Raw genomic sequence first — 136,714 nt, forward strand, 5'->3', positions numbered from 1 at the left:
TCGTTATTCCTCACGTTAGATGAATGGAAAGAAATGACTCCCAGTCGCACTGCGCATAGATTTTTATCTGGTTTATATCGCAATATTATACGCGATAATCTGGTGACATATCACCCTCTTCCAGTGGCGTAGCCAAGGGGGGGTTTTGGGGGTTACAACCCCCCCCTTTGGCACGCGTATGACGTCACGATATTGAGAATGATGCTTTCAGTCTAAAAAACATTGCCTAATTTTAAACAAAACTGCATTAAAAGAACGAGTTTTGCCAATACCAAACATTTAAACATCTCAGCCAGGAATTAGCAACAAGAAAACATAGAGACTTAGCTTTATTTCCGAAAAATGCCGAAGAAAACATGATCTTATCCTTTTGCTATGCCACCGGACAGCACCATTTTACAGGAATATTCATACCCACATTTTTATTGAAAATGCTCTCAGAATGCACCAAATTCAAAGTAATTTTTCAAAATTTTCTGGGGGAGGCCCCCCAGACCCCTCGCCGCTGGGTCGAAAAACCCCCCTTTCAAAATTCTTGGCTACGCTATTGCCCTCTTCCAATCTGCCTTAAGCCAGCATGGAAGCAGTACGGCTCATAAAATCACATGGAACCCTGTCAAGTAACCCATGTTGATGCGCAATCTGCTGCAAGCGGAGTTAGCGAATGATTATTATTATTATAGGCTATGCAAAAAAGTTAGAAAAAATTTAGAAAGCATTTTTTGGATTTGAAACAAATTTATTTAAAAGGAAAGCGAGTTGTAAGTATCGATAATTTTGTGGAACAATATGAAAATGAAATCAGAACTAGTGAAAAATATATAGCCTACTCTGCACATTAGCCTATATCCACCAAGGTTACAGAAAACCTCACATTTCTTCCAAAAACAAAAACGACCAAACATTGAAAGATGAGTCAAACCATTGCACTAGTCTGGTAGTTTCTAAATTTAGAAAACCAAAAAAACGTCGTTCAACTGGGTTTTACACTAACAATGAATCAAAAAAGCATATTCGATATGTCAATGTCATAAGTGAGTCCATGTCCACATCGGCTGTTTATAAAAACACTGCATTTGTAATCCCTATGTGTAATGACACACGGATAAATGACTTTTGGACTGCTATAAGAAAAGATTTCGAGTACATGAAGGAATTTTCAACTAAGGTGTGGCACAGTTTGGCAATAAATCGTAACTGTTTATCTGATACCGCTCTCGTAATAGACAAAAACCACGAAGTGTCTTGGCTAGATTTACTCACGGCATGTAAGTCTGACACCCCTGGAATAGGAAATTTAATTCTGAACCCTATAGGAAAATCAAGAGCGAATAGGAAAAGCACTATACAAATCCATCGGCCATTGGTTGGCTAAGCAAACGTCTGGTAGCCAAAACGCCTACATTTTGCTACCTAAAAGTCAATGAACCGAGCAACATTATCGCCATAGGGGCTTTAGACTACGATTCCACCGGATTCCACAAGCAAGCTTCTTCAAGGGACACCCGTAAAGTCAATAAAATTTTTCAAAACGGCCATGATAGAAAACGAGGACAAACTACCCCATTTTTAAACCATTCTTCTCGCGTTTCCTTCGTCTGCCGCACCACGAGACTGACACCCCTGGAAAGGAAATTTAATTCTGAACACGATTCAAAAATAAAATTCCGAAAAATATTTCGGGAAAATATTTTTATAAACGCTTAATTGAAGGCGTCTATAAACGTTGAAATCTCTATTTATTTTTAAATACGTAAGATATTTACCCTATTTTTAAACCATTCTGCTCGCGTTTCCTTCGTCTGCCGCACCACGAGAGTGACACCCCTGGAAAGGAAATTTAATTCTGAACACGATTCAAAAATAAAATCCGAAAAATATTTTGGGAAAGTATTTTTATAGACGCTTAATTGAAGGCGTCTATAAACGTTGAAATCTCTATTTATTTTTAAATACGTAAGGTATTTACCCCATTTTTAAACCATTCTGCTCGCGTTTTCTTCGTCTGCTGCACCACGAGAGTGACACCCCTGGAAAGGAAATTTAATTCTAAACACGATTCAAAAATAAAATTCCGAAAAATATTTCGGGAAAATATTTTTATAGACACTTAATTAAAGGCGTCTATAAACGTTAAAATCTCTATTTATTTTTAAATACGTAAGATATTTATCCCATTTTTAAACCATTCTGCTTGCGTTTCCTTCGTCTGCCGCACCACGAGAGTGACACTCCTGGAAAGGAAATTTAATTCTGGACACGATTCAAAAATAAAATTCCGAAAAATATTTCGGGAAAGTATTTTTATAAACGCTTAATTGAAGGCGTCTATAAACGTTGAAATCTCTATTTATTTTTAAATACGTAAGATATTTACCCCATTTTTAAACCATTCTGCTTGCGTTTCCTTAGTCTGCCGCACCACAAGACTGACACCCCTGGAAAGGAAATTTAATTCTGAACACGATTCAAAAATAAAATTCCGAAAAATATTTTGGAAAAGTATTTTTATAGACGCTTTATTGAAGGCGTCTATAAACGTTGAAATCTCTATTTATTTTTAAATGCGTAAGATATTTACCCCATTTTTAAACCATTCTGCTCGCGTTTCCTTCGTCTGCCGCACCACAAGACTGACACCCCTGGAAAGGAAATTTAATTCTGAACACGATTCAAAAATAAAATTCCAAAAAATATTTCGGGAAAGTATTTTTATAAACGCTTAATTGAAGGCGTCCATAAACGTTGAAATCTCTATTTATTTTTAAATGCGTAAGATATTTATCCCATTTTTAAACCATTCTGCTCGCGTTTCCTTCGTCTGCCGCACCACGAGAGTGACACTCCTGGAAAGGAAATTTAATTCTGAACACGATTCAAAAATAAAATTCGAAAAATATTTCGGGAAAGTATTTTTATAAACGCTTAATTGAAGGCGTCTATACACGTTGAAATCTCTATTTATTTTTAAATAGACTACGTAAGATATTTACTCCATTTTTAAACCATTTTGTTTGCGTTTCCTTCATCTGCCGCACCACGAGACTGACATCCCTGGAAAGGAAATTTAATTCTGCATACGATTCAAAAATAAAATTCCGAAAAATATTTCGGGAAAGTATTTTTATAGACGCTTGATTGAAGGCGTCTATAAACGTTGAAATCTCTATTTATTTTTAAATACGTAAGATATTTACCCCATTTTTAAACCATTCTGCTTGCGTTTCCTTCGTCTGCCGCACCACGAGAATAACACCCTTGGAAAGGAAATTTAATTTTGAACACGATTCAAAAATAAAATTCGAAAAATATTTCGGGAAAGTATTTTTATAGACGCCTGATTGAAAGCGTCTATAAACGTTGAAATCTCTATTTATTTTTAATTACGTAATATGTTTACTCCATTTTTAAACCATTCTGCTCGCGTTTCCTTCGTCTGCCGCACCACGAGAGTGACACCCCTGGAAAGGAAATTTAATTCTGAACACGATTCAAAAATAAAATTCGAAAAATATTTCGGAAAAGTATTTTTATAAACGCTTAATTGAAGGCGTCTATAAACGTTGAAATCTCTATTTATTTTTAAATACGTAAGATATTTACCCCATTTTTAAACCATTCTGCTTGCGTTTCCTTCGTCTGCCGCACCACGAGAGTTACACCCCTGGAAAGGAAATTTAATTCTGAACACGATTCAAAAATAAAATTCGAAAAATATTTCGGGAAAGTATTTTTATAGACAATTTTGTGATGGTTACTTTTCTTGCCACATCACATACAGCAGTCTTAATATGCGATTTTATGTTTTACTTTTCGCAATTGCACTTACTTTATCTTTGACAAGTCGAGTTTTTTGATTAAATTTCTGGGTTTACTGTTCATTTTCCTGTGGAAAAAATATAACATTTGCTTTAATACGGTAACCAGAACCAGAAGTGATTTTATCAGGGAGTCGAACCGTTTGATTTTTCCTGTTCGGGTCCGGTTCTGGTTCAAAGATTGTTTCAAAATTTGGTTCAGTTCCGGTTCAGGTTCGAAGAAACTTAAAACCGGTTTTATAAGTTCCGGTTCGGGTCCGATGAAATTAAGCCTAGGCGTGAAAACCGCAAGGTTGGCAACACTGATCTCAACACTGCTTTGCTCAATTAACTTGCCTTTGTTGTTTGTTGCACAAGTTACAATCAAACTATATTGTCTATGATGTCTCAGAACAGAAGTTGTTTACCTCAAAAAATTCCTCTCCAAACCATCGATGATAGTGGATCGTGTGTTACAGAATAGGCTATAATTCATCCGTACATGTGGCCTCCAAGATAACAACATGCTACGTACAACTTCACTTACCACAATGCGAACAATGACGTAATGCTGGAGTGAACCGCTTTTTTCAACCGGTTCGGGTTCGGTTAGGGTTTAAGCTAACTCAAATTTTCGGTTCAGTTCCGGTTAAGGTTCAGACAAAATCGCACCAAAACCGGTTTACAAAAATTCGGTTCGGGTTCGGTTCGATTCCCTGGATTTTATCAGCTTCCGAGTGTTGCTACTTTCATCGCATTGTTTATCGCGCAAATTTTTACGGATCATTTTTCTAGGCGGATCGCGCAGAATGATTCTGCCAGAATGACGGTGGTGTTTTTGACGGAGCAGCCGATTCAGTTCAGTTCAGTTTCAGTTGTTTTTTATTTCTGACCATCATATCGAAAACAGTACACGTCAACATTGCAAAGGTCGAGAATTAAACTCCTATCTATTGTGAACAATTATGACTTCAAATAAATTTGTTTATTTTCTTATGGTCTATATTTGCTCTGTTGAATGTTTAAAGCCAAATGTCATTCTCATGCTGATGGATGATGTAAGTACCGTATCTCATTGGTTAATTTTTTTTTGTCAAGTCTTCAATCAATCAAGTTTATTTCGGCATAGCTCCACATTCATTTTCAATGTACACATCAGGAGATATAACAAATCCTTTTTTTTTATAGCAGTGGCTATTTGACCGGCGCCGGTCTTTGAATCTGAAACACTCTTTAACCGGTCATGACGTCACTATATAGGTACTTTTTTTATTTTTATTTTTCAAAGCAAACGACGAGAAGCGCCTATATAAGTTCTAAATTCGACAATTTTATTCAACTCGATCCGTGGCGCGTATGATACTTTTCTGGTTGCTATTCCAGAGGGAATGAATTCGATACTACTCGGAAGCTTTCCTTTTTGGCAGTGCTGCATTTACGGTGCCGTAAATACAGCCGTTCCATGCTATTTTTTTAATCTTTACGTCGCTTTTACTGCGCATGCGCACTGTTGCTGGAAGAAAAGTGCGTATATAACTTCTAAATTCAACTCTTTTTTCCAAGTGAATCAGTGGCGCGTGCGATCTTTGTCTGGTTCATACTCGCAAGGATATGAGTTCGATTCCACTGAAAGGTAATTTTTTTTAAACTCAATTCTAACCCGAAGTAACTCAATCGTTACGTATTTTGTGGCCGTTCAGTTTAGTTTGTTTTTAGTTCTGACCATCACAATGAAAAAACAGTATGATAATGACAAACATAACAGAGGTATAGAAAAAGGTAGAAGCGACTAAACGCGGACGTTACGGTATAGCGTGTATGATAGCAAAGCAGGACAATCAGTTTAAAATATGGCACGGTCATAACACCTAAATATTTTATATTCCATGCCTTTTTAGAAAAAGGTAAAAGCGACGAAACGCGGTGGTTATAGCGTGCATGATACCAAAGCAGGACAATAAGTTTGAAATATGGCACGATCGTAACCGTGGCGTCGTCGTAACGCCTTAATAATTTTTTTAAAATTTAAAACAGAGAAAAAAGGCTAGTGAGTTTTTTTTCTTTAACAATTAAAATGAGTAAAAAAAAATTCTAAAATTTTTAGGTGTTACGACCGTGCCATATTTTAAACTGATTGTCCTGCTTTGCTATCATACACGCTATAACGTCCGCGTTTTGTCGCTTCTACCTTTTTCTATACCTCTGTTACGTTTGTCATAGGCTTATAGGCTATACTGGTTTTTCGTTGTGATGGTCAGAACTGAAAACAAACTAAACTGAACGGCCACAAAAATACCTACGTAGCCTAACGATTGAGTCACTTGTAAGAAAAGATTATACAAAGATTATACACTTCGAGTTAGAATTGAGTTAAAAAAAATTGCCTGTCGGTGGAATCGAACTCATATCCTTGCGAGTTTGAATCAGACGAAGATCGCACGCGCCACTAATTCACTTGGAAAAAAATAATTGAATTTAGAAGTTATATACGCACCTTTTTTCCAGCAACAGTGCGCATGCGCAGTAAAAGCGACGTAAAGATTAAAAAAATGGCATGGAACGGCTGCATTTACGGCGCCGTAAATGCAGCCACTTCCTTCCTTTTTTTTATGGAAGTGGCTACACTTATGGCGCCGTAAATACAACGTTCCATGCCTTTTTTGTAATCTTTACGTCGCAATTACTGCGCACTCGCGCTGTTGCTGCGTCTGCGCGCTTGCTGCGTCTGCGCGCTTGCTGCGTATTCTTTTCTTCTTTCACCTGTTTCTCAGCGAAAGACGAAAGAACAAATGAAAAAAAGTGCATATATAACTTCTAAATTCAACTGTTTTTGCAAAGTGAATCTGTGGCACGTGCGATTTTTGTCTGGCTCGTATTCACAAGGATATGCGCGACTTTTGTCTGGCTCGTACTCACAAGGATATGCGTTCGATACCACCAGAGGTGAATTTTTTTTTAAACTAAATTCTAACCCGAAGTGACTCAATTGTTAGGCTACGCATTTTTGTGGCCATTTGTTTTTAGTTCTGACCATCACAACAAAAAACAGTTAATCACTTCCCATCGGCATTCGCGCGCCGTGATCGTGACGCGGTAAACGGCATTTTTTTCTTTTTTTTCTTGCGTTTCTGCATTTTGACTGTCTTGTACAAAAATTAGTGTCTTGTATAAAAGCAAACCTTTTCAGTGATTGACATTTAATTTTGCATTAAAATTAAAAAAAAACTTTGTAAAATAAATGCAGCAATGGTATCTTGTATTAAAGCAAACATTTTCAGTGATTGACATTTGATTTTACATCGAAATAAACAAACACTTTCAAAAATAAAAACAGCAGTGTTGTCTTGTATAAAGGCGAACATTGTCAGTGATTCACATTCGATTTTACATCGAAATAAACAAACACTTGGAAAAGTGAAAGCCAAAAATGTCCATCTTCAGCTCTGAGACGGTCAGGGGTGGGAAAAGATCTTTTTCGGCCAGGGTTTAGGTACTCTGGAATTTCTGCTGATTCCAACATCTCAAGGGCTAGCATGACTTTGAAGTTTGGCAAAGTCAATCGTCCGTGCTCTTGATGGAGCATTTTGAATAGCAGAAATGAATTCACCAATGCTATGTCCACTATATACAAAAACAACTTTTTGTACCACCTTGTGTGCTTTCCTACAGAGCGGCAGGTTGCTGAAAGCTGATCTGAACGATCAACTCCCCCATCCCTTGATTGTACGAAATCACACAAGTTGGTTTTATGATGGGATTTCCATTAAGGTTGGTTTTACCTGTTGGACATAGTTCTGATGAATGCCATGTAGAACATCTTTACGTCCTTCCACACCCAGGGCTGGATTTAGCTGATGGGGGGCCGGGGCGCTTTTAGATCGGAGGGCCTCGTACAAAAATTTTTTTTGCACCAACAGCGCGAAAAACCACCTCTACCTCTGCAGTAGCATTAATCTAGCACTGCACAGCATTTTGCAGAAACTTCAAAGGCTGAAAGGAAAACAAAAATAACACAAAATCACATTTTTTCCACGTCGAAGGGCCCTTCAAAAGGGGGGCCCGGGGGACCTGCACCCTCTGCCCTCCCTAAATCGCACCTGTCCACACCATTGCCATCACACCATTTGCTGTCTTGAACACGTGCTCTCCTCTTTTTAATTTTTTTCCCGAAAGATTGCTTGGCATGTGCTTCCGGTTCAGCCTAACTGTACCAACTGTGTGGGTTTTGTTTTGCAGCAATGTGCAAAATAACTGTGGACTGCTGTACCAGTTATCGATAAAAAGATAATAACCTTTTCCAAGTAAATCATGGCATAAATTTATGACCACGTTTGTACTTGCTGGTACAGCACTGTCTCGATCCTGGCCACTGTATTGTTTGAAATTCCAGGTGTATCCACACATACTCCCACATGATTCATAGAGTCGTAACAGCTTTAGTCCAAACCGTGCTCTCTTGGAAAGATTGTATTGCTTGAACTTTAGCCTGCCGTGAAATTTCAGCATAGATTCATCCACAGAGATGTGCTTCTGTGGACAATAGACTTCCTGAACATTGTGGAGAAATTCATCAAGCAGAGGTCTTATCTTGAAGGCTCCCAGACATGAAAAACATGTGATTTTGTGGTATATATATATATTTTTTTCAGCCTTTGAAGTTTCTGCAAAATGCTGTGTAGTGCAGTGCTGGATTAATGCTACTGCAGACGTAGAGATAGTTTTTAATATTTTTTGCAAGGGAACCCCCGATCTAAAAGTGCCCCGGGCCCTCCATCAGAATAAACCCGCCCCTGTGAAAAAATACTTCGGTTTACAACAAAAGATTCGCGTTGCCACCTCTCATCAATGACTGTACCATCTTCAAACCACCTAATGGAGTGGAAGGTCTGCGCGTCATGGATGATGAAACTAAAGACTGGCTGCTCTCTAGCAGCCTTCCAGTGTAGTCCAGTGTAGTCCGGGAACATCGTGAATCTGGGGTGGTAAAAGGATAGACCCTCGACCCCTGAAGCTCAGACGACGACGACGACCCACTTTGGCCGTCGCTCACTTTGACTGTCGCCCACATAGTCTCGCCCAAAACGATTTCGCCCAGATAGGCTCGTCCAGATGTCGTGTACCGCTATTTTACATGATCTCTGTAAGTTCGTCTTTTTTCCCTGTATATACCTCTTTCCTTCCGTCATACATTCAATAACTGATTGATCTATCGTACTGAGCTTATTTAAGTTGTACACGTTATGTCGTTTCAGATGGGGTGGGGCGATCTAGGTGTTTATGGCCAACCATCGATGGAAACTCCAAATCTGGACACTATGGCAAGAGAAGGAATGCTTTTCACAGACTTCTACAGTGCTAATCCACTTTGTTCGCCATGTCAGTAGCACTCCTTGTATTATTAATCAATTCTTGTTTACATTATTTACACTTAATTCTGTTTCAGCTCGTGCTGCGATGTTAACAGGACGTTTACCAATAAGGAATGGCTTCTATACAAACAACTATCATGGCCACAATGGTTTGTTTTGAGTTATATATATTTTTTGCAACTTAAACTCCTAAAGCAATGAAGCGGTCATTATGAGTGCTATTTCAACATACCACTATGATTTATCGTATGCATTATTTTATAGTGTTTCACATGGGTAAACTAGTATTTCCAATTTGAAAAAGAACTTCAAAACCCAGGTTTCAGGTATGGGTCATTTTATTATAATACAGACATTGGTTGGCACCACCTAATTTTTTTATTGGCTTAAAAGGTGCTTTTCACTTTTCTGAGAAGAATGGTGCAAATTTGATGAAAATCACATAAGCGGTTCTCGAGTTATAAGTGAAATAACCCTTGGCCACTACTGGCTTCATAGATAAGGAGCAATAGAAAAACGGCAATATCTCAAGAACCGCTCAACATATTTGGATATTTTTTAGCTCTACCCTATGTTTTCTGGGATGGGCTATATCTTTATGACCATTAAAGCAAGTTTTGGCTACTACTTTTTGAAATACAAAGAAATTGACCTCTTGTCGTTACTCATCAATAAAACTATGATGCGTAACTTTAAAAAAATTTTTTTTTTTAATTGGGTAGAGGAAAGATTGATGAAAAGTTTGGCAAAAACAGGAAACTGCTAAAGTCTCAAAGTCCTACAAACTAGTTCAAATTGGATGGATTAAGTGCAACCATATTTCTTTTAAACATGTCTATATTGTCTATGACAGCACAATGGTGTGATTAAGGGAAAACAAACATGACTATGACATCACAAAGGAGTATTGAACTTCTTCAGGGAACCATCTTTCACTACTTTTAAATGTGATTTGTGCAGAAAGTTGAAACTTTAGCACTACACTGTTTTTGCCAAACTTTTCATCAATCTTTTCTCTACCTAGTTAAAAAAAAAATTTTTTTATAGTTACGCATCATGGTTTTATTGGTGCGTAACGACAAGAGGTCAATTTCTTTTTATCTCAAAAGGTAGTAGCCAAAACTTGTTTTAATGTTCATAAACATGTAGCACACCCCAGAAAACATGGGGGTAGAGCTAAAAATTATTCAAATATGTTGAGCGGTTCTTGAGATATTGCCGTTTTTCTATTGCTCCTTATCTATGAAGCCACCTAGTGGCCAAGGGTTATTTCACTTATAACTCGAGAACCGCTTATGTGATTTTCATCAAATTTGCACCATTCTTCTCGGAAAAGTGAGAAGCATCTTGTAAGCCAATAATAAAATTAGGTGGTGCCCAAATTTTGAAATTTTGTCTGTATTATAATGAAATGACCCGTATTGAAGAAACAAAAACCCGGGAAAACGCAAAGTAAAAGCGAAGATTCGTTCAGCCATGTTCACTAGGGTGTACCAATAAAAATAAAGTTTAGATTTATTAGCATATTTGCTAAAACTTGTATTTGGGGTCACAATCAACTTTACAACAAACATTTTTCAATTTCAGAAACATCTTACGCCGGTATTCTGCATTTCCGTGACTAAAAATTCCCATTTTGGTCATATATTTAGATCTGTAAGTGCTAGAGACTTCATTCTTGGTGCTATGGCTGCAGATTGTCCACTTTCCTATCACCATTCAATGCATTTATATAGCCTGAAGCCTTTAGTTTTTGAGATTTTTGCTAAAAACTAATTTTTGCCTTGTTGTTGTCAGGGATTCCATAAAATATCTTAAAAAACATAAAATTCCAAAAAAAATTCATGTAAACATTTATATGAATTCATATGAACATATTATATGAACATTTATGCAGAAATGTAACTTTACACTGTTTCTGGTATTCAGCTGACAGACACTGATTACTATAAATCAAAGAAAAGAATTGGCCAATGAACATACCATACAGCACCCAATCAGTTATGTACTGTAACTGAATGTACCATTACAAATCAACGTCGCATATACCAAACTACATCATTTCATACTCTCGCATGTGATGTATAATTATGCTGTTTAAGCATTGATATGTTGCAGTAAGCTAGTTACATGCTAGCAGTTCAAGCTTGTGGTAGAACATCACAATACTGCACACAATATAATGGACTATTCAGTGCATAGGACAGGGATGTCCAACCTTTTATTATAGTGGGCCGCATTCATCATCATCATAGTCCATCGTCGGTTTGTTCCCCACTAGTGGGGGTGGCCGATTGTTTCCGCGCAGCAATTGTTTTAACCCCTTTTCTCCATTAAATAGCATTGCATTGCCACCACCATAGCATTGTTACTTGAAATAAATCAATGGGCCGCAGGATCTATTAAATTTCAAGAAAAATAGGTACATAAAGAAACAATTAAAAACCATTAATCTCATCCTTGAAAATAGGAACAAATAACACATATATAGAAAGAAGCAAAAATTTATTTCTACAGTACAAAGTCAATGAGATTTTTGACATTGTTTTCCAACTAAGAGGTTATCAACATTTGCAAGGATGTTGTCTTGATTCTTAGGATGTTTGCTAAGTGTTTGTCGGTCAGACTGTTTCTTTCTGCAGTTTTGATGTTTTTCATAGATAAAGAACTGCTCGCAACAATATATGCTGTCCCACATAAACAATAATTTTCTGGACAAATTAACTAATTTAATAAATTCATTACATGAATGTAATTCTTTATAAAATAAAGAAAAATGTCTTCTCTGTGGAAAGTTTTCAAACTTTCTCGACTTCACAGTTCAAGTTGAAATTCGGGTGGCGCTTTTATCACACTGAAATGAAAATGGGTCACTGAATAATTTTAATTCAATTTAAATCTTTTTGAAGTCAGAAAATCTGACTGTAAATTCTTCAAGCAAATCTTCACATAACTTAGCATACCTTTCATAGTTTATAGACCTGTCTTGAGCTCTTTCAGATCGACTACAAAAATGTACAATTTTGCCAGCTTTCAATTGTGCTATGAAAAGTTTTAATTTCCTGATAAAGCTACTTATTCACTTGAACTACACAACTGACCTTTCCCTTGTAAATGCAAATTGAGCTCAGCTAGCACATCTGTGAGGTCAACTAAGAAAGAAAAATCATTCAACCATTCTTCATTTTCTATAAAGTTCTCATTTTGTTTCTTTTTCTATATCAAGTTCAAAATACTACTTGGAGTGAAAATGACTAGCGGGCCGCACAAAAATCTCAGGTGGGCCGCAGGTTGGACATCCCTGGCATAGGATAATACCGGTACCATATGAGACCTTAGTTTTACATATCAACTAAAATGTTTTGCAAGAAAATTCGATGCAATTAACGTGCCTAAAAATTGTTAAAACTAAGAGCAACAGTGCAGAATAATCTACAACTTAAATCCAATCTGAATAACACAGTTTATAAAACTACTGTATAGCAGTCTTCAAAAGGCTCTTTGTGTTAGAAGCTAAGCAAGGTAATATTGATGTTACTGAAACAGCGATTTGATTATATTTGAATATTTTCAATAGTTTCTATAATCTTATTCAAATAGAATTATATTTGAATATTTTCAATAGTTTCTATTTGAATACGATTATACTGAAGAAGCCACACTTGTGTAGTGAAAGCTCTATGTTATTGAATTGGTTTTTCTGATTTGGTATGGTACCGTATTGTTTACTTTATTTTAAATTGAGGTTGACCACATCATTTTTATGTTTTTGTGAAGTCATAATAGCTCTGAAGTCATAATTGTTGTCCAAGACTGCACAATAGCTTAAATATAATTATTAGCTTGCGATAGGTATTCTAACAGTTAAAGTGATAACACTTAGAGAAAAGTTCAGTGAAAGATTTTTCATTTCTTGGTAGTTGGTAACTAAACAATCACTTTACAAAATGGAGCAAATCAGAAAAAAAAATGCAATCATGGTGGAGTAGGGGGCCTTAAAGGATGGGGAGCCTTAAAGTTTGAGGAATTTAAAAAAATAACATGAGGATTTTCATATCAAGCAATTGTTTTTTTGATATTTTAATAGCATAATTGAATTCTAGTGGAAAAATGTAAAACTTTAAATTGCGTTAACTTGAAAACGACACAAGGTATGAAAAAAATTCCAACAGTTATGGAAATCATTCTAAAGTATGTACCAAATATGTAAAAATGAAGAAAATCTAAGAGATGGTGGTGTTCACCATTTGTTGAATTATAATGGAATGACTCATGAATTATTATTTGTTGAATTTCATGTTTTTTAAGATTATTTTTGGATAAATTCCTACAACAACAAAGCAAAAATTAGTTTTTAGCAAAAAACTCAAAAACTGAAGACTTTAGGCTATATAAATCAGGCCTCGAAACTGAAGGCGGCCATCGTGGCCATGGCCGCGATGAACCTACAAAAACCGACATTTTGTCCGCCGGGTCTCGCTCTTCCGTCGGCCGCATTTGTCCGCCATGAAGTTCCGAAAATTTTTTACGCAAACGGTCTTGTGAATAAAGTACTTTGCCACTTATAATCACAAAGGATTAGAAAGCAGTCAAAGTATCCGATAAATCAAAATACACCCTGTCTAATGTCTATGCTTGAATTGTTAACATTATTGATTGACCAAGCAGCTGATGTCTGACATCCACAGGATGCAAGTGACATCACAATTCACAATACACTTTATTGATGCGATATATTCAGTCTTCGAAATTAGCGTCGGCAAATGGCGCATTAGCGTCGGCAATAAAAATGCAGAGGCCAAACGAGCGCTTGTAAGGTTAGGGTTAGACATTCCTCCCAGTCGTTATGGCACAGCCATAGATTTGTTCCTCAGTCAACACCCTGATGGATCTCTATGAAAAAGAAAGAGGCGTGCGGATTGGTATCAAAGCCCGAAAGCCGCAAAACGTGGACGCTTCATTGCGAACGGCAATAACAGTGTAGATTTACGGGTCTGTTACTATTCGGCGAGTACGATTCGGCTAATCCAATTCGGCGAGTTCCCTATTCGGCGAGAGCCTTTTTCGGCGAGTGCCCTATTCGGCGAGTTTTTGAAATTTTATTTTTGAAAGGGAATTATCGGGTACCGTAGCCTAATTATAATTGCCATTTGCTAATAACGGCAATTACAATTAACGGCAATAATAATTACAATTGCTAATAAACGTTGAAATCGTGCAGAAAGGAATAAAAATAAAATGTTTGAACTATTAAATTAAAATTCGTTATGTCAGTTCAGTTGAGTTGTTTTTATTTCTGACCATCATTTGAAAAACAATACACGTCAACATAGCAAAGGTGTAGAAAAAGGTAGAAGCGACAAAACACGAACGTTAATACGTGTTCGTGACCGAAGTAAGTTATTGAGTTGAAAGAAATTTGGCACGTTCGCAACACCTTCAGAAAAATTTAAGAAATGAAGGGAAAATGAAACAAAGAAAATGTTACAAAAAAAAAATCATGTTTAATCTCTATAAGTTCGTACTTTTGAATAGTTAAAATGATTAGTTTGGATCAACAAATGTGTGGCCTACAGCTTGGATTGAAAGGAAATTATCGGGAACCGTAGCCTAGTTATCCCGACCAGCAGAAATTGCCGTTTTTACATCGTTTTAACGTCGCTAAACGTTGAAATCGTGTAGAAAAGAGAACTTTGCTGACTAAGATACGTTGAAACTGGGAAACATTCACAGAAGCCTTTCGATTTGTTCCAAGAACCCATTTAGCCTAACAGTTCATTTGTGCATTGATTCAACGTCTGAATACATTATCTTCAAAATGCATCGTATCGAAGGACTTTTGTGAATGTTTCTCAGTTTCAACGCAGGCCTTAAAACTTGTGTTTTTTTCCGGCAGCCATCATGGCCTACCGAGAGCTCCTTCTCGGCGGCCAAATCTGCGTGCTTGGAGACCAAAATACAATAACGATAGCACAAGTAAATAGCGTTAAACTTGCAACAATGTTAAAATGATCATTTAGCGTTGTTGAAGTCTGGGCGACGTCCTGCAATAGAATCGTTGTACCACGCATTAAATGCTTTATCAGGATTGTAATCTGGTATTTGCGGGACCATCTAACGACCCTAAATTGTTTTAACTGCTCGCAGCTCAGTAAATTGTTTCAACTGCATACCGCCTTTCATAAAACCTGACCATTTATTCCGTTATGATGTCACCATTGAGGGTGGAAGTCACTAACCCACAGCGTTCTCAACTATGAAGACACGTGTTTTATCCACGGATGTCAACTAACCTAGTTCTCCGTTTTAACAACGAATCAATATCCGACAACATTGAATCGATATAAAAACGACAATATTGCCAGCCGATGTAAATTAGCACTTTGGATTAACACTTCGTTAAAATAAACATCGGAAATTGCAAACAAGACTTACAGCGCTGGTGATCGCAGCTGGATATATTCAATACAACAGTGGCGACTATGATGCGCTGACCTAATTCTGCGTCACTTTTTGATACTACATATTTTCGACATTTAATCCACGATCATTCTATTGCGAAATTAAATAATTGGCTAGAAGAAACCGGTGGCCGACGGAGGAGGTAGCACAGGCGGTCATTCAAGCACTACTTAACGGCTATTGCCGCGATGGCCGCCGGCTGCTTTAAGGCTTGCAACGTATCCTAGTCATCAAAGTTCTCTTTTCTACACGATTTCAACGTTTAGCGACGTTAAAACGATAGGCCACACATTTGGTTAGTCTTTTCATTCTGTTACTACAATGTAAAAATAAACTGTTAGGCTAACTGGGTTCTTGGAACAAATTTTTGCTGGTAGGGATAACTAGGCTACGGTACCCGATAATTTCCTTTCAATCCAAGCTGTAGGCCACACGTTTGTTGATCCAAACTAATCATTTTAACTATTCAAAAGTACTAACTTATAGATATAAACATGATTTTTTTTTGTAACATTTTCTTTTTTTTATTTTCCCTTCACATCTTAAATTTTTCTGAAGGTGTTGCGACCGTGCCAAATTTCTTTCAACTCAATAACTTACTTCGGTCACAAACACGTTTTAACGTTCGCGTTTTGTCGCTTCTACCTTAAAAACAACTGAACGGACATGACGAATTCAAGCACGTTCAGCGACGTTAAAACGATGTGAAAACAGTTAGGCTGCGGTACCCGATAATTCCCTTTCAAAAATGAAATTTCAAAAACTTGCCGAATAGGGCACTCGCCGAAAAAGGCTCTCGCCGAATAGGGAACTCGCCGAATCGGACTAGCCGAATCGGATTAGCCGAATCGGACTCGCCGAAACGGGCCATTCCGAGATTTACAGCCAAGCGATGAGCTTCTTGAAGTGTCTGATTCCAGTGATGACGCGACAACCTCGTGCTCCGATGCAGCATCTGGTGATTCCAATTCTGACAACTAGTTCTTTATCAAACAGACTTTGTGTTGTTCGCAATATCCCAGTTGTGCCGAAGTTATGTTAGTCTAATAATAGTGTATACGTAAATCGAGGCAATCTTCTCGCAGGGAGCTATTAATTTGTTATCGTTACCTAGTTGAGCAATTGACGTTATTTTATGATAACTTAATTCAACGTTGCTAGATGTCGAATTATTGTAAAACAAACGTAACTTTCTTATTGGGCATTGTTGTTACGCAATATAGCCCGCCGGGAAAATTAAATCGATTTGTGCTGACTCGAACGTTGAATCAACCCAAAATTAACTTACTTTCATCCCGTGAGTTATTTAACGTGAATTACTGTAACAGCGTGCGACATGCGTATTAGGGTGGTCCTCAAAATGGAAAATTTTGAAAAGCTAAGGTGCTTCTTCTTTAAATGGTGCCTTTTGGTGAAAAAATAACTTGTGTAAAATATTTTTGAAAATTATTAACGTTTAGAGGTGTCACAGCAGCCCTAAAATTTGCACCCCTTTTTCAAGCTTTTCAGACCAAACCGCTAGATGGCGCTTATAGGCGAAAATTTTAGTTTGTCCTAGAGAAACAAAATTGATGTCTATCCCAACAATTCTGAGGGTGAGGATTTCAATAAACACATTTATATTGATGTAGGTACAACACAAGTAGCAGTTATGGTAATTTTAAGTCTTTAAAAGAAACCAATATACCAATACTGGTATCAAATCACTGTACGGCGTATAATCATCATTACAGCATAAAAATTAACTTCTATCACATTCAGTTTAATAGTCATCAATAGTTTTAGTGTTTATTGAGGGTAATTTTGACGGTGCCATTCTACCACTTGTAACAAAAACTGTTGCTGTTCCTCATCTTTTGAGAGAACTTGCCCGTAATCTTGGATCAGGGCTACTCCCCTTTCAGCAAAGTCATTGACTACGGAGATATTTGACACAATTGCAACAGCAGCTTTATAATCATTCAGTACTTGCCACTCTGCTGGATCTTGGGCCAAAAATTGTGTTGACAGAGAAAAAATGTGAAAGAAATTTAAGGATTTCGATGAAACAAAATCAGCTAGGATGTGGTTAGTGATAACATCTTTCGCACAAACGTTCACTTTTGGTCTAGGAGACGATTTTTCTGATGCTGGGTTTTGAAGAGCTTCCAACATTTTTTTTTTATCATTCACACTTACATCAGGATCAAAAAACGACAATGACACCAAGCTTTCACTCAAGTACCACAGATGATTTGCAAATTTCTTGCTAGTAGCTTTTGCAATTTCTTGATCAGGATACGAGATCAAGGATTGTAGAAACTGTAAATCATTTGCTGGGGCAGTGATTGCACTTTTTGCAGTAAACCAATGCTTTACATAAACCAAGCACACGAAAGCAACAAATCGTGTTGTTGCCTGGCTCTTGCATTCAGCAGTTGTGAAAAATTGGTCCCGAAAAAGATACATTTTGATGCCATAAATGAGACGAGCCATCCATCAAGCTCGATGAAGAGCCCCAGGCTGATAAAACCTGACACCTCTGGGGGGAATAGCACCCAACAAGATAATGGTAAGCTCTAGCAGCTCACGATAGTCATCACGAGGTTGCTTGGATAGCAATTCATTTAGGCAAAAATCAACAACCTCTTGTCTCTTATCGTCAAATACTTTGGAAACCTCTGCAGTTAAATCACTTGGTATCATGGGCTCGTATGTCGATTGTTCAATCAAAGGCCACTGTTTTTGAAACTGTTTGAAAATTGCAATATCCGGTGCTGTTGATGGTCCAAAGCATACAAAAAAAGCTGCTTCTGCAACAATCTCAAAGATATGGTGTCGGCATGCAAAATGTAAAAGTTCTCTTTCTAGTTCATTTTGTAAAAGAGTACAGGCTCCAAGTCTAACACCAGTATTGCTGCTAGTGGTATCGAAACTCATGCCAATAATCTGGTCTGTAACTTCCCAATCGTCCGTACATGCTTTTACCGCAGTTGCAACAGCTTGACCAGTTCCAGATGAAAGCTTTGGAACTCCTAATAGTTTAGATGTACCAAACCCAGAAACTAACACAGGTAAGCGGTCTACTTTTTCTCTTTTGTTGGCAGTATCTGGCAAAAGTTTGCCATCCCAGTGAACAACAAGCTTGGCTTCAGTTGAAAAGGTACTTTTAATATTTTCAGCAACGCTTTTTCGATGCTTTTGTCTGGAACGTCGTATTGAAGAGCGGTTGATGGCGAATCCAGACACACTCTGACCTATTGCAGAAGCAGCTGCTTTCAATACATGGACTGCTGCTCGGTCACTTGTTTTTGTGCGGTCTAAGGCAGCTGTCAAATGTTCATCAATTGCTTCTGTGACTCTGCTTGCTGTTGGACTTTCAGGTGAAAAGATTTCATATTCACAGTCCCCGTCTTCAGTAGTCTCTTCACCACTACTGGAACTTGAAGCCAACTGTGCCATTTCAGCAATAACACCAACCTTTTCATGCTGTCGTTTTTCCTGAGCAATCTTTAGTTTGTGTCGTTGCATGTTCCGCTTTTCTTTTTTCATCAATTTTCTGTCAACACCCATCATAATGCCTTGACGCCTTGTTTGTCGTTGTGCCATCAAAAATTCCTTGTCTTCATTAATTTTGATTATAGATAATGCCATAGAATGTGCAACATCAAACAATGTGTCCATTTTTTTTGTAAAATCCTCTTCCTTCTTCTTCTGCGAATTAGATCTTCGTGACTTCCCCTTGAACAATAATTTATATTGATTTAGCTGCTTTTGAAACTTGGTGATAGCATTTCTTTCCTCCATAACAGGAATCCGGGCCTTATCCCAAATACGAAATACTTCTCTCACCGTCAATCTCACTGCTTCTCTCACAGTCTTTTTTTCATCACGGTGCAGTTTAAAATATCGCTTGAAACTTTCACTCCACGAAGGAAGCTGTTTTGCTGCCATTTCATCAATCGGAAATCCTACAAGCCATATCAATTTTTTCTGCCTAGTATTAGAAGACATATTACTGTTAGCCAAATACTGATAAGTGGTAAAGCGTATCCTGCAAATATAAGTTATGATAAGTAACTTAATTTAGACTGATTTGATAAACTATCTATTCGAACAGCCTAGGCCCCCTGTAGGCTAGCCTACTAACTCAATTTTTTTGCTTTAAAATAAAGTTCAAGACTGTTCAAATTGCTACTTGTGTTATAGCTACATCAATATAAATGTGTTTATTGAAATCCCCACCCTCCCAAATGGTGAAATAGACACCAAGTTTGTTTCAATAGGACAAACTAAAATTTTCGCCATCTAGCGGTTTGGTATAAAAAGCTTGAAAAGGGGTGCAAACTTTGGGGCTGCTGTGACACCTCTAAATGTTAATATTTCTCAAAAAAAATTTACACAAGTTATTTTTTCACCAAAACACACCATTTAAAAAAGAAGCACCTTAACTTTTCAAAATTTTCCATTTTGAGGACCACCCTAATGCGTATCTTGTAGCTCGCTTTATCGCTACTTTTGGCATTATTACATCACAACAAATCAAACAGTGCGGTCGTGATAGACTACTCTAGTATATTTTTCGCCGAAGAAAAAATGTGCTAATTTCGAAGACTGTGTGTTGATGTGTGTCGAAGTTGCGATGGCTGCCATGTGCTTGTGATTGGCCGCCGAACAGCTTGCTTCAGTCGGACACGTTTGGCCGCCGGAAAAAAAAAGTTGTTTCGAGGCCTGTAAATGTATTAAATGGTGATAGGAAAGTGAACATTCTGCATCCATAGCACCAAGAATGAAGTCTCTAGCACTTACGGATCTGAATATATGACCAAAATATGAATTGTGGCCGCATCATCACGAAAACGCAGAATACCGGCGTAAGATGTCTTTGAAATTGAAAAATGTTTGTTGTAAAGTTAATTTTGACCCCAAATGCAAGTTTTAGCAAATAGGCTAAAAAATCCAAAAAACTTCGTTTTTTTGGTACACCCTAATGTTCACACAACCGCAGCTATAAAACAAAACAAAAGCACTTGTCTAACAAGTTTACATGCTCTTTCTGTGGTAGCCATAATTGGCACCGTAGAACTCCATGCTCTACAAAAGAGGAAAAACGTGATTATTGTGGTAAATCTGGCAATTGTGTCAAATGTTGCTTAAGTGGTAAGGGTGCTACAAGTAATTGCATAAACTCACCTTGTCTAGCTTCATCATCATCATCATAATCCATCATCGGTTTGTTCCCCACTAGTGGGGGTGGCCGATCAATGTCTGCATTCTCCATTTTCTAAACATGTTGTAAGTGAATTGAAAATTAACAGTATCATTGCTAACGCTTTAATCGATACTGGAAGTACAAACAGTTATTTAAGTAAGACATTTGTGGACAAAAACCACATTAAATATAGTATACGCCTCTTTTCTTCGTTGCAAACATGGCTAATATACATACTCCATTAAAAACCGAAATTTATGGTATTTGCAGCGTGAAACTGGTATTTGCCAATTGCTCTTACAAACAGGCAGAATTTCTTATTATGCCGGAATTGATTTCTGATCACAATCATAGGTGATGACTTACTCGAACGCCATAAAAGTATAAACAAACAAAACTAAGCAAGTTTAGCTGGTTTAACATAATGTATTATTGTACAGTATTACACACAAAACAAAATATATAACTCAAACGTTTTCGATACGTACGTGTGTCCTCATCAGGAAATAAATCTGCTATACACATAAAATGAAAAATCGTAAGATAAATTTGACTTGCACTATAACTGTAATGACATTTATAGTGCAAAGTTAAATTTATCTTACGATTTTTCATTTTATGTATACTGCAGATTTAATTCTTGATGAAGACACACGTATGTATCGAAAACGTTTGAGTTATATATTTTGTTTTGTGTGTAATACATTATGTTAAACCCGCTAACATTAGTTTGTTTTGCTTGTCTATTATTCATAAAAGCAAATTCTCCACCAAACTAAAAGTATAACTTTTCAATTTAACGGTAACTTGCCTTAACTTTTTGTATCATCTGTTATGCCTGCAGCACAAGTCGAATATACTGAGTTGTTTTCATACCTACTACCTACCTACATGCAAACCAATGGCTATTAGTGTTAAAACTTGTAAATTCTCATCGGCTGGCCAAGAACTAATTTGAATCAAAACAGAATGATTATTATGCAAGGGCCTCATTAAAATTAAATGCATGAATGCTTACTTGAATAATATCACTGTGCGAAGAATGACACAGCAAGAGGATGATGGTAACAATCTCGCAGCACTACTCAAAGCTGCTGAATAAGATCATTTTACATTTAATGATGCAAAAGGTTTGTACAACCTGACTGAAGTTTGTTTGTTGGGTTACCAAGTTGGAGCTGGAATTATAAAACCAGACCGTCAACATATCAAAGCAAGATTTGTCATTACCAACATTCCAACAACAAAGAAAGAATTGCAGCGAATCATGGGATTGTTCGCCTACTATGCAAAATGGATCCCAAACTTCTCTGCAACAGTTAGGCCAGTCGTGCAAACAGAAAAATTGCCTTTAAATTGTGAGGCTTGGACTGGCTTGAACAAACTGAAAAATAAGTTAACCTATGCTTCTTTACAACCAGTTGACGAATCCATTCCTTTTACTGTTGAAACAGATGTCTTTACTGCAACATTAAATCAAAACGGCCGTCCTGTGGCATTTCACATGCGAACCTTGTCAACTTCGGATCAAGTGCATTCAGCAATTGAAAAGGAAGCCTACGCAATCGTTAAAACATTGAGAAAGTGAAAGCATTTACTGCTGGAAGACACTAACTTGATTACGGACCAAAGAAGCGTATCCTCTATGTTTGATTTAAAACATCCCTTCAAGGTGAAAAATGATAAAATACAACATTGGCATTTGGAGCTTTCACATAATAACTTCTCTACCGTTTATAGACCAGGAAACAAAAACACTGCACCTGACACCTTCTCTAGAGCAACATCTGCATTTGTGACAACAACATCAGAAGCCGCTCTAAAATTGCTACATGAATCATTTTGCCATCCTGGTATTCAAGAGAAAGTAGAATAATGCTATGATTACAGTTAAGTACAGTGGTAATGGTGAATTTTAGTAAAGGTATTTCAGTGAAGTGATGGTGACTATAAACAGATTGATGGATATCAAATAAATTTTGCACAGTTAAGAAATCGTTTGTTTGGTAACTACTCTTTCCGGTATTTTTGATGCAAAAGATAGATTGGACACAGGGTGATAGTTTTTGACCTCTTCTTTATCTAGACTGAGGCTTTTTTAGGTGTGGAGAAACAATGGCATGTTTGAATTCTGGGGGGACAAAACCACTAGTCAAGGATTTGTATAGTGTTTACAATAAAGGTCAGAATAGACAGAAAATATTATGATTAGTTTTTTGAGGAGCCATGAGAGCATTGGATATAGTTCACAAGATGCAAATGATAAAATGCTGTTAGAATGTTTTGAATTTCAGTATTGTCTGTTTCATAACACCAGAAAATGAAAGTGATAATGGTTCCAGGGATCAGCTGAGTCATCGTCGAAAGAATTCATCAATCATTTGATTGTCTCCTAGCCGAAGGTTTGGCTGTCAATTGCTTTCACATGCTTGACCAGTCAGCCCACAGTTTACATCATCTCCCTAAGTTCGACTCCTTTTTGATTCGCACCTCTATCCTTCCACCATACCTTCTACAAATAATTGATGTAGCTGTCCTGCCAATTTCATCTTTTGTTTTGCTAAGTCGTTTTTCCTACTGTATTGCACTCCAATTCTTTTTCTAATAACTTTGTTTGTAAAATGTGTTTTTGATATGATAATTTTAGTATTCTTGTGTAGAACCAGAGTTGAATACCTTTAGTGTTTTGATAATTTCTGTGCTGTAGATCCAACTTTCACTTCCATATGAGATAACTGGTTTGATATAACATTAACAAGATATTACAGGCCTCGAAAGTCGTTTTTGTTGACGGCGGACAAACGTGTCCGGTCTGAGCAGCTATCTCGGCGGACAATTAAGTCTCACGGCGGACACACCAGTTTTAACGTTGATCGTCATGCTTAATCCTTTTATCTTAATAATTATTTGCCATTTGAGAACTATAGCGACTGTTTAGAAGGCTTTTTAAAATTTCAGCATAGTCACTCTGAAAGGCTGAATCATCAGACCAACGACGTACGCTTGGAAGAGTCAAAGCGCCGTGTAGCTGTTTAATACGCAGCATAACTGATTAACTTTCATCGAACGAGGCCGTGTGGCTTCTTGCGTTACAATGCTTTAGGCACGAGTCGGAAAACTTCTACACTAACTCTATTATTTTCTGCTGTGCAAAGTATCTAGGCTTTTTTAAGTTTATTTTTGCGTATCATGTGAGCGAAAACGAATTTTCTCTGGGCCTTTTCTTACTGTAATACCAAAACTTAATAACTTTTGCTGCATCTTGCAGTAGGGTCATTCCATGCCAAATGAGCAAATGGGTTACACCACATGTCATAGATTTTTTTGAAATTTGGCATACTTGTAGATGTCAAAGAAATATGAAGAATGCAAAAAAAATTTTTGAAAAAGTTTAAATATTAGCAGAGTTAAGGTCATTAGTAAAATCACCATTTTTGCCTGTTCCGCTTCAGTGATGTTGTCCAATTTCCTATAGTATTTCTAATTTCTTAACCTATGATCAAACAAAATGGCTGAAAATTGCTAGACAGACATTTTAAGATCCAAGGAAACCAAAAATGTAAATTAAAAAGTTGACAGAGAACTTCTTGATATGATTATAAAGGTTTCAACTTGCTACATGCATTTTTCGGAGGCCAAACTTTGAGGGCCTATAAAAAAAATGGGTATTAAAATTAAGAACTAAAATTCACATGTATTGGACTTATACCAATACTCTTTCATGTCAAATAAAAAAATTGAATTAATTTTGATAACTACTATGATAAAAGCTAGATTTTCTGACTTGCAAATTTTGACCTTTTTTACACTCATTGTTCAAGATTTTTGTCTATGACATCACAATTTACATTATTGCTTGTGGATGACATCACAATGTACATATTGTTTGTCATAATGCAGCTCATGAATGAATTGAATACTGGTAATACACTAAGGTTTAACGTTGTAGGCCATGCACTATAGTAGTTATCATATTATTAGTACTACATTAGTTTTACAATAACACAATTGTTATGGATTCATCACAGCATTATGAAATTGGAAAAAAATAAGGTATTGTACCATAAAAATTCACTTTGCTAGAAGCATTGGGTTTTTGGACATTGGTGGACTTGCAGAAACAGATGAACATGTTTATTATGAACCTTGACATTTCTCTGCTTCAAGCAGGTAGACGGGCTTTGAACTCTTCAACAGTGGGAAAAGTATCTTTTCTGGTTGCAAGATCTGTGGAGCATGTTAGGAATAATACATTGCTAATAGGACAACCTAAAATTGAAATCACAGTTAAAAGAGTAATTAACTCAATAACTCTACAAGTTACCACTACTATGGTGCATGGCCTACTGCACTAAACCTTAGTGTATTACCAGTATTCAATTCATTCATGAGCTACATAACAATTGTCATGACAAACAATATGTAAATTGTGATGTCATCAACAAGCAATAATGTAAATTGTGATGTCATAGACAAAAATCTTAAACAATGAGTGTAAAAAAGGTCAAAATTTGCAAGTCAGAAAATCTAACTTTTATCATAGTAGTTATCAAAATTAATTCAATTTTTTTATTTGACATGAAAGTGTATTGGTATAAGTATAAAACATGTGAATTTCAGTTCTTAATTTTTATACCCATTTTTTTTATAGGCCCCCAAAGTTTGGCCTCCGAAAAATGCATGTAGCAAGTTGAAACCTTTATAATCATATCAAGAAGTTCTTTGTCAACTTTTTAGTTTACATTTTTGGATTCCTTGGATCTTAAAATGTCTGTTTAGCAATTTTCAGCCATATTGTATGATCATAGGATAAGAAATTAGAAATATGACAAGAAATTGGACAAAATCACTGAAGTGGAACAGGCAAAAATGGTGATTTTTCCAATTCCCATAACTCCACCAATGTTTGAAATTTTTCAAAAATTTTTTTTGCATTCTTTATAGTTCTTCGACATCTACAAGTATGCCAAATTTCAATAAAATCTATGACATGTGGTGTAATTTTTCCAAAAAATTTGCTCATTTGGCATGGAATGACCCAGTAATAGCTTACTCGCATTTCTAATTTTGTAACCAACCTTGCCTTATCAATATCACTCGGAGATCAAAGCCAGACATTGTGACATAAGACTTGAACTAAGTTGCGCGTGATTAGTGTAGAAGTACCATACTCCCATCGATACTTAGCAAAGAATTCACCTTTGTTACGATGATTCAATGTCATCAATCGTTGAAGCAACGTAAAAATCAAAAGTTTTCCGTTTGAAGGGAAGCTAAGGGATACAAGTACAGTATTCACATTTTCTAGATGCACGCTAATGCGTGGAAAATTATATTCTCACAACAATTGTTCGTGCTATGCAATGACGATTTGTATCGCTAGTTCCTGTGTTATTTTTCGGCGGACAAATATGACCGGTCTAGATTGTACTTCCCGATGACATCACATGCTGTGATGGCAGACATGTCCGCCGTGAATTTCGAGGCCTGTATTAATCTCAGTACTAATTGCAAATCTATATCTTTTTTAAAAAATTCCTTAAATTTCCTAAATGACACTCTTGTTTGACCGATTCTTCTTTTTACATCATTGTTGCATCTTCCATCTTGTGTAATGAGGGACCCTAGGTATTTTGTAGGTAGTGAAAGAGTGAAGACAGCCTGGGCTAAGTTTACATGATTTGAAGCAGAAATGATCAAAACTTATTGAATATTGATAAGAAAGTGTAATTTAAAAAAGACAAACTTCACACACACACAACTGCCTGTTTAACAAGGGCTTATTACCTTTTGCATGTTTTGAAAATTAGCTTACTTTAATATGCATAAAGTAGACAGTACCGTATCACACTAAATCAGAAAAATCAGTTTATGTATAATAATTTAATATAAATAAACTTTTTATTTTATGTGATACTGTCTAATCAGGTCATCAGTGAAATAATAAGATTTGTTGAAAAGTTTGATAACAAAGTTTTGTTTTGGAATTTAATATGTATATTTTGATATTTTATGCTAGGTTACACGCCTCAGAACATTGTTGGTGGGATTGACCCTTCCGAAATATTACTACCAGAGCTGCTAAAAGAGAAGGGATATATCAACAAACTAATTGGAAAATGGTACATTTGAAAATTATTATGTTGGCAATTTTGATGACAGGAAAATGTCTGTAATGAACTAGGGTTGGGACTCCGGGAAATCCCAGAATCCCGAGATTTTAATTCATTTTTCTGATCCCAATCCTGGGATTAATTTTATTAAAATCTTAGCATTTCCAGAAAACATCTGCAAAAGCTGATGTAGCTCCATATCACTTGACGCTTATATTATTTTGGTTTTAAAGCAGCTTTAGAATATCAGCTGGTTGCTTGTCTTGAACACTCCCATCATGGCAAAATGCCAGAAATGTCACAATAATAATGTGGAGTCCACATTACTGTGATAATAATACCAACTATGGCAAAACAATTAACTACCGTACGCAATCGCTTCAGTCATAGCATTAGTGCAACTGGGTATCGTAGCATTAGAAAAATGGTTGTGCCATTGTGCTGTCAGTACCAGTTTCTGCTAATTCTGCACTAGCTTTTTTGCAATTAGGAGAAATTAAATTTTAGCACAGAATGGCGAATTTTGAAGATGTAACTTCAAAGAGAAAATCCAAGGTGTGGCAAAACTTTTTGTATTGTAAATCTACGCAAAAAGCAAAATGTAACTTGTGTCAAGCCGTTTTGAAAGCTTTAGGGTCCAGAACAAAGGGACTAATAACAAAAGTCAGAAATTAGCAAGGACTTAAAAAAAAGCTTTAGGTTTCGAATCGACGAGCGTCGGAATGTTGAACTGGTTCACCTTTTTGGGTACCCCAAAAACCTTCCTACATTGATCAACCACAGGATCAGCTTGTTCCCAAGCCCAACTGTTGAATTGGATCGAGGCTCTACTGTACAGCATGAAGATGCCATTACAGAGGATAGTAGCCATGACACTGAAATGACTTTAGTTCAAGAGCTGCATGCTTTCATAGCAGATGATGAAAGTGAAGAAGCACAAACCAGTGATGTCGGCGCTCGAGTAATGCAAAAAGAAATGCTGCTATATGAAGCAAGAAAAAAGGCCAGAAAACCTGAACAATTTATATGCAGCATTGAAAAGTATTAAGCCAACTTCTGTTGAGGCTGACCATGCATTTTCAGCACTTGGACTAGAAATCGTCTTAACATAATACTCTTGATGCTCTCATGTTTTGAGGCTGACCATGCATTTTCAGCACTTGGACTAGAAATCGTCTTAACATAATACTCTTGATGCTCTCATGTTTTTGCGTCAGTATTACAATAAATAAATGTGACCTGTGTAGCTTGCAATATTGCATGTGTACAGTATTTTTCTAGTTTGTCAATCCCGACAAATCCCGGGATTAAGGAGTAGAAATCCCAGAAAATCCCGATCCCAGGATTTCAAATTGATCCCGAAACTCTATAATGAACATCAAATAAGAATGAACATTGTTTTACCTTAAAAGTAAAGGCTTTAATCAACTAAACACAACATGCAAAATATAAACAAGCACTAATTAAAGTCTGCCTATCACAAGCACCTAACACAGGGGTGTCCAACCTTTTTGGCCAAAGGGCCACATGTAGTTTACAAATGGTTGCGCGGCCACTTGAGTATTTACTGCTAATTTGTAAACTTAAAAATGACTGTCTGATAATTTCTAATTAAAACCCTCACACCCAAATTCTAATCTTAGAAATGTGTTTGTACATTTTATGGGTTATATAAGAAGAGTGAAGTTGGTTTTAAAGTGGTTTAAGGTTTTTAGTTGAAAGCAAGCCAGCAGCAAAGTGTAAAAAATGTAAAATTGGCAATTGACCGTTCTGATGTTGCCGGAACAACGGAGTTGCACGTCCCGTAATGTATTGTCCGGCTGTCCCTAGGTTCATCCACGAAAAACTTGCTCGCACAAATAAGTGCTGCTGAATAATGATGTCACGAAAATTGCCAATCCATGAATCCTCTGATCTTTTTCTTAAGAAACAATTTTTTTTTGTAAAATTCTAGCAATAGAAAGTTTTGAACTTCTCTCGCTAAAAGCAAGAAATAATGCTGATTGACTGACTCTTGAAGCACCAGTACTATTATGTGGAAAAGGGTGGATGTAACAATGTGGAAAATGTGATGCGTAACAATGTGCATTGTTTGTGATATAATAAAATTAACTTGAACACTTGCGCACCCCATGCACTAGGGATTATAGAGTAATAGAGAAAGAAAGCAAACAATAAATGCCAATTTATCAGAATGTAAGCTCGCCATAAATTACGTTGGCGATTGAGTTGATTATATAATAAATGTCATTTCGAAAAATATCACACGGGCCACTCAGAACCTTCTCACGGGCCACGGGTTGGATGCCCTTGATCACCGAGACTTGATCTATGATCACCTTGACCATAGAGACCTAACATAAGATAACTGAATAACTAAAACAGTCCACAAACATCTAGCTGCACGTTCAGCAAGAATGCAACAGGTTTATAACAAAAATAGGAAGCAAGGATTAAACGCTGATCAAAAGAACGGTTTCTTTGAGCAACTTCTTTGAACAAGATAATATTTTGCACACTGCATTAAGCTACGTTGATTTTGCACTCTGTGAGCGATGGCGATTTTTCTCTGTTAACTGATCCCCGCGACAAATAAAACGCGTGTCTATCACCACTTCGTAGCGTGCAAGAAGTGAAGAACTACCATAAAAAATCACGCTGTCTAGAGCAGGCGACAAAGTGAACGCTTTTAGACATTTCAAAGGCAGCAACTTGTAACAAAATCGCAGCCACTTGTAGAGCGCCAACTAAAAGCAGCTTTAATCATTTAACCAAAGAATCGGTATTGGCATCGGAATTGGCAAATATTTAAGAATCGGAATCGGCATCGGCAAAATTTTTGTAATCGGCACATCCCTAATAAAATTTAAATTTCATAATATTCCCTCCTTATAAAAATAACTAAGCTTTGTTTATACCAGGGGTGTGCAACCTTTATTACAGGAGGGCCAGATATAAATAACTGGGTGAAACCGCGGCCGCACGTTTATTTAACATATCATTTCTAGTAGTTGCAGGCACAAAAGAGTAGTTTTTTTGTTATTTATGTTATTCTTATATTAGGGGTTATTTTCTTCCAGAAATAATAAGTTAGGACGCATAAATTTCTGAAGAAAACTGCTATTCAAATTTATTGTCACACTATCATTAAACGAGCTCAGTGAGAAGTTTGCAGCTGGCTTCTTTTCCCGACGGCTTTTTCCAAATTCACTTGGAAGTGATCGCAATTCGAAGTCCATTTTCCAAGTGTTTGTCTGTCAGAACCGATCAATAGGGAGATTTCATGACGCTCATTTTAGAAAAAAATGTTCGCACAAATACGTTGAGCCAAAAAGTGCCATTTTTGAAGCCATGGATTTTTCAAATGTGGAAAGTCATCTTAGTTGAAATGTTTTCGGTAAAAATCGCCAAGATTCATTTTTAAATAGGCCTACTTTGCTTTCAAATCCGTTTTCTCTTGAAGATCAATCAGTTCAAGTTATATCTTCTGGTGCTTTGTTAATGTCTGTGTTGAATGGCGAAGCAAATATGCCGAACAAATGTTCATGAGATTTGAAGTCCTTGAAACGAGCCAAAAATTCATACAACAATTTTTCAAGTTGGTCTGCAAATTCAGTTTTCTTGTCAGGATGCATTCCATAGTCTCTTTAAGTTGGAAAGTGGAAAAGATTTCCTGTCTGTACGTGAGCTTTCCAAAGTCGTACTTTGTTCATAATGCCTTTTATGTGACCATACATTTTTATGATCCAAATAATTAAATACAATGGATTAGCGGTGGCCGATGGGAGACTTCTAAAATGGTTAACAGAAGGTGCGAAATTTACAATAATCCACTCCACAATGAATTGTTCAAACGTACCAGACTAAACTAAATTACCGTATAAACATGTTTCGCGGGCCGCATACAACTCAAAATTGGCACATCTTCGCGGGCCACATTATTTTTCTTTGCGGGCCACATTTGGCCCGCGGGCCGCACGCTGCACACCCCTGGTTTATACCATTACCATGTCGAACAGGAGATACACAATATTCACATAGATTTTTATGGTTGAACGACGAGGTTCGGATACAGTTTGATGCGACTCAATGGTCTCTGATGAAATAACTTCCGGTACCGGACTGGGTACTTTAGAATTAATCAACTGTTTGGTATTCGCATCTGGATCAACTACTTGCTGGTATTCTTAGAGGTTTGACTGTTCTACATGATCTGTGTGCACAGAATGTATGTCTTCAAACGCGGCATGGAGCTAAACCTCGTACAGAAACAGTCGATTCTCTCCCAACCAGAAACGAACCTGTGTATAATTATGTTGGATTAACGTCAGTTAATATAACTTTTTCTAAGTCTTTTTCTAAGTTTTTCTATGATCTAAGTCAGTGGTTCTCAACCTTTAAGTCTTGGTGGACTCCTTTTGGTACCTTCGAAGCGGTCGCGGACCCCTAAAAATTTGTATTTGAATTTTTGGTATATCGCGTCTCCTTATGGAATCATATGTTACATAAGTTTCAAAGCAACACACTTGGAAGGATTTGCTGGATTCGCAACGCACTTGATGATTGATGAGACTGACGAAATTATGTTATGATAGGTATGAGCTATCTGTTGGCACACAGGATCATACATCAGTAATCCATATGCTCATTTGATGTTTTTCTATAAATTTTATCAAAAGTTAATAGAATACTTAATAGAATACTTGCGACCATTAAAGAGAATTTCTCCTTTTTTTCATTTGTAAATCGACATTAGATCAACATTAATACGTTATAATCATAGCCACTGCAAAACTGTGAGTGGTGATGGAAATGCAAACGTTAGTCAGCAGTCTAAGTTAATCATTGATCAACAATCTGTTGTCTCAAAAGAATTAATTAAACATAGCCAAAAGATTCCTTTTTTTAAAGGGTTTAAGTCATTTAGTGTAGGTAGATATGTTTTATTTAAGAAACCAAACTTTTGTGCTACCGGTATGTCCTTTGTAATTTCAAACGACGCGCCAATGCGTTGCGACTTACAGTTTGAAAATTACTGTAGGCTAATGAGGCATTCCATTATAATTCAACAAATCCAAATAACCACTAAGTCTTCAATTTTGATGACTGAAGCATATGTCATAGTATGTGAAAAATGCATCTCGGCAAAAAAAAAATTTTGAAAATCGGACAAGCGGTTTTCGAGATATCGCGTTCTGAAGTTTTGTGGCTGTCACTAGGTGGCGCTGTTGATGTTTCCAATGTTTTTTGATTTTAGGGTTATATTTGAGGTAGAAAGTCGGTTGAAGTGTCTATTCCACCATTTTTCATGATGCAGAATTCAAAAATGATGTCAATTTTAGTCTACAAGAATTAGCTAAGGAGTTGTGTGGCAATTAAAAAAAATTGGGGGACCAAATGCCAACCCCCAAATTTCCATGTGGGTAACAAGATATCCCAAAATTTTTTTTCGTTCTTTAAAGTTTCTTGCGTATACTTCATGATAATATACTGTTTATTTATGAGACTTTTGTCCTTTTTGCACAATGCAACCTATTATCAAAGACTTGCATGAGAAGTTATATGATCTATTAATGCAATATTTGAATGATGCACGCTTATGATGTCACAATAACAATTACAGATTTTCCCAAAAAACTTTTTTCATTGTGAAAATTGCTCAGGAAAACCAGCCCTTGTTTCAAAATTGCAGTCAAATTTTGTTTTCCCGGGCAATTTTCACAATGAAAAAAAGTTTTTTGGGGAAATCTGTATTTTGTTATTGTGACATCATAAGCAAGCATCATTCAAATGTTGCATTAATAGGTCTTTGATATAAGGTTGCATTGTGCAAAAAGGACAAAAGTCTCATAAAAAAATATTATACTATCATGAAGTATGTGCAAGAAACTTTCAAGAACAGATTTTTTTTTCGGGATATCTCGTTACCCACATGACAATTTGAGGGTTGGCATTTAGTCCCCCAAATTTTTTAAACTGCCCCATAACTCCTTAGCTAATGCGTTTAGACTAAAATTGAGACCATTTTTGAACTCTGCATTATGAAAAATGGTGGAATAGACACTTCAACCAACTTTCTACCCTTAATATAACCCTAAAATCAAAAAACATTGGGAACATCAACAGCGCCACCTGGTGACAGCAACAAAATTTCAAAACGCGATATCTCACAAACCACTTGTCCGATTTAAAAAAAAATTTTTTTGCCCAAGTTCAAATTTTGAAAACAACAACATATATCAAAACCAACACCTTTTGAAACCTAGTGGTTACATTTCTTTCTAAAATTTGTTGAATTATAATGGAATGCCTCTAATACATAAACAAAACACAAACAAATTATCAATTTCGTAATTTAATAATCATGCTAAAAACTCAGAAACTTTCACGGACCCCCTGAAATCGCTTCACGGACCCCTTGGGGTCCGCGGACCCCCGGTTGAGAACCACTGATCTAAGTGGTTGTTGCGCCTACGGCGCAAAACTATTTAGAGAAATCAAAAACTGAAGTAGAATTGGTTGAAAACCTGATGAGAAAGTGTTTGCGTGAAAGGCAAATACAATTTTTGAAAATTGCACTTTCGAGCAAATTACATGTAAATCATAATCTTGGGAGAGGGAGGTAAGTGCCCCTTCCCTGCAGACACCCATGATCACAACCTTTTAAAAAAAATATTATTACACTTATCTTTTTGTGAATGTTAATTACGTGTATATGCTTACTAAGTTGCATTTTACTTAGAGCAAATATTTACAACCGCTAGATGGCGCGCTATGAAAATTTAAAATGCGGTTTTGGGGCAGTTCCCCAAGTCCGATTTTTGCCGAATTTTGGAATCGTTGGTCTGACTACCAGACAAGCCTCCTGCAACCAAAAAATGGTTGTTATCAAAAATGTCCGGGTCCAATGTCACTTCTTACTCGCCTAATAATAAACTGGCAAAATATTATACAGTATATAAATTTAAAGACTTTTTCTGGTTGTATTATGAAAATGTTTAGCTTAGTAGGCTGCAAAATGTTGTTAATCAACAATTCTTGCCATGGTGATAAGCACTGCAAGTGACAGTTGTCTAAATCAAAGAAAGACTGTTAGACTCTTACATAAAAGATAAAAAACCAACTCATTACTTTTTTAGAGGGAGCGCTGTTCATGGGTTGCGATAGAAACGTTTTTTCGGTGATTTCCACAAACGTTTGTTTCATCGTGCCAGTTTCTTTCTCCCTGTTATTGGAGCCTATTTTTTGCTGATATGTTTGCAGGTCACCATTGTTGCCTGTATTGCGATGTGTCAAACATTTCTTTGTTTACTGAAACTGTTATTTGCAAGATATCTTTTGTGAAGTGAAGTGACAACACCACTCTTGCTTGACGATGAATATTCTGATGAAACCGTTCGCTTCGCTATAAGTGCGCAAAACAAGTGGCCTCGTTTATTAGGCATTGTTAAAGAAGTCAAAAGTGTTGTTAGAGGAGCTTGGCCTGGCAGAGCGTTGTTCAACTAAATTTGTTTCTGCGGTATTTTAAGACAAATATTAGCAACATGTAACGCTGGACACTGGGTACGAAATGCGTTCTTTTCTTGCATAAGAGTCAACCTACCTAAAATTTTATTAGTGCGGCCCGTCGCAGCTCTCCTTAGCGCCAAAGTGGCCCAAATGCAAAAAAGGTTGGAGACCCCTGGCTTAGATTATTCTATTTTTTCAATGCAGCTTTTCAATACAAATACAACAACACAACCAGCAACACGTTGGTCGTTGAGTTATGTACGTTTGGGACAACACGTTTATAATTGGATAAAAGCTTATATATTTACCCACTAAACCAGTTTTTATTTTATAAAATGCACAGCCCTATTGTGTTGAGGCAACGAGGTAACCCACTTAAGTTCTGTCTAATGGAGCCACACATTTTTTTCAGGTTGTGTCAGTATGTATACATATGTTGGAGAAAACTATCTAGTAAGGACAGTTACCACAATTGTGTAATGAAATACACTTAAAATATGAAATATAGAGGTTGTTATGGAGAAGTTGTTTTTTTATACAGCCTTTGAGCAACTTTCAAGGCATCCGTGCAATGCGTGCATTGTGTTTCGGTTTTCAAGTTGTAGAAATTTTGTTATGAATTGTTTGACTAGTTGTTTTTGACTGAATTGCTAACTGATTGTTTTTACAAGCACCTTTTTTCCTTAGGTTCATATTGCATAATTTGTTTAAGTATTTGATAGTGATTATATTTGGAGTTAACGTGCATGATATTAATTAAGATTGCATAAAAAAATACTAAATAATTACCATGCAAACTTTACGTTTGTTACACAGGCATTTGGGTCATCGTGATCAATACCTCCCTCTTAATCATGGCTTTCATGAGTGGCTTGGAGCACCAAATTGTCATTTTGGGCCATATAATGACAAGACTATGCCAAACATTCCTGTGTATAACAACACACGGATGCTAGGAAGGTATTTTTGTTTTCAACATTACACTAACTAGAGCAGTGTTTCTCAACCTTTTTTGGCCCAACGCCCCCTTTATAAACTGGCGAAATTTTACCGCCCGTCATAATGGAACTCACCAGATTTTGTGAAATAGGCATAGCCTACTGAAAAATTACTGAATTTAAATTTTAATACAAAGCGTTTGCAAACAAAACGGTTGGTCAATCAAATACGACGATGGTGTAAGAGAAATTGTTGGCTATCGTGCGAGCATGTAGAGTAGATTATCCAGACAATGATGCGACGAAATCGTTACGCTGGTCGGTAAGTGGCCCCTAACATGAATGCCCCCTAACATGGCCACCTGTAGATGCGCCTGATTTGTCACATTTTACAGATTTTGATTACAGCTACTGCTAGTGTTTGACTGACATTTTTTGAAATGTTTTTACTTTTTTGCTGTCTCTTATTGACATAAAAGCTCTTTGTTTCCTTAGGGTAGCAGCACCAAATAAGAAGAAATAAGTTGAAAAACGCTCAATCAGACTGTTATTAAAAAATTAACAGTCTGACTAAAATCTTCGAAATCAAATTGTCTTTGTTTTTCAACATCTGATGATGTTAAAACCTATTGTGTCATCTGGGGAAAACAGTAAAGAAAGAGAAAAAATATAATTTAAAAAAAACTTTATTCAAGCAGTCGTCCAAAGTTGGCAAAATCTGGAAATTTCTTTAAAATGTGACAAATCTGGCCTTATCTTTAGGCAGCCATGCCCCTAATAATCAAAACGCCCCCCTTAATCCGAGGTAATCACACCGCCCCCCTGCGAAATCAAAACGCCCCCCGGGGGGCGGTACCGCCCCCGTTGAGAACCACTGAACTAGAGTAAGGTAAATATCTTGTTTTTGATTACAGTGTTTTTTTTGGCGAAATTGTGCATAGAATTCGAGTCTTTATGTATTGCATCATTTTTGGTCAGCACAACCTTTTTTGACAATAGCGACCAAATTACCTAATGTTCACATTTCAGTACATTGTAGGTTCACAAGTATTGTGTATGACATTACAATCACCCTCTACATACGGTCGGGTGGAGTGACTGCTAGCTGCCAGTATTGAGCTTGTGATTTTTGAGACTCTGATTATACTCCTACCCTATAAAACCATACTCCTCTCCAATCCGACTCCAAAGGTTTTTTCATTTTTGATTCTGAAGACTCCAAATCTTATTTAGAGTTAGCCTATAGGCATAGCCTGTAGGATAAAACCATCGAGTTTTGTGTCGATGGCACACCATGCTGTGTTTCAAGTGTCTTCCATGTAATATGCCGCACTGGTGGTATGATCACTGAATGGTTCTTCTTGCGTTTGAGACTGCCGTAGATTATGTTGTTACATCCAGACGCACCAGCCAATGGATTATGTGTTCATCGAGCATTGTGAAGTCCACATATCTGTCCTGGGGTCGATATACAGAACATTGACAGATAAAGTGGTGAGCAGTCTGAGCCACATTCACAAGATGGTGAGTCGGCGAGACCCCATCAGAACAATCATGTTGACTGTTGAAACGGCTCACCCCATTCCTCATCTGCGTAGTTTTGGTAGGGTGATGCCTGAAAGCACTGGTAATAAGCCTGTGGACTGTGGAGGTTGGACGAGGCATCCAGTGATCATGCGCATGTTGTCGTTAAGGGCAATATCTACTTTTCCTGCATGTGTGCTGTTGCACCAGACTGGAGAGTGGAGAAGCATATTCGGCAGCATTGTACACAAGCGCTAGGGCACTACTGCGCAGTGTTGGGGTTTTGGATCCCCAAGTTGACCCAACTATCGCCATCTGAGAAGGTTGTTTCTTGCTGATGCTGGATAAGGGTTCCATCTAGAGCAGGGGTGAGCATGCTTTTTGAGCACAGGCCAAAAACGTTTTAATTTTTGACAAGCGAGCCATGTGAATATAGTTAGCAACAACAAACCTTATTTATTTTCCACACTGAAACTGTTATTGCATGTAAGCAAAACTTGATTATGTTTGACACTCACAAAGCTTTAAAAACTTTACTAAAGAAGCTTTTCTATAAATCCGGAGGTTACCTTTTTGTGACATTAACAACCTTGCAAGGCTAGCCCTGCAGCCAGCTACGACAGATCAATCATTTGATTAAACAAAGTTTCGTTTGCATCAGAGAAAATAGTTATGAATTGAGTTAAAGCGTTCCTTTTTACCAATATCAGACGAGCCACATTGAATAACCCAACGAACAGGATTTGGCCCACGGGCCATAGTTTGCCCATGTCTGATCTAGAGGGGCCCTTAACTGACAGCCAGCTTCTTTGTTGCTGAGGTGGAAAGGTGTGATAGTGGTTTTAGCTGTGCTGAGTTTTAGTCTCCAGCCTTTAGGTATTGTGAGATCAGCTTCATATCCTCGGTGAGGACATCCTCTGCCTTAGCCCAATTTTTGTTTGTATATAGTAGGGCCAAATTGTTTGCATAGCTGTACTGTGTGGACTTTGTCTGGGGAATGTCGCTAAGAAAGATCCTTGTGGAACTCCATTCCTTAGACGACAGGGCAGCTGGGTTGTCCGTCACTGGTTTTCAACACAAATGTGCTGTTTGCTATAATGTTAGCGAGAAAACAAACAAGTTGTTTGTCAGAAATTTTTTGTAGGAGTTTAAGCACTAGGCCTTGGTGCCACACTGTGTCAAAAGCAGCATTAAGTCTACTAATATGACATCAGCTTTATTTCCCCTATCGAAACTATTCTATATGTCATTGACTCATTAGTCAATTTAGTTGTTTGATCGGCTGTACAATGTATTGTATAACACCCATGGCGGAAGCCAGCTTGTTCTGCGGAAGTTATGGAATAATGACTGATTCAAAGCTTGTCATGATGAGCCGTTCAAGAATCTTGTAGGTGAGAGGAGAGAAATAGGACAATAACTCTTGGAGTCTTCCAACGTTTTTTTTTTCTGTTTTGGTAGGGCAATCATGCTGGCCTTCCTCCATATCTTAGGAATTGTGTTGCTGTTCAAACAGTAAGCCAGGAACGTCTTTAAGCCATGAAAGGCATGTAGGGCCGCAGTGTTTCAGAAACTCTAGTGGTATGTGTTCGGATCCTTGAGCTTTGCCACATTTCAGTTGTTGGATAGCCGTATGCAGCTCCTGGGAAGAAAAAGGAGCTGACAAAATGCCGTCAACACATGGGGCACTCCAAAGTCTGCTACACTCCTGTTTTGCTTTAAGTTTGTGTTCTTTTTATCGACAGGTCTGAGGCACTGACTGCAGCATCTTCATTTAAGTCAACGCTCATAAATGCATTGTAGTGTACAGGCCTTAAAATTCGTATTTTAAGGCCTGTAGAAGTTTCTTTTTATCTTTTTATCAACCTGATGTGTAAACTTTTTCCAGTTTGCTTTTTGAAGGTTCCACCTTTTAACTACCTTGCATTTCATGTGTTTGTTTACATTTGCAGATATTATGAAGAATTTACGATAGATCGACAAAAATACCTTTCTAACATAACACAACTGTATATTCAGGTATAGTTTGTTTTTCCTTTACTGAGCAATGAATGGATAGTACTTTATTGGGTGGGCTGAAAAAACGGGTCTGCTACTATTCGGCTAGTCCAATTCGGCTAGTCCGATTCGGCTACAGTCCAATTTGGCTAGTCCGATTCGGCTAGTTCTTTATTACTAATACTAATCGATTCCTCTGCCATAATAAAGTAACATCAACTGAGAGTCTAACGAAGGAAGTAACCAAAGGAATATAGGTCATGTAACGACGAAACCCAGGTTTATTCTAAACTGCCACTTAGGTTTTAACTTTATTTTTTATGTCAAACGCTATTTGGCAACTGTCTTTTCTTCGTTGACACGTTTTCGCTGAGACTTAATGAGATAAAGTTTTGATGTAAAACACTTATTTTGAACGAACCCAGACAACAAAATTCATCATTTTTACATTGATCAACGTCTGCAGCCGTTGAATCAATGTAAAAATGACGGATTTTGCCGCCTGGGAAGGCACTCAAAGGTGGGAAGGCACACTGGATAAAATGCAAGAATGCAAAAGAAACGATATTGTGGAATAAAATACAAAATTCTCTGAATAAACAGAAGAATCGGACATACATCTCTCTGTTATCATTTTTAATATAAAAATTCCTTTTTGTGGTCCCTTTGTCTGGAACAAATCCAAACTGTGCTGTTGAAATTTCCGATTTTAGTTTTGGTCTCAATCTCATCATCATGATTCGGAGTAAGATTTTTTTAGATGATTCACAAGGCTAATTGTTCTGTGGAGTGAGCATTCTGTTGCTCCGGTTTTCTTTGGTAAAGTTATGAATATGGAACGTACCATATCACTATAGGGATGTTTTTGGTGTCATAAATTTGATTTAACCCTCTGTCTACCAAAAAAAAAATAAGCAAGTTTTACCGTTGGGGTCCATTGGACCCCAAACTTCAAAGGACTTGTATTGGACAAAAAAATCATCTCCGATGATGAAATTAAAGCTCAATAGGAAAAAACGTAACAGACTACAAATATCATAACTTATAAACTCTGTAGAAAAACCAAAAATACTCTAAATTTAACAAACAAGTCACACAGTAACCCATGCACAAACCAAACTGATACGGAATTGGTCTAATCTTGAGCAATGGTCAAACTATTGAGAGATTTGGCTAAAAAACGCATATTGGGCCTATACATATTAGTTCACAAGAAATATTGTGAGTTTATATATTATCGTATTCATTGCAAATGAATTTCGAATGTTCTTGGCAAACGTTGAGTTTGCAAGTAGGACAGAATTGTCTGCATTTTTGGTCTTTTTGTCTTTCGCAAAGATAGCATCTAGCCTTCTTTGATTTTGGCGTTTGATCTTCAACAGCTGTTTCTTTTATTTTATTGCGGATTTAGATGTCTTGTTGATATTGAAGTTGAAGCTGGTAATCCAGCAAGCTCTTTTCCTAGTTGGATCTAAAAATTTTTTCTCATTCATGCATGCATGCGTCAATGTTGTGCTGCTATTTTCGCCTTGCAATTGATGCAATATCACAAAAACATTGGCAGCAGTGACATCGATCATATTGTAAAATAAAGCCATCGGTCATCTTCTCGTCATTCTTTTGGAAGTGTATTTCCTAAAAATTCTGTCAATAGTGTCGACTCCTCTTTTAGTGCTGTTGTAATACAAGATTACTTCGAATGCAGCAGGCTTGGGGTCCGTTGGACCCCACGGTACAAGATGCTATTATTTTTTTCTATGCTACCAAATTTTGTTTGAGATCAATAATTATTGTATTGTCCTAAAGATCAAGAAAAGTTGTGAAAAGTCAAGGTATATCAATATCGCATCTGCTATATGTCCTGAGAAATCGCAGAGAGAAATTTGTTTTGGGGTCCATTGGACCCCACGGTAGACAGAGGGTTAAGATCTCAGTGGTTAGGTTTAAACCCCACTCATCTAAAGCTTCGATAATTTCAACTATAAAAGAAACGATAATTGTGGAATAAAATACAATATTCTTTAAATAAACAGAAGGCGTCGTTGGATTTGGAATTTTGTAATAGTTGAGGGTTCTAATATATTCTAAGTTACATATGGTGACGTAGGATACATGTCGATTTTATGTGAGCAAATATTTCAATTTAATATAAGTTCAAACATTTTGCGATAAATTTCATTTCAATTTATTTTTCTTTGTCAGAATGCAAAAGAAACGATATTGTGGAATAAAATACAATTCAAAACTGTAGCCGAATCGGACTGTAGCCAAATAGGGAAATAGCCGAATCGGACTAGCCGAATTAGACTAGCCGAATCAGACTAGCCGAAACGGGCCATTCCGGAAAAAACATACAAAAAATAGATGCATTCTTTGAAACAGATGCTGAGCTCTTTAGTCTCGCCAGCATTTTTGAGGTCGTGCATTGTCATGTATCCTGGAAATTTGTTTGAATACGGTATGTTTTTCATGAGGTCCTTGTTTTTTTGTGCTTGGTTTACCACCTGTATATTTGTACCAAGGTCTGTATATGGAACCAGCCTTCTTCAATATCTGTTGTTGACAAATCAATTATGTGCTATTATTTGTTAGGAAGCTGTTGAATTTATTAACCGCATGTCACTAAACCAACAACCATTCTTCCTTTATTGGGCTCCAGATGCAACACACGATCCTGTTTACTCATCACCAATGTTTCGTGGAAAGAGTCGTCGTGGTCCGTGAGTAATCACTTGTCTTTTTGTTTTTATTCGATTTCTACTCTCAATGTTATGTTTTAAACTTTGTTTACGACTTCCTGCCGATTTCTCCTGAGCTAGCAAATGAATGGGCGCAGTTGGTCAATCACTGATTTACTATAAACTTCCACATACAATAATTTTATGACAAAACTGTTAATGTGGTAATAGTTACGGCGATGCTGTGATGGAACTTGACTACGGCGTTGGTGTGATTCTCAATGAACTAAAACGTTTGAAGCTCGATGGAAATACTCTTGTTTTTTTTTCGTCTGATAATGGAGCTTCAGAAATAAACAGTGCCTTTGGTAAGTTTATTGTTACATAATTAAAATTATTTTTTAATCTACTGTTGGCTTGACAACATTCGCGAAGATCTGCGACGGAAAGATTTTGTTTCAGACAACTCTCATGATCGCGTGGCATGGAAAAATGCTCTCAGCCAAAGTAGACATTCGATAGCATCCAATCCTCGCTATATGGAGAGCAAGAGATGTAAAATCATATAGATTAGTGGTTCTCAACTTCGAAACGGCCCGTTTCGGTGAGTCCGATTCGGTGAGTCCGATCCCTATTTGATGATTTTTTCAATTTTTTTTTTTAAATTATTGGGTACCGTAGCCTAATTATCATTGCCGTTTTAGGGTTAGGGGTTAGAGGTTAGGGACTCACCGAATTGGACTCACCGAATAGTAGAAAACCCTCTCAACTTGGGGGTCGCTCAAAGGTTTTGTGGGCAGGCATCGAAATTTACGGCAGACATGTCCGCCGTCACAGCATGTGATGTCCGCGGAAAGTACCATCTATTCTAGATCGGTCATATTTGTCCGCTGACAAATAATGCACGAACTAACGATACAAACCGTCACTGCATAGCACGAACAATTGTTGTGAGAATATAATTTTCTACGCATCTAGAAAATGTGAATATTATTTCCCTTAAAGTGTCTCTGACAAGAAAATAAATTCGCTAAATTTACCTAAGATACCAAAGAGATGACACTTAAAAACTTCCCTGACCAGCAAATCGTAAAAAATATCAACAGGCTACTAAGTTACACGCTTGTAAACTTTCGTTCACTTTCGGCAAATCTGGCACCCATTCAATTGCGAAAATAAAAACGGCAACACTGCTGTGACGTCACCATGGGTGGGAAAGATACTTTCTTTCTCTGTGGTGAGTTGGTAAGGTATGATACGACTACTGCAAAATGTCAATGTGTGGGACTCTGTTGGTCTAAAGAATGTGCAAAATAAGAATTACCGAAATGAAAAAGTGAACTTATTATTACTATCAGGTTTAGTAGCCAGAATAGGACAAATAAAAAATTATCAAAATTGTAGCCCTACAAGAGATTAAAAAAACTGCAATTTCAATTGAATTGAGATGTTGTTTGATAAAAATAAACTCAACCTATTAGATCTAAACCTGATAGTAATAATAAGTTCACTTTTTCATTTCGGTAATTCTTATTTTGCACGGGTCTGCTACTATTCGGCGAGTCCGATTCGGCGAGTCCGATTCGACTAGTCCGATTCGGCGAGTTCCCTATTCGGCGAGAGCCCTTTTCGGCGAGTGCCCTATTCGGCGAGTTTTTGAAATTTTTGAAAGGAAATTATCGGGTACCATAGCCTAATTATAATTGCCGTTTTTACATCGTTTTAACGTCGCTAAACGTTGAAATCGTGCAGAAAGGAATAAAAATAAAATGTTTGAACTATTAAATTAAAATTCGTCATGTCAGTTCAGTTGTTTTTATTTCTGACCATCATATGAAAAACAATACACGTCAACATAGCAAAGGTAGAAGCGACAAAACGCGAACGTTAAAACGTGCTTGAATTTGTCATGTCAGTTCAGTTGTTTTTCTTTCTGATCATGATATCAAAAACAATACACGTCAACATAGCAAAGGTGTAGAAAAAGGTAGAAGCGACAAAACGCGAACGTTAAAACGTGCTTGTGACCGAAGCAAGTTATTGAGTTGAAAGAAATTTGGCACGGTTGCAACACTTTCAGAAAAATTTAAGATATGAAGGGAAAATAAAACAAAGAAAATGTTACAAAAAAAAATAAAATAGATCATGTTTATGTCTATAAGTTAGTACTTTTGAATAGTTAAAATGATTAGTTTGGACCAACAAATGTGTGGCCTACAGCTTGGATTAAAAGGAAATTATCGGGTACCGTAGCCTAGTTATCCCGACCAGCAAAAATTTGTTCCAAGAACACAGTTCATTTTTACATTGTAGTAACAGAATGAAAAGGCTAAACAAATGTGTGGCCTATCGTGTTAACGTCGCTAAACGTTGAAATCGTGTAGAAAAGGGAGCTTTTGCTGACTAGGATACTTTGAAACTGAGAAACATTCACAGAAGCCCTACGATTTGTTCCAAGAACCCATTTAGCATAACATTTCATTTGTACATTGATTCAACGTCTGAATACATTATCTTAAAAATGCAACGTATCGTAGGGCTTCTGTGAATGTTTCTTAGTTTCAACGTATCCTAGTCAGCAAAAGCACCCTTTTCTACACGATTTCAACGTTTAGCGACGTTAAAACGATAAGCCACACATTTGGTTAGCCTTTTCATTCTGTTACTACAATGTAAAAATGAACTGTTAGGCTAACTGGGTTCTTGGAACAAATTTTGCTGGTCGGGATAACTAGGCTACGGTAGCCTACCCGATAATTTCTATTCAATCTAAGCTGTAGGAGTGTAGGTCACACATTTGTTGATCCAAACTATTCATTTTAACCATAGGCGCCTAAGCCGTGGGGGGCAGGCCTCCGCGCATATTTCCGCGTGGGAGCAACTTTTTATGCGGCATTGATACATAAAACAATAGATGAACTAGTGATCGGCAGCAGGAAAACATTTTTAAATGCAAACCGCAACAGCTTCGCAGTAAATAATCACTAGAACGAGTAGCGATGCTACAATTCCACCCCAGACAAAAAAATCTGTCAGTTTTACGTTGATTTAACGTCTGCAGACGTTGAATCAATGTAAAAATGACTGATTTTGCTGCCTGTGACATAGCAAAAATCTACCATTTTGCGTCGATTCAATGTCATCAGATGTTGAATGCACCCAAAAACAACATAATTTGCTACGTTGACGCAGCGTGCGTTTAACCATAGACATCTTACATATAGATATGCAACTCAGCAATCGTGGAATTATCGTCACGGTCGACTGACTTTATGGACACAATCAACAATCAAGGTTGCCAGCTTGGCTAGCGTATCTATGGTAGGCTATTATTGTACGGTTTGGGCTTGGCGAGTGGTGGCTTATTTGAGCTCCTTTGGAATATTTTGTTTGGCGTATATTTCAAGTTTTCACAGAATACCCTACTATGAAAAATCAAGACAATAATCTTTCTTCACGTAGGTTATGCAACTTCTGTTTCGTGATCGTTGGAACTATCATTTAAGCTTTTTTCCAGTGACTCATTAAAGCTTGTTGTAGGCAGTTTACAAACCTGAGATAGAGGGGCGCCGGAACAATTTTAGGACGAGAGTTTTAGGATGAGATATAGCGATAATGCTGGGCAACTCGTTCGTTTTCCCGCTATTAGCCATGAAAGTCGAAATGTGAAACAGATGAATAATTGCAATAGCTTGAACAAGAAACAAAAGGTAAATTTCACATTCATAGCATCACAATCTGCTGCAAAGTATAAAATGTGTCCACGGGATAATTTGTGTGGGCCTACTGTAGGCTATAGGCCCTATAATTTGGCTAAAAGCGAATAGCAGAAGTTGTTAGCCTATATTGCAAAATTTACAGTAGCTTACATGACCTTAAAAGGGCACCATTGCCCCCCATCCAGAGAAATTTTGAGGGCAGGGGGCATCCTCCCCCCTGCTGAGACAGCTTCATTAGCATCACGGATCCAACCGCCAAACCAAGACAATTTTAATGTTTGGTACACACCATAACTAGGCTACCAAATGCTATAGCACAGCTTTCGGTAGCCAGCAGTGACTTTCATTTTGGTAACACTCAGTAGATTAATTGAATAAAACTTCAGCTTGTCCTGGAACTACAGCTCCAAAAAAGGTCTTTACCTACTTATCAATGGTTGACAGGCTTGTTGTTAGGCATTGTCGGAAATTTTCAAGCATTTTCAGGGGTTGTCAGGCATTGTAGAGTAGCTACTTTCAGGCATTGTCTAGGATTTTCAGGCATTGTCGATCATTATCAGTGGTTGACGGGTTTGTTAGGCATTATAGAACATTTTCAGGCATTGCCAAACATTTTCAGGGGTTGTCGAGGATTTTCAGGGGTTGTCAGGCATTGTAGAGTAGCTACTTTCAGGCATTGTTGGGAATTTCCAGGCATTGTCTAGGATTTCCAGGCATTGTCGATCAATATCAGTGGTTGACAGGTTTGGTAGTCATCATGGAACATTTTCAGGCATTGTCGAAAATTTTCAGGAATTATCGAACATTTTCACGGGTTGTCGAGCATTTTCAGGGGTCGTCAGGCATTGTCGGTAATTTCAAGGCATTGTCTAGGATTTCCAGGCATTGTCGATGCTAAACAACCCCTGAAAATGTTCGACAGTGCCTGACAAACCCGTCAACCACTAATAATGATCAACAATGCCTGGAAATCCTAGACAATGCCTGGAAATTCCTAACAATGCCTGAAAGTAGCTACTCTACAATGCCTGATAACCCCTGAAAATGCTCGACAATCCCTGAAAATGTTCCATAATGACTACCAAACTTGTCAAACACTGATATTGATCGACAATGCCTGGAAATCCTAGATAATGCCTAGAAATTCCCAACAATGCCTGAAAGTAGCTACTCTACAATGCCTGACAACCCCTAAAAATGCTCGACAATCCCTGAAAATGTTCGACAATGCCTGAAAATGTTCCATAATGACTACCAAATCTGTCAAACACTGATATTGATCGACAATGCCTGGAAATCCTAAACAATGCCTGGAAATTCCCAACAATGCCTGAAAGTAGCTACTCTACAATGCCTGACAACCCCTGAAAATCCTCGACAACCCCTGAATATGTTCGATAATGCCTGAAAATGTTCGACAATGCCTCACAAGCCTGTCAACCACTGATAATGATCGACAATGCCTGGAAATCCTGCACAATGCCTAGAAATTCCCAACAATGCCTGAAAGTAGTTAGCCTACTCTACAATACCTGAAACCCCTGAAAATGTTCGACAACCCCTGAAAATGCTCCACAACCCCCCAAAAAGCCGACAATGCCTACAATGCCTGACAATGGGTATTTAGAGGTAGGCTACCCTCTGTGACTGTGATTTGTTTTCAATCGCCAGAATCTCCATAAAGCAGTCCATGCGGAACGAGAATGTGACGTCATCACAAACAATCCATACGTCAACTTGAAAACGAAGAAAGTTTTATTTAAACAAAAACCAAAAAAATATATTAAAAATAAAGTTGGTTTGCTGTGCCAAGTTTGAAGTCAATGCATACAGCCATAGCTACGCTGTTAGCCTTCAAACATCGTTACGCACCACTGAGTTGCATATCTATATGTAAGATATCTATGGTTTAACTTAATGCGCTTGCAAACTGCCTGGCTGTCGCTTTCGAAAGTCGAAACCTCTGCAGAGAATTGTCGCGGCAGTGAATCGGTTGCTGTGAAAATGAACTTGAAGTCTCGGCCCGAGGAAACCACTAACCAACGTAACAAGGGCTGGTACAAACCGCACTGCCCACAGTCGCACAAGCGGCATAATCAACACAACAACGGACTCGCGCAAACTGCATGGCGCACACACGTCCGTTGCCATAGAAACCCGATCAAAGGCGGGGAATATGCGCATCTTTTGCCTCATCTGCAACACGAAAACAGGCGTATTACAGCGAATTGAAACTTGAAAGCTGGTCAGCCATAAGTTGCGATATTGTAGTGAAAAGGGAGCAATGTCAAGTCGAAAAGTTAATCAAACGTCTCTCTGTAACTATTTTTCAAGGGTTGTTTACGGATGTCAGCAACTTTTAAATTTATTAAAGGTGACGTGCTGTTGAATTGATGTAAACATGAATGATTTTGCTTTCAACAGGTATATTTTCAAGCATATGATCAAGTTAGTATTTCCATTCCATTTACAGTATACCTTTTAGTAAACCTTTTCGTCTCTTGTTTCATGCTAATAAATCTAGTTCGTTGCTAAACTTTATGTTGCGCTTAGCTTAAAGAGTTGCAGTTCATCAACCGCTAGCCAACGCAGACGCATAGCATGTGTTTTGGTCGAGCTTTGTTTATAATAATTAACGGTAGGTCGAACGTAGCGATAACTCCGAGTGTGGCAATAAAAGCAATCCTAGTGTGACGACATAATTACGTCATCCATCTGCGTGACATTTCGCTGAATTTACGTTGCTGCTGATGAAACACGCTTTCGCCCCCATGGCCAAAAAAATAGTTAGGCGCCTATGATTTTAACTATTCAAAAGTACTAACTTATAGACAAAAATATTATTTTTTTTGTAACATTTTCTTTGTTTTATTTTTCCTTCATATCTTAAATTTTTCTGAAGGTGATGCAACCTTGCCAAATTTCTTTCAACTCAATAACTTACTTCGGTCACAAGCACGTTTTAACGTTTGCGTTTTGTCGCTTCTACCTTTTTCTACACCTTTGCTATGTTGACGTGAATTGTTTTTGATATCATGATCAGAAATAAAAACAACTGAACTGACATGACGAATTTTAATTTAATAGTTCAAACATTTTATTTTCATTCCTTTCTGCACGATTTCAACGTTTAGCGACGTTAAAACGATGTAAAAACGGCAATTGCAATTAGGCTACGGTACCCGATAATTTCCTTTTAAAAATTTCAAAAACTCGCCGAATAGGGCACTCGCCGAAAAAGGCTCTCGCCGAATAGGGAACTCGCCGAATCGGACTAGTCGAATCGGACTCGCCGAATCGGCTCGCCGAAACGGGCCATTCCGTCTGGCTATAGCCATTTGCAGTGTAACAGCAGTATCTTACAAACAGTACCCTTAATTTATGGTTGAGGTAATGCCTGCAAAGTGCTGTTTATGTGACAGTGTCGTGACAAAGACGTGTGCTATCTTTTCGCGCTTTCAAACAAAACAAGGTGCTGAGAAGAAATAGTCAAAAGTTTTCTTCAAATGTTCGAAAGTGGGATGGGCCATACAAAACTAGTCGTCTATGTTCTCTTCACTTCACTGGAGATAATTTTGTTAACACCACCAACCCGATTTGGATCTTCCCAGCAATGAGTAGCGTGCTGGAAACTCTAGGTGGTGAGTTTGCCACAAGGGCAAGTCTATGCCTCGCAGCCCAATGAATGTGTATGTTGCCATGAAGTGCCATTGACGAAAGAACTTTTGAAGAAAGACAAGAAAGACGCATCTAGTTGTGTTACCAATTTGACCGATTTTGAGGCACACTTACATCTTGCACTTGTGGGTACTTTTTTAATGAGGAGCAAGAAGAACTGGAGAAAAAACAATAAACCGAAAGGAGAAAACGGAGACCTATCAAAGGAGTAAGGATGTTACATTAGGTTAAAAATACCCTAAACGCTAAAGAATGCACACTAAAAGAAGTGATTTTATTTCCTTGCAGGCAGAATCAGTAATTAGTCGCTTACAGGCATGTATTGGAGTGGATACATGTATTGGAGCGGATACTACAAGGTGATGCTCTGGGAAGTAATAATCGGATTGTGCTGCCGTCATGCATTGTTTGGCGAATCCGAAACAATTTTCCAAGTCCAGATGGCCATTAAAACGGATTTCAATGCCCAACTGAAGGCACATTATGAGAGAGAACTTTTATTTATTTATGAATAGTGATGAATGATGATGAATTAAATATGAATGATGATTCGTACGATTTCTTCATTTTTCACTTCAACTATATTATAGGCTTTGTAGGAACGTAGTTACGTATCCAGTACAGTTTTATTAAACTGCAAAAAACAATAAATCTTTGAAAAAAGCAACCGCTTGTACCAACTCCGACCAAACTGTGATGCACCAATTACATCTAGAAAGCATTTGTTTTATCCGTCGCTAACGACGCCCACCCAGGATGACGTAATACCACCAAAGTCGTCCCAGAGGTGTGAAATATGGAGTTTCGCTAGTGGTGGCGCTGTGAAGCAGTCGTTTGTATAAATTTCGCCCTAACCAGTCGAGCTTCGAGGTTAAGATTAAAAAGTTTGCTAAGTATAATTCTGCGCTAAGAAATGCTTAGAAAAGTTACTTGGGTCCAACCTGTCAGGGCACTTTAACTTCTATTCGAGCAGAAAAACTTTCGATATTTACGTTGCTTCAACAATCGATGACATTGAATCAGCGTAACAAAGAGCATTGTGACGTAAGAAGCCACACGACTTCGTTCCGTGCAAGTTAATCAGTTATGCGGCGTATTTAGCAGCTACACGGCGCTTTGGCTTTTCAAGTTCACGTCGTTGGTCTGATGAAAGCTATTCAAAGTGACTTTGCTGAAATTTTAAAAAGCCTACTAAACCGTAGCTATAGTTCTCAAATGGCGAAGAATTATCAAGATGAAGTGATTAAGCAATTAAGCATGACGATTGACGCTAATACTGGTGTGTCCGCCGTGAGACTTGTTTTGTCTGCCGAGATAGCTGCTCAGTTCGGACACGTTTGTCTGCCGTCAACAAAAACGAATTTCGAGGCCTGTGTGGGGGTTGCAATCGTTGACATTGATCTTGCTGAATGCTGTTTAGAAAGAATAGTTGGTTAGGAGGAGAGGTTTGCAAGATATTTAAAGCCAACATAAGGGGTCGTCATCCAAAAAAGGTTGGAAACCACTGATATAGATAGATAATAATATAAGGAAGTATGAAGAGGAGGTGGTCAAAAGTGACGCTAACCTATTGTTGGTTGTATTGAACTTTTTATTTTAACATTGCATGCGATCTTTGTAAATTTTGTTACGCTTTGTTTCACGTTGTTGTTAAAGAGTTCGTTTTTATGTCATTACCGATACTGCAACCGGTCTGCATTTGGATCATTCCATTATAATTTACCCAATTTGAAAACCCTCATCTCTCAGATTTTTTTATTTTTGGATATTTTAAAGATATCTTATTTCGTTTTCGAATTATCATGTATTGAAAATTTGCATTTTTGCCACTAGTGGCGCCATTGTGCACCCTGGTGTTTTGCAAAATTGGCCTCAAATCTACAATTTCTGACTCAAATTTTCTGAAGAAAATGTCTAATGGTATGTTTTTGGTGCCAAGAATTTCAAAAATGAAGACAAAAACATAAAAAAATGCTTAGTTTTCTGTGTAAGTGGTCTTGAACATCACTTGGGGCACCCAACTTCAAATGCCCTCAATTTGCTCATGATTCACCATTTTTTTGTCTGACAGCTGCAATAGACTTATAAATAGCTGATCCCATCGGTACACGACATCTGGGTGGAACCCTCTTGGGCGAGACCATGTGGGCGACGGTAGAGAAAGTTTAGCCGTTCGAAACGGTGGTGACCTGACCATGCTGAAGCGGCTCATCGGAGGCTACAGACAGAACTGGGGATGGATCATCCACCCCTGTGGAAGTTCATCGATGCTCTTCATTAAATTGAAAAGTTATGTGATGCGGTTTACGAACAAATTTGCGCTGGATACAAACCTCCAGCAAAACGAAGAAAATACGAAGAAGCCGATATCCGAATTATGCGCCTCGTTGACCGATTTATTGGCAATGGATAGGATCCACCACAGATTATGTGGGACTTCTTAAGAGGCCTGCACAAGTCATAATTTTAACGTGGGCACTTAAAATATAATCATTTACTGCAGCAATAGCTACTGATTTGCGTGTGATTAATACAACAAGCTGTGTCCTCTGCTACTGAACATCAACTGATATTTTTAATCCGAACGCTCTAAACGCCGCGTAGGCGCATCAGCAGTTTATAGAACACATTGTGACTGACAGTCGTTACATTTAAAGACTGGGTGGGAGGTCTTCATTTGTCTCTTTTCTGAGGGGTTTTTCTTAAGCTTCATGATAAACCGTGACGCCGTAATGAAACTAGATAAATTATATACGTCACCACCATTCCGAACGCCTGAACTTTTGCTAGTGTCGCTCACTTTGGCCCTCGGCCACTTCTACACGGCCCGTCACCCACATGGTCTCTCCCAAGAGGGTTTCGCCCAGATGTCGTGTGCCGGATCTCATTGGGAGTAAAATATCTTTTTAGGATGTTTTTTTACATAATGAGAAAATTTACTTTTGAGATTGACTCTATTATAGGTATTTTTAAATATATTACCGTATCACTATTACTATTCATTAGGTACTATTAGGTACCTATTATTATTAGTACATATTACCGTATATGTGTATATCACATCACCCTGAGTGCCAGCTGTTATGCATGCATTGTATTTTATCTTTGATGATTATGATGAGCTTTGATGACAACATATTGCTGTGCAGAACAAGATAAATGATTATAGTTGAAAATCCCGGTGAATAGTACCAAGCTCACATGAGAATTAACAGAACATTGAGCTAAGTACTGTAGGCCTATATACTGCAAAAAACTGAAAAGATCATCATTAAGAAAACCCCAACAGTTATAAATGTATTATTTATTCATAGCAACAATTCAATGAATCTAAAATGTTGTTTTAAACCTATAAAAAGTGCTTTTTATTACCACTTTTCTCGCTTTTAATTTTACTACATTTTATCTAGTGATTACAATTACTAGGTACATTATAATATAGGTACGATTTCTTAGTGCATAAGTGGTGATTTCTTAAAACTCTAATTGAACTTGATTTGATAGATTTTCTAGAAAACTAGCTGCTATTTATAAATATGCATATCCTTGGACTGAGAAAATTAAATTGATATGTAGAAAAATGGTATTGGCCGGGATTTCCACGAGATGCTCACAATGCCAGCATTAAATTTTTATTCCAATCAAAACAAAGTTTTTAACTTGGATGGAGATGAAAGTTTTAGACCTACTGTACCAGTAAAGAAAGTTTGCTCAATGCAATAAGATCTTTACTCTTCAGCTGCCAAACCATAACTTTAATCTGACTCCTGTTGCAGTACTCGAATAATGTTGTTTGTGATACCCAGCAAATAATGTCTCTTGTTGGCTGGTGGAACGTTGTTCTGGGGCCATGTGAAGCCATAAATTTGATTCTAACTTTACCAATTTCATTGTTGTTTGACTTGCATCAAATCCGCCTGTGATTGGCATCCATCACAGATATATATATAATCTTGAAGCTTTGGTGTGAAGTTTACAGGGTCTGCTACTATTCGGCTAGTCCGATTCGGCTACAGCTCGATTCGGCTAGTCCGATTGGGCTAGTCCGATTGGGCTAGTTCCCTATTTGGCTACAGTCTTTATCAGTTAGTTCCCTATTCGGCAATTTTTTGAAAATCCAACGATAATCCTTCTGTAATCCGACAAAATCCTTCTGTAAATCCAATGATGCCTTCTGTTTATTTAGAGAATTTTGTATTTTATTCCACAATAGGCTATCGTTTCTTTTGCATTCTTGCATTTTATCCAGTGTTTACTTTTGAGTGCCTTCCCAGACGGCAAAATCCGTCATTTTTGTTGTCGTTGTTTGTTCAAAATATGTGTATTACATCAAAACAACATTTTTCATGATTAACAATACAGGTTAATGAGATAAACAGAAGTGTTTTGTTAGCTGTATTTACGTAATTGTTCGTTGTGTCGTAGTTTCAACTCGATAAAGTTTGCTAAAATCGATTTCATGTTTGAAGTCACAAAAAATCTAACAGACGTTTGGATAACTCGTGTAAAGAGAAAAAACGTTCAACCTCGCATTTGCTTTTTCACTACCACGCGTTTTGACTTTCAAGTTGCTCCTCACGTGCGGGAAGATAAGCTGTGTGTGACTGTGAGCGTCCGTGCCGTGCGCATCTCAGTAGTAATTCACGTTCCAGAGAAAGCCATGCTAACAGCTGCTGTTTTGGGGGCAAGATCTTTCTCCTGATGTTTCACGAGTGTAGATACAAACGATCTGTTTTGGCCTGATGCTGCGGGTTGGCTGTGGTAGTAGCGGTCACTCGTCATTTCACATTAGTACTACGGAACTGTGTTTCGAAATCGTGACAAGAGCAACATAGGCTGTTTTTCGCTTTCGGCATTCTTTAAGTCTGTTTAAATGATTTAAATCTCTTGCGAAGTATTTTTTCTTTGAAACACCACTTGTAGTAGCCATTTTTGTTGCCCCTCAACCATAAATTTATGGGGGGTGCCGCCCCCCCCCCACGGAAGTCGGCGCGTATGGTCGCATGTTCCACTGAATTCAAAATCTGGTTAGTAAAAAGTCTGATGATGAAAATGTTTGTGTTGGCCAGCACAGTAGAGCAGAGTTGGATCAATTTCACAGTTTTCATTTCAATGACATTACAATTATATATACCATTAATTCTTTTAATTTTATTACAATTACATTGTTCTGAAATTTTTAAATTTCAATTACTTCCAAATGTGATAAAATAATTAGTGTCCCGATCGAACGCAAATGGAAGACGCTATACTCAAATTTCACCTTTGTTTGAGATCATCAGTAGTGCATACCTCTGTATCTTGAGCGGTAATCGAACCTCCAACTTAATATTGGGAGTTGTGGACGTTTCCGACTTGATTGGGAATCCGTCGTGATTGTATCATGGTGTCCAGTATGCTGTTCTTCACCAAGTCATAAACGTCCACAATTGCATGGCCTTTTCTGTTATATATTTTTATTTCTGACCATCTCAGCGAAAATAATACACGTCAACATAGCCCCTTGTCTCCGAGTGACTACCCGGTCCCGGGGTTCCACATCATCTCGACCAAACATGACCATTCTGACTGTTAAAATGATACTGGACATTAAATTTCTTATTGCTGAACAGTGAACACAAGGTTTGGCAGCGTGCCTGCAATACGTTAGAGCAGAATTCTGGCTCTGGAGAGACGTTTCTCAATTGGTATTGGCATTTAGCAACTGTTTCTTCATGTGTTTGAATGGGCTCATCTTCAAATCCTTCTTGAGAACTGTGAACATGGTTCCATAGGCCATGATCGCCAACTTTGCCAGTTATTGAATGGATGTCTTTGGATTTCTTCACACCTTTTCTCTAGTGGCTTTATCAATTTTGAAGTTCTTGCGCTTCGAGGGCGACCTTGGTCAGGTCGATTTTTGACATTTCCAGTTTCATTGTGCCTTTTGAGAGTTCTCCAGACCAACATTCTGTTAAATAAGTTTCTGGGAAGCCGATTGTAGCATCGAATAGACAGCGATAGACACGTGTTTCGCCCATGAGGCTGGGCTCATCAGTATCGCACCGTATTCTTGCCACTTGGGTAATCGACCGCCGCTTTACCAGTCAGTTTAACTCTTATCCTTGTGGAAAGAAAAGAGCCAACAAAACCAGCAGGTGCCGGGGGTAGGACATGTGAAGAAGGGGTGTTCTTCCTGGCCATCAGCACAAGGCTGATCACTCGCTAGTACAGCGAGCAGCAGTAACGCTTCGCTAACCAGAACGGTGTAGCTTCCACGCTAGCCATAAAGACCTCCAATAAACGATAAGTTTCTGGGCAGCCGATTGTAGCATTGAATAGACAGCGATAAACGCGTGTTTCGCCCATGAGGCTGGGCTCATCAGCATCGCACCGTATTCTTGCCACTTGGGTAATCGACCGCCGCTTTACCAGTCAGTTTAACTCTTATCCTTGTGGAAAGTCATAATGCCCCAAAAGGACTTGATGTGTTGCCAATCTAGGGGCCTGATGGGTTGCTTTAATTTTAAACCCAAAAAAAAAAATTAACCCAGATCTCCATTTGATTCCCTTCAAATTCTTGAAATTAAATATAAATAAAAAAGCCAATCCGTGTGAAAATACATCTGATCCAGCACTCAGCAGACGATTTTCGATTTTGAGGTCTAACTCTGTAATCTGTATGTTAGACTGAGACATGCCAGGACTATAGGCTAACCAGTATGTTTAGTCAAATGAAGTGCATAGATCAATGCAGGTAGGTTATGGGACCGTTCAAATATTATGTAACGCTATCGAGGGGTAGGGGGGTTTATGAAAAGCGTTACGTTAGCATCACATCGGGGGGGGGGGGAGGGGGTTAAAGCAAAACGTTATGCAACGCTTACGAGTAGCCTACTGTAGTTTATTTGTGCTTGCTGGTATCGTCGTTTGGATACTAAATTAAGCTGAAATCATATCGAACAGCACCTATTCAGCACCAAGAAAATCTCCATCAAGTATCAACTACGGTACTGTAATTCCCGTAATTCCATACAGGTTTTAAGTCAGTGGTTCCCAACCTTTTTGTTGTCACGGACCCTTTTAGACAAATTATTAATTCTGCGGACCCCTACCTAAATTTTGCCTGAAACTCAATTAACATACTATTGACTATTTTAATAATTATGCTACTCAACTACTGTAGCCTACTGTGTCATATTGCATTGCGCTGACTCATGCGGCAAATATAAGGTTAAACAGTCGCTCATATAAGAAAATGAATGAATCGTTCAAGACATGTCAGCAGCATTTGAATATTAAGGTGACCTAAAGTTTATCCAATAAATTTTATCCAATGTTTACTTTTGGGTGCTTTTAGTTTTGAATAGTTAGCCTATTCAATATAAAAAGTTTTTAGGCTATCATCAAAACAAAATTCTTCACATTCAGATGCTGTAACACAAAACATTCCAACTTCCAAGGATATTTCAGATCAACAAACTATTTTCCATAGTTCTGGTTAGAATATAGTTCATGGTACGAGAGATAATGGACATTATATAATATACTAATAACTAATAAAAAAACTTTTTTTAACAAGTTTAAATAATGTAATGCATGGTAGCAATCCAGATTTTATGGCACTTTAGGCAGAGAGATGGAATGCCATACATTAACCTTTTGGATAGTAAAGCTGGATCTGGTCTTGAACACATCTCTGCTAAATTTAGTACGTATTTTATTCAAAACATGTTTGTGATCGAATTACTTTGTTTGAGGAAATCTAGTGTCATTTTTATACATTGTTGCAAATTACGATTACGTATTGAGACGATTTTGCAACATTATCAGCATGAGTAGTTTAATCGTATTGTTCTTTTGCTCAATTGCATCATTGTCAGTTCACAATATTTTGTTTTGCTGGTAGGGCATAGGCCCGATTTCGCTTATTCTACAAAATAGAAATAGTAGACTCTTATTGCTGCAATCGCTTTGTTCATGTTTGAATTAATTTTTTTATTTGCAGTATCTTAACTGAGTACCACTCACTTGTACTAAGTACACCTAGGCCTCACCGTTTGAATGTTTTTATAATGCATTTTTTTGGGCTATGCACCAGTGAGCTTTCAGGCACTCTAGGTTGGTGATTTATTGAAATGGATTTTGATAGTTACCCCTTTTCATTCACTTAAAGCAATCACTATTGTATAGCCTGAAGTTTTAGTGGAAAATACCTAAATTATCATTTCACTTTCGTTATTGCTTTTAATTGCCACGAGCGGCATTATGGCATTGCTCAACTTTGCAACTGATTGTCACTTGTGGTGTTGATTTGTGATGTGAGAATGACAATGACTGGTAGCCTACCTGACTTAGATAGGCAATTTTATTAATAAAAACGCAAAAAATTTTCCCAAGCCTTTTGCGGCGAGGTTGCTCCATACTTCTTTGGCGCCCCCTAAAATTTTGCTCTAAATCCGCCACTGGGCCTACGAAAATAGAGGTATGGTAGAAAAACACGGCTCACACTCACTGTTTGTTTTGAAATCGCAAAGATTTTTTTTCAAGTTTTTTGCACTGTCTAGGAAAATAATTAGTTTGCAATCTTCTTCAACTGAAAGAAACTGCACAAATGAAATTACGCACTACATTTCACAATAGTAGGCTACTTTTATTCACCAATTTAAAAAAAAAAGTGTCTAAAGTTTTTTGGTTTAAACTTTTGGACATGCTTTCTAACACTTCCTTCTCAAGCCGAATAATTTGTCTGCGTCTGTCCATTCCTTGGAAGGCCAGTCGCCGACGGATGACATCAAAAGCATTTAAACTTCTTTATTTGGAAGTGTGATTATTCCTTTTGTCTGCTCTTTTGTTTTATTGAAGCCCAGCTGTGCGAAAATTGATTGTTTGCAGTGCGATGTCTAGCACATAGGATTATGGCCTGGGATTACAGACACTTGTCTTTGTTTTGATCGCATGCGTCTGTCTCACCTTTGCTTCATTTCGCCTTTGAACATTGCAGACAATTATGCGAAGCAAAAAATAGACATTCTCTTATCGCTTACGGGTACAATTATACGATTAAATAAATGAAGTATGCAAACGACAAGCAAATCCTGATACTATTATCCGACTTATTCTTTTAAGCGGAATATGCTTAACCGATGTTTTTACTTAACATTAGATTGGATTGGGATTTCAGGTTTTGGTTTAAATAAACGATTGATACGTTTAAGCGGTACCGTATACTATTAACCGATTTCGTCTGTACTAACTTTTACTTTTGTTTTTTGCAGAGGATGGCAGTAATGGACCGCTTCTGTGTGGGAAGCAAACCACGTTTGAAGGAGGGATTCGTGAACCTACTATAGCCTGGGGACCAGGTTTTGTTCAGAATGGAAAGGTAGGCTATATCATTTTATTTTTATTTGTATCATATCCAATATCAATGCTCTGCAACTTTCGGGTTTATAGTCATGGATGATTTTTGACTAAAGTAAACAGGATCACAATCCTCCGAACCGGAAAGATTCTTTGGAAGCATTATCCTGGCAGTTTTGCATGCTTGTAGAGGCTTTGCAATACTGATGCAGGCCAATCACCGAGATGGACAACAGTTTCCGACTGTTGAAGTGGTTTTGTTCCTGGGAATTTTTCCACCCATTAGATGCTTCTGAATGGAGAGCAGTCCTTAGAATGCGTTGCTCAAGTGCACACTTCGAGAGTCGAACCTGCGCTGCTTGGTCTTGAAGCTGCATTCACGAAGTCACGTGCTAATCGATTGAGCTACCTGTACAAGCAGTCTACTACATTACAGGGAGCCTTGTTGTGATTTATATTATTTTAACTAGTATATATATCCACGGTCGAAAACAAAAAAAATCATAAGTGCATTTTTACACTTTTTAGTAAAAAGCAAAAAACCCATTTTTTTTTAAATCTTGTTAATGCTTTTACTGATTGCCACATTCCTTTTTCGATAAAGTTTTCAAATAAAAGGAATAAGAGCAATTCATCTCTATATTATATAAACGTAACTGCACTTCTACTGTTTTCAATAATTTGTATGCGGTCATTTGGTGGTGGATGACTGTTTCTCGAGTCGCTAAAAAGAAAAAATAGAACGTATTCTTTTTAATGAACAACTGCGTGCTTACTGGCTGCTATATTATAGCACAAGAAATGTTTGGGCATTGTGCGATTTTTCAATGCAATGCTGTGAAAAAGGAATAGCATGTTCTATTGTCCACTCAATAAGAAAATGTTTTCTTTTTTATATATGTTTCACGTCTTGAGACGTTGGATCAATATAAAAAAGAAGTGATCTTTTGACTGGACTGCTCTAGCCATCAGCTCGGGACAAATTTAGGTCAAACAAAACAATTGAAAACTCCGAGATAATCTCTCTCCTTGTACCTGTTGATTCACGGAGCAATTATGAGCTTATCAGTTATCGCTTGTAAGCGAAAAGAAACCGATTTCATGCTTTGCCAAACGTTTGCCAAAAACAGCAAAAAAGACCAAAATCTTGAATTTACAAACAAACTACACAACTTTTGCGATCAAACTTTACATCATCAGATCGCGCCCGACGGTCGTCTTCGTAAACAGAAAGAGTGTAACCGACCTCTTTTGTTCCTGAAGCGAAGAGAAACGAGATAAACTGTGTGAAGCCAGACTTAATATTAAGATTGAAAAGAATTAGTGTTTAGGTGTAAAATATTAAAATTGTGAGGATTGTATTGAGTCTCAAAGCAGTCATAACAGATTGAACTATGAAGAGTTGATTGATGGTACAAAACTTGAAAATTGCAAGAAGTTTGCACATAACTCGAACCTGCTATGAATTTATAATTTTTTACCAAATTCTAAATATAAACGAAAACGGGTAAAATTGCTCAGCATACAAAGCCAACGCAGGATCTCTGACAATGTTATACATGATTTTTCTTGTGAGTTGAACCACTTCCACCGACATAACAAAACCTATTGAGCCAATATGACGTAAATGCTTACGTCACAGCTAGCGGATACACTGGTTTGTTAGCAGCCAGCGGTTATCTTGTTTTTGACCTTAATTTTTAACCGCTAAAGTTGTTACTGCAGTGTAAGAGTGATCCAGTTTAAGTATCAAGCGTTTCTTTGATTTTCTGGAAACACAAAGAGGAGATGCATTCTTACATAGCGCTTTGTCTTACATACTCTACTGAAGACTAGTTACGCAAGGTACTGTTGAGTGGTTGCTTTGATTCTTTATCCTCCAACTGACAAAGCCTCTGGTAAGGTTATTCCTGGCAGATTCGCATACTTTTAGAGGCTTTGAACCATTGACGCATGCATGGTTACTGGGGTTGACAGTGAAGTTTCTGCTTGTAATTGTTCAAGCTTTGTCTTTGAATGATTATTTTCTACTGAATGTAGAGCAGTTCTGAAATGTGTTGCTCAAGCTCACACCCGAAAAACCGAGCCAGCACCGCTTAACCTTTCATGCAACTTGTTTTATTTTTGGTACACAACAAGCATGACCAGATACGAATCAAAGCATATAGTGAGAATAGCAAAAGTATAATTTGTTTATTAACGTCAAAAAAAAGTCGAACATAGGCTATAACCAAGCAACACAAAGCTGACAGTTGCACATTGGTTCAGCGTTGGACAGTGTTGGAGCAATTTTAAGCTAAAACTCGGTTATCATTACTTCATCATGAAACAATGGTGATAAAGTTCAGCCGAATTTGTTTGTCTGTTAATGGTGTAAAATAATCACTTGAAAAAAAGCATGTGGTACGCTGGTCACCAAACATATTACTTCAAAGTTTGCAATTTTCTTTGTCCAATTTATCACTAACAAGTTTATCATTTCTTTTAAAACAATAATTGTTCAAAAAAATATTGGTTTATGCCTACAGAACCATTTTTATTAATTTACATTTTTTCATGTTCTTTTCCACACTTTTTCTAATGAAAAAACATAAAATCGTGATCCACAAAGCGTTTTCATGAGGTCCGTAAAGGTTTTTGAATGTACAGCATGATTGATAAATGCAACATTTTAAAATTGTTTCTCGGCAACCAATTTGTAGCAAGAATTGACAGCGATAGACACCGTGTTTTGCCCATGAGGCTGGGCTCGTCAGTATCGCATCACTAGTGTTGAACTGTTTTATTCGCATCAGTAGCTCACGGTACAAAAGATTGACACGGTGAGAGAGTACAAACAAACATAGCCAGGTCGAAGACTTTAGGAAACCGGCCTGCCACACCTCGCGGCGGCGGGGAGCGGCGTGATTTATGGGGTGACGATGCACCCGGAGGGTTAAGTCCACCAGCTTAGGTCGCGAGGGCCAGGCTGGGGAGTCGAGGTACCTGTGGAGGGAGAGTGTGGATCGAAACACTATATGGCCGTCCGCAAATTTAGAATGGCGGAGCGGGCCAGGGAGACAGGCTCTTTCTGCATAGCCCAGAAAGAAGCCCTGCGACGGACCGGGCGACCCGTCGCGTGTGGACGCTGGAACCGGCAGTAATTGACCGCCGGGCAGCGCCCACGCGTCCTCGCGCAGGTACTTTGACTCTTATACCCGGTCTGCCAATAGGCAGAGCGGATAAAATTGGGGTCTCCCACGAGGAAGAGAGTCGAACCATTTAAGGAAGATTTGGCTTTCGTGGCAGACAAATATTCAATAAAAATGTGGAGCAGAGGCTCGATGAATCAATATACTGTAATCAAAAAAAATATATATATATATATATATATATAGGTGGGAGTGTAATTAATACTCACTGGAGAAGAGTAAGCTTTCATTAGGCGAGCACGGATGTGCACTGGCCAGACGTTGAGGCAGGTTCGCCCAGCTGGGTCGGGGAGGCTAGCGGTCGAAACCAGAGGCACTGATAGGCTGCATTACCAGTAAAAATAGAAAATTGGGGTAGAAGTTTTGAGGCTGCATCGAGTTGATCAGGGGATCGTGTTGATCAATGCATTGAAAGCGGAGCGATGTTGATCCGAGCGGGCAGAAACAGCGTTACAAGGTGAAAGCAGCGTATGACAGTTCGAAACAATTGATTGATTAGTACATAGAGAATCTAGTGATGATTGAAATTGCTTAATTGCTATTAAACCAGTCTCAAGTCACAATGTACAATTGTACATGAGGTATTTTATTTCCTTCCTTTTTACTTTAGAATGGTTGTTTTTGAAGAGACTGGAGTATCATATAAAATAAATGGCGCAGGTTTATAGAAATAAGGTGATGACATAAGGTGATCAATTTTAAGCCAATATTGTTATAAGGTTATAACGTCTAAACGGTTTGCTGTCTTGCGCGCCCGGATACTTACTGCAACGTTATTAGGGAATAAGTTTCTGATCGCTGATGTCGTCTTTTCTATGACGTAGCCCCTCCACAAGTGAGCCCGGCGTTCCAAGCTTTCCAGACGCGGAAGGATCCTTTGATTGAGAGGGAAGCCACTTTTCTAGCCACCTCTGCTACCCCACGAGTAGGAACGCCCAAGGCCGTCAGAGCTCGAGAGCTCATCGGGGCATAGCTCCCGAGGGAGCCTACGACGAACGGAAGTGACAGGACGTCCCTGCAAGGGCGCTTCCTGTCTTCCTTTATGTTGACACATAACTCGCCGTACTTGTCGTGTTTCCTGTCGGCGGCTTTTCGAAGAGAATCCGCGCCGTTGTCGAACGGACATGTGACGTCACATACGACCGTGACACCGTCAGGGCGTTGCAGGACGATGTCAGGACGCAGATCGGCACCGCCCGCTTCCACGTGCTGTGGAACCGTACTATCTATGGAAAGCCCGGGTTGCCATTCGGCAGGCACGTGCCCCACGATCTCCCTTAATACCGAATTGTGTCGTTCCGTGATGACAGTCATCACGGTAGGGCAGTGATTCAATATGTGGGGGAGAGTCTCTTCCGCTTTCCCACACGCACGACACATAGAAGGTAGGTAACGGCGGCCATGGCTTGGTTTTGATTCAAGTGGCATTAGATTCAATCTAGCTTTGTACGCAAATACTCGGTCCGCGTGATCCAGGAGCTCCGGGCGCCGGGTCCAGGAATTTGAAAATCCGGACAGGCAGTGGGCACTGACCGTCTTGCCTTGGTCAGGTTTGGATTCCCACTGTCTCCTCCACCACAAGTCATTGTGTTGATGGAGGGTCAGCACCACTTTTTTCCTTATAGGAGGGGTGATTGTGGAGCTCCCCGCGGCCAACTCAAGGCCGCCATCCGGGCGGGCGAACCAACGTACGTTCAGGCGACGGGTGGCCGCCGGGACACGGCCCCACAGGCTCTCGCCTGTAGGGCACGGTCTAGGACGGGCGCCGTCAGGAGGGGGGTCACTATTCAGATAACTGGCCAGGGGGTCAGTCGTGGGATCTGGAGTGCCGAACCTCAGACAGGCATGACGCCTAAGCAGCCCGAGAGCGACGGCAGAGACAATGCTGTCAGGTGACGTCAGCATCTTGAAAGCATGAGCTAGCGAAAGCGTGTCACTTTTGCGACACAAGTTCGTGATGCCCAAACCTCCCAATGTAGGCTTACAGTAAAAGAACGCGCTGCAGGCCCACTTGGGAAGACGCCACGCCACCTTCAAACACCGCAAAACCAGTCGGTCAAGCTTCAGAAGCTCATACTGTCTAAAGCGCCGCACTCGCAGATGGAATGACGCGGACGGGAGAATGATGGAAGTGAGTGCCAGAAGTTTCTGGCTTGGGGTAAGAAAGGATTTCATCAATAAGGAAATGTGCTTCTCCAGAGTGGAGATGAAGGGTTGGGTTAGGGATGCGTCCGAGGCGTAACCGGTTCGAGCGCCGAGGTATTTATACGTCTCGCCTTTGGGGATGACTCGAATTTTCTCCCCGGCAAGGGAAAAAGGTTTCGGGTCGACCCGCAGACGGGACGCCGACACTTTCCCATAGGAAAGGGTGCCACACTTGCGTGGGTTGAACCGTAGCCCGGACCAGGAAGAGAAGGGTTCAGTAGCAGATAGAAGAGAGATCATCTGCTCGCGATCGGAAGAAACGAGACAGATGTCGTCCGCATAAGCCATACAACGCACTTTGATGTCGTCTTCTTTGGCAGGAAGGTTGTAGCCGCAATCCGTTTTGTCACGGACGCCCCTGAGGAGCACCTCGATGACCAAATTGAATAGCAGCCCCGACAACGGGAAGCCCTGACGGACTCCCCGCCCCACAGGGATACGGTCGGTTTCACCATTGCCGCAGCGGACGGTGCAGGTGTTGTCGACGTATATGTCGGAGATGCACTCAATAAGGTCTGTGGGGGCGTCGAAATGACGCAGGACCTCGGCTATGCATTCGTGCCGGACACTGCCAAAGGCGTTTCGAATGTCCAGAAACGCAACTGACACAGGCCTTTTGCGTGACTGTGCATCCGAAAGGATGGTGTCGAGCATGAACACATGCTCATAGATGCCCTCTGTGGGCATGAATCCCTTTTGCTCTCAGCTGATAACATTCCCCTCCACCGCCCATCGCTGCAGGCGCCGGGCCAATACGGCGGCGTAGATTTTATAAATGTTTCGGCAGATGGAGATGGGCCGCCAGTTGCTGACGTCGTGCAGGTCACCCTCAGGGTCTTTACATATGAGTGTGATCCTGCTGGTTCTCCACTGGTCCGGTACACGACGGTTGATCCGGCAGGTCTCGAAAAGGCTGGCCAAGAGTCCCCCTCTTGGGTCCAGGGTCTTCCAGAAACCGTAGGACAATCCGTCAGAACCAGGAGCGGAACCGACATCAAGCGACTGGAGGACCACCTCCACCTCCCGGGCCGTAATGGGACCTTCACCGTCATCGACGGGGAAGAGGTTCACACTATCATGCTCGTAACGGTGGGAGTTCATCCACTCGGGCATCTGCGAGCAACTCCCAGCTTCAGGAGCGGTCATGTCGCGTCGAAATCTCTCCTCAATTTCTTGAGGTGGGATTTCGCAACGACGGTCACTGTTTTTTCCTTCAACGATCCGGCGGACTGTTCCCTTCGCGTCTCGCGAGAAGGCGGCTCGCAACCCCACGCCCCTACGATATCGGGCTCCGTTCCCGTGCAAACCCCCGCCGTCCGACCGAGGAGAACTCCCGTTCGAACGACAGCGAGCCGCGCGAGCCCGGGCGCCACGATTGAAGCGTGGCTTTCGAGGACGTGTCCTCTTGGGCGGCGAAGTGCCAGCGATCCACTCTTCCAATTCAATGCAGAACCGGCCGAAATTTATGCCACCCGCCAAAGTAAGGTTCACTAAACTGCAAAGAGCCCGCCTGGAGCTTTTCGTCTTACTTTCCCTGACTGGTTCAACAGGGTTCTGGATGGATCGTTGAATGTTGGGTGAGATGGACATCCCTGGGGTAGTCTGTGGGAGTCCGGAGTCAGTCGTGGCTTGGTTGCATGTCATGGTGTCACTTTGGGGTCGAGTCAAGGTTTGGGAAGAGATAGTTGGCAAGAATTTAGAGTGGGTGGTTTGGGTAGGTGGGATAAAAGGTTGGGCTTCAGCAGACAGCGTCGAGGTACAAGGTTGTATAGGACAGATGGGAGCAGGATTAAAGGGTAAGGAGGAGTGAGATGAATAGCGCTGAAGAGAATTAGGAGAAAAGGTTTGCATGGGCGGCTTGGAGGAGCTGATGGGGTCCCCAGCTTCAGCTCCGGTGGTAGCCGTCAGAGGCAGAGAAGAAGAAGGGCGCGAAGCCGGCTTGGATAAACCGAGCGAGTCCACTGCCACGGCTCCAGTGGAGGTCGGCTTGCGCAGAGGTACATGTAGAAAAGGATTCGCGCTAACAGTAGGGCCGTAACAGTCCGTGGTCGGGCTATCGGGCGAAGAATTGGAGAAAGAGGAAAGAGATTCGCTGTTCGACGAGTCAGACGAGTCCCCACTTTCCGATCCAGGTCCGGCCGAAGACAGATGAGGAAGAAACAACACATCTAGGTCAGGCAAGCTGTCAGTGTCAGCAGGGCTGAGCGAAGTCTTGCCTGGATGAGATAGAACAGTACGGAAAAGTTCAGGCATAAAGTCAGGTGGGGGGGGGCAAAGTGGAAGTGCTGTCTAGGCCTTGGCGCCAGAAGACTTGAGAACGGATGACAGAAGAAGGGGGAAGAGGGGATGACCCCTCGACCGATGCGCCTGCAGTCGAGGGCCGGCGCCTTCCACGCCTGACAACAGAGGCGTAGGAAAGCCCAGGCTTGGTCATCATAGGGGGTCTGGTTTGGCTCTCCGAGGGTGTCGGGTCATTGCTCAGCCAGGGAAGGCAGGTTGGCAATTGAAGGCCCTCGGGGCAGGATCGCCAATGCTCTTGGGCCCCATCCAGCTTGTAAGCTCGAGGGAGAACACGGCAGCACCTGCTGCAGGTGATCAGGAACTCGGCGCGCGAACCATGAAATGCTCGCATATGGTCCTGATATGCCTGCACATCTCGGTAAGGTTGAGATGCCCTCCTGCAAGTGGAGAAAGGACAGAGAAGGGGGAATAGATTCGGGAGGGTGAGGCGAATAGGGCAGACGGACTGCAGTCTATTCGACCTCGGGAAGGGTGACTCGAAATGGGTGGGGTAGCCACGATGTGGTGCGGAATTGCGGATCGGACACTCGTCACCGTGACGAAGTGACGAGTTCGCAAAAAGCAGTGAGTCTACCGGGGAGGCTTCACCATCTGGGTTGAATGAGTGACTACTCACAGGAACCTGCTTCCTCGTCGGCCAGCCTAAGCTAGTGGACTGAGAAGGTGGGAAGGAGAAACCAACACCGGCCAGGTTATCTCTAGAAGTCTTCAAACCTGCACTACTTGAAAAGCGAGACATAATTCAAATGAAATAATTTTAAAAAACTGGTTATTACAAAGATTTAAAGTTTACGGCGACGTTTCTAAATTTAGAGATTTAAAAGTGACGATATAAGAACTGGTAGCAGATTGTGATGAAATGAATTTAAAAACCAACGATTTACTAAAGATTTGACTGATAAAAAGCAATTTACGTTGATTTAACGTTACAGGATAATATTATAATGTAAAAATGTCAGTGACAGATAAATAAACTAAAAAGAAAATTTTAATTACGAATTGGTGGGAGGAATAAGAGGAAAATGATAATGCTTTAAGAGCAATTGAATGAATGTACAATTGTGACGTCAGTTCGTAAACTTTACTCCAGCTAGCAGAGTGACCCTGCGACGATTAATAAAATACAACAATTAAATATAATATAATACGCCAAAAGTCGTTACAATTGATTGGAAATAAATCAGTTATTGAGAGACAATATTGGTACAGAGAAGGTCAAAAATTAGGCTAGGATTTTTTTTTTTAAATATTGCAATTGCTTTTAAATTTACGAATAAAGGTTATTAAAATGGAAATAAAACACAAATAATTACAGTTTTAAAGTCTTTCTGTCCTTCTTTCTTAAGCTAAAAAATACTGTCTTCGGGGTAAAGATGGAGGGTAACAAGACCGGGCTGGAATTGCGAATCCCGGTGCTTGCTAAGGGTGGGAAAGGTTAACAAGGGTAGAGGTTGGGTACTGAAGTCTTTTCCGTTGATTGGGTAGGGGTTGATTATTAAGCTAGTCTTCTTTGTTGATTGTAGATGAATTTTTCTTGAGCTTTTTTGTCTTTAATTTTTCCGAATGGCTGAAAACTGTGTAGGCTACTTTTGTACTTGTACTGGCAAGTTTCTTTATCCAAACTGTCTACTTTCCTGGCGAAGTTTTGCTTTATTTGTAACTGATGAATTTCCAAATCTATCGCATTCCAATCTATTCAAAATTCCAAACCAGTAGAGCTGCCACAAGGATATTCGACTGCCGCTTTATCAGTCAGTTTGACTCCTATCGTTGTGGAAAGAAAAGAGCCAACAAAACCAGCAGGCGCCAGGGCAGAGGCTCTTTTCTTTCCACAAAGATTAGGCTCTTTTCTTTCCAAAAAAAAAGCCCAGCCAAAAAAAAGCCCAGCCTCATGGGCGAAACACGGTGTCTATCGCTGTCAATTCTTGCTACAATTCGGCTGCCGAGAAACATATCGTTGATTGGATGGTCTGAATGGCTAGCGTGGAAGCTACACCGTTATGGTTAGCGAATCGCAACTGCTTGCTGTACTGGTAAGTGCTCAGTCTTGTGCTGATAACCGGGAAGAACGCCCCTTTCTTCACAACATTTTAAAATTGGTTGTGCTTTATTTGTGTATGTGATGCCTGGTGCATGGTTTCAAATTTCAAAAGGTGTCGCACATACTAAATTTATATATCTTGCTGCACAAAAATCGCTAAACGTTACTAGTGAAATGCATTCTGTCTTATATAGCCTTCCGTCTGAATACTTTGTTGCAGCAGCACAGTTAGCCTGCGGTCAGGTACGATGCAGCAATCTATATCCACATTGCATGACGTCACAATCGGCCTTGTTATCTCGGTGATAACGCTTGAACCCATGGGGGCTGATATAATTTCCCTTATGATTTCTAGACTAAATGTGGTTTATATCTATTTGAAGTGGTAGCTTTGTATATACAAATCGTTAAAGTGTCGAATCACTAAATCTCTAATCACTGCAAAACACGTAGTGTCACTGATTTTGGGTATACAAATCGTTAAAGTGTCAAATCATTAAATCTCTAATCACTACAAAACATGACAAAAAATTTATTTGTTGCCAGATACTCTTCGGATTTCTAACACAAGTTCCAAAATCTATTCCACTATTTGTATGGCAACAACACCACAAAATATACATAAAAACAATTTTCATTCATTTTGTTTAGGTTACTACAGGTTGCGCTGATCATCACAGATGCATTTTGCTTCTTTGTGATGTCACAGATGTTGCCATCATTGTTGCTTGGTTTCCAGTTGGACAAATTGATTGAAACTTTGTCGTAACGGATGAAGGTAGCCTGCAGTAATTCTGAGGGTTTTTTTCTGCAGATTGAATTACGGATATAATATTTAATATCTTTTCAGAATTATCGATTCATTACTGTTTGCATGTTTCTTCAGACCTTCTGAAGATCCGTTAGGTGAAACAATTTGTAAAGGCTTCAGATAGTAATAACTATATTTGATTTAATTTGCTCTGCTTTGCTTTTTTGCTTAGCATTGAGCACTTTTTTGTAGTATTAATAGTTTTCATTGTTTTAATTTTGCTCCTGACACTGAGTTAGTTGAGCACTTTATTTTGATACTACCATCCAGTTATTATGAATCTGGAAAAGATTAACAACGGTTATTCTTTAAAAAACATTGCTATTCCAAGTAAGGATCGATATTTGAAGACGATGTTAGGTAAGATCGAAAATTTTATTAAACGTTTACGTTGGAAGGCCTATTTTTTCGATCTTAACCAGCAGGATGTTTCTCAGTCTGAGCATTTTAATAACTTTGGCTTTACGACTGAAAGAACACCTCCACAGCATGGTGCTTTGATACCATTTGAGAATGGTTTATACGAGATGGTTCGTAATATTAAGTTCAAACCCATTTACAATTCTTTTCAGAGAAAACTAACTAATGACATTAAGAACATTATTAAATCTCCGGATCTGTTGATATCAGCAGATAAAACTACTAACTTATACAAAGTAAAACCCAGGATTATAAAAAATTACTTAATGATAATGTATCGGCAAAATACAAAAAGGTGAATCCTGCTATCAGTGACTCAATCAATACTGAGGCTAAAAAGATTGCCAAGGCGTTAAAGGTTGATGATCGGGTTGAAAAAGTATCAAGCAACCCAGCGTTTATTACACTAAAAGATCATAAACCTAACTTTACATCGAACCCTAAATGCAGGTTGATTAACCCTTCCAAGTCCCAGATTGGCCGTATAAGTAAGCAATACTTGCACTCTATAAACGTAACCATCCGTGATGCATCACGACTGAATCAATGGAAAAACACAGACTCTATGTTATCCTGGTTTAAGGCTATTTCATCTAAACGTCAATGCACCTTTATGAAATTTGACATTGTAGATTTTTATCCATCCATTACGGAGGAACTTTTGTGTAAAGCAATTGAGTTTGCCAAACCATTTATGGATTTGGATGATTGCATCATACAAACAATTTTCCATGCTAGGAAATCATTGCTTTTTGATGGCGGTGAAACTTGGGCTAAGAAAGATGGTTTGTTCGATGTTACAATGGGCTCATTTGATGGTGCTGAGATTTGTGAGTTGGTTGGCTTGTTTCTTTTGAACGAACTTTCTGCTATTGTTGACAGAGACATGCTTGGCTTATATCGTGATGATGGTCTGGCTATTTTGCGTAATTTATCCGGCCCTAAAGTTGATCGTTTGAGGAAAAATGTCATTCAATTATTTAAACAACATGGCTTAAATATTACTATAGACACTGGACTAATTGAAACTGATTTTCTTGACGTCACTTTAAATTTGCTATCTGGTAAATTCTGGCCTTATCGAAAACCCAATAATGATCCAATTTACATCCATGCCCAGTCTAATCCCCCACCCAACATTAAGATACAAATCCCTACTATGATTGCCAAGCGATTGTCCACCACATCATTTGGCCAAAATGAATTTGACAAGACTGCATCTGTTTATAATGATGCCCTTTTGAAAAGTGGTTTTGCGGAGAGAGTTTGCTACAACCCTGCTAATAACTTGCGTACATCTAGGAAAAGGAATCGAAAAATTTTATGGTTTAATCCTCCTTACTGCTTGCAGGTTGATAGCAATATTGGTAAGGAATTTTTCAGGCTTGTTTCCATACACTTCCCGCCCCATCATAGATTGCACAAAATATTCAATCGTAATACTATTAAGCTGAGCTACAGTTGTACTCCGAATGTTGCAAGTATTATATCCTTCCACAATAAAGCAATATTGCAGGCTGATAATGAACCATCGCAGCCTGGTTGCAATTGTAGGGTGAAGCCAGATTGTCCTTTGAATGGGCAATGCTTGCAGCAGGCCGTTGTTTACAAAGCCACCATTGCTAACGGCCCGAAGGTTCTTAATTACATTGGTTGTTGTGACACTACTTTTAAAAAACGTTTTTCCAACCATAAATGTTCCTTCATGAATAGGTCTAAACGAAACAGCACCGAACTATCTAAGGCAGTTTGGGACCTTAAGGACAAGGGTGTTGATCCTAAAATAACTTGGTCCATCCACAGCTGTGCTCGGCCTTATAGTGGAGGTTATCCAATTATCCATTTAAATAAAACATGATATCCATTTAAATAAAATAAACATCAGAACACACCAAACGAGCATTAGACAACAGACACAAAATTAAACCAGATTTCCATTTGTTAGGGCATACAGCGTTATAATTTAAAAGCAAGCCAGTGTTGGTAGGTTTTCGCCAAATCCAGGTGTCAAAAGAATTGTGTTTAATTTCAATTTCAACATCAAGAAATATATAGATTATGTCTGTAATAGAAACACTAACAAACCAACTTTTTGCAGATAAGCCACCAAGTGGGTAGTTTAATGGACTGGTTTGCTACTACGTTGGACGTGTGTGGGGTCCCTGCCCCAACCGATCGAATCATTGACGGTGTAAGCCTCAGGTCTGTGCTCAGTGGTGGAGATGAATTTGACAGGTATGTGTGTAGCTTTGGGTCATCATTTGTTGTCAATATAAATTTTATACATTACACAGCTTTGTTTTGAACACAATGCAGTCGAGTTTAGTATTTCTAATCCATGTCTTACAGGCCTATATTCCACTACCGCGGTAATGCATTATTCGCTGTACGTTATGGCTTTCACAAGGCGCATCTATGGACGTGGACCAATTCATGGGAAGAGTACAACAAGGTGATCTCTTGATGGTGTTGTTATATTTGCTTCACTATCATTAAAAAAACTTTTTTTGTGATATTTTAGGTCAGTGCTCTATAATTTTTTTTTGCAGTTTACCTTTTATAATTTTTCAAAAATTTTGTGTCCCTCAAAAGTAGTAATGTTTCATCGTCATCAATTTTGCTTCAAAAAAGCCTGGTCTTCATCCCAAGACATCAGGGTCAACCAGTTGTCTGCGGCGACTCCTCCATCTCTATTGTTGGTATCTTCAGCTTTCCGTTTTTTTTATCATGTCATCTTTCACGATGTCATCCCACGTTTTCTTTGGTCTTCTTTCTCTCATTTTTCCTATCCCTACTTTATTCCAAACTAGTTTTGTCAAATTGTTCTCATCCATTTGTTCAAGATGTCCAACCCATCCCAGACAGTACCCATACAAGTATTCTTCAGTATTCTCAACATCAGTCAACTCTCTAGATATCATTTTTAATTTTGTAGGAAAGTGTCTTGCCATAGATGATGCCGACCATCTTTATTTCTGTCGTTTGCTTTTGCCTGATATCTGTCATCTTCATTGCCCAGCATCCACTTCGATAACATTTTATTAACATGGGAGTTGAAAATTTTTAAACATATAAAAAAAATTACTGAATGAAGTACCTAAAAAGACTACTTTTCTGATATAACAAAAATGTTCCGATAGCTTTGCTGAAATCTTCTAGTCACATCAGTTTTTGATGCAACTTTGTTATGGAAATACTGCAAATTTATTGTGCAGATGTGAAATTGGGGGTTACTGTGTCTTTTTTTTTTTCAACCTAAAAATATCGCTAGATTTTGGAATTCTTCGTCGTATGAGCTTTCTTCCGGACTATATGTTTGGGCATGAGGTCAGCAGCCACTCGACAGGGCCTTTAGTCCAAGCGTTCCATGTGGTTGATGGATTGGGCACTTGGGCAGTCATGGACGGCATGGTCTACTGTCTGGTCTGTGGCACCACACTTGCATCCCAGTGAGGGAGCCAGGCCCAGGCCTCGAAATTCGTTTTTGTTGACGGCGGACAAACGTGTCCGGTCTGAGCAGCTATCTCGGCGGACAAATGAAGTTTCACGGCGGACACGCCAGTTTTAGCGTCAAACGTCATGTTTAATCAGTATAATCACTTTATCTTGATAGTTCTTCGCCATTTGATAACTATAGCTACGGTTTAAAAGAAGTCAATCTGAAATGCTTTCATCAGATCAACGACGTGCGCTTGAAGAGTCAAAGCGCTGTGTAGCTGCTTAATACGCTGCATAACTGATTAACTTCCACCGAACGAGGTTGTGTGGCTTCTTGCGTCACAATGCTCTGGGCACGAGTCGGAAAACTTCTACACCAACGCTACTATTTTCTAATGTGCAAAGTTTCACTAGGCTTTTTTCTTTAGGTTTATTTTTGCGTATCATTTAACAAAAGTGAATTTTCTCTGGCCTTTTCTTTCTCACGGTAATACCAAAACTTAACAAATTTTGCTGTAGTAGCCTACTCGTAGAATCTAATTTTGTAACCAACCTTGCCTTATCAATATTACTCGATCAAAGCCAGACATTGTGACGTAAGACTTGAACTAAGTTGCGCGTGATTAATGTAGAAGTACTCCCATCGATTCTTAGCAAAGAATTCACCTTTGTTACGCTGATTCGATGTCGTCAATCGTTGAAGCAACGTAAAAATCGAAAGTTTTTCTGCTTGAATGAAAGCTAAGGGATACAGTATTCACATTTTTTAGATGCGCAGGAAATTATACTCTCGCAACAGTTGTTCGTGCTATACAATGACGATTAGTATCGCTGGTTCCTGTGTTAATTCTCGGCGGACAAATATGACCGATCTAGATGGTACTTCCCGCGGACATCACATGCTGTGACGGCGGACATGACCGCCGTGTCCGCCGTGAATTTCGAGGCCTGCAGGCCCCATCTGCACATGTCTGAACGAAAGCGACCGACACAGATTCGTAGATGGTTAAGCCGGACCCACGCAAGTCTTGCGAGGGACATTCCTGGAGGGTGGGGATCGATTTCGGGTAGGAAATCACGGAGTTGGGAGGTGTTGTTTTGCCACTCCGTGTTCCAAGTGTAGTTCATCCAGTGTGCCGCACTTATTCCAAGATCTTCAACATTGTTCAGAAGCTGTCATGCGGCGGCACAAATGGGTGTCTTGATTTCAGTCGCAGCTGTTCTCCAGGTAGTCGCTGGAATGTACTGTGGAGGAGGTGGTCGGGGTCCAGTGCGCGACGAGCAAGGGAAATCATGGCTCCTTTACGGCAAAGCTCAACGGGTTGGATGCCTGCAAGGATGGGAAGGCAGTCCGTTGGAGTGGGACGCAGGCATTCAGTCTCAGTGCGTCATTGATGGCGAATTACATACACAAATATAACATAATTAAAAAGAAACTCTAACGTTTTCGACACATACGTGAGTCCTCATGAGGACTTACATATCTGCAATATACATAAAATGAAAATTGTAAGGTAATTTGACTTTGCACTATAGCTGTAACTGTATACTAGCGACACTCCAGACTGAACGACTGACACAGGAATGATTACAAGTAAATTATACGGTGGAAAACAGATCACATGAGGTGTAAACTACGGGCATTTGACAAACAAATTAGAACACACATAAGAGGAACGATGAGCCACAGGCAAATAACTGCCGGTTGAGAGACGGATTATTACGTTTGATTCTTAAGGCTTGCATGATCTTAGTCTGAAATTTAGATCTGCCTCGAGAGATGATTTTAAATTGGTCGATTGAGACATTGTCAGTGCACGTTTCACAAGAGGCGATGTGCCTCTTTAATTGCGCTTTTGGTTGTTAAGTTTGGGTTTAAGTGGTCCCCGGCGATGAAAATGGATAAAAATACACAAAACGGACAAAAAGAACCATGGAATACCATGTAAAAATGAAAGATACATTGAAAAATAGTTATAGTTTGTACATAGCGATTGTAGTCTTCTATCACATAATGCTTTTGAATAAATGTTTTTGCTTTCTTTCACAGTAGCCTACAAACTTCAGGCTGTTGGGTTTGGTGAGAGCATAATTTGGACATGTACTCGTAGGCTATACGTCTAATGAATCTCTGTTTTCTTCATCAGGTGTAGCCAGGCCCGGATTTAAGGGGGGGGGGGCAAAGGGTGCAGGTTAGGGTGATTCATAAAATGTGAAAAAAAATTTTTTTTGAAAATTAAGTGGGGCACCCTCTTATTTTGTGCCAATGCCTGAAAAAATAAGCCTGTGAAATTTTTAAGACAATTGAAACTATTTTAGGGGTTGCTACCGACATCGAAAGTTTTCAGTATATACCATTGGTAAATAGCTGTACGGAATTATGTGATAGGAACATAATAACAACATTAATTATGGTATTTCAGTGTTAATAGATGTCCAGAATGTCTAGTTACTGCATCAGTGTAGACTTGTTTCTATCTGGATATTGCTGTCTGAAGTTTTTGACTGCCAAGATGAGAAACTGCTTTTGCTCTTCATCATTGGTGTGCAACAAATTATATTCATTCATCAGCGCCACTCCACGTTCAGCAATGTCATTGACAACTCTCATACACTGTTGAGTTGCTTTTGTAGACATGTAGGTGTTATTGGTTTCCCAAAAAGATGGGTCCTGGCTCAAAAAGTCAAAATTCAGTCCAGTTATTTCAAAAAAACGTGTAGTGTTTGCTGTCCTGCAGTTCTTTAGTACCAACACAACAGTCGTCAAGTCCACAATGGCACGTTTGGAAGGATTCTCAAATCTTGAATTCTTCAATGCAATTACCATTTCACGCTTTATATCAATTGGTACGTTATCATCAAAAAATGGAAGTGCAATCAGATCTAATACAATTTTGGTAAAGAGGTCACTTTCTTCAACCACAGACGTATACAACCAAGCAACCACACGGCATTTAACATAATCGATTAAAATTGAACATAAACTATAAGCTACAAACGTTTTCGGCCATACACACGTTAGCCCTTATCAAGTAACAAAAAATAACTGCTTATCATATCTACAATGAAAATGAATAACTGATCTAAACACTGAATTGAAAAACGAAATGCGAAATGAAACGGCAGAACAAAGGAGAAAGGCACATCACATGGCGTTTAAATTACACCAGGCAAAGACGCATCATATGACGTATCAAGAAAAGACGTTGAGTACATAAGAAGCACCTGAGGCAAACAACTGTGCATTGAGGCGAGGATTGTATGATTTTATTAGCAAAGCCTCCTGGATTTTAGTGTCGAATTCGGTGGAACATTTACGCATAATTCTAAAGGACTCCAAAGATGGTTTGTTATTAGAACATGTTTGACAATCGAATATGTGATCTTTAATGGCACTTTGCTTGTTCAAATTAGTTAAATCTAAGTGCTCCCTCACTCTCGTGGCCAAATGCCGCGTAGACATACCGATGTATCAGATCTTGTGACAGATACCAGAGATGTCCTAAGAATTTCTTCATGGCAATTGTGGAAATGCTAGTATCCGTTACCGATGAATGGCTTTCAGAAGCTGGAGATCGCGGCGTGGAGCAGTACATGCTGAAGGTGCTGTAAACCAGGGTTCTATGTACAGCCGAATTACAAACAAGCAAATTTCCTGCAAACCTTTTGTTTCTCTTGTGATCAACTTGAATTGTGCTCGAAACATCCAGATTTTCAGAGAATAGATTGCTTTTGCCCGGAATGGCCCGTTTTGGTGAGTCCGATTCGGTGAGATCCCTATTCGGTGAGAGCCCTATTCGGTGATTTTTTTTTTAAATTATTATTGGGTACCGTAGCCTAATTGTCATTGCCGTTATAGAGTTAGGAGTTTAGGGTTAGGGTCTTATTTCAACGTTTAGCGACGTTAAAACGATGTAAAAGCGGCAATGATAATTAGTCTACGGTACCCAATAATTTTCAAAAAAAATTTCAAAAAAATCACCGAATAGGGCTCTCACCGAATCGGACTCACCGAATAGTAGCAGACCCGCTTTTGCCATCCATCTGGCACGGTAAAGTCAAGCAGGACTTTTAAATGATATTCCTTTTAAAGGAATGCCTCCCAAAAAGATGATGGTCAATTCTAAGAGTTCTCGATAGTCATCTCGTGGCTGATATTTTTCCAACTGGTCCTTAGCAAATGCAAGCATGTGGTGACGGATGTCAGTAACTGCACTGGTAGTCTGTTTGTCAGATAAAGCTGTCTGGTAATGGGATTGGTCAATATAAGACCAATGTGCTTGAAATCGTTGAAAGATAGCAATATCAGGACTCTTTGAAGGTCCCAACAAATGAGTCACTATTGCTGCAAGCACAATTTCTAACGGTGTCGACAGGCGAGCCACAACAGCTCTTTTCCCATTTTTGTTCAACAAGAGTACATGCCCCATTCAGTCGTCCAGTGTTGACAGCTGTTGTGTCAAATGACATAGCCTTGATTCTATCACATAATCCCCAGTTCAGTGCAGCTTCATAAACTGCTGCAGCAGATGCTTCTCCACTCCCTGATTGTAGTTTTGGAACAGCAAGGAGCTGATCGACTCCATCTCCTGAAACTAGAATGGGAAGGCGATCCACAGTGTCTTTTCCAGCGATGTCAGGCAGTAACTTGCTATCCCAATGAATTGTTAATAGAATTTGTGGCTGGAATTCTGCCTTCAAGCCCTCTGCAATAGCCTTTCGATGTTTCATTCGCTCACGCCGAATAGTAGCATAACTGACTTTGTACTTGTCAGGATTATGGCCAAGGTTTTGAAGCATTGGCGTAAATACAACAGCTGCGCCACGATCACTCAGCTTGGCAACGTCGAGACTTGCAGCAAGTTTCTCATTGAATAAGTTTAGCCGTCCCCTTTTCCTTGGAATCAGTTGTGATGAGTGATGTTGATGTGGTACCAGTTGCATCACCAACAGTTTTGTCATCACTGTCACTTGTTATATCTTCTACTTCAGATGATGATGATGTTAAAAGGATTTGTTCATCCAAAGATATTTTCTCTGCTTCTTCTTGTGCCTTTCGTCTCTCAAAAGTTTCAATTCTTTTTTGCAGTCTGGCCTGTTTCTTATATATATGTTGCCACATCGACAGCACCTATTTTGCCACGGCGCCCCTTTTCTCTTTGAGCAAAAAGAAAATCTTTGTTTTCCTGGTTAGTCATCATTTTTAATGCATCACCATGTGCAATGTCAAACAGGTATTCTAGTCCTTCTTTCCACTTTTTCTCTTTTTGTTGTAAACCATCTGAACGCTTGGCTTTGTTTTCTTTATTTTTTTTTAGATTTCTTCATTCTTTGAACAGATCAGCAAATTTTTTTACAACATGTTTTTTCAGTCTTGTTGGAATGCTGGCTTTGGTCCATACTTTCATGACATCTTCTGCAGTACAGTGAGTTGCATCACTTACTGGTTTCGTTTTATCTTTCTTGTAATAGAAAAACAATGCTAAAACTTCATTCTTTGAAGGAAGCTTGGCAGTACACAGGGTTGATGAAAACTGGCCAACGAGCCATATGTCAGTGCCTTTCCTTGTAAATGGTTTATGATCAGATTTGTTTTGCTTTGCAGAGGCCATTTTTGCCATGACAAATTTACTCTTGACTTTACTCTATACGTTTTGGTTTAACTATTCAGAAAACTATCTGAAATATATGATCTTCTTCAAGCTTTCTAATTCTAACATAACATACAAACTTTGCTCTATTAGGCTGCTTACTAAATTTAGCAATAGGCTATTGTTAGCCATATTTTGTATGTAAGGCAATCAGTACTTCAGGTTACCTGTGCCTGTCACTATTTTTTATTTATTTGAAGTCTAAACACTTCAGAGCTCACTTAAACCTTTATAAACTAAAAATCCTCACAAAACTTTTAAAATTAATCAATTGAAACTGTTAGCTTCTGAAACTTCAACTAGCAAGTACTTCTGCAGAACAGAGAGAAGGTAGATTAATCACTGATCACTTATGAGTCACAATACCTTAAAATTTGTCCATTTGCTATCACAAAAGAAATCATATTGTGACATCACACTTACCTTTTATAATTGCTGTCAAATTCAAATCCATGATTAATATTGTATTGACACTGTCTAGTTGGGCCTCCAAAATTATTTGAAATGGGTTGACTGTAAAAACTATTGGTTTTAAACAAATTTTGTTGTGAAATACGGATTGCTCACCCATGAAATAGGGGGAATAGACACGAATTACGTTATCATAGCATCTTTGGCTTAGGATATATACACATGTCAATGTCGCTCACCAAAATCAACGCCCCCTAGTGGTGAAGATATATAACTTATTAAGCGTACTATAACTTATTAAGCGCTTACCCAATTCAAATAATTTTTTTTCAATTTGTCTAGTGTTGATTAGGGGTCATTTCTAACATGTTTATTTACAAAGTAAACTTTTTTGCGTGTAAAAAATAAAAAAAAAATTTAATTTATAACATTTCCCCCCTAATTTAATCCTCGGTAGCACCCCCTAAAAATTATCCGATTTCCGTAAATTTTGAAGAAGTTATTTTTTTGGAATTGGAACATAATGGGTGGGTGCCCCATAAAAAAATTGAAAGTGCATATTTATGCATCACCGTAGTGCAAGTGCTCCGAGCCCCCCTTTTGAAGGGTCCCCGACGTGGAAAAAATGTGATTTTGTGTTATTTATGCATCACCGTAGTGCAAGTGCTCCGAGCCCCCCTTTTGAAGGGTCCCCGACGTGGAAAAAATGTGATTTTGTGTTATTTTTTTTCTTCGGCTTTTGCAGTTTCTGCAAAATGCGATGCATTGCTGGATTACTGCTACTGTACACGTAGAGGTGGTTTTTCGCGTCGACAGAGCAAAAAAAATTTTAGCACAGGGGCTCCCCGATCTAAAAGTGCCCGGGCCCCCCATCAACTAAATCCGGCCCTGGGTGCAGCTACAGAATAATTCAATTTTGTGTGGTAAACCCTAAAACAATCTTTGTTTGCATGCAGGCCTGGCTGGCTTGGACAGTCAGGGCAAACTTGGGCGGACCATAAATGCGGCTACTTGGGTGGACCATAAATGGAGTTCTGAATGGAAGTCAAGCGCCACCAGCCTATTCGTTCAGCCCCGACGCCCCATCGGCCTAACGCTACCAAGATAGGCATGGGTGCGCCTCAACCGTCTTCTAAGGGACGGCGTCGGGCTTTTCCGCTCAACCATGCACCAACGGGGAATGGCCTCTTCTTCCTCCTGTGATTGTGGTGCCGAGGAACAGACCGCAGACCACATCATCAATGACTGTTCCATCTTCAAGCCATCTAATGTAGTGAAAGGTCTGCATTAGGGTGTTTCAAAATTTCACCACTTTTAAATTTCAAAACGAGTACCTTTTTTTCTGATGGAGTTTTGGCCGCTGATTACGAATCTGGCATTATTTTTTCATTATGACGTCATCTTGAGGGTGCCCCACGCGATTTTTCGCGTTTTTTCAATATCTCGAAAACTACTTGGACTAGACGTATGGAATTTGTATCAAATGATGCAGAATATACAATTTCCTATCTCTACTTAAGAGTGTTTAAAGTCGTATCTGCTTCAGAAAAAAAGTAATTTGAGAAAAACACTTTTTTATTGTTTTTACATCCATTCCATATCTATAATCTTCGAGCTATATGACAATACATTGTGACGTCAATTCGGTAATTGGTAATAACAATGGTAATTGTTTGTAAATCAACGATGATAATTGTTTGTTGACAATACGGGTCTTAAGGGATAAAAACAATTTCCAATTTGAATTTAGTTGGTCAGTTTTAAATGCAGTATAAGCAGGGATATGGCATGGTTGAGATCTGTTGAGGTTAAGTCTCTGATAGTCTCGAAAAAGTTACTTGGAAATACATTACCAACGTGTGGAGAAGTTATAGAGCACTATCATTATATTCAGCAGCTTTTAATGGATACAGACACTAAATTTTTGAAGAAAACTCCAGGATTCAATGATATCAAAGATGTAGTTATGAATGACAGTTCAATTGTGGGGAAGAGCCAGCTTGCCTGCTATCGAGTTGAGAAGTATCCATACAAAACTGAAGCAACTTATTCACAAGCTTGCTGTGGCAAGAAAACGTGCCAAGAAATTGAAACTTATTTCAATCAGCGATGGCTGGCTCGACCAGCTCTTTGATATAACCAAGTGCCGGTGTGAAATACCAGATATATTTCAAACGTATAAAGGTAAGCTGATTTGTAGTTGCAGTTTTGACCACAGAGTTCCAGAAAAAGAAATTATGTTTCTGAAAGATCAAAGATCCGTTAGAAGAATGATTTTATCTTCATCCAAAGATGCACTGTTTAATATACACAAGCTGCAGAGTGTAATCAAGCTCAAGCGACGCACCACGGCGGAAGATGATATTGAGAACCCCACATCCAGTAAATTAAGAGCTACAATAAACGGAGGCCTATCCAATTCTAAAGTTTTGTTCAATTCGTTGAGACCGCGCCAGTTCGATTTAAATATAAATTCTAATGAGAGCAACGATGATGTTTTGGAAGCAGAGACGAGTGATAATGTTAGGGACACGTCAACCTATTTCGACCTGGATTACCAACCTGCTCCCAAGCATCTTGCAGGAGGAAAAGCTTACCTTAAAAAACGTTTATTTTCGATCAGTACCAGTGACTGTGTTAAAGCAGACCGTCGTTTAGTGTCGATTCGCCAACAATCCGATCTGCAGCGATCAACTGTTGGAGAAAAAAATATTTCTGCTTCGCCAACAACTGTACTTCGAAAGCGCGAGCAGTGTCGACTTGAAGCTTTAAATCAATGTGAGTAAGAGCTGAAACATGCTAAAGCAATTCAATTATGCTATGATGGAATAATCATAAACAAAATGGACAGGTACATCTTTTTGGGACAATTTGTGGATACAGGAGTCAAGTGTGAAAAAGTTATAGCTGTGAAAACTTTTTTGGAAGGAATTTCGGTAACTTCTCAGACCATTTTTAACTGTGTTACCGAGCAAATTTGTGAGGATACTTTAAGTAAAATATATTCAGTTATGTCAGATACTACTGCATTAAACACAGGGAAAAAATCTGGTATAAATAAGTGCCTGGCCGATTTCTTCATGGAACGGCATGGTCGAGGCATGCACACATTGGAATGCTTATTTCATGTTAATGAAATATATTTCACTCATGTCGTCTAAAAAATCGAAAATCAAAATTGTAATTGTCATATAGCTCGAAGATTATCGATATGGATATAAAAACAATAAAAAGGTGTTTTTCTCAAATTACTTTTTTTCTGAAGCAGATACGACTTTAAACTCTCGTAAGTATAGATAGGAAATCGTATATTCTGCATCATTTGATACAAATTCCATACGTCTAGCCCAAGTAGTTTTCAAGATATTGAAAAAACGCGAAAAATCGCGTGGGGCACCCTCAAGATGACGTCATAATGAAAAAATAATGCCAGATTCGTAATCAGCGGCCAAAACTCCATCAGAAAAAAAGGTACTCGTTTTGAAATTTAAAAGTGGTGAAATTTTGAAACACCCTAGTCTGCATGTCATGGATGATGAAACCAAAAACTGGCTGCTCTGTAGTAGCCTTTCAGTGTAGTCTCGGAACATCGTGAATCTGGGGTGGTAAAAGGATAGACCCTCGGCCCCAGAACCTCACACGACGACAACGACCACCCTCTTCATCATAATCGGGAGACACATCCATGGATCTATCGTCAAGATGTAAATCATTCAAATCACATCCCCAATCACTCCCCGGGCTGTCAACTGTCATAGTCAACATGCGGAAACGAAACTTCTCTATCAGCAATACTGTATCAAAATTGCCCTCGCTGTTTGTGTCAGCAAAAATCTGACCTACCGCTTCCTCCGTATTGAATCGACTACCTCGCACATTGCTCCCCGTTATTTTAAAGTTTGATGTTTTTAAACAGCTGCAAATAACTTCTAGTGCATAGAAACAAGCCAAGATGGCGCCTGCAAGTCAATAACTAGCTTTAACAAGGTTTTAACTGACTGCCCGGTATTACCGGGTACATGCATTTCACCGACATGTTGCTATAGCCGGTAACACTGGGTACACGCGCTGAAAGGGTTAAACGTTGCAAACAATTAATTCTCTTTTCACTTTTCGGTAGAATTTTATGATTAAATGAAAGAAGTATGCAAACGAGAAGCAAATCCTGATACTATTATCTGACTAATTCTTTTAAGTGAGATACGCTTAACTGATGGTTTTACTTAACACTAGATAGGATTTGGTTTGGGATTTCAGATTTTGATCCAAATAAACGATGGATACGTTAAAACGGTACATGCTCTTTACCGATTTTGTCTTCACAAGTTGTATAGCTTTTTATAGGCAAAGTTTGCTAAACATTGACATAAAAAGATAGTAGGAAAGATGAGCTCATTTTAACGCAAAATTTGGCCTGGACGTCTATTTTACCCATAACAACAATGTGCCAAGCGATCATAGCAAAATTTAGTATTTTATCATTGCCCCCTTTCTGTATAGTATATCTGGTTAAAGAGCACTGTCTTAGGCAACGTATGGTTTATTTTCAGGGTATAACTTTCTGCCGAGCACAAGACCTTGCTGGTGTGACCACACACGAGCAAGTTAACCGAACCTCTGATCCTATTCTATTCCACCTTGGTAATGACCCAGGAGAAAGGCACCCCATGAAACATTCGACTGAGTATCACGAAGCTGTCGGCGTCATAAACAACTTAGTGAACGATCATACAAAGACCTTGAAAGTTGGTGCTCCACAATTTGATTGGTGTGACGATGCAGTGATGGTAAGTGATGTTGCACTTTTGGTGGTAGATAACTAATTTGCTTGTTTCATCACGTTCAATAACGTATTTGTCACAATATGACAAACAATCGGCTGCTTTACCAAGTAGCCTGAACCAAACAAGAACAAGCGTTGTTGGAAAATACAAACTATAATTGATTCATGGAAGCACAGTAGGGCCATTTTCACAGCTTGATTTGATTGCAAAGCGCAAAACCATCCACATAGAGAAGTTCCAAATGCCCCAATTTTGATGTGTTTCAGAAACCACATATCGTAGAGCAGGTGTGTGCAACCTTTATTACAGGAGAGGCAGATATAAATATCTGGGTGAAACCACGGGCCGCACGTTTATTTAACATATGATTTCTGGTATGTCTTTGAAGTTTTCTAGTAGTAAACTGGTGGAGGAGATCTGCTTGACTATCTTAGCGGCTGCTATGCTGCGACGATCCTTTGTCCATTACTAACTTAGTTGGTCTGTCTGCACTGTCTAAGTACCAAAGAATCGGTCAACGATCTCAATATTTTATTAGAAATCGATTTCATGATAGGCCGTAGCCCTCACATCTTCAGTCTCGTATGAAACAAGTGACGGTTCGTGCAAAGAAATTGAAATATACACACTATGACGTAATAAGAATAAAACAAAGGCGTGAATGCCACGGGAATGAATAGCAGTGGAGTCAACACGAGGTCAAAAGTAGATAAATAATTGGTAGAAAATAGACAAATTATTTCAATGCAGGTAAAATCATGGATTGAATATTGATGGTGGCTTTGATCTTGGGAAGCCACTTGTCCTCGCAAGCGTCAAGCCGGTCTAAACTAGGTTGTTCAAGAAAAGTAACACTGAAACAGTTGGACAGAGGCGGTTTATTGCTTAGATCATGGAAATTGGCGAAATGCTCAAGTAAAGCTGCACTGTCATTATTTTTAGAGAGGTCAAATGTATTCCAGATATTACGATGGCCTGTCCAACGAACAGAAAAGTTATTTACAGTTTGGCCGACGAACTGTTCCTTACTTTTGAAAGTTGTCCAGACCAACATTGTGTTAATTTTTAAGTCCTTGCAAATATCACTCCTTGACTTGCCCGATTTGAAGAGCTCTACAAAAGCTATTCTTTTATTCAAATTTTCATTCATAGCCTATAAAATTTAGGCCTAAAGCATATAAAATTGAGAAATATTCAATTCATTAACATTGTAACGCTAATTTTTTTTTTATATATATTTGCTAAATATTGATGTTAAATACAGTTGTTTGAAGTTGTAACGTTAATTATTGATGACCCTGCAATACGACTGACTTATCTACAACCTTATTTCAGCACAATAAAGAACACATCTGAGACTTATACAATAATATGCATGTTTTTGTGCATTTTAAAGAGTAGTGACTATTTTTGATGACGTCATTTGACCCCTAGTACCCTCGGGGTTAAAAAAAATTTTCACAAAAAGTTTCCTAAGTAAAAGTTGGGAATCTATACGGAGAATCAGAGAGAAATACTTACATAAAAGTGCCAAAAAATGGGTTTGTACTACGGGGGAGCCGAAAAGCCCCCCCGCCTGGAATAGGGTTAAAATTAAGCCTATGGAAATGGTGTTGTATTGTGTTATTCATATATGCATAACAAACTTGACAAATTACAATTACAATATAGCACATAAATGAAAGTAAAAACAATAAAACACCATAAATACTATAAATAGCCTAAATAAAAAATTGAAATGATATTGAATCAGGCCAGACACTTATACTCCTTTATACTTCTGTATTAAATTCAAGCCAACTACTTACTGTATGTTTTCCATTGATGTTTCACTTGCATGATACTGACCACGTGATGTTGATAATGTTGGTGCTTCAATTACATTCAAAATGTTTGCAAAGGGAGCCCATGCTTTTTCAGCAGATTGAGGACAGTGGAATGAGCGAGATGGGCCATTGGGTGCCATAAAATTAACAAATGCATCCTCCTGATTCTCGTCCATATCTTCAACCATTCCAATATACTATTTATCATCGTATGTTGCTGCAATATATTTTCCAACTGTTACTTTGATTTTTGTTGTTGCTTTTTCTGATATTGTGTGATCAATAAAGTCCAACAATTAAGGCATAGCCGTTGTCACTGCTTATTTGCTTCATACCGATCTTAGAGTGTTCCAGTAATCTAGTGGATGGAAACAGTGAAATTCACGGGTACCTTTTATTGTGGTTGATTACCTCTCTACCATTTGATCACGTAAATTATTCGTTTCTGTTTCATCTAAGTTCTTGAACAAGACTGAAGGACTGAAGGTATCTTTTCATGACAATGCTTAAGCATATCATCAACACTCAATATTTGGTTGACATAAAGTCGTTTAATACCTTTTAATGCAGTTGATCTCTTAAAACATCCGCCAACCCCATCACATGGTGACTTGCCATGACTGGTTGCAAGAACGACCATGTGGCATAAACATTAAAATCTTATGGCAGCACAAGTTATAAAAATTCTTTCTGTTCTTATACTGGCCAGCACAGCCATCCGAAAGGTATTCCACTTTTTTAAAATCTGAGATAAGCTCCTTCAGATAATTGACAGTTTCCTTCTGAATTGCATAAACCATGTGACATCGTGAACAATAAAAAACAAAGAATTTTATGGCATAGGGCACCATCAGAATTTTTATAATAGCACACAACAGGATGTACCGTGCAGTATGGGTGTGTCCAGTAGCAGCCCTGTGCTTCATCTTGTATCTTTGAACTGTAATTTTCACTGAAGTCCATAAGAATAATTACAATTCTTCAAGAATTCTCATTTATCATCTCACCAATAGAACTATTCGACCATTTAATTGACTGCTTTTCGGTGATGTCCCATTAAACTACGTCATTAATCCTTTCTAAGTCTCTTTCTTGGTAAGAGATAGAAAGAACCTTGACATGGGACGATTTACCAGTGGGACACTGCCATTTTTTTGAACCATGGTAAACGCAGATAACTGAAATTTTGCGTGTAAAACCGAGATTTTGTCAATGTTGATTAGCGTAGTTTTATGGCAAATTTTTTTGTAGTTCAAGAATGACATCAAAAAAAAGTTTTTTTCACTTGGTGATGTAAACAAGAGTAGTCAGATTTTATTTGTATTTTTGATTCAACAATAACTTTGTGTGAAGTACTGTAGTTTTAGATTGGGTTAATCCATATAACTCGCACTTTCATTAAGCAAAAACTCCCAAGTTGTTTTTTCAAGTTTTGATCTGAGAAGTAAAAATATTTCAAAATGTGGTTCAGGCACCAGTGGAACATTTTCTTAAAGAACCTTTGTGACAGTATAAACGTATACAACATACATAATACAATATAATGGTATTAACAAATTCTTCTTTTCAAAAAAGTTAGGGGACATTGAAACAACTCCATTGTGTATTTTGTTTTGTGTTCAGTAGTGTTTGTTTGTACGTTTGAGAATTTTGTTGAGTCCTTCCATTAAAACTATTTATTTCAATGATTCTTTGATGTAAAATGTCGAATTAATGCCTTGTAATTCATGGTACTGCTAATTTGCATTCATCAAATGCTGGCATTTGCACAACAATCTAACCTCTTAGTGTAATTTATTAAGTTAAGAATCGATTTCGCTATAGTAATGGCATCTTCAGCTTATTCAAATAGATTAATATAATTCATGCATACATGAAAGCGATGTAACATGTATTTTGTATTTGCATCTAGTTTCTTGTCGCATTAAATGCATTTCTGAAGTGTCCCACTGCTCCCTTAGGTTATGTACGAGTGGGACACTTTAGTGCGGCATTTAAAACATTGCTACATTTTTTGTTGAAATGTTTTAAAGATGTGAGTAAAAGGTGAAACTTTATAAAAAAATTGTTTTGGTTTATAAAAATTGCAAAAAACATTGCTTGTAAATCATTATTTGAGTTATTAAAGAAAAAGCTATTTTTGTCCCACTGGTCCCTGACCTCCACTAACATGCCAGCAAATTCAGTTTAGCAAGCGATCACCAAGCAAGTCCAATGCTAGATAAAAAATTAATTTGCTGACTTGGACAGTAGCTGAAATGTACTTACTGAATTGCCGCATGCCGGTGGTCCGACTACCATAGAAAAAGAGTCATGTATCATGTAATTTTCACTTTGTGTGGAGGTTGCTGATATTTTTTTTGTTCAGTAAACAATTTTGGATTTCATATTTTACGCTTTTACCTGATTGCTTTCCATCATTTGGTAGCATTTCTACTTTTTCCTGCTCATTATTCAATGTTGCCCATAACTTATCCATGTTAGTTTTTCTGTAATTATAGCCCAATATATTATAATGCATGTTTCATCTAGCCTTGTTGTTTGACTCTTATCAATTATTGTTTTACGTGCAGCCTGTACATTTCTAGTCGCTGTCGCAAACAGCCGACTGGTGAAAGCCTGCTTCGACTTTAGGTAGGACGCCGGTTCGACACCGTTCAAGAGCATATGCCCTTATATTTGGCAAGACACTTAAAGACATGCCGCCGATTGTGGAGTGGTGTTCCTTCAACTATAGCCCTTGATTTTTCATGACTATGAGCAGTACACTACTCTAGAAAGAAATTCCTACTTAGTACTTAGGGCTAACCTGTCACAAATTGCACAAAATTTTGTTCGTGCAATGCTTCGAACACGCAATCCTTTTACCAGTGTTGCCCTTTTTATTTGAAACATATTAAATGTGACTCATAACCGCAAGTAGACACTTTGATTGCCTAAAGAGACTGATCAGTCGTGACCATCTTCATTTCAGAATTGGTCGCCGAATGGATGCAAGGAGTTGAAGAAATGTCTGCCTTTCCCAAAATCGAATCTTGCGAAGTGTGTCTGGCCGCACTAACCATTTAGCATGGCGTCACCGTGATGTCACGGTTCATCCATTTATAATCTGTTTAATTGGTTTAATCGCATTGTTCTGTCTTACGGTACGGTACTCAATATTGATAGTTATTCTTTCAGAGTATTCGAACAGATAAAAATATCATTGTGTCGTTTGTTGAATTTTCCTTAAGTTCTCATTAAAATAATTTCTGGACCCCGATTATGACACTGCGTATTTGTCGATTCTGGACTTGCTGGCGCAGACTTAGTCACCAAGGTTGACATTTTTAGTTTCTATCCCACCCTAACTAAGTCAAGTGTAAAATCAGTTTTTGTTTTGGTTAAACACGTGCTGTGAGATTGTAATATGTTCTACTTTCACATGAGTGCCGTGATCTGTTTAATCAGGCGTTTTTCTGGTAGCCTATGCACATCGATTGCTGTAAAGGCGTTGTCGAGGAAGCTTGCTTTACCATCAGATTCAGTGTTTTACAATGCAGTGCGTAACGGAATGGCCCGTTTCGGCGAGTTCCCCATTCGGCGACAGCATTTTTTGCCGAGTTCCCTATTCGGCGATTTTTTGAAAATCAAACGACGCCTTCTGTAAATCCAACGACGCCTTTTGTTTGTTTGGAGAATTTTGCATTTTATTCCACAATATCGTTTCTTCTGCATTCCGACAAAGAAAGATAAATTAAAATGAAATTTAGCGTAAGATGATTGAACTATTAAGTTAAAATGTTTGCTCACATAAAATTGACATGTATCTTACGTCATCCACCTTCTTTGCGTCATGTTTATGTCATTCGTCATGTCATTTATTTTTTAAATAAGCTACTTGTTGATTTTATATGATATTTTAAATATATTTTACATCAAAACAACTTTTTTCCACAAAACGATGCTGTAACTCAAAACAGTCAAAGAATTTTTGATGTCAGTAAAACTTTTGAATGTAATGTAAAGGCAATTACATCGTTTTAACGTCGCCAGACGTTGAAATCGTGTACAAAAGGGAATTTTGCTGACCAGGTATAGGTTGTAGGCTACCTGAGAAAAATTTACAAAAGCCATTCGATTTGTTCAAAGAACCCAATTAGCCTAACAGTTCGTATTAAACATTGATTCAGTGTCTGAGTATTGAATAATATTCAATCGTTGGATTTAAAAAAAATCGCCGAATAGAAACAGACCCGTGCGTAATTATACAGTAAGTCATTTTCTCATATTTGTTATTACATTTATGGACTTTTTCGTGAGAAATACATTGTGATTGCACTTCATCGTTTGCAAACGTTGCTGGTTATGAGGTTCCGGAAAGGATTCTAGCTTGCCGTTTCCGAACAGCAGCTCGCTACGAAGTCAGGGTGTTTCATACTTTCGATTTTCAAAAAGCGTGGGGTTTGATGTGGAGAGATTTTAGTAAAAATTCATGCAAAATGTTGGTGGCTCATTGTTACTTCATAAATTTCTTGAATGTCTAACTACAGTGTAGTAACTTATTAGTCATCATTTACTTCATGTGACAAAAGTTGTAGACTCTTGTTTTTTGATCTATTTAATTTTACATGTTACGTTTCTTCATTAGTAATCGATTAAACAATTAATACTGTACTACAAAAAGTGCTCAATGCCAAGCAGAGCAAATTACATCAAATATAGTTATTACATTCTCTAATCTCTACAGCCTGTTTCACCCTAAAAGGGGATCATCAGAAGGTCCTAAAAAATATACAAAAGATATTAAATATTATAACCTTAATTTAATCTTCAAAAAAATCTTAGAATTACAAAAGGTTACCTCCATGGGATACCACAAAACCCTCATCGGCTATAGTCCTGTAGAATTTGGTCTAAAAATGGGTCAACCTAGAAAAATTTCTTATAAAGACGTATGATATATCGTTGGAAAGATAATTTTATCAGCTTTTCAATGATGGGTTTTGTCATTTTTTTTACCTTGAGGAAAAAAGTTACGACCAAAAACGTGCCGGAGGGGTAAAAATTGAAATTAGGAAAAGAAATTAACAAGAATATTTATTTTCTTATCTTTCCTGTAATGGGTGAACAAAAAGTTAGAAACATGAATTATCAACAAAAAAGCAGGATATAGATGCAAAAGGTATGAATGAAAATAGAATTATAGGCTACATCTGTTTCAGGGGGTAAGAGTGAGCAAGACAGGGGGGGCACCAGTAGGCCTAAAGCTGTCGTTGTTCATTATAACTTTATTATGTTATAGTTTACTTACTACGGTTAGTGTGATACATTGCAGATAGATTCAAGTCAAGAAGAAACAGCAATTTGTGTTAAGTGTCTATCGGACTGGTGATTTACTGCGTCATTTTGGAGCTTATTTCTGCGTGAGTGATAGTAGCCTACCACACACCCTTTGGACCCTATAATTGGTCATGCTTTGAAAATGGATTGTGAAACGCTGGTTGCAATGGAGAAACATAGAGAAAATGGCCATATTACATAGGCTACATCATGCCGTAATTTCTTGAGAAACCATGCGAGATACAAGAAACGTCCAGCCTCAAGCAATAAACAAGACAGTATCGACCAGGTCAGATCAACAGTCGTTTGACTTTAAAAAGCAGTGTTTTTACTGTGGATATACAGTAGATGGATGAACGGCACCCTGATCGAAATAAATTTGAAGAGGTGCGGACAAAATCGTCAGGAATATATTATGTAACACTTGCTTTATGTCAAAGTAGAGACGATGAACTTGCTAAAACTGTTCAGAAACGACTGCTTACTAAGCCGTGCTTAGTGCACACGACCTGGTAGTTGCTGAAGCCATGTACCATGCAGAACAAGGTTTGAAAATCCTGCTCAGTATTCAACACCTGGTCGTCCAACATCCACTGAAAAAATGACATTGTTTAATACTCCATGTAAAAAAAAGGAACATGAAATGGACTTGTACACCGTTGTCAGTATAGGATTGGAATCATGATATGATTACAGAATGCCACACAAACCGTATTGTTTTTCATATTTACTTTCAGGAGGACCTTCACAATCGCTTTATTGATCTTCTCTGGAGCGCATCTTACATCTTCAAGAAGTCACCCCCCCAGTTGGTCTGGATACATGAGTGTGAAAACAACATCGCAATCTAAGCCAAAGTCTGTTGTAACCATGTTACCGGTGATCGACTTACATGCCACAGATTTAACAGCTTAACACTCGTTTCTATCGTTTGTGGTTGAACAGTGCCAAAAACTGAATGTCTGAATGGCATGTGTAACCTTCGACCAACAGCTTCATATAAAAGCATACGACATAGAATCATCAAAAAACATAAGCGTATTTGTTCGATTGGGCGGCTTTCACCAGCTTATGAGTTTTCCGGGATCAATTGGTTCTTTTATGGAAGGAAGTGGCTTGAGAAGAGCTCTTGAGACAGCATACGCTCCTGTAACTATAGGTAGGGCACATGTTTAGTGGGAAGGCAGTTTCCCGCGCTGTTTGAGGTCATCTGTTATGCGCAACAGCTATTCTGTCCCTTATGTTGGAAGAATTTTGGAGTGAGTTGACGCCCGGAAAGCAGAGTGCCTTGGAGAAATTGTATGACTCAGACAGTCCTTCTGATCATAATAATGATAACATTTGGCATAAGATGATGGCATTTTTCACCGATAAAAAGAAGCAGTTCACACGAGAATCACGTACATCAGCTTAGTGGTTGAGCTATGTTAATTACGTTTCAGTTGTGCTGGAGTTTATTCAAGCAGAGAGAACAAGCAACTGGTTACTACACATTTCTGCGTCAAAAAGCATGCTGAAGCTATTTGCTGCCACAGGTCACAACAATTATGCAAAAACATGTCGCCTGTATCTTTAAACAGTTGCTGAATTGGAAACAAGTCCTCCAGATGTCTACCAGCAATTTATGTACGGAAATCACACCGTCAGGCGTTCTAACAAACAATGGGCAGAACTCTGAACTGATTTGTCTATTGAACAGATTCTGATGAACTCTTTAAAAGGAAAAGGCAGAGTCATCGGCAAGGGCACCACCGATAATGTATTAAGGGTATGGAATAAAACCATGCATAATGTATTAAGGGTGTGGAATAAAACCATGCACAGGTGTGCACTGTGCAGAAGTGACAGATGCACTCAGTACAGTCTTCCATCTCAACCTTCCATCAGCAGCCTTCCATCTTCAACCTTCCATCATCATCATCAGCAGCCTTCCATCTCAACAACAGGGAGGCAAAACATGATCTGAAAGTGACCGTTAACGGCAAAATTCTGCCGCCCTGCCCAGAACCAACATACCTTGGGGTTACATTTGACAGGTCACTCACATACCGTCACCATTTACAGTCACTACGCAAAAAGCTGACATCTCGCGTCGCCCTGCTGAGACGTTTGGCAGGCACAACTTGGGGCGCAGGTGCTGACACCTTGCGCACTGCAACCCTGGCTTTGGTTCACTCCACTGCTGAATACTGCGCCCCTGCCTGGTGCCGCAGTGCCCACACCCGCCTCATCGACAGCCCAATTAACGACGCATTGCGAATTGTGACTGGATGCCTGCGCCCAACTCCAACAGAGTATTTACCAATCCTTGCAGGCATCCAACCTGCTGAGCTTCGCCGAAAGGGAGCCATTATACACCTGGCTCGCCGGGCGGGGGATCCTGACCACTTGCTCCATGCAAAACTCAACATCCCACCTCAGGAATCTCCCTGGCAACTAAAGTCAAGACACCCCTTTGTGCCAGCTGCTGTTGAATTACTACGCCCATTCAGCGATCGTGCCATCAGCGCAGCACACTTCATGGAAGACACTTGGAATGCAGCATGGTGCGCCACCTACACCAAACTACATGGTTTTATGCCCCACCCGGTGGCGCGCCCCCCTGGTATGGACCTTCCTCGGCCGACTTGGGTCAAGCTCAACAGAATCCGAACCGGAGTCGGTCGCTTCCACTCCAACATGCACAAGTGGGGTCTGGCTCCCTCATCGGCCTGCGAATGCGGCGCGGAGGAACAAACTGCTGACCATGTCGTTCTCGAATGTCCCATCTACAAGGCACCAAATGGAACGCATGGTATAGCAACGCTGGACGAAGCTACACTCACCTGGCTCTCCACCACCTGCCCTGAAAGTTGATCTAGTCTCAAACGAAAGAGAAAGTACAGTCTCATCATTGTCAAATTCTGATGATAAACACAAAGAGGCATTTGCTGGAAGAATCAAACGTGATAATGAGGATTTAAAAAAAGGACAAACCTGGTTTCGTTCACATAATCCGTTGGAGTTCAGCTAATGGCTCTAGACTCAGGGTTGATTGATAACAACAACAGTGTGACCTGTGACCGATCTGAGGAGATAGGGGCGGTTATCCAAATTGAACTTGATGATAAAACCTTTACTATAATATTGTTCCTTCAAGAGGAAGAAGCAAATAAATTCGATACAGACAAAGCCTTTATGCCAGTCTAAAAATTGGTCATGATACTATCTGTAATGTTCATAACTTACGTGTAACGGTAAGTTGATCTTTGTGGGCTCTTCGTAAATCAGGATGAAGGCAGATTCATTTACTCTAAAATCTGGTGACCTACCACAGCTGTAAACATCACATAATAATGACTGGTTCTATCGGTAGGCACTTTTACATCACCCACTCGTCGAAGAGTGCCTGCTTTTCAGTGTGAAATTGCTTTGTGTTTTAGTCACAATTTTCCTTATAAACTCCATTGATTGCAGTCATTAAGATCCTTCTTGCAGTCAGTTCAGTTGCAGAAGAAAAAATAGTATTAGCAGAGGGTGGGAATCGAACCCACGAAATCAAAATTACTACTCCTCTGCCCTAACCATTAGGCAACGGTGGTTGTGATGAAGCATTCAGTTAAATTTCTTTGTATCAAAAATTTTCGATCAGAATATCACGTGTCGAGTCACATGACTGAAATCAGCTGAATCGCGAATGAACATGTCACGCATGATTGGGTACCTTTTCGACTAGTGGGTAATGTTAAAGTGCCTACCGGTTCTATCGGTACAATACAATAATCAGAGGAGCGTGTTAAATCCGCATGAGGCAGTATTGCTTATTTGTTACACCTCCCTTCTTGCAGGATGTTCCTAAGCATTACTAATGACATTCACAACTGATAACAAATCACAAGCACGGTATAAATGATTCAGTTACAATATCGTGCAGGTGCCTTAATATGTCTTCCAGATCGTGACGTGCGGTTAACAGTATTCTCAACAACATGTGGAGTAATTTCATTTGGGGGGGACGCTAGGTTACTCTGTGTGGATGACACTTGAGCATTGTGTGGGAAGCTGGATGAAACTATGTCATCTAGATAATCATAATTACGTACAGGTGTTGAATTACAAGCTTTGTACAAATCACGCAGGTTTCGTCTACTTTGTCCATGAGAATTTTTTATAACGTACGAACGAGGCTCATGTCTTTTACTATTTACCATAGCCTTTTCCCAATGATTGTCTTTACGATAACGGATTTCATCTCCCTTTTTCAATACAGGCAATGACTTAGTTCCACGATCATAATAGTGTTTCTGACAACTTTGCCGGTTACACAAATCATCGTAAGCGTCAACAATTTGCGGTACAAACAACTTCGTCGTGACAGGCAATTTTGTACGTACGGTAGTCTTCTGCTCATCAACATTTGTGCAGGTGAATACTGCAATCTAGCAATAGGCGAGTTACAATACTCTAACATGCAATATACAGATCAGTATCATCATCATACGTTTTTTTCATCAAATTTTTGACAGTTTGGACAGTACTTTCAGCCTGGCCATTACTTGACTAAAAACAGGGCTAGATGTTGTGGACTTAATACCCCATTTGCTGGCAAATTGCAAAAACTCTTTGCTACCAAATGGCATATTATCTGACACAATTTCTTCAGGAATGCCATGACGTGAGAAAATTTGTTTCAATTCATTGACAACACTTTTTGCAGCTTTATCAACAAGTTTCACTACTTCAGGGTACTTGGAGTAATAATCTACTACAACAAGATAATCAGCATTATTAAGAGTCATTATGTCCGTTCCGACTTTAATAAAACGTCCATTCGGAATCACATGAGAGATTAATGGTTCTCTCTGATGACATCTTTGATACTTGCTGCAAGTTTGACAGTTAGCGACAACATCTTCAATGTCTGTACACATTCCAGGCCAATAAAGCAGTTCTCTTGCCCTAGATTTACATTATTCACCACCTAAGTGGCTTTCATGAATTAAAATCAACATTTCAGATTGTAATTTAGAAGGAACAACAACACGTTCATTTGAAAAAACAATGCCTTCAGCGAAGTGCAATGTGTTCTGCATATCCTAAAAACGTCTTGCTTGAGCCGGTACACTTTTCCGTAGACTTGGCCATCCATTCAAGCAGTAGTTGAATATGGTTTGCAGGGTTGGGTCTTCCCTTGTAGCTTTTTGGAATTCTTCAATTTTCGTAGAAGAAACAGGTAAATTTGTAATCAGTGAGTGTATAACATACTCAAGCTCTTCATTCAATGCATTGTCTGATGTCTCCGGTAAATATGCTCTCGATAACTAGGGACGGTACATTACGGGACGCGCAACTCCGTTGTTCCTTCAACATTAGAAGGGTCAATTGCCAATTTGACATTTTTTTTACGCTTTACTGCTGGCTTGCTTTCAACTAAAAACCTTAAATTACTTTAAAACCAACTTCACTCTTCTTATATAACCCGTAAAAAGTAAAATATTTTGTAAATTACAAAAAAACGTAACCCTTCTAGTGTTGCGGATAAGCCAAAAGCGGATGAAGTTTCGCATCCCTATGATCTACAATCCCTATCGATAACGTATCAGCCATATACATGTAGCCTACTTTCCTGGTACAAATTTTACTCGAAGATCATATGGTTGCAATCTCAGCATCAGTCTTTGAAGTCTTGGTGGAGCCTTGTTTAAAGGTTGCTTCATGATTGTTTCCAGCGGCTTGTGGTCGCTTTCAACAGTCACGTCTTCTTTTCCATACACATACTGATGAAATTTCTCGGTTGCAAAAACAATGGCAAGCATTTCCTTCTCAATTTGAGCATAATTCTTTTCGGCTGATGTCATTGTTCTGGATGCATACGCAATAGGCTTACCCTTTTGCAATAAACAAGATCCTAAACCACTCTGTGATGCATCGCACTGAATTGTTACAGGATTGTTTAGGCTACATCATAAAACGACAAAACTGGCTTACTCGTTAACACAGTTTTCAAGTGTGTCATCGCTTTGTCGTGTTCATCTGTCCATTTCCATTCAGCGTTTTTCTTCAAAAGTTCACGAAGGAGTGCAGTAATCGTTGACTCATTCGGTATGTACTGCGATAAATATTTTGTCATCCCCAAAAATCTTTGCAGAGATGCAATATCGTTTGGTTGAGGCATGTCTGCAATGGCAGATACTTTCTTGTTGTCTGGCTTCAACCAATCTTGTGACACGAAATTTCCCATGTAGGCTATTCAACAGTACTGACTTTAAATTGAATCTTGTCCTTGTTGAATTTCACACCTTTGTCCTGTGCTCTGTTAAGCACACTTCGAAGAATTTCATCATGTTGTATTTCATCAGTGGCTGCGATAATCAAGTCGTCAGCAATAACATGTACACCCAGTAAGTCGCCAAACGTTTCTTCGTTTCGTTTCTGCATAACTTCACTGGCGGATGAAATACCGAAGAGCATTCTTAAAAATCTCTTTCGACCCCATGGCGTGTGAAATGTTGTGAGATAGGATGATTCGTCACTCAGCTTCACATGCCAATACGCATTTTTCATGTCAATAACAGTGAAAACATTTTTCTCTGATAACTTTGCTTGTACATCTCCAGGAGTTGGGATGTTGTGACGTTCGCGCATGATAACCGCATTAAGTGGTTTGGGGTCTAAGCATATACGCAAGTCTTTGTTTTTTTTTCTCAACCACCACCAAGTTGCTCACCCATTCTGTTGGAATGTCTACATTCGCAATGATGCCATCCTTTTCAAGCATGCACTGGCATTTTGCCGAAAGGACATTTTGCCGAAAGACATTTTGTCGAAAGACATTTTACCGAAAGGACATTTTGCCGAAACTCATTTTGCCTAAAGGACTAAATTTCCGAAAGGACTAATTGTTTGTGAATGATATTTATGCGTTATTAGGTTATGATAATACATATAGTACGTTTGTATAATTTCGACAATTAGTCCTTCAGGCAAAATGAGTTTCGGCAAAATGTCTTTTCGGCAAAATGTCTGTCGGCAAAATGTCTTTCGGCAAAATGTCCTTTCGGCAAAATGTCCGGGTACCCTTTTCAAGCTTGTCCAGGACGCTTTTCAGTTTTGGCTGTATGGCATATGGGACTCTACGGGGGGGGGTAAACTACAGATTGTGCATCAGGCTGTATCTGAATGTGGTACTCCTTTGCATAGGTACCAACGCCGGTGAAAACATTTGCATAATTAGTGTTTACGCTGTCACGTGATAAGGGTTCACTACATACATCCACTCGCTTAACTAAATTAAGTTTCGCACACGATGATTCACCCAATATCGATAAGTTTACAACATCAGTAACATAGCACAATAAATCAAAATAATCACCGTTCTTATTTGCACATTTAATCACGGTAGTGCCTAAAGGCTTCACGTTCTGATTTCCAAAACCACAAAGCTTAGTGTTGGTTTCAGTTAGCACTTGACCAGTCATGGCACTAAACAATTTCAACGGTATCACGTTGGCTTCGGCTCCTGTGTCTAGTTTAAACAAGACAGAAAATTGGTGATTATCTCCATCAATAACGGTAAGATGAGTTTTCATTCTGGATGTAAACTCTTCGTTACTGTTAATTGATGAGATTCTCAGGAAACCTACATCCTCATTTTGTGCTTCAATTTCATGCACGGGTACATGTCTTGCCGTACTGTCATTTGATCTCCTACAAACACTAGAAAAATGATTACGTCCACCACATTTATGGCACGCTTTGCCGTAAGCTGGGCACTTTCTAGGGGCATGTTTACCACCATAATATTTACACTTGGTAGGGTATAATCAGTTTTTTCTACTGCACGTTTAAAGTTATTGTGCCTAGTATTAATACTGTGCTTGCTCACAGCATTGATAGCATGTCCGTTTGCAGAATTCATTACTTTCATGTGATCCTTGCTGGCTTCTGCCGCATGACATATGTCCAGTGCTTTAGCTAATGTTAGATCAGGCATTTGCAATAACCTTTCTTTCACATGCGAGTCCTGCACACCAAACACTACTTGATTTCTTAAGTTTCGCTCTTTTTCACGTACAGTCTCAAAATTACATCCTGTGGCAATAGTTCTCAAGTCATTAATCCATGAATCAATGCTTTCTCCTTCCAGCTGTGTGCGCTGCTGAAAGCGATGCGTTTCAAATATTTCGTTTTTTTGTGGCTCACAGTAAGTCTTAAACTTTTTTAGGACATCTTCTAGAATATCTTTCTTGTCTCTCTCTTCATTGGAGAACACGAAATTGTCAAAAATTTCCTGGGCCTCAGCCCCAGCCGCATTAAAAAAATTGGCTATCTGGACTTCCTGTGCCTTTTTGGTGAGTTCAGCTGCTACGTGGTACACTCGATATGCACGCTCGTATTTGCGCCATGCTTCTGCAGACTGCAATATTTGTCACACAGAAGCTCATTTCCTTTAGTTGCCTTAATTCCGACATGTTTTTTACAATGTAGTCCAGACGGATAACTTCAGTCCAAATTAACGTTTACCAACTTCTTATCTCACTCTGACACCATGTAATGTTCATAACTTACGTGTAACGGTAAGTTGATCTTTGTGGGCTCTTCGTAAATCAAGATGAAGGCAGATTCATTTACTCTAAAATCTGGTGACCTACCACAGCTGTAAAAATCACATAATAATGACTGGTTCTATCGGTACAATACAATAATCAGTGGAGCGTGTTAAATCCGCATGAGGTAGTATTAGTGAAACTATGAGTGAAACTATAGAATCAAGTACCAAAAGAAATAAAAGAAAAGTCTTACAATGTTTTTAAATTTAAATATAAATGTTTATTAAAGAATTTGTACAATGATCACTCCTGAAACGTATCATCCGCTTATTTCTCTACACAATGTTTTTTTATGTTGCCCTGTGTTATTCCATTGTTAATGTATTGTTAATTCCATTGTTAATTTTTACAAATTTAAGTGCTGGTATTGTGCTATATATTATATACCGTATGTGTTAATGTTCTTAATTTTTGGTCTTTTGTTTAAATGTTTGGGTGGCAGCTGACTTTGGTGACCTTTTGGTCTTTCGCTGCCATCCTTGTTGTGCGAATTATTTGTGTTTATTGTGTTTTTGCTCTTTGTGTCTTTCTTTTTCGCCAACAAAACCTGGGCTTCTAACAACGACCTGATCCTCCTTCAAGATCCAAAAGGCTCACCAACTTTCCTTTCAGGACGATAGAACACTGGTACCAACCCAGATTTAGCATTTGCGAGAACCAACAATAACTGCCAACTCCCGGACAGACAAGTACTGGGAAAGTTCCCACGGTCACGACATCGACTCTCTCTTATAACCTCCACTCGTCATGTTACACCAATAACGAGCAAGCCAGTAAAGCGATGGAACTTTCGCAAGGCTGACTGGAAGCGCTACGGCACAATTACCAACCAGTACGCTAAGGAGCTTCCTTCTCCAGACGCTACTAACGCGGACAAAGCCTACCAGGACTTCTGCGACCTAACCATCTACGCTGCAAAAAAGTGCATTCCTCGTGGCTGCAGAAAATTCTACATACCGTGCTGGGATAATGAATGTGAAACATTCTTCCTCACCACACAAGCCTCCACTGGCAACGCATCAGATTTAGCGGCCAGCAAGCTGATCACAAGGCTTGATAACAACAGACGAGAACGATGGGAAGAGACGGTCCAAAACATTGACTTCACCCACTCAAGCCGTAAAGCATGGTCCACGATAAACAGGCTAACTGGCAGGTCCAGACAACCGCTTGGAGAACGCCCCATTACAGCCAACTCTATTGCATCACAACTTGTGAATAATGGGGTATACCCCTTAGGGGATAAAAGCACGGCTCGCCAAGTGGCTAAGGAAGTGTCTGAACTGTGGAAGATTCCAACACCACCTGAGCAAAATATATCCCGAGACTTCACCCTCGAAGAATTCCAGCATGCTTTAAACCTCCTAAAGCCAGGTAAAGCACCGGGCCCAGACCATATATGCCCAGAGTTCATCATCCACGCCGGCAAAGCACTAAAATCTTGGCTGCACGATTTCCTCTCTTCCTGCCTGCACCACCTAAAAATACCCAAAACTTGGAGACGAGCTGACGTCATAGCCATTCCAAAGCCCAACAAGCCCTTGGATGACGCTAGGAGCTACCGTCCTATCTCACTCCTATGCATCCCCTATAAAATCCTTGAAAGGCTCATCCACACCCGAGTCGATCCAATCATCGACCCACTCTTACCACCAGAGCAAGCAGGTTTTCGCCGTGGCCGATCAACTGTAGAACAGGTCACTCGCATGAGCCAAGACATAGAGGATTGTTTTGAGGAAAAGAAAAAGGCTGGTGCCGTATTCATTGATCTCACTGCAGCATATGACACAGTGTGGCACCGCGGCCTCGCCTGCAAACTTCTTCACCTTCTTCCCGACCGGCACATGGTCAGAATGATTATGGAGCTTGTCTACAACCGCAGTTTCACCCTCACCACCGGACGCGGACGAAGAAGCAAGCCAAGACGCCTCAAGAACGGTGTTCCCCAGAGATCTGTCCTGGCTCCACTCCTTTTTAATGTTTACATCCATGACCTTCCACCAACAACATCTAAGCTGTATGCCTATGCTGACGATCTGGCTATTGTGCATAACGCTTCGGAATGGTCTCCACTGAAAAGGACCCTAACTCAAGATATGGCTAAGATGTCCGACTACCTCCACAAGTGGAGACTCAAGCTCAGTAAATCTAAAACGGTGTCGACTGCTTTCCATCTAAACAATAAGGAAGCAAAGCGTGAGTTGACCATCAACATCGATGGAAACATTCTGCCCTTCAACCCCACTCCAGTCTATCTTGGTGTTAGTTTGGACAGGACTCTCACGTACCGGCACCACTTGGAATCACTTTGCAAGAAAGTAACATCACGCGTTGCCCTTATTCGTCGACTGGCAGGTACGAGCTGGGGTGCGACAGCAACAACTCTGCGCACCACTGCCCTGGCTCTTGTCCATTCCACCCCGGAGTACTGCGCCCCTGTATGGTGTCGTAGTGCTCATACTCACTTGCTCGACAAACCCATCAACGACGCCTTGCGTATTGTATCAGGATGCCTGAAACCTACACCTACTGAATTTTTACCAGTTCTTTCAGGCATCGCCCCTGCTGAGCTTCGCCGCAAAGCTGCCACACTCTCCCTGGCTCGCCGGTCACTGGAGCCACACCACGCGCTCCACAGCTACATCACCAGATCGGTAATAGAGAAACGCCTCAAGTCGAGAAGCCCCTTTGTCGCTCAAGCACAATCCTTGCTGGAGCACAACACCAGTGCCTCATCCTGGATCGCCAATACCTGGCAAGAGGAGTGGACAGACAACACCTCCAGACTCCACACCTTTGTTCCCGACGCTGGACCCATGCCACCAGGAAAGGAGCTTAGCCGACCTGCCTGGGTACGGTTGAATCGCCTCCGCACGGGTGTTGGGCGCTTCGCTTACTTGATGCACAAATGGGGCCTATCAACATCTGCGGCATGCAACTGTGGAGCAGAGGAACAGACAGCAGATCACATCCTATACCACTGCCCGACGTTTACTCCTCCAAGGGCAGTTGGCCTGTCAACGCTGGAGGACTCTACAATCAAGTGGCTGCTCGAAGAATGCCCCGACATTTGACCCCAATGAAATGTAGTCCAAAAACAACCTCTCATACGAAAGAAGAAGAAGCCAACAAAACAAAAAAATAAACTGAACTGAAATAAACTGAACTGAAGTATTGCTTATCTGTTACACTATCACTATTGATCCATTAATACTCTTTTGGAGATTGATTGTTGTCATAGAAAGAAAGCCAGAAAACGAAATTGCAGACTACCGGTACTTCTTCTACGAGTTATCACCGTACCCAATGTCACTGTTCAAAGATGGTTTTACGAACTGCGCAAAAATCAAACCTGAAGTCATACATCTTGCACAAAAATGAAATGACAAAAGACCCTGACTCAATTAAAATTATTGATGGCGGTGCCTTGTTGTGGTGTTGTGACTGAAAGAAGAATGAGAAGTTCCATGAGTTCTTCAAAAAGTACATCAGTTTTCTTCAGAACTTGCGCGCCAACCAGTGGCTCCGAGAGGGGGGGAAGTCGGGCCAGTTTCCCCCCTAGCAAAACATTGTAAAGGAAAAACGAGTAGTTTTTTGTTTTTGCACTTTTGAGGGAGGCCCATTTTTAGTACTAAAGTAAAAATATACCCACTAAATAATCAACAAATTCTTAAATGAAGTGCGTAGTTCCAAGTATTTCTCAAGTATTCTAAATGTCACTCTCGATGCTTCTCATCAAGAACAAAACATTTTCGTGTTAAGGTAGGCGATGTTGAACAGCTTCAAGACGTAAAATCTGAAGCTGAAATGATTTCTGTATCACTGAACGGTTTCGATTGTATTGATAGTTTCAACTTGAAAACTGGTGATGTTTTAGCTAAGCGGAAACTATTTTTGCTTGACAACTGAACCTTAACTTCAAAATCTGCGTTGGCCAGGCATAGGATGTTGTATCCAACATAAGTTAGGCTATATGGGAAAGTTAAAGGTATCAGTCCAAGCACGATTAAAGAAAGTAAATCCTGTATATTTCTTGTTTATGGTTCATCATCTCCGCCTGCAGCAGATTGCGCATCAACGTAAGTTATTTGCTTCCAAGAGTGGCGATTTTGAGCCAGCTCGCCCAGTGTCGCCAAGTTGAGTCCGGTCCATGATTGAATGTTGTCTTGCCATCGTTTTGGTTGTCTGCCACGTTTTCTTTTTCCTTCTGTGCAAACTTTGCTGATTCCGAATTGTGATCTTTTAGTGTGGCCGATCAGTTTTAAAACTTTTGATTTTATTATTGCTGCAATTGGATATAATTTTGTCATAGTTAAAAGATCTTCTGTTTTCGTATGGTCAAGTAGCCTTTTGTTGGTCATGCTTCTCATGATGTGATTTTGGAAGGTAGTGAGTTTTTTCTTTATTTGAGTTTTTTGTTTATGGATGTTGTTGCTTAAATCTAGTTTGAATTCATAATGTTGCCTACAGACAGCGTTGTTCAAATGTCTTATCATTTTTGGAGTAATCGATTATCTGTAAGCTTGTGGCCTCTTTAAAGTTATAGTCCAGTCAGAGAAAAAGTTCTGAAAAATCTAAAGAAAGCTGTCCTATCATCTTGCAAAAAAAATTGACTTCGAGAGAGTAATCAAGGCGTGGTGCAGTCAAACCCAATGCTTTACATTACCCTTTTGCAATTAAAGCTCTAAAGACGTTTCTTAAATGCATCAAGTTGAAACCAACAAGAGCTTGATCGGAAGCTGAATCAATGCTAAAGTAGCCTACAACTAGCAGTTTTAAATTTGTGACTGCTTTGCATTAGCCTATGTGGATTACGGTCCTAAACAAGATTCACTGATGAGTTTAATGAAACTAAGGGAAGATGTAATCTAAGTAAGAGCTGAGAAGAGTAGGCTACTGCTCGCAAGCTAAAGTTGCAGTGGCAATTATAAATTTAAAAGAAAATAATTTTCTTTTCCTGAAGACAGAACGCTTTTATAGCTCCACTTAACTAGCTGAATCATTCGAAGGAAATGTATTCTACCGTACATTGCAAAGAATTTGATAGTTGTTGGAATTGACAAATGTATCAACTAACTTAAACATATCGTCGATGAGTTTGAAGTTCCATGAAAATTTCATCGTATGTCTGTTGTGCAGTTGCGGGCATGTGGGACAAATTTAAACCATTTGTAGGCTACAACAATGACATTTTTCAAGACATTTTGGATGAGTTGGTACTTTTGACAAAAAGCCACACAGCAAACTTCAGCTGCAAACCAGAACGAACCACCCCATAACCAATAGCTTACAAGGAATCATTGATTGCAACTTTCGAAAGGTTTTTCCATATAGTTTTGTTATGATTTTTTTTGTGTTCCGGTAGCTACCTCCAACGGTTGCGCTTCGAGAACGTGGTTTTAGCAATTACTGAAATTTATAAAGAATTGTTTGCGCTCCAGTAGGCCTTTGACTCAAAACCGATTGAAAAGCCTAACTATTGGCCTACATGTTGTGCATCAATTCAGTCGTCGCAAAATTTTATCATTTGATGCTGTGATCCGTAACTTTGCATTGCAAAATGTCCAGAAAGGGTTGAATTAAATCAGGGATGTCCAAAGTCCAGCGGGCCAACTCCGGCCCACGAGACGTTTTTGTATGGCCGCGCCTGTTTTTGTACAATGTGTTATTTTTGGCCTGCAGACACACAAAAATCATATAAATTCAACCTGCAGTTTTCAGAAAAATTATTGTGGCTGTTGGCCGCGAACACTTATTATCAAATCTTGCTCGCGTTGGAAAAAGTTTGGACACTCCTGAATTAAATGCTTGATGGTTGAACTAATTTCGTTGCCTGTAAGCATATTGTGTGTTTACAAAGCTTTCTAGACAAAATAGTTTGCCTCAATGGCATTTTTGCTGCAAGTGTAATCCAGTGATTAATTATTGATGATTTTTACATTGAACGAAGTTCTTTTCATGCTGAGGAAAGTAGGCTAATTTCAGCTTAACACGAACATGCAACGCAATATACAAATTAGTTGCATAATGTATTTGCTAAAAAATATTATGGGGGCCCATTTTTCGTATTGTTTCCCGACCAGTGCTGACTTCTCTCGGAGGCCCTGGCGCCAACGTTATTGTTTTTGATGGTTACAGGGTTGGTTTTGAATCTTTATCCTCGGACTGACAAGCCTTGACAGGGTATTCCTGATAGTTTCGCATACTTGTAGAGGCTTTTGACGCAGGGCAGGTTACCGAGATTGCCAGAGTAAAGTTTCCAATTGTTGAAGTGTTATTGCCGGGAAATTATTCCATCCATTAGGTCCCGCTGAATGGAAAGCAGTCCTTAGAATGCGTTGCTCAAGCGCACACACCGAGAGTCGAACCAGCGCAGCTTGATGAAGCTTCTTCGTTCACAAAGTCACGCGCTAACCAATTAAGCTATCGGGGTGGACTCACATGGGAAACGACCACAGAAGTACGAGGAAATGGTCATGTCTAATCGTTCACCTGTTGATCCGGCTCTTCTTCCACTATCACCACGAGCTGCATACTATCACGGCCACAGAGTATATCACCAACTGAAAGTTTTAAGAACTTTACGCAACTCAGATTTGAAACCATTGTCATGGAGTTGGCAGAAGAAAGATGACATGTTTTTTCCAGTCATGACCGATGTAGCTGCTGCACCAGAAGATGTCTTGAAAATCTTTCGATGTAACTGCAAGGGTTGATGTGACAGACTCTGCTCTTGTCGGAAAGCGGGCTTAACAGGCACATCGTCAAGCAAAGAATGACACGGTGTCAACCAAAGATTCTATCCATCAAAAACGCTACGACGTCTCTGGTACTACGACGCTGGTACGACGTCTCAAACTGTTGAATTGAATGATCAAAATTCTTTCCAAACTGAAAGGAACATCTTTTTCTCAAACTATACAAACAAAGATCCGACGATACTGATGTCCTTTGCTTACTAGTGCATCATGCTATGTAGCCTACCGTGACTATTCTGATATCTTCTTGCCAAACATTACAAGAGGGAAAAACTACCAGCAAAGACAGTGCTACAGAGTTAGAGATGTTATTGCGAAGGTAGATGTTCTTGTTTTGGAGTGGCTGTGATACAACTTCAGCAGTTCATAAATTCGGCAAGATGTCTATTTGAGAAGTTGAGCAAGTTCGTTTGCGAAATGTTGCCGATGTTTTCTACGAAGACGAATGTCTCCACACCAAGTTGGCAGGGCTTGGATACGGTTCTTTGAACTTTTAAACTTGTCTACATTATACTTTACCACAAATCACTCAACAGAAGTACGAGGAAATGGTCATGTCTAATTGTTCTCACATTGATCTGGCTCTCCTTCCACAATCACCACGAGCTGCATACCACCACGGCCTCAGAATATAGTCTATCATCAGACATGCACAAATATTACAGTCGTGTTTGATGACGAATTGAGCGAAGAGAGAAACTTTATGGATGCGTTTGCATCACTTTGATTGAAATGTGTTGACATTTTATTAGAACTTAAACTGTAAATGTCGTTTTTACATCTTCACAGCTGGTTTAACCCTAGCAAGACCGGGCTTTTTTGGCACTCCAGGACTGGGGGACACAGTGTTTTTGTAACAAAATACCCTATGAAATAGCACTTTAACTAAAACCTTTTTCACTACATCCTAGATAGCTTTTATGTGTTGCTTACATATCCTTGCTTATAAAAGAAAAACCTTTTATTTCGGTGAAATCTATCCTGTTATCTCCGTCAACTTTTACTCCCTTACACGTGTGATAAATACCTCCTAATTAGGTTATGTTTTATATTTTTGCTTTCCGATTGTTAGTTTGCTTTGTTGATAGTAATATTCCAATTTATGCTGTTGTATTCTGTTGCAAAAGTAACGTATTTTAGCATATAATTGTATTATAGTATTGAGCAAATTAGTGTTTTACCCCTCCGGCACGTTTTTGGTCGTAACTTTTTTCCAAGGTAAAAAAATGTAAGGTAAAAAAAAGGTAAAAAAATGACAAAACCCATCATTGAAAAGCTGCTAAAATTATCTTTTCAACGATATATCATATAGCCTACGTCTTTATAAGAACTTTTTCTATAGAATTTTTTCTATTCAGTTCATTATAGTTTATACAATACTGCACGTACAACTGCAGTTGTACGTGTACGCAGTTGTACAACTGCAGTTGTACGTGCAGTAATGTATAAACTATAATGAACTGAATTAACTTTTTCTTCGCGTGAAAAACCATCACGTGTAAAAAACAGCTCTACAACTGACCTTTAAACAAGTCAAAGCAACAGTTGTACGTGCACTACTGCACGTTATAGGGGGGCCGTTTTCGACTTTTTTTCGAAATTCAAAAACGGCTAGTCATAAAAAGTGGCACATGCATAAAAAAATTACGTGTGCAAAATTTTCTTAGTTTGGGGGTGCATCTTCTGCCCCAGCAAGGGGGTCAAACTTCTAATTAAAAAAAAAGGGAAATTTCACTTTCCGTTTTAACATAATTTTTTTTTTTTTTTTTCTACTGGCTAGTTATAAATTGTAAGTGGGATGTACCCAGAACTTTCCTGTGTAAAGGCATGTTCGAAGCTTAAGGTTTATTGCCCCCGCATCGACGACCAAAATGCTGAATTTTCACAAATTTGAAATGCTGTGTTGTCATTGCTCAATAAACAAACTTGTCGCAAAAGGGCAAGATGGTGTTAACGCTGTACGCTCATTTATGTTCTGTCCACTAACTTTGCAGGATGATACGAACTGACAATCTATAAGACGTAGTCTTGCTTAAATTAAAAGCAATAGTAGCCTACGTTTGATCAGTTGCAGCCTGCAGGCGCAGCTATAAAACGCAATCTAACTTCAGAATAAAAGCAATATGATCTGCAGGTTTGTTTTTTGTTTTGTTTTAGTATCTTTATCCTGCATTGCGGGAAAGCGGACTTGAGCGCTATGCATCGGTGTACGCCTTTCGACGTACACCTGACCCACGCTGCAGCCGACTGCAAGGTCTGTTTCCGGTTGTCTATTCTACTTATGACTGAAATTTGGTAGCTACTACCCATTACTCGAAATCGATCCCTGAGTAGAGGCAATTATCGTAAAGTTTCTTACCTAGAGAAACAACAGCAAGTGTGGGTGGCTGGAGTCGAATATGCAGGCTCTCGAATGCGAGCCCAACGCACAATTTACACACAACGTTACACCCCAATTTTTTTTAATTATGACATCATATTGAGGTGGTCGAAAAAGTTTGAAATTTTTGGGAGTCCAAATCTCGAAATTTGGTCGTATCTCCGGAACTACTCATCATAGATCGACAAAATTAGTGTCAAAGTGCGCAGAAGGGTCGGTTTCCTATACCTGATGTATAGAATATTAAGGTCTACATTTTTCAGAAAAAAGGTATTTAAAAAAAATAGTTTTTCGCAAAATTATCGGCTTTTTTACGTCACTGCAAGCCATGTATATGTATTTCTGGCGATCATGCTTTTTAACTAAAGTATCAACAATCAATTCTGCTAAGAAAACTATTCCAGCTTAGCTTTTAAATGTACAGCTGCTATTCTTGTTACCAGAACGTTCAACTGATCAGTTGGTGTTAAGATTTCAGTACTTGGCTTGTCTAGTCTTGCTATCTGGTTAAGCAACGCCCCATCCCGGGACTAGAGCCCCATCATGCATCGCTCCAGGACCCTTTTGGCGCCGTCCACAAAAGAAATGATATCGGAAAGATGTATTTAGTTTATGTGGAACATGCATTCAAGGGTATGAATATCATGACCAACTTCATCATTAAAATAATTGACCAGTCGAGTATTGACTCCGGACTTTTTTCCTGTGTTGAGAGGCCAGTGGCGGATCCAGAGGGGGGCGATTGGGGCGATCGCCCCCCCTAAAACCCAAGAAAGTAGCTTTATTCTTCATTTATATGTAGCCTATACGATTTGGAAAACAACATATCGAAAGCAATGCTGAATAAGTCCTTCGCCATGTTCAAAGATTAGGTTAGACTAGGGTAGGCTATAATAATTACATAGTAGCCTATAAGGCTATTATTTCGTCGCAGAGTCTAATTACCCAGCGAAATTACTAAAATATAAAAAGTTTCTAAACTTTTTGCCGGCACTGTAGAGCATAGCGATAAATCCCTTAGCCTAGATAAGTTGGTTGACAGAGCAGGTTATTGGCAACTTTGACGGTCAGACGTGAAACTAAAACCATTGAAATTCTACCTTGAAATTGCATCTAAAAACAGCAAAGCTCAATTTTTTTCTATGAGACTTTAGCATCTTGACACCTAACATCATTGCTACCACGAAATTGCTCAAGTACCGACCTGATAGCATTGACAAAAGTCATTTGCAATGCCTACAACGGCTTGTTACGTCATATATATAGTGTGGAATCTGCTCTAGGTTCAGAGATCCAACTATGGAAGGAGAAGTGGGAAAATAAAACTGTTCCGGCGACTGCTGCAGTCTTACCGATGACTGCGGAAGAAGCTTTACAACCGTGTGATGAAAATGTGTACACAATCGTAGACTCTCTTCTAAAAATACTATTAACCTTGCCAGTCAGCGTAGCATCAGCCAAAAGAAGCTTTTCGTCTCTTCGGTTATTGAAAACCTGGCTGAGGAACAACATCGGTGAGGAAAGACTGAATGGATTGGCCTATCTATACCAGCATCGGGACATTTTAATTGACACAGACTCCGTGATAAATCGATTTGCCAACAGTAGAAACCGTAAACTTGACTTAGTGTTGTAGTCAAAGGTACGACACCTGTTAGTATTACCCGTACCGGCAAAGTAGCTTTTTATTTTCGTTTTATTTGTGAAGTCCACAGAAATAGTTGTTTCTGTTATTGTTAGTTTCTTTTTTTGTCTGGTGCAGCGACCGTGCATGACACGTTTTAAGGAGGACTATATCTTTTGGTCGTCATTTAACTATGTTTAACTGCCATTCTATTGCACAAATTGTAGTGTTTCGCTGGTCCAAAATAAAAATTTACAATCTATACCTAGCCTATAGTGGCGATTCTACGGGGTGGAGTATGACCCAGTGTTTTGACCTAGCCCCCACGTTTGTTACTCATTATGTTGAGTGTATGCATAACCTTTCCTCATTGCTCTTTATAACAGTTCAAAACTTGTCAGAGGAATAAAACCTCGAAGTTATACAGTAAATCTATAACCTCAATGTCTGTATCAATATTGGGAAGACAGAATTACCTGTTATTATCTTTCCGAGGTCAATTTTAAAATTGCCGTGAAACAATCAAGAGTGAAACCTTCAGTCTCAACTATAAATGCGGCTAGATTGTTCAGGCTTCAACTTGACATGGCAAGAGCATATCAGCTCTTCACCCCTCTCTTTGTTACACAACAGCATTGTTGAAGATTTTTTAAGTTATAGAATTTCAATTTTTCATAATTTGTGTTCGAAATGCTCTCAACGCAACAACTTCGATCCAAATTTTCTAGAGGAGACCCCGTCGTTGTTTGTGCCTGGCTGATCACTTGCCTGATTGTCAATGACATCGCCCCCCCTAACGTGTATACCTGGATCCGCCCTGTTGAGAGCAGCCGTATCAGCCATGATCCGGAACTGAATTGCAATATTTGTTTGCATATTTGCACACGTAATTTTTTCATGCATGTGCCATTTTTTATGACTAGCCGTTTTTGAATTTCAAAAAAAAGTCAAAAACGGTCCCCCCTAACGTGCAGTACTGTATAAACTAGAAGCCGCAGTGTTACACAGTAGCCTACAGTTGTCGAAAGAGATCTATGAAGCAAAATGCCAAACAAACGAAGACATTTCCCTTTTTGAAAAAAATATAAAATTGTTAGCCGATTCAACAGCGGTAAGGCTACAAGCGTGTCAGAGCTTGCAAAAGAATATGAAATTCCGAGGTCATCATTGCAAACAATCTCTTTTTTCAATACCTCTTTTTTTAATCAAAAGACAGTTTTGGAAATAGTTTGCGGTAGTTCGTCTATAAGGTCAATTTTTGCAAATCCCCTAGAGGTGCCGTTATAGGCGAATTCTACATTTGAACAGATTGTGTTGCTACAAATTTGCCTGAGTGTCCCAATCATGAGACGCTTTGAGTGCAGGGTTGATCTCTAAGTGGTCAAAACTGGTTTTGACCACTAAGCGGTTTAAACCTGGTTTTAACCGGTGAAAACTAGGTTTAAACCGGTCAAAACCCAGAAAAATATTTTATGTAGTGAATGGTTGGCTTACTTGGCTACCTGGGCTATTTAGAAAATATAAAAGCAGTTGTGATCATTTTGACATGCAGGCCTCGAAATAGCTGGCGGCCATGGCCGCCTGAACTTTCATTATTGGCCGCCAATACCGACCTGTCAGGCAGCCACAGATGGCTGCCTGTAAAATTCGTACGAAAGATTATATTTATCTTGGATTTTTCTCTTGTTTCAGCGCCGCCAAAAACAAGACATCAAACAGCGTTAAGACTACTACCTTAATTACATGTCGTGCAACGTCTTATGCGCTACGCAACGGGAGGGCAAACGTTGCGCAAACTTTATGGCAAATGTTTTTCATAAAAAAAAAAATTGTTGGACTAAATTCTTGCACTTCAGTTGCTGTGTTCATCGTTCTACCAAGCATTTTTTGGTTCATCAGAAACTTATTTTTGGAATTTGAATTTTCTCAATAATTAAAATAACCAACTGATTGAAATATCAAAAATGAACAGAGAAATTGAATATTTTTTGTTCCAAATCCTGCATTTAGGTTATTGTTGATCAAAACAAAACATAGTTGAACATCATTACTAAACATGGAGGGTAATATTTTTAATTCAATTGAAAAGCAACTTGCTTCATACAGTAAAGGGGTATTGACCAGTAATAGGTGGTCAAAACTGCCCGGTTTAAACCTGGTTAAAGTGAGTAGGCTAATGAATATCTGTTAGGACTGATATTGCTACTGTATTTGCAAAACAATATATCGCTAAGTGCAATGTTAGTGGCGTAGCTCAATAGCTTGCCTATAAGCGAAAATTTGTTTGGTCTACGGTTCAAGAACATGACGCTCACTCAGAGGTCGTGTGCTTGGTGCCCTGGCCCTGTGAAAAGGCACGTTGTGTTAGTTAGCCTACCTCTGGTGGATAACAGCAGTTTCAAATTTTTGGTTATAAATTATAAGTTGTAACCATACAAAAAAGTTAATAAACAAGTCAAACAGACTGCAATTATCTTGATATCTGCGAAAGTGGGCTCTGGCAATTGCTCGATAGTTTCTCTAAAAACAGTTTTCTCTGTTCTTTCAGGTGATGTGGCTTTCCTGAAAGAATACCATTTGGTAATGCGACCAATATGCCAATCTCTGGACATTCTTCAATCAGAAGATAAGGCATATATGGGTATACTGCTACCAACCTTGGGCATGACGCGGAAAAGATTACAAGAACTACGGGACAGCAACAAGGTGGCTGTCTGTCTGCCATTACTTACCCGATTGTTGGAATCTTTAGAAAACAGATTTGGTCATGTTTTTGATGATGGTGACTGCCAGCTAGCTGCTGCGTTTCACCCACAATTCAGACTTTCTTGGCTTGCTTGGCTTGACAAGGGTGAAAAAATTAAGGCGGCTCTGCATCTCAAAATGGTTAACCTTTTACAGCACCACAACAATTTCACCATCGACGATGCAGCAAGCATCTGTGACACTGATGTTGACAAAGACAAGCATGAAACAGATGACTTTTTTGCTCCGTTAGTTGAAAACACACGAAAAAAGGAAGCGAGTGCAGCAAAAATTTTAAATGAATTTCTCGAACGTAACCCAACAAAGACGGTTACGTCTGATGCATTCCCCAATGACGCAATGAGGCGTTTATTCTTGCAATACAATACCCCTATCCCTTCCAGTGCTGCTGTTGAAAGACTGTTCTCCCTTGGAAAAGACATTTTGAAGCCAAAGAGAGCTGGACTTAGCGACCAACATTTTGAAATGCTGATGTTTCTGAAAGGAAATTGACGTTGTGCCTCTTGGCTCATTTTAGTTACCCGTATAAAAATTTTGATACGCCCTACTGGCTACTACTTATATAGGCTACGGAGTGTCATGTGCATGTCGTTTTTTCAATTTTTTTTTTTTTCTATTCGGTAGGCGGACGTTTTAGGCTTAGATTATGGATTTTTAGAATCAATAGCATGTGGACAGCTAGCAGAGTGGTCGCTGTTTTGTGGTTAGACAACAACTACCAACAAAGTATCATCTTTCCCTTTATCATATATTTGTACTCCATGCGAAAAGAGTAGGTGTAGGTCAGTAGCCTACACATCCATTCTCCTTGAAAAGTAACTGTAACTAGTAACTGTAACTAGTTACTTTTTAAAAACCGGTAACTGTAACTGAAACTAGTTACTTTTTGAGCGAAGTAACTGTAGCCTAACTGTAACTCAGTTACTTTGAAAGTAACTAGTGCCCACCACTGTTCATACACTAAAGGGGTATTGACCAGTAATAGGTGGTCAAAACTGCCCGGTTTAAACCTGGTTTTTAAAACCGATCAACCCTGTTTGAGTGCTCTTTGCAAATTATTTCTAAACTGCTAGAGATAATTCAATCAATAGTCGGCAGCCGTGACCGAGTGGTTAGCGCGTTCGGCTCGCAGTCGAGAGCCTGCGTGTTCGACTCCAGCCACCCGCACTTGCTGTTGTTTCTCTGGACAAGAAATTTTACGATAATTGCCTCTACCTAGTGATCGATTTCGAGTAATGGGTAGTACCAAATTTAAGTCATAATTTAAGTAGACAACCGGAAACAGACATTGCTGTCGGCTGCAGCGTGGGTCAGGTGTATGTCGGAAGGCGTACACCGATGCATAGCGCTCAAGTCCGCTTTCCCGCAATGCAGGATAAAGATAAACAAACAAACAAACAAACAATCCAATCAGGTGCAATTTGAAAAAAATGCATTGGCTTGCTAAACAGACATACTAGTCCTGTAGAATTTTTGGTCAACCTAGAAAAAATTCTTATAAAGACGAATTATATACCGTTGGAAAGATAATTTTATCAGCTTTTCAATGATGGGTTTTGTCATTTTTTTTTACCTTGGGGAAAAAAAGTTACAACCAAAAACGTGCCAGGGGGTAAAACACTAATTTGCCCCCTTTAGAATTTTTGGTCAACCTAGAAAAAATTCTTATAAAGACGTATTATACACCGTTGGAAAAATAATTTTATCAGCTTTTCAATGATGTGTTTTGTCATTTTTTTACCTTGGGGAAAAAAGCTACAACCAAAAACATGCCAGGGGGTAAAACACAAATTTGTCTAACATTATAATGTACAATTATAAGCTAAAATACGATACCTCCGTAACAGAATACAACACCATAAATTGGAATATTACTATCAGCAAAGCAAACTAACAATTGGAAAGCAAAAAATAAAACAAAATTTATCACACGTTTAAGGGGTGTAAAAGTTGATCGAGATAATAGGAGAGATTTTATCTAAATAAAGGTTTTTCTTTTATAAGCAAGGACATTTAAGCAACAACTAAAAGCTATCTAAGAGGTAGTGAAGAAATTTTTAGTTAAAGTTCTCTTTCATAAGGTATTTTGTTATAAAAACAATCTGTTCTCCCCGTCCCCTCCCCCAGTCCTGGAGTGCCAAAAAAGTCCGGTCATTCTAGGGTTAAACCAGCTGTAAAGATGTAAAAACGACATTTAAAGTTTTAAGTTCTAATAAAATATAGCGTAAACACTAGGGCAGCGTTTCTTAACCTTTTCTGACTCTAGCACCCCTGTAAACAGTCCTGGACAGTCTAGCACCCCCTAACTATCGTTGACATACGACTACTACAGTGCCGACCAAAAGTTTAGTAGAGGCCGAAATTTTGACATGCCTTCAGATCGCTGGCGATATATTTTGTAATGAAGCAGAGTTGAGAAAAACCCGGGTTTTTTTTGGTTTTTTTAAAAAGATGCAAAAAAAGGTAGATTAGTGCTTATTTCACTTCAAAACTACTTTTTACGAATGAAGTGCCTTTCACTCACAGTACATGCTTGCATAACTCAATAAAATAATGCACTAAGGCTGTTGTTGCTTGAATGTTGCATCATCCATTAATTTCAAGATCAAGTTGGATGTTGCATCATCCACTGATTTCTATCCCAAGTTGGTGCTACCGTGGACTGGTAGAAATCACATTATTGCATCATTTGCTTTAGATTTGAAGGCAAGGAGCATTTAAGCCATCATGTTTAAATATTTTTTATCATTTATATATATATATATTAAAACAATGAAAACTATCAATACTACAAAAAAGTGCTCAAGGCTAAGCAAAAAAGCAAAGCAGAGCAAATTAAATCAAATATAGTTATTACTATCTGAAGCCTTTACAAATTGTTACCTTCTGATGATCCGTTAGGTGAAACAATTTGTAAAGGCTTCAGATACTGTAGTAATAACTATATATATATTATATATAGTAATGAATGAGCAATTGAGCGATTGCGTGGCCAATGGCCATTCAGGCAAATGCTCTGAAACAGCCATGCGTTAGAATCCAGAATCTGTAATTGGTAAATAGCCTCCTAAATTGCATTTCACATCATATAGGCCTATGCAGACTACAGTAGAGTAGTACTTTCACCAGTTTAACTATAAGGCCTTCTTGCATAAATGAGTTTTAGTTTAGTATACACAAAGTGGCATTACTTGATTTTTGTGTAACTGTAGGCTACAATATCCACTGCGTTTTCAGTTTATTCTTGGAAATTTACTTCACAATCACATCCTTAAGTCCTAATTTAAAGTTTGTTTTAAGTGCCTTGTAGTGTTTTTGTTCATTTTTTTAATTTTCTAATAAAAACTGGACAAATATGATGCTCTGGGTTTTTTTATGTTTTTTTTTGGGTTTTTTAAGTGGGCTTTTTTGAAAAAACCCACCCGGGTTTTTTTGGATCGGGTAAAATACCGACAACCCTGTAATGAAGTCTTTTGTTGTTTAACAAACTGTGCAGTTGTTTTAATGAAGTTGGTTCAAGATTTCGTATTTGACTTTCATTCACCAACAGAAATTCAATTATAACCACGTATGTAAGTGAATCAACTCTCTTGAAACAACAGCACAGTTTGTTAGGCGACAAAAAATACAAAATTTACTGTCAGTGATCAAAAAGCATGTCAAAATTTCGGCGCCGCCATTAAACTTTGGCCTGCACTATTGAAAGGAAAGCGGTGTACAAATTGATCATTTTGTTTATTCTTCAAAACTACTGTCGTCATTGGTGATAAAAGAAATAAGAAAACCCGAGAATAATGAAAGAACATGAACAAACTTAAGCATACTTAAGTTATCCAGCTAGGTAACTAGTTGCACATGTATCAATGTGATTTCTGTTGTTGCTTATGTGTGACCAATTTCTCTATTCGAGGCTTCGTGTTGGTCAATTCCACTCTCATATTGCGGAGCAACCCATGTTGAAGGCGGTTCCGGCCAATTGTTTTGATTTGGAGCATGGTGGAGAACGCCTTTTCACACAGGTAGGCAGTCGGAAATGTACCGATCAATTCCAATGCTGCTCGTGCCAATGCAGGATAGCTGTCAACTGATCACACCAGAAATCAGCAAGTTGAAAAACGAAATTTTTGTCCGACAACTCTGATTCACTTGCATGTCAATCAGCTCCTCCTTTAGTCTATTATCATCATTTATGTCTGCCAAGAAGGGCTGCTGTATCCACTCTGGATATGAGTGATCTGTGGAAACGTATTTTGCCTAGGTGGTTTCTAGAAGCGAGAGGTGAGCAACAATATTACAACAAAGCACCCACCAGGTAAGTTTGCACAATCTACTCAGGATCAATTTGCGTACTTGACTAGGAGATGACTACAGTAACTGCAAATCATGTTGGCTACTTCGAAATAGCAATCATTGATATGACAACTGCCGATACTGGCAGAAAAACGAAAAAATGCAGAAAAGTAAAATGGCATTTTTTGATATTGTACTGCATGCATTTAGCACCCCCTACGGCCTACAGTCTATTCCAGCACCCCCGGTTAACAAACGCTGCACTAGGATGTTTCATTTTTTACCATTTTTGGAATTCAAAATGCCTGGGGTCCCATCTGATGGTATTTGGGACAAAACATTTACACCTCAATTTTTTTTAATTATGACATCATATTGAGGTGGTCGAAAAAGTTTGAAATTTTTGGGAGTCAAAATCTCGAAATTTGGTCGTATCTCCGGAACTACTCATCATAGATCGACAAAATTAGTGTCAAAGTGCGCAGAAGGGTCGGTTTCCTATACCTGATGTATAGAATATTAAGGTCTACATTTTTCAGAAAAAAGGTATTTAAAAAAAATAGTTTTTCGCAAAATTATCGGCTTTTTTACGTCACTGCAAGCCATGTATATGTATTTCTGGCGATCATGCTTTTTAACTAAAGTATCAACAATCAATTCTGCTGAGAAAACTATTCCAGCTTAGCTTTTAAATGTACAGCTGCTATTCTTGTTACCAGAACGTTCAACTGATCAGTTGGTGTTAAGATTTCAGTACTTGGCTTGTCCAGTCTTGCTATCTGGTTAAGCAACGCCCCATCCCGGGACTAGAGCCCCATCATGCATCGCTCCAGGACCCTTTTGGCGCCGTCCACAAAAGAAATGATATCGAAAAGATGTATTTAGTTTATGTGGAACATGCATTCAAGGGTATGAATATCATGACCAACTTCATCATTAAAATAATTGACCAGTCGAGTATTGACTCCGGACTTTTTTCCTGTGTTGAGAGCAGCCGTATCAGCCATGACTGATTAGTGATTATACTTTGGATAGGTGAACTCTGCAAGCCTCCTGGATGATGGTGTAGCGATCCATTATTTCGTCATATAAATTCCCTTTCTTTAACTAAGATGAACCATTTCAAACCATGCGTAATTTACTAAAGTTTCTGTAATTTTCCATGCAAATGCTCCCAAAGTAAATAGAAAAAAGGGCGCACACAATAAAATGGTTTGTTCGTCCTTTGACGAGAGCTCTATAAAATCGGACGAGCTCTATCACATCAAACCAGCTCAATTAGACAAAGAGCTCTATCACATCAAACCAGCTCAATTAGACAAAGAGCTCTATCAAATCGGACCAGCTCACATCAAACGAGCTCAGTTAGACCAGTTCAGCTCTCAGAAAAACATTAAATTGATTGTTTAATTAAAATGTAATAATGCTTTACTGTTCTGCAATTTCATTATTCTGTACTGTTTAAATTCAAATTGTGTTATAGACCTACAACATTATACGAACACCTTCTGATAACTTAAAATTATAATTCGAATAACAATTGTGTGGAAATTATTTCATGGAGTCAGATAGCCAAACTAGATAAATTAGATAGATAGAAATTTCATCAGGCAGTCAGAGAGCCGTAATATTTAAATATAAACTATCCTTACACTTAAATAACCTAAATATGATATTACCACATTTTTATAAGTTACGCTAAATGATCTATAACCACAATGGTGTCAAAAATCAGTTCTGCAGTGACCGACACAGTTTTGGGAAAAGATTAACAGCAAGCACACTGTCGTGCTTCATGCCTATCATCAACAAGTTGACCCAAGAAAACGTATCGATCTATTTTATCGACAACTCGCCCATCATAACATAACTGCATGGCAGAAGCTGAGTTGAGAAGGTTCTCACTTTCCATCAAAGATTTTTTTCTTGTTTTTTTTCGTTGGCGGTATAGCCTACTGTCGAAGGTAATGCAGCTATTTGATCTTTTCCAAGAACCGACCTCATAAGATCTGACTGGTGGTGTATCGAAGTCATCCTACGATCAGCAAGTACAAGACTTCTATCATTTATTCAAAAAGGATGTCCGGCAATGTGGGGCGTGTTGTCACAATTTTTAAAAATCAGCATAATTCTCGTTCTGTACCAATGGTATCGATATGCTAGATCAAAACCAAACCAAACCAAACCATAGTGCGATTGAAAGAGGTATCATTCGACTTCTTTTAGCTACAGCTAAAGTTTTTCTGGATTATTTCGTTTTTACATAAATGCATGTTTAATGCAAGTGAATGGGCTGTGACAACACGCCCCACCCCGGGGCGTGTTGTCACAGAGCACGGAGCGTGTTGTCACAAAATTTCTGTACATGCTTTATGACTAAAATACATAGACTCCTTAAGTAAAGGACTGGAAACTGACGATCTCGGGGTTTTTAACTTGAGTCCGAATGATTAACTTGAGTCCTGGCTTAAATGACTTCTAGAGAATCTAGAAACACAATCTTAGATTCCATATTAGGGTTTTTGAGGATGGCGAGTTCAATAGTGTTATTTTCAACACCGTTTGAGGTCATTTTCAAGGTCAAAATATTATATTTTAAGGTCAAATTACAGAATTTTGGTCATTTTTGCCCATTTTTGCGTCTAAATCGTAAAGCAAAACTGTTTGAAAGAAGTTTGTGACGAAATATGCTATTACATAAACATCATATGTATTTCTCAACACTATGGCTATTATCTAAAAGAGTCAATGATTACAATATAATACACAAATTGACAATACATAACAAGATGACACTATAATAGACAATGTCTATCACTAGTTGGAAAGCTTTTCTTGCCCTCTGAGGCATCCCAAAGGCTTTTCTTTGTCACTTACATTGAGGACATAAGCTTTCAATTGAATGTTAGCTAAAGTAGTACAAGCAGCATTATACTACTAGCTAAACGTGCATCTACAAAGGATAACAACTCAGCAAAATGAAACCGGCAACGCATTTCAGTCTTGCCATGCAAATTACAGCTTTGATTTCAATAAATTGTTACTTCACAAAGGCTTGGAACCGCAATGTTTTGCTAGGGCATATGAAATCACCAAAATATTTCCGAAAATAAACAAAAAGAACTTCAAAGAACTTACGCAATGTAGAGAAAATATCTTACACAATAGATGCAGTAGGTGCACAATATCATATTTCGTCACAGACTTCTTTGAAACAGTTTTGCTTTACGATTTAGACGCAAAAATGGGCAAAAATGACCAAAATTCTGTAATTTGACCTTAAAATATGATATTTTGACCTTGAAAATGACCTCAGGTATTGTTGAAAGTAACACTATTGAACTCGCCATCCTCAAAAACCCTAATATAGAATCCAAGATTGTGTTTCTAGCTTCTCTAGAAGTCATTTAAGCCAGGACTCAAGTTAATCATTCGGACTCAAGTTACAAACCCCGAGCATGGGAGGTTCCAGTCCTTTACTTAAGGAGTCTATGCTAAAATATGACAGACACCAACAAAAAATGATTTTAATACAGGCTGAACGAACAAAAAATACGCGAAATGCAAACAAATTTAATTTACAACATATTGGTAAAATTTTATGCCCATTGTCAAAAACAATAAAAATTTCATCTTGAGAATTATGTGTCACTATCGAATATATGTGTGTATCATTATCTAATATTAATTTTTATTTCCTAAAAAAGCGTTGTATTTTAACAAATAAGCTACGATTATTACCTCGTTGTATAAGCAGAAATAATTTTTTATGTTTCTTAACATTAAAAATGCACACCACGGGGCGTGTAGTCACAGCTGTGACAACACGCCCCGTGGTATGAAATCATGTGGTTTCTACAACCATTTGTACATCTCTTGTTTGGTATGATGAAAAGAGCAGGCTTAAAGCTAACGAATGGTATCTTTCATGATCAGTTATGATCATACCTTAGTTTGCCAGACCATTTTTTAGTTTATTTATAAAACCTGATTTTGCCCAAAATTCAATGGCACCCCTCATAATTTCTGCTGTGGTGACAAATTTATTAATCTTTACTGCTTGTACGAAAGAGAACTGAAAACTATGCCTTCCATTGAAAATTAGTGGTTATACATTTGGGTTATCACATGGAAATACGCCCCACTTTGCCCTACTTTCTTGTACATTTTTCCCCCAACAGCAGGTCTCAGAGGCTCGTATTCCTTATCATCTTTCCAATTCATATCCCCATCAGAGTCGCTTTCGCTACTGTGTAGATATCTAACTGCTTCATTTCTTTTTCTCAGTTACGAACATAGTAGTGCCGATGCTTTGGCAGATTGTAAGCCAGAAGTGCTCGTTTGTTCAACTTTACTGCTCGTTTCCCGCCTCCTTTCATGATTTTCCCGTTCCAAAGCCTTTTCTACATGGTTGACATTTATGCCACCGATAAACATTTTTCGACATTTTTGCTGATCTTTCAAGAAAGCGGTTTCTTTTGAAAAACAACTGGATTTTAGGAGATCGAACACTTGCATGCACATTGCACATATATCGAACAAGTTATGTAACCATTCTTGATTAACCTCATTACTTCTGCGTTTCATTTCCTTCGTTCTTGCTGTATTGTAGCCTACCTCTCTATCACGTCTTTAGCTTCGCTTCAATTCTCTGTTTGCTAAGCACTGGAAGACCAGCTTTGTTCCATATGCCAACTACGTCTTTCAGCAGCTCATCTTTAAAATAGGGTATTTTTTTCAATAACTTAGAATTAGTTTCGGCTACTTTCTTCCTAAAGTAAAAATAGTGACTGACTATATCTGAATTAAGGGGAAGCACGTTTCCTTACAAGTCTTTCTTGGTACCATTTTTCAATTACAATTTCACTCATTTTTTCAAGGAGAATAATTTTACTCTTGCCATAACTTTTGACTATACGCAATGAATCTCCAATTTCCATGCTTTTTATTTATTTGGGTCATCTTCAATGAAAACACATTATCCCCAAGTTGGTTTTTGAATCTTTATCCTCGGACTGACAAAACCTTGATTGGTTATTTCTGGTAGTTTCGCATACTTGTAGAGGCTTTTGACACAGGGCAGGTTACCAATATTGACAGAGTGAAATTTCCGATTGTTGAAGTGTTACTGCCGGGGAATTATTCCATTCCCTAGGTGCCGCTGAATGGAGAGCAGTCCTGAAAGTGCGTTGCTGAAGCGCACACCCCGAGAGTCGAACTTGCGCTGCATGATCTTGAGCCGGGCTCGTAACCACTGAGCTAACGGGGCGGACGTTCCTGCATCATGGAATGAAACTCTGCAACGGTATACAAGTCCATATAATCTTCCATTTTTACAATGTCATTTTTCAGTGGATGTTGAATACTGAGCAGGATTTTCAAACCTTGTTCTGCATGGTAGCCTACATGGTATCTGGCTTTAGCAGCCACCAGGTCGAGTGCACTAAGCAGTCGTTTCTGAACAGTTTTAGCAAGTACATCGTCTATACTTTGGCATAAAGCAAGTGTTACCGGTACGTAATGTATTCCTGACGATATTGTCCGCACCTCTTCAAATTTATTTCGATCAGGGTGCCGTTCATCAAACATACAACTATATCCACAGTAAAACACTTCTTTTAAAGTCGAACGACTGTTGATCTGACCGGGTCGATACTCTCTTTCTGGATTGTTCGTTGCTTGAGGCTGGACGTTTCTTGGATCTCGCATGGTTTCTCAAGAAATTACGGCATGATGTACGGAATATGGCCATTTTCTCTTTTTTCACGCAGAGTTGCAACCAGCGTTTCACAATCTAGTTTCAAAGCATGACCAATTATAGTGTCCAAAGGGTGTGTGGTACTATCACTCTCGCAAAAATAAGCTCCAATATTACACAGTGAATCACCAGTCCGATAGCTTTGTCTACACTACACACTAACACAACTTGCTGTTTCTACTGGACATGAATCCATCTACAATGTAGATCACACTACTTTACTAACCTTTATCTGAAAAAAGCAAGCAAGGGAAATAAAACTGACCGCAGTAAGTAAACAATAACAAAACGAAGTTACAATGAACAACGACAGCTTTACTGGTGCCCCCCTGTCTTGCTTACGTTTACCCCCTGAAACAGATGTAGCCTATAATCAGTGGCGGATTTTCAGAAGATTAGCCTCCGGAACGTTAATTTTTTACTTTCCAAATGCGCTAGGTGCCGTAGAAGAGATTCAGAAATATGCCCTTATAAGACTTTGAAACAACACACTGGATGTACGTAAAACGTTGCTAAAATAAGTAGGCCTATCATGGTCTATAGATGGTATAGCGTTGTTCAATGCAAATATTCGTATTTTAGTGAAATAATAACACAAAAAAGTACAAGTTATAGTCTAAATTTTTTTAAGACATTTATCATATTCAAAACCATAAAACCTCTGGCGAATTCGGGTCTCAATTGTCGGGTAACGTCACTGGCGCAACCAGGATCCAACATACTTCGCTGGTTAAAACTTTCTCAGTGGAGGACCGACCATTCGTATAAGGCAGTGGTTCTCAACCTTTTTGTTTTGGTGCCTTAGAAGCGGTCACAAACCCCTTAAAATTTCTATTTGAAATTTTGGTATATTGCGTCTCCTTATGGGATCATTATAGGCCAATGTTACATGAATTTCGAAGCAACATACTTAGAAGAATTTGCTGAATTCGCAACGCACTTGACGACTGGTGAGATTGACGAAATTAGGTTATGAGCTATATGTTGGCACACAGGATCGAACATCAGTAATCTATAAGCTCATTTGATGTTTTTCTATAAATTTTATCTAAAGTAGAATACTTGCCACCGTTACAAAGAATGTCTCCCTTTTTTCATTTGTAATCAATATTAATTCAAAGGTTTAAGTCATTTATATGATACTTTTAGTTAAGAAACCAAACCTTTCTGCAATGTCCTTTACAATTTCAAACGATGCACCAGTGTGTTGTGACTTACAGTTTGAGAACCACTGTAGGCTAATACATCAACAAAGCACAAACAATTATTAAATTTTGTAATTTATCTATCATGCCGAAAACTCGGAAACTTTCGCGGACCCCTTGATATCGATTTACGGACTTCTCGGGGTCCGCGGACCCTCGGTTGAGAACCACTGGTATAAGGAGTAAACTGGGAATAGTTACAGTGTATAGAGAAGCACGGTCAGATGTCAGTATGAGGTTTATTTGGGAAAATCCGCGCTCACACTCGCTCGATGAAATTGGAAGGAATTTTAATGACGTTACCAAATTTTGAAGACTCTGGGATCTTCTTTTCGTAATTATATCTTCATAAAGTCTTCTCACAGCTCCACACTCATCTAAGCGCAATCTCTTTATCTCTTCAATGATTTCGTTTCCTCTGTGTGTGATTACTGTGTCCTCTGGCCAAGTAGTGGAATCAAGTTGTTACGGACAATTTTCATATCAAACGTCACATAGAACCGTTGTCTACTAAACCTGACGTCTTACGTCATGGACTGTTGCTAGAAAATAGCAAAGATTACATCATCGTTAAATCTTAAATTGCACAACCGTTTGCAGCTGCAGCATAACATTACATCATCGTTAAATCTTTAATTACTTGAACAGGTGTAAACCAAACTTGAGCAGGTGTGAGCTAGACTTGAGCAGGTGTGGGCCAGGCTTGAACAGGTGCTTGAATAACTTATCATTGCCTATCATCATTACGTCACAGTAACTGCTTACGTGCGTTTGAAATATCGTAATTTATTCTTGTCATTTTAAAATTGTTGCTTAAAGAAATTGGTCGCAACTTTAACTGTTTTGCTTAGTGCTTGCCAGCTGGACAAAATTTCCGTCTTTTATCCAAATAATTTGTTTTGTAGTGACAAGTTTTTAGTGGCGTATGCTACGGTGTTGCGTCGCAATTTCGACAGCCTTGGACTATTTTTACAGAAATACACTTTTTGAATAGACGTTTTCAAAAGAGTGTTTCTTTCGGTCATTGCATACAGACGAACGGATTCGGGAATCTTATGTTACAATTTTCCCAACGAAGAGATTATAGTTTATCGTTGTGACCACAATAGTGCAGTCGTGGGAGCTTTTTTGTGGGAAAATTTTTTTATCAAGCTGATACTTTCCTCAGACCTTCCCCATACTATGCAAATGGCTCAGAAAAAAATCCCCATCAATCGGATGATGGGAAACCCCCTTTTTCCAAATGACGTTACAATCCCTTTATGAAAATTTCAAGTTTTTCAAAATAGGACATATTGTACATCATTTTTTAGCTTTTTTCAAGGGGAATAACTTTTTCTATTAACCAGAACCCTGAAAATGTACAGAAAAAGAGTTATTACCGATTAAGCAAAAGAATAAATCTATGAATTCCATAGGCAAATTTGAAACTATTCGTCACTGTTGGACTTATTCTTCTACATTCGTTAACAAGAATTAAACAAAGTAACCGAAACAAAAATTGAAGCTATCATCATCAAAAACGTCAAAGATGTTGCTTTCCTCCTCGTCTTGTCCCGTTTCATCTTCATTGTAAGAGCACTCCTCTTACAATGACGTTATGCAAAAGTGAAAAAACCCTTCATTCTTAAGATTTTCGTCTAGTCTCTGGAGTATGTCGTTCATGCTAATTATACTTAGATACGAAAAAGATGTGAAACTATCTTTGTATTTGAAGCATACTTACTACTTAGGCTACTATACTATTACAGTCAACACCCATGACTCCAGATATTGCTGATAATTGCAGAATTCTCTTTTCATCTATGATTGTAGGCCTACGATCAACTCCTAACCGAGCAGCACACAGTAAAGAGGACAGCGAAAAGCTTCACCGGAATTTGGAAAGATCTTGCGATCGAGCATGCTCTTATGCGCTCAATTAAGTCGCGTGGAGGATTGACGGAAGGAAAAGTATGACAGAAAGTGTTCGACATCTTTTGGTTTTTAGTGTGAGTCACTCGGCAAGTATTCATGAAGCAATGACGCGGCTCAGTTTCTATGAAGTAGGCTAACCAGCAGTGGCGGCTGGTGGCCTCCTGAATTGGGGGGGCTGCAAGGCAGCATATCCAAGAATTGTTGGAGGGCGATATCAGGCGAACCTTGCGGGCGTGTCGCCGAAGGCGACACCCACGGCGGGGGGTCTGGGGGGCCTCCCCCAGAAAATTTTTTACAATTACATTTAATTTGGTGCATTTTGAGAGCATTTTCAAAAGAAATTTGGGAGTGGAATAACAGTCAAAAATGCTGCTGTAGAGCTTGAAAAATACTAATATTTCAAATTTTTATATTCAAAATCAGTGCTAAATACAAATCAAACTATGTTCTATGTACTTCGTCGTTTTCTCAATAGTTCGCTCAGTTTGTTGTCTGCAAATATTTATTGTCGATCGCCGGCATCGGACACGATTGTCCACATACGATCCACACAAAAAAATACACAGAAACAAAAGACAAACAGAAGTACATTCACAGGAATGACGCTGAAGTAAGCAATAAATTTATTAATCAATCGTCCATTTCAGATCATGCGATCCATATCACACAAATTAAACATGCGAAACAAAAATCAATATTCAAAATGAAATATCATACTTAATCTGTTCAAACACCCAACTATAAAAAGAAATTTAAACTTTATCAATCGATGAATGTTGATATCACTGCTGTGCCATAGCAGCCATCAAGGCTAGGTAACGGCATAGCCTACATAGTGGTATTATAATGAAGGAGGTAGTTTGAGTTACGATAGCAGTCATACCTTATCAGGGAATCAACAATAGAGTTTGACGATGATTCACATTACTCAACAAAAAAAAGGCCCTTTTCCGTTGTAATGCATCAAATGTTATATGACATACAATGTTACACAAGACTTGATGTTCACGTAGCCTACGCTATAATGTTTGGGCAAATGGTGAATAATTCTAAATGCATTATTGAATGCAACACGCAAGCGATTAATTCACGTTGGTGATAATTTTCCCATGGTGACATGCATACATTGGGGTACAATATGAACGGAAGAGAACATTTTTAACTTCACTGGAGCTCTTGTAAAATTTTAATTTATTGGTAAAACAGTATAATGATCGTACTTGTCGGTTTATATCCTTGTCATCACACATTGCCGTGTCAAGAAATACACCCAAGTATCTGACGCTATCTACAGATTTGATTTGACTTCCGTTGAGCCGTGAAATTGGATTTAAATTTAACTTTAAGTGATTAGTTAGAAAATACATAGCAAACGACTTTTTGCAGTTAAAAACGATCTCATTACAAAGTACATAATCTTCGCACACACACAGTATATTGCAGTATACATGTAGTATAACCGTAGCTACATCTTTTTTGGAGCACCCTGCATGTATGCACCCACTGCTCCAGAACTAAAAATGCTTGGAAGTTAACATTTTTTATTCTTTCCTACAAAAATTATCTTTTGCCAGCTGAAGCCAGCTAGCAACCCTGCATGTATCACAATACAGAAGGACAAAGACAAAATCTCAATTCTATCACAAGTATAAATGCCCACTGGATGGCAAGTATAATTCAGTTCAATTCAAATTATTTTTCTTTGACAGAATGCAAAAGAAATGATATTGTAAAAAAGAAATACAGTAACAAAACCAACAAAAGGAAAAGGTGGCAAAACCTTAATGGTTTAAGACGTGCATGAAAGGATCTAATATTGCGGTATATGCATCGATAAATATAGTTAAGCACGGCCACCAAACCTGACACTTTAAAACAAGTAGATGAATTAGTTAAGAATCAGTCGCCTCCTCATTCCAGAAACAATTGGAGCGCCAATTCTTAAAGCAATGAGAACACGACTGAACCTAACATTACAAAAACAAACAAATACACACACACATATTGTAATTATAACCATTGATCTCGCTCAAGCCATAGGTGCCACATTTACTCTTTGCTACACATTACTGAGCATCACATATAAAGGACAGCGGACCTTTCTTTATAGATGAATTCCATTCGGCGACTTTTTGCCATGGCAAAATGGTCAATTACCCTCTCGTTGAAATCTTTGGTTTCAGTTATTAAGCGATTTTCTATTGACACCATGGCTAATGCAGAAAGTCTTTCAGTACACATGGTGCTGCGGGAAAAGGTTTTAATCCTTTTCAGTGATGAAAAGCAACGTTCTGGTTCTGCTGTTGACATTGGAGTGGTAAGTAGAATTTTAGCTAGCTTTATTACTTCAGAAAAAAGTTGATTGCATTCCTTCCAGGTTTAGCAACGAAAGCAGCTGCACAAGTCCACTCACTGAATGCATGTCATTTCTAGAATAGAGAACAGACAGCTCCGGTTTGAGCTTGTCTTTGATTAACATAGGGTATGCTTCACAACATTTTTCTAAAGCTTTTTCTGGAAACTGTCTTGCATATTGTGAAGCATTTTTCAAATTAAATAAAGTGCTTGCTTCAAGATGATTGGTGAACTTGAACCTTTCTTGACACTGCATTAAGACAACATCACATACTTCTTTAGCATCAATGATTTGGGATTCAGGCATTCTCCGTGTGGGTGAAGGTGACTCATTGTCTGCAGCAATGCCTTCCCTTATTCTTTGTATTGCTGACAGAAAATTATCCAGAGAGCACTGCACTTTGAATGACTCAAGCTCCACAGACTGCAGCTGAGCAAACAGTATGTCAACATGAGGCATGATTTTCGAAAAGAAATCTAACCAAAACACAAATTTTGGATCTATGAGCATTCGTTTTATACCAGCAGCAGCAAAGCCAGTCACCGAAGAGTTGCTTTGTTCCAAAGTTGAGCAGCATTCTATAAGTGCGTCTTTTACCTCCGATACAGCATTCACCGTCCTGCTTTTAAAATTCCATCGTGTTGCTAATGGGCGAGGAATACGCCTTTGAGCAACTTGGTCCAAAGCAGCCATTCTTTGAGGAGATTTGGAGAAAAAACTTGGGATTCCCGAAAGACTGTTAAAAAAGACTCTGACACTGGTATTCTGCGAAGTGGCTTTTTGTATAACCAAGTTTAGCTGGTGTGCATAACAATGGACAAAGTGTGCATTGCTATATACTTGCTTGATTCTTGATTGCACACCATTTCTTGCACCACTCATAGCAGCAGCACCATCATAAGTTTGTGCTACAAGTTTGGATGTATTGCTCCCAAGCAAAACTTTAAGTTCCTGAAATAGGATTGAAGACAGAGCTTCTGCTGTCTGGTTAGCAGGATTAAAAAAACCCCAAAATCTTTCAACAGGCTTCCCATGACTTTCATACCGTAGTACAATCACCATCTGTGTCTTCTCTGAGATGTCAGTAGTTTCATCACACATGATTGCTACAAATTCAGACTGTGATATTTCTTCTTTAATTTTGCTTTTGCAAAGCTCAAGAATCGTTTCCAAAAGCTCATTTTGAATAGTTTTGAATGTACCTTTGAATACCTTTGCAGAATTAAAATGATTTTGGAAGCGTGAGTCAAGATTGGAAGCAAAATCAATTAACCCCATGAACACACCAGGATTTTTTGAGCCTTGACTTTCATCATGTCCCCTTAATGGCAATTCAAATCTGCCACAAAATTTTATACAATCTATAATCTTTGACAATACTGTTCTGTTCTTCGTTACTTCTTCATTATGTTTAGTAATGGAGAGTTGATATCCAGAATCTATAAGTGTAGCAATATTAACTCTGCCAAGCACTGAAAGACTCAAAGTATTGTTCATGTGGAAAGTTGATCTACTATGCTTCTCTGTCTTTCTACTGAGATGTTTCAGGTCTTTCACACCTACTTTGGTCCAGGAATGTTCTTGATCTCCACCAAACAGTAAACAGGGAAAGCAAAAGAAAGCATTTTCACTGTTGCAGCCACACAGCCAGTCATGATCATCATACACATTTCTGTTAAACTTCCTTGCATAAGGGTTACCTCTACTGGTGGATGATTGGGAAATGTCAAGGTTTGGAGTGGGTCTTCCTTGTGCTTTGATGCTAAGTTTTTCTTGCAGAGACAACTGGGAAAACCTAATTTTTTTCAATGACATTACAGAATTATCCATTGTATATAAATTGCAAAATGTTCCAATTAAAGTGTAAATTATTATAGCATAAACCTGTTAAGACAAATGAAATCATTGTCAATTTTTTTAAATGAAGGTAGATTCAGAGTCAAAATAAGAGTATCCATATATATATGATATTTTTTTTTTATTTATTTGCATCAGACTCAAGATGAAAGTAGAAACAAAGCAGATACTCAACTCCGAAGAGCTGAGTCGTAATGTACCAAATACAAAGATTGAGTGTAACAGTCTGTTCGCATTAGTTCATATATCCATTGGTTGGAAGACAAGTTACAGCGGGTTACAAACTGATATAATTTTTTACAAATGAAAGCTTGAAAAATGGTGATATTGTTATCAACGAATGCAGAGGTGATGCTGCATCGTCTCTGCAGATTAAACAACATTCTGTAACAATTATTGTATCCAACACGTAAGCGATTACTACTGGATAGAAGATAGTTACACCATAGTTGACAGGCATATAAAGGCATACAATAGGAACGAAACAACACATTTTTAACAGCAATCAAACGTTTGGAAAACCTTGCTTTTAACATGTTTTCAGAACAATACAATGACCGTAATTGTCGTTTCATGTCTTTATCATCAGGTAGAAGCGTTAATTATTACTCCAATATATTTCAAGGGTCTCAAAGCAGATACGATTTTTATTTAAATACCGTATTATATATGATCGGATTATAGCCAAATTTCAACATCTAGTCTTTATATAAAACACCAACAGTTTTGTTGCAATTAAATATAATGTCATGAGAAACTACATACATTTGACAAACATTGATGAGTTTCTGGAGTCCCTTGACACTTGATGCAAAACAACACAAGCCTTCAGCATACATTAAATGATTGAAGACAGGAGTTGCCAATGCAGCAGCCAACAGAAAGACCGTTTAATTCAGAAGATAAATCATTCATGTAGATGCACTTCTGCAGCATACCGGTACTAGACCTAGAGGGCAGACACTAGTGAAGCACCTAACTTAACTATCTATCACTCCTGACGGATCACTGAGTGGAAACAATTATCGTTCCTTGCCCTAGAAAATACTATACCAACCCTCAGCAGCATGGAGTCACATGCAAAGATCAAAACTGGGCAAAGATCAAAACCCTAACCTTATTCCTAACTCTAACCCTTACCTTAATTAACCCTACCTAACTTTAATCCTAACTCTGGCAACACCTGATTGTAACTATGGCAACAAGTGTGTAAAAATAGCCACTTTGTAATAACAATAATAGGATGGATAAAGAAAACCGGACATAAAAGAAACCCATCCTCAGGCAAAAGCAGGTTTCGATGTGGCCCAGGAGAGCAGGTGTTGAGCTCTTTTTATGGTCAGACTGCACATCACAGTCACACAGTAGCCTAAGACGATTGAGGTTCGAGATCCAGTGTAAGTTATTGTTTCTTGTCCTAGCACTATTGTTTCTTGTCCTAGCACTGTTGTTTTCTTGCCCTAGTACCGGTACATCCTATAACCTGTTGAATACCCTAATCCTACAGCTATCACATTTACAGTCATGCCTCATCGCTACTCTGCGAAACAAAACTTAACTTTAAAAAGTCTGTAGAATTATTCGGTTAGGGGGGGGGGGGGGCTGTTTTCCATGCAGCCCCAACAGATTCAAAAATTGCTGTTATGTATTCTGTAAAATACCAAAAGAGGTGGAGCTTCAAGGATATTTTTTAGCCAATCAGAGCACTTGAAATCCAAAATCTGGGGCTGCAAAGAATGTTGTCCCAAAGCCATGTTTCCAAACAAATTTTTAAATATTTTAATTTTCAATCCGCAATCCATAAGTGAAAAAAGTAATCGGGTCGGACAAACACAGAGGAAAACATATCTTCCCTTTTTTCTCTTTCTTTCAGGGGGGGCTGCAGCCCTGCAGCCCCATGGCACGAGCCGCCACTGCTAACCAGCATGAAGAGTTGGGTGCTTCAAGAAAAAAGAGAAGTTACGAAGATTGTAAAAGTTTCTGGCCTGGTTAACAACGAAAAACCCATTCTTGGTACCAGATGTAAACCTATCTTCTCTTTCAAACGGTCTGGTGTCCATCGCTGGAAAAGATTACGTCAATTGTGAACAAGCGGAGCAAATTGGTCAAAATATCCAAAAAGGTTTAGATGGGGTAGCAATTACTATCGCATCAATCAATTGATTAAGCCATTAGAATCCTTAATGGAAGTAAACAAAACAAAAAGTGGTAGGCTATTGGTTCGAAAGTCATGATCAATAGGATGTTTGCTGTTGCTAAAAGCGAGGAAAGCCTTGAGCAATTTTTCGAATTCGAGTTGACTTCAGAGCCAATGTCGATGTTCAAGGAAAGCATGATGAGAAAGCCTGACAAACCCTCTCTTCGAAAAATTCTTTTGCCTGGTTCTTCGTCGCATGCCTTAGAGCAGTGGTTCTTAACCTATGGGTAATTACCCACATGTGGGTAATTTCAGGATAGCAGGTGGGTAATCAGCTGAACCAGAATATTTAGAATTATAGATGTAACAAACAATGTCACAGCTGTAAGTGGTAAAGTTGCTTTATTACTTATAGGCCTACTTTTTTTTTATGTTTTGAGTCCGTTCAAAACAACCAGACAAGCACAGTGATATTTTATCATTTTTAGAATTGTTTCGTCATAGTGATTTATTTTTCGCATTATTTTTGTTGCCGGTTTTATGTATTTCATATTTGTGACATGATAGTAAGATTTTTCTTGTATAATCAGTTCAGTTACAGTTGTTTTATGAGCAAGCTTGATGGCTGCGTTGCTGTTTGAAGTAGTTTATGTAGCTAAGTGTACATTTAGAGTTAGTGTTGAGACGAGCGAGCTATATTCTTTTGAAGATGAAAGCTTGGGAAAATGATGGGGAAAGCATATCCAAAAGTTGTGCAAAACCACTAACATTGTTGACTATGTCCCCTTCCACTTATCTCTGTGAATCAGCATTTTCAAGTGTTGTTGCTTTGAAGTCAAAATTACGAAACAAGCTGTTAGATCTGAAGTCAGACTTGCTTTGTGCAGTATCCAAAATCGCACCCAATATTGCATCTATTGTACACAAAAAGCGCAAATGTCTCACTGATACTATTGATGCCGTTCTTTACATTAAATGTTGTTTTTGTTGAATAACGCTGTTATATATTTTTAATATGGTAAAATAGATAAAATTAGATTTTGGGTAATGGGACTTTGATCTGGACAGAAATGGGTAATAAGGGAAAAAAGGTTAAGAACCCCTGCCTTAGAGGAAATCAACAAGCAACTTCTATTATCGACGGTGGTGCATTATATTAGGCCTACTACATAAAGTTCGCTGGAAAAAAGGAATGAAGTTTTCGGAAGTTTGAAATTCGTATGTGAAATATATCCAAAACCATTATACCCATGCTGTTGTTGTGTTTGATGTCTATCATGACGAAAGTATTAAAAGTCACGAGCACTTGCGCCGAAATTCCGTTCCACAGAGCACGTTTGTGAAAATTGATCCGAGCAATTCACTTTCTTTTATTCAAGATCGCTACCTCAGCTGCATCGAAACCAAGGCTGAATTCATCAAGTTTGTTTCTACCCTTCTGAGACAATCCGAAGTTGAAGTTCACAACTGCTCTGATGATTTTACAATAACATCTACATTGAAAATAACTGATCTACACAATGAATATTGAAAAACGAAATGCACAAGAATGAAACTGCAAAGCAGAGGAGAAAGGCACATCGCATGGCGGTTAATTACGGAGGCAAAGTGCTCTGATGATGCTGACGGTTCCATTGTAGCGAAATCCCTTAATTATGCTTCTCTTCGAAAAAGTCCAATAAATGTCATTGCTGATGATTGATAGCCTACTGATGTACTTACTATGTTACTGCATCATTGGAAGACTGACACTCATGATGATATTTACTTCAACCAAGGAGCGCTTCAACAAAGCCTGGAGAATCAAAGAAGCCAACCCAAGTATTAAAGATCTTCTTTTCCTCCATGCATGGTCAGGATGCGACACAACGTCATCGATATTTGAAAAAGGGAAAAGAAGTTAGCGAAAATCAGAAACGCTGAAAGAGAATTCTGCAATTATCAGCAATGTCTGGAGTTCCCAAAACGAGGTCGGAAAAGCCTCTATAACTGCATTCAAGATCTGGTATTGTGGCAATGAAGATTCAACGCTTACTAAACTCAGGTATATATGCATTTTTACATAGGAGTTATATAATAATGTTTACACTTTTAAAATATTGTCCAATTCTAGATACCCTGTATGTAATATTTATCTTTGTTTACTTTTAGACATGACAATTACATGTATATGGCATGCAAAGGGATAATTGTACAGGAAAAGCTACCCCCGAGCCAAAGAGCAGCCTACTTCCATGGGTTACGTCTTTGGAATTTAAATTCAATGTTTGTGAATGGGGATGGAGAAACAATAGCAACAACGAAATTGTCCCAATAATGACGGATATGCCTATAGCACCAGAAGCATTGACCAAAGTAATTAGATGCAGATGTAAGAAATCAACGAAAAATCCATGTGGAACGAAAACTTGCACCTGTCGCAATTATGAAATGGCATGTGTTTCTTCGTGTGGTGAATGTCATGGTGTTGAATGTAATAGTATAGTAGCCTAAGTATTAGGGCGGGTCACGAAATCACTTTTTTTTTTTATCCACCTGCCTCATACGGATTTTGATAGATAGACACCTAGAATTGTTGTATACAAAATTTCAGCTGATTTGAACAATGGTTTGAGATGAGGAAATCGCGTTTAATTTTTGCCAAAAGTTGCAAAAATGGGTAAAAATGCGAAATTTTAGATTATGTTCAATCTATATTTTTCAAGTGAAATTTATTTGCCGTGGCCTTATACTTATTTTTTTAGATAGTTATGGACTTGCTGAAGTAAGTTAGAGCTGCAGAGATTGCATTTTATTGTTTATTGTAGTAGTATTAAACATTGAATTTTTTCCGAAAATTGCAAAAAACGCAAAATTTTGAATTATGTTCAATCTATAATTTTCAAGCGAAATGCGTTTGCTGTGGTTTTATACTTATTTTATAAGACAGTTATAGAATTACTGAAGATAGTTGTAGCTGCAGAGATTACATTTTATTATTTATTGCAGTAGTATTAACATTGAATTTTTGTCGAAAATCTACTGCTTTAATGATCGTAGAACATCACTATACACCAGTGACGTTCGGTGGCTTAAACCGTTGGGAAAGCAACTTGTAAATATGCTGCAGCAAGGTAGTAGGCCTAGGAACGAAGGGCGTAACCGTCGGGCGAAGCCCGAAGGCGTGTTGCCGAAGGCAACACTTCCAGCGGGGGGTCTGGGGGGCCTCCCCCAGAAATTTTTGAAAAACACTTGCAATTTGGTGCGCTCTGAGAGCATTTTCAAAACAAATCAAACATAAAAATCTGTCAAATTGTGCTTCGCCTATGTCGTGATCATACATCCATTTAATGTTTAGAAGTCATGAACAATCTTAATTTTAACGTTGCAGGACCAAAATCCAGTGTTAGACATGGAATAATAGTTGTCTAAATATTTAATTCGTCATGAATGTTCATTCTGAGATATTCAGTTAGGCCTACACTACAAAAACTAACACTTAGGTCTAAACATTACAACCGCAAGCAATTTGTACAAAAAGCTGGATAAGTTTGCCTCCTGCGTATAGAAGCTTAACAAACTAAATATTGCATCCGCACCTGAACGTTCATTGGCGAAGTAACGTTACATCAACGCTGTAAAAAGGGCAAAGGCATGGCTATGAAAGCTACTAGGCTAAAGTACAGTACATGGCGAGGAGACATCAAAAAACAGCAACAATTATTTCGGCATTATGATGCTTGTGCTGTGTTATGTGTACCGTGACGACACCATTCTGACGAGTTAGTCTAGCCGCTCTAGCGAATGTATGCATTGACGTCACTGGGAAAGCAAAACTCATCTAACCATAACACATCTGATTGGCTAAGCAGCTGGTGACGTTTTGCAAAACGAGTGATGATTGGATAAAACGAAGGCGTTTTTTGACATTTTTGAATCTGGGTAAGCAACTTTGATAGTTGCTTACCTTGGAGCCTCAGTGATTGTTTCTGACAGAAGCGTTTGCGTTAATTGGCATTTATAGGCAAGACATGCGGTTTGGTGAGGATTTAGACTACTCACAAGCGTTACGAGTAATTCTAGTCACGAATACAGTAATTTTCAAGTTAAAATAGACATGATAAAAATAATAAGAAGTTAAACCTAGAATTCAATCATTATACTTTGCATAGTTTTCGCTTAGGTAAGCACTGCTTTCCTTGCTTTCCCTCACCGATCGTCACTGCTATACACTAAGCTTAATTTTGTAACGAACGGACTGGCATCAAAACATTTTAAGGACTACCGTGATCGAATTGGAGAGATTTGGCATTTCGAATAGCGCCACAGCAGCCATCTGTACTGCGCTCCTTGTTGATTTGGGCGTGGTCACGAAAGATG

The 136,714-nt window shown here is 38.8% G+C and overlaps 1 protein-coding gene and 1 pseudogene across 4 annotated transcripts; one reads left to right on the plus strand and one right to left on the minus strand.

The window, feature by feature from the left end:
• The first annotated feature begins 4,688 nt into the window (after positions 1-4,688).
• LOC145774037 (N-acetylgalactosamine-6-sulfatase-like) lies at positions 4,689-89,722 on the plus strand. 4 transcript variants are annotated; one of them, XR_014289997.1, is made up of 13 exons: positions 4,689-4,855; positions 9,050-9,173; positions 9,241-9,315; positions 26,839-26,941; positions 35,258-35,401; positions 38,856-38,922; positions 41,494-41,621; positions 41,811-41,947; positions 58,234-58,340; positions 71,386-71,522; positions 71,637-71,739; positions 79,744-80,067; positions 83,338-83,462. XR_014289997.1 is itself a non-coding variant. In XM_082585169.1 (13 exons), exons 1-13 carry the CDS (start codon positions 4,763-4,765, stop codon positions 88,456-88,458), a joined length of 1,542 nt encoding a protein of 513 aa, XP_082441295.1. In that variant the 5' UTR covers positions 4,689-4,762; the 3' UTR covers positions 88,459-89,722. The 4 variants fall into 4 exon arrangements, 3 of the variants coding, with proteins under 3 accessions (XP_082441295.1, XP_082441297.1, XP_082441296.1); XM_082585169.1 differs by lacking the exon at positions 79,744-80,067 and adding an exon at positions 88,372-89,722 and having other exon boundaries at positions 83,338-83,574; XM_082585171.1 differs by lacking the exons at positions 41,811-41,947; positions 79,744-80,067 and adding an exon at positions 88,372-89,722 and having other exon boundaries at positions 41,561-41,621; positions 83,338-83,574.
• A 32,208-nt stretch (positions 89,723-121,930) lies between these two features.
• Positions 121,931-123,603, minus strand: LOC145773789 (uncharacterized; annotated as a pseudogene).
• Positions 123,604-136,714: the final 13,111 nt, after the last annotated feature.

Source organism: Aplidium turbinatum, chromosome 7, assembly GCF_918807975.1.
Source record: "Aplidium turbinatum chromosome 7, kaAplTurb1.1, whole genome shotgun sequence".
Lineage (NCBI taxonomy): Eukaryota > Metazoa > Chordata > Ascidiacea > Aplousobranchia > Polyclinidae > Aplidium > Aplidium turbinatum.

What these genes read in the sequence shown, in the direction of transcription:
- LOC145774037 (XM_082585169.1), top strand. Translation starts at nt 4,763, where the DNA reads ATGACTTCAAATAAATTTGTTTATTTTCTTATGGTCTATATTTGCTCT. An exon ending in AACACACGGATGCTAGGAAG is followed by an intron (nt 35,402 to 38,855) that starts GTATTTTTGTTT and finishes TTACATTTGCAG; the next exon opens with ATATTATGAAGAATTTACGA. An exon ending in GGTGTGACGATGCAGTGATG is followed by an intron (nt 83,575 to 88,371) that starts GTAAGTGATGTT and finishes TCTTCATTTCAG; the next exon opens with AATTGGTCGCCGAATGGATG.